Source organism: Amblyomma americanum, chromosome 8, assembly GCF_052857255.1.
Source record: "Amblyomma americanum isolate KBUSLIRL-KWMA chromosome 8, ASM5285725v1, whole genome shotgun sequence".
NCBI lineage: Eukaryota > Metazoa > Arthropoda > Arachnida > Ixodida > Ixodidae > Amblyomma > Amblyomma americanum.
The window spans coordinates 83,668,318-83,812,496 of NC_135504.1; the positions used below are offsets into that span (position 1 = coordinate 83,668,318).

At 47.6% G+C, this 144,179-nt stretch overlaps 2 protein-coding genes across 2 annotated transcripts; one reads left to right on the plus strand and one right to left on the minus strand.

The window, feature by feature from the left end:
• Positions 1 to 4,998: 4,998 nt before the first annotated feature.
• Positions 4,999 to 43,310, minus strand: LOC144102566 (histone-lysine N-methyltransferase PRDM7-like). Its single transcript, XM_077635803.1, has 10 exons — positions 43,181 to 43,310; positions 42,785 to 42,868; positions 31,860 to 31,913; positions 30,013 to 30,129; positions 29,030 to 29,131; positions 28,546 to 28,622; positions 27,863 to 28,051; positions 10,270 to 10,522; positions 6,322 to 6,487; positions 4,999 to 5,491 (listed from the first exon to the last, which is right to left on the minus strand). The coding sequence occupies exons 1-10, from the start codon at positions 43,308 to 43,310 to the stop codon at positions 4,999 to 5,001; spliced, it is 1,665 nt and encodes a 554-aa protein (XP_077491929.1).
• A 330-nt stretch (positions 43,311 to 43,640) lies between these two features.
• On the plus strand, positions 43,641 to 75,426 carry LOC144101964 (uncharacterized). Its single transcript, XM_077635206.1, has 14 exons — positions 43,641 to 43,894; positions 46,554 to 46,631; positions 49,408 to 49,472; positions 52,544 to 52,604; positions 58,134 to 58,224; positions 58,338 to 58,416; positions 60,003 to 60,145; positions 61,205 to 61,789; positions 62,557 to 62,726; positions 63,747 to 73,437; positions 73,505 to 73,616; positions 73,788 to 73,938; positions 74,201 to 74,269; positions 75,078 to 75,426. The coding sequence occupies exons 10-14, from the start codon at positions 73,172 to 73,174 to the stop codon at positions 75,416 to 75,418; spliced, it is 939 nt and encodes a 312-aa protein (XP_077491332.1). The 5' UTR covers positions 43,641 to 43,894; positions 46,554 to 46,631; positions 49,408 to 49,472; positions 52,544 to 52,604; positions 58,134 to 58,224; positions 58,338 to 58,416; positions 60,003 to 60,145; positions 61,205 to 61,789; positions 62,557 to 62,726; positions 63,747 to 73,171; the 3' UTR covers positions 75,419 to 75,426.
• Positions 75,427 to 144,179: the final 68,753 nt, after the last annotated feature.

The window sequence follows — 144,179 nt, forward strand, 5'->3', positions numbered from 1 at the left end:
GAAATGCCTCTGAGACGTCACCTGAAAATGAAAAATGGATTTGAGGAGATTAAAGTGTCAGTAACTGTCTTAGTTCTCAACAGGGCTTAGGAAGTGAAAGAGGTGCCGTAATGGCGGGTGGAGGGGGGAGGCCCCGAATTAATACCACCTGGGGATCGAAATGGGAACCGATGTCACACAGCACACGGGCGCCTTTTTGAGCACCCGTCGCTCTCGTTCAGTAGGTAGGGCACTCGGCTACTGAGACGGAGTACAGGGGCTCGACACGGCCGCTTTTCGATGGCGGCGAAATGAAAAACGTGCCCATGTGCTGTGCGATGTCAGGGGCAAGTTTAAGATCCCCAGGTGGTCTCAGTTAGTCTGGAGCCTTACACTACGGCTTGTTTTTCTTTCTTCTTGCGCACCCACCTCCCTCCCTTCCCTCACAGCGCGGTTGAGGTGTCCGGCAAGAAGTTAGGCAGTTATAGCAACTTTCATTTCCTGATAACCATTCTTTTTTCTTTTTGCGCATCTACGTTGGGATGATGAGTAGTTGAAAGGTGCTGTGGCAGTCTTACACTGGGTGGGTGTCTAGACCACACCGCTAGAGGATTATTAAAGAGGTAAAAGGGATAAATTCAAAATGCAGCCAATTACGTTTGCTCTCGCTGGGCTTCATGGCTTACGCGGTACAGTGTAAGCACAATCAATTTTACGGCGAGAGCCGTTACTGCGATGCCATCCAGAGTAGTCACGTGCAACTGAATGCCGTTGCAGTCGTTGTCATAGGAATCCCTAAGCCAAGAGAGAAAAAGCAGTATAAAATGTATCGAAGGACTACGAACAAGGAGAAGAAAGAAAATGCAATAAAACGCAGAAGTCAAGCCCCTTCAAGAGAGAGAGAGAGGAAAGGAAAGTTAGTTGAAGGACATCACGGCTGTAGCCGGATGATTCAGCAAAGCCGAAGCATAGTTTACCCCCCCCCCCCCTCTTTATTTTGCTGCGACAACAGTAGTAGCAACATTCCGCAAAATCGTGGTGTAGTTTCCGTGAGGTAGCGGTAAGTATGAAGCCTCCACCCAGCGGACATCACATGCAAGGTTCTTCGGGTGTATACCCGCGAAGATATTTTTTTCTTTTCTCGAAAGGTAAATATGCGTGCCCTTGATCGCACCGCGGAGTGTACCGGTTAGGAATGGCATCAATTAGTGCTTATTTGCCAGTGCAACTGGTGAAGCTTTTAAGTAAATGGTTTGCCGGAAGCGGGGATTTTTTTTAGAAATGCCACCTCTGACCAGGAGCGGAAAGGGCAGATGAGAGTCTGCGCAAGTAATAATAATAATAATAGCTTTATTTCCATCAAAACGATGGAGGGGCCGTGGGTAAAAGCTGCTGAACAGCTTGACTAGAGCCCACGGTCCCTTCTACAAGGCAGTACAGGAGCATACATGAAACATACAGGAATACAAACATACAGAAACGCAAAATTGATTCGATTTAATGTATCACAAGGAAATCAATATTAGAATTGTTCAAAAACATGACATACCACGTGGCGCAGTTCACGAACTGTAGTGCGACCTAAATCAATTCCACATTTATTCAGATCATTAAGAAGTTTAGGCAAAATGTACGATAGTGTACCCATAGAATAGTTAGCACGGGGAGTGACCACCTTCCAGTATTCAGACTGACGTATAGTGTAGGATGTAGGCTTTATTTCTAGCTTGGCTAGGTTGCGAAAGAAATTTCGATTTTCTTTTAATTCGTACTTAAAGGCAACAATTAGTCTATAGCTAAACAATTTCCAGACAGGCATTATATCTGCTTTAATGAACAGAGCATGTGTATGAGAATTGTAGGGGACATCAAAAATAAGCCTAATTATCTTTTTTTGTAGGACGTACACCTTTGTTAAGTTTGTTACTGTGGTAGATCCCCATACCAAAAAGCAGTAAGAGAGGTGAGAGTAAAAAAGAGAATTATATATCAGCTTTTTTACGCTGAAAGGTAATATAGACCTACATCTGGATAAAATACCAACGACACTTGACAATTTAGTGCAAACAGAATCTACATGAATATCCCACCGCATATTTTGCGAAAACGTGACCCCAAGAATTTTAATACTACTTACTATTTCTATTTTTCTGGTGCCATAGATAAGATCTACGTTCATATTTACCTGCTTTGATTTCGGTCTAAATAGCACAGCCTTAGTTTTGTTGGTGTTAACTTCTAACTGATTTGCTACAGACCATTCCAGAAGTTTTACAAGGGCGGAGTTTGCTATATAGCTGATTTGCTCACAGTCTGTAGCGGGAAAAAATATGCTGGCATCGTCGGCGTACAATATATATTTGGCTTCAGCGCATGTATTTACCAGATCATTTATGTAGATATTAAAAAGAAAAGGTCCAAGAATGCTGCCTTGAGGCACTCCTCTTGCAATCGGTTTTTGGTCGGAACAGTGCTTACCTATTTGAACATACTGCCGCCGATAGCCAAGGTAAGATTTTATAAGATTCCAGCAATGGCCACGCACTCCATACAATTCAAGTTTTTTGAGTAAAATGGAATGAACAATGCAGTCAAATGCTTTCGTGAAATCAATGTACAGGCCCAGTACAACCATCTTACTTGAAAACTGTGATAAAATAAACTCTTTTTGTTCTATCAAGGCTAGTTCCGTGGACCCATGCTTTCTAAATCCAAATTGAGCTGGGGTTAAAAGGTCATATTTCTGAAAAAAAAATTGAAAGGCGCTCATGAATAATCTTTTCTAAACCCTTTGAAAATATTGGCAACACTGAGATAGGGCGATAATTCTTGATGTCATTTCGATCACCTTTATTGAACAATACCGTAACCTTAGCCACATGCATTCTTTGTGGGAAAACGGCACTTGAAAAACAAAGATTAAATATATGGGTATGAGTCCGTGCGATAAGATCCATAATATGTTTAAGCGGTCGAATTTGCATACCTTCAACGTGACAACTAGAGCTGTTGTCAGCATTTGTCAGCAAGTAGTTGTCAGCATTTGTCCAGACTTTTTCGCCTAGGAACAAGGAGCTCAATTATTGGTGCTGTAGTTCTGCATCACGTGGCATAAACAGGCTGTAGTGCCTGTTACAACATAGCACACGAGGCACACACTGCCATACAAACAACTTTTCGTGATCATTCGCTCAGGAAGAAAGCTTGCGACACTCACCTAGGCAAGATCCTATACGTGAGCAGATGATCTGCTGTAAATCCTAGCGTAAAGTACGCAATCCAGACTTCAGGAAAACTGAAAGCAAGATTCAAACACATTTTCTTTTTCGCGTTTGGTGTTAATCAGCATTGTTTCGTCACTATTAGCCTGGGCTTTGCCGATAAATATAGCTATATGAACAGCTCATGCTGTTGACATACTGGCGGTCAGATCCATGCTATGCTGATCAAAGAGCATGTGCTTTCTTATCTACTCAAATTTTATTGATATTGCTAGTTGTATGAACTTTACAGGGCGGGTTAGAAACACAAACGCAATATACACCTCAGAAAGTGCTCACAACCACAGCCGTAAACAACAGTAAAAATCTAGAATAAAAGCTCCAATGTCAAACTTGTCGCAACTCAGTTGCATTGTCAAATACAGCAGCAAGAGCACATAGCACGAGCACATTGAACATCGAATGCAAACAATGGAGGGCAGTGAAACGAGAACAATACAATAATGGCAGCATGAGACTGACACTTCCTAATCAAGTGTTAAACAAGAAAAGGGTGAGCTTTCAAAACAGTACAAGAATAATTATCGTGACACCCTCTCCTCGTTCTTTTTGGCGCATGCAGAACCACCTCTATTAATGAAACAATGAAAAGCATCGCTTTCCAGGCAGCACAACAGAAACAGGCCAAATGCGAACAGAATATATGGTCAGTTTGTGGACAAACACTACAGCACGAAGCCGCCTTATAGTCGTTGTACGTCAAGGCGCCTTCAGTGCGGCTATGATGTGCATAGGCGTTAAGCGCACTCAATTCGAACGCAGCAAGAGGAAAAATTTAAGCAGTCACGGTTGACTGAGAACTTACGCTAATGAAATATTCGTGCAGGTTTTTCATATTATTGTTCTTTAGAAACTGCAGTGCAGCTCCGATCACTGCACTTCAGGCAAGTGCATTTTGTTGCCTGTTTTAGAGTATCTATATATGAAGATATGAATTCGTCATGGACATCATTTTCTTTAGTTTTTGCTGAAATTCACCCGAGTAACGTGTTCGCTGAAAGAAAACTATTATTTTGCTCTCGCGTGTATATCGACCCTGCCTAGAGATGGCGACGCCGCTAGATTTAGTGGTACACACTTGGCATTCTGCAAAGTATACTTAATTGCTCCCAATTAATTACATAGGATTGGTTAAGCTTGTTGTGGGGCTAGTTGTTGTAACTGGCGAAAACGTATCTGCAGGCTAGTTGGTGCATTACACGAATTTATTTTTAGCGCAGAAAGACAGCACAGGAAGGAACGAACTTGACAGGACAGAGTGCTAATGACTCGGTTTCTACTGAGAGATCGCTCGCTTTTATATTGCAGCTGCTCTTATCAACAAAGTGAAGGAAAAGAATTCGCACGCGGACATATGAGATCAAGTTGGATCCCGTCATCCCTCGAGGAGGATTGGAGTGAATTGTTTTCTTTCACTTTGTTAATACGAGCAGCTGCTGTGTAAAAACAAGTGATCTGTCAACAAAAACCGAGTTGTTAGTTAGCGCTCAGTACTGTCAAGTTCGTTTCTTCGTGTGGTGTCTTTCTGCCCTTAAAAGTAATTCTAGTTTGTGTAATTGTTCACAGATGTTAATGTTCTGTGAAGAAACACAGAAGACAGGGCACACGAGGAGCGGTCGCTAAATATAACTGCCTTCGCTTTTCCTTTCGTTGTTTACACTTGTTTCAAGTCGGCTCGGCGACTGGCAAACTACCTCCCTTCATCGCTTTTACATGCTATCCACCTGCACTGAGCCCCTCACTTGTTATCGCCAGCGGAGCCGTGGACTGCGCGCACGTGGGCTCTCATAGCGGCCATGTTCACAAAGCCTTTCCCGCAGTGCGGGCAGTGCAGCTGGTATTGGCGCCCGTGCACCACCCTCTCATGACTCTGGGCGTTAGTCCGTTGCGTGAACGTCTTGCCGCACTGTGAGCAGGCGTGGGGCCTCTCCCCCGTGTGCGTCACCAGGTGCTTGGTGAGGCTGCCCTTCCGTGTGAACGCCTTCCCGCAGTGGGGACACACGTGGTATGTAGCCCCGCCGTCCACACAGTGCTGCTCCCTGCGGTGACTCGTCAGGGCAGACGCCCGGCTGAAGCGCTGTCCGCACTCGGGGCACTCGTGCGGCCTCTGCCCCGAATGGACCAGGAGGTGGTCGGTGAGATGATGCCGCCGTGTGAAGCCCTTCCCGCACACCTGGCACACGAAGGGACGCTCGCCCGTGTGGGTGCGCTCGTGCGTGGTGACGTCTCCTCTAGGTGGAAGCGAACGAAACGAGGAGCGAAGAGCATGTCAGTTTGATTATTTGATAAACTAAAATGTCCAATGCACTCATATGCTACCGCGAATGGCCGCGGATCCACTTCTAAACTACACTACTTCATCCGGAAGGAGAGAAGAAAGAAAGGGAGTATTTTTTTTTTCAATAATGCAGCACCACCCTGTTGTGACATTTTCCTGCTGTGACACCCAGCTATTTCTCTCACCTCTTTCTGCTCTTCTTGAATATAAATATCGGAACACCATAACTGTTTGTCGCAAGTCGCAGGTGTATCTATATATTGACTGTGAGGATTCGTCCCCTTTGGTGAATGGCTCCTCCCTAATTCTTAGGTACTTTAACTAACAAGGAAGGGCGCCGGCGTGGCATCTAAACGAGCGCCACGGACGGCGTGATTGCTGCGCGTGCGCGCGGGGCATAGCACCAGATCTTCGGCTCGGGAACCCGACGCGCACCGACTGTTCGGCGCGGCGCTCCGCTCTTCGCTAGCGGAGCGAGGCCTCGTGCTGGGAACACCCGCCAGCTCGTCCCTTGCGACCTCGGAGTTTCTCGCTTGCCCTAGCGTGGGCGAACATTCGCTCGTAACTGTGCTGGTGAGTAGGACGACCTCGATTCCTTCGCGTATTTGGTTGCTAGCTGACGTTATTGTTGTAGCAATAAATGTCTCTGTGTCAGCCAGAGTGTTGTTCCTTGGTTCCCACACAGAGCAAGGCCCACGGTTAATCGGGGAAACATATGTATCCCCGAATTAAAACCTCACACAGAAGAACCAAAACGAGGCGAGATGTCAAATCGCGCCTTACCTGTTATCGCTGGAATAGGGGCAGTGGGCGCAGCGGTGCCTTCCCTCTGGCCTCTGCGGGTGCTTGCGCCGCCTGTGCTTCTCCAACTGGTCTCGCGCGGAAAAGCGCTCGCCGCATGTGTCGCAGGAGAAGACCGGTTGCGGTCTGGCCTCGCTGTCTCCGTCTTCTGTGCCCAGAAACAGCAGATAATTTGTGGAGAGCTCGGGAACGAACTAGAGTTTCAGCACTAATCGCCAGCCATGCCAAATTCACGTCTACATACATGCACAGAAGTGTTATTACCATCGCTTTCTTGTTTGATTGCTTTTTTTTTAATCGATATTTATATCCTGAGGGCATAAAAGGCGTCTGTAATGTTGGTTGAAAGAGTGTGATGGCTAAAGAAATGAAATATGTTGTAAGTTGTAATGAAGCCGACGAGTGAACGATGATGCGGTCCCTGCCTCCAAACCATATATGACGAAGGATTGGTCGGCGAGACACTCCCTGCCGCGCCAGGTTCCGGATTCTCGTCGGCTGCAGCGCCGGGCATACCCACAGCAGATCTTGGATACAAGTCAAGTTTATTTCAGCTTCTGTCGCACAAAAACCGCGGGTGATGAAAAAAAAGCGGTTCGCAATGACCGCTTGACAAGCTTCGTCACCCGTAGAAATCGGCAGCATTAGCAGAGACAGTTACACATGAGAGTCATTATACATTGTTAGGCATTGTTAGAGAAAGAAGACAAAAACGGAAATGACAGGTAAAAATATTTCAACACAGTAACAACATACAACCGAGTCGACGAACAGTTCCCTAAGTGCAGAAGAAGGCATTTTTGTTAAATTGCTCTAAAGACGGTTGTTCAAAAATTTCAGAAGAATATATTTTAACATCGCGCAACCGTAGTTTGTTCTGCATCTGGGTATTGCAAACATTCCATGGTCTCTAGTTGCATAGGGTGTCATATATGGTACACGAGGAACAATGCGGTTCAAAAAAGGGTCATTTCGTGCCGTGATTTTTTTATAAAAACAGGCAAACCTGTAATCTAATAGCTTATTAACCGGAATAATTTTATACCTTTGTCTTATGGAGCGAGTCGGGGCGTTAAAGGAAGCATTTGTAATGATCCGTAGCATTTTTTTCTGTAGTGTAAAAAGTTTTTCTATATATGACACAGTAGTATTTCCCCATACCAAGTAACAATAATCTATATATGAGAATAAAAAAGCCTAATAAAGGTCGACCTTCGTTTTCGCGGGCAAAATATGTTTATTACGAGCGATGATACCTATCAATTTAGACAGGGTGATGCATATCTTGCTAATGTGGGTATTCCATGACATTGTAGGAGTGAAATCTATGCCAAGGGAGGTGATGGCCTCGACGTATTCTAGTTCTGTGCCGCTAAAAAGGATTGGCGGAGGATTCGCGACTACCTTGCCCTTGGAGTGAAATATAATTGCCTTTGTTTTCTCTCGGTTTACTAATAATGAATTCAATGAAAACCATTCCCTCAAGTTATCCAGTGCTGTGTTCGCGGTATCTGTCAGTTGTTTCGTATCTGAGGAGGAGCAGAATAAACTGATGCCGTCGATCAGCACAAATAATATATTTTATCTCTTTACTTATGTTGGTTATGTCCTTTATATATATATATATATATATATATATATATATATATATATATATATATATATATATTAAAATGTATAGGACCTAGAAGACTACCCTGGGGCACACCGTTTGAAATTTGTAGAATTTCAGAATGCCAATTATTGATGGAAGCATATTGTGATCGCGAGCACATATATGATTTCAGAAGATTAAGGGCATGACCGCGTATACCATAATGTTCAAGCTTTACAAACAGAGTATTATGATTAATCGTATCAAAAGCCTTACTAAAGTCTAAAAAAATTCCTAATGTAAGCTTCTGGGATTCAGTATTGCTTAATAATACTCCTTTTGATCAAGTAATGCCTGTTCTGCTGATCTATATTTGGTGACCCCGTACTGGCAGTCATTTATAATAGTGTTTTTGTAGGAAATTATGAACACGGAAATGAATTACACTTTCTAGCCCCTTAGAGAACAAGGGCAAAACTGATATTCGCCTATAATTGCTTACATTATTTCTGTCTCCCTTTTTAAAAATTACGGACACGCTGGCAAGTTTCATGGCAGCAGGAAAATTGCCGGTAGAAAGTACAATGCGTACAATATATGCGTTAGACATGGCACAATTTCAGGCAAGACATACTTTATTGGACGGGTTTGGACATTGCAAGAGTCTAGGCTTGCCGTGGGGGGGGGGGTCCTTCAGGGTTTTTAGATTAATGTACACCTCATTTTCATTAGTCGGTTCAAAAAACAAGGATTGTGAAGAAGTTTTGTTACTCAAAAATTTCGAACAGGCACGATTGTGAGAGCGAGTCACAACTGAGGTAAAAAATTCGTTAAAAGCATTGGCCAAGCACGATCTTCTTAGTTCCGTACCTTCAACTTTCAGGGTTGTAATTTTGTTTGGACGAGTAATTGTGTTTAACAGCAGATTAAGATCAGCCTCAAAAGCAGTTTGGACGCTCAACTGACTCAATCGAGATTGCAGATTGGACACCCGAGGCAGGAATATAAGTCTCAAAATTGAGGTCACATTCAAGCTACGGCTTGAGGAGCTTTGCTTCAGTCACCTTGTGCAGTTGCTTGCGCGGAGTACCACCAGCGCACCTCTATACTGGCAAGGACAACTGCATGACTGCTCGACGTTCTTATAAGCTACTACCATATCTGGCACTTGGGTCAAGGCTCGATTTTTCTGAAGCTGAGAAAAAAAGCATAGGCAGTGAGCGTTCACGCCAGTGAGGATGCCAAAGGGACGCGACTATTGGAGGTGGGTACCCCGGAAACCTGCCGGACTCATTAAACATTTGCCCAGCGCTTCCGTGAGACCCTGACGAGGAGAACATTAATCGATATTGTAGGCCTTGTTAGGCGCTCTTCCTGGCAGGCGATACACCAGGTCTCTCGGGAATGCTTGGGACTAATTTAAAAAAAAATAGGCTTTTTGAGGTAACAGTATGGCGTTTGGCAAGTAGTAATGCGGCTTTAAGCGGACACCGGAAAACTGGTGTATTGCTTTTACTAGTAAACTGATGAACTGAATTGTAATAGATAATTTTCTATCTCCGTGGCACACGCTCCACTTGGCCTCCTCTGCCATGCCTCGACAAGCGCTGCAAAAGCAACAAGCAGCGGTGAGCACCGCCGATATTCGCGTACTGTAAAGAACGGACATGACGGAAGCGAACAATCACCGAAACCAAGAAGCATAAACCATCTTTTTAATTTGTGATGTTCATCAACCGAAGAGTAACTGGGTAATTATTTAAAAGATAATTTATTAGAAAGCAGAAGAAAAACACAACGACATGGCATCAATGGAATCCGAACCCACAGCCTCTGAATTATGCGTCCGGTGCTCTACCAACCTTAAAGACGCATTCGTCGCTGAAAAATTTGTACCTAAGATTCTTCCCACTAATCGATTCAAACTCATGACGTCTTTGCCGAAAAGTGCGGGTTACCACTGTTCTAAAGTGAATAGTGATAGTGTGGCCTCTGGGATCCACGCCCGGAATTCGGTGTCGACGCACACATTATGCTTGCGAAATCGGCCATGGAGGCCGACAGCTGTATTTCGTTTTTTTTTTCATTTTCTTATAATATAACAACTCCGTTGCCGGTGACAGTGGTCTCTGTGATTGAACAAGTTTCCTTGTCGATTGACGTCAACTTCTACTTGACGTCCCTATTCTTTAAACACAGGTCATTTGCAGTAATGCATTTCTGATGACCATTACGAATTCAAAGTGTCCCATCAGCCTCTGCATGAAAAATCTAAATCAGATCACCCCATCCAATTGCGACTGCTCGTCCCAGGCGTGAAAAGACGAGACCCTCACCTTTCGCGGACGGCCCCGAACCTCGTCGCTTGCCGAGCAGCCCCAGTTCCCGAGCGAACGCTGTGCCGTACCACACGAGGAGCTCCTCGCCGGCCCCCACGGCCTTGGGTGTCCGGTAGTAGATGTTGCCGTAACGCCGGAAGGCCACCAGGTTCTGCTCCTGCGGACTGGCCGCGCAGTTCACGTAGCGCATCCAGTTGGATTTGCCCAGCGGGCGGCCGTCCACCAGGAACACCTCGCCGTCTTTGCGAACCTGCGTACAAGCCGGGAAGAAAGTCACCTTGGTGCTCTCTCCTCAGCTTTAACTTAGGGGCGCCCTGAAACACACTGGAATCTTTTTGAAGCCTTTGTCTTTTAGTCTGCAGTAGCTGACAGAGTGAAGAATCAAAGGAACTTTAAAAAAATAAAGTTCGAACGGTCATTTTCGTCAATCTTAGCTAATGCTAAAGCCTCCAAGATAGCAGCAATGTCCACAGTGGCGACTCGTGACGCTGATTTAAACCAAAAAGTACTGCATACCACGTCATTATACAGAACTATGGCGCCCTGATTTTGAAGAGCGTTAGCTCTCACTCGTCACTTTTCGAGATTTCGTGAGGTCTCCTACACCCTGAGATCAAAGAGCCATCTGCGGCTACAACTAGAAAACAGCGCATCTCACGTTGAGACTTGTAGCGCCATCTACAATATCATTATAGAAACAACCTCCTGCCGCATGCCAATGATGACGTCACGGTCCAATATGATGCATAGAGGTGTAACTATGTGAGTATGACGTCAGGGGACGAAATGGCGACATAGTTTCGATTTCTCTAATCCAAGATCGCATCCATTAAAATTGGTTGTGCCCTCTCATCCCTTTCCCCTCCTGACCAAAAAATATTCTAAAACGATAGGAAAACTCTGTCGTTACAGGACCGTTATACATGTTTACATTCGTTCAGCTATATATAATCCAACAACAACGGGCACCGATCCGGGGACAGTTGTATGCCGAATTTGGTAGGCAAATTAAACCCTATTGGTTGTGGTATAAAAATAAAACCACAATTAAATAATTGGTAAACATTGTATACTGCAATTACTAATTGAAGCGTTACTATATCGCAAAGCAAGCCGAATGCTAAGCACACCTTCACCCCCCAAAAGAAGCAAATTCCGCTTGGGACGTATCTTGAGGGGGTGCAACTCGACAATGGGTAGACGTGCATCGTAATTTCTTTGATAGATGGCGCCAGGCGGCGCTCGTTCCGCTATGCGGCGTGTGTGCACGCGTAGCCGAGCATGGTGGCAATCTACCCAGTTTCAATGGGTATTTCATTCTGTTTCTCGAGACCAGCGGCGCGTTTTCCTTCGCTTTCTTCATCTAGTAGACCAAACATCTAACGCTCGTTACTTCAACGCCTCCCAGACGATGACGCCCTTTTTTTAGTAAGCTACGACTCACACTTTCGACCTGGCTTCGATGGTGAGACGCTTGGTCGTTTCGTGACAGAAAATCCCAGTAAATTTTGGCAGTTTCTCTCAAGCAAAAGAACTAGAAAACTTGACAAGAATATTGCCAATGACACTGCCACTACAGATAAAAAAGAGGTAGCTGAAGTTTCAATACTTAATTCCAAAGCGTGTTTACTAAATCTAATACACCGTTCACCGATTGTTGTCTGAACAGTCTCAAAATTAACAAGTGTTATTAGCATAAAAGGAATAGTAGAGCCGCTCCTGCGGCTGGACCCCTACCAATCTCTCGGCTACGATAATATTCCAACTACCTTTCTTAAAGTGTACGCTGAAATGCTAGCCAAATTTTACATAATAATATTTAATAACTTTTTGAATCGGCTATGTACCAGGTGAATGAAATACTTTCCCCCATGGTTCCGGTTTTTAAAAGCGGCAGCCGATTGCCACTTGGTAATTACCGCCCTATTTCTCTGATTTCTACCTCCTGCAAAGTGCTGGAACATGTACTCACCTAATGCCACAACAATTTTTTATACCAGACGGAAATAATGACCAAAGCCCAACGTGGCTTCCGTCGAGGACTCCCCACTACAGCACAGCTAGTGGTCACTATAGATGAACTACCCAAAGTGCTTGATAGCGGTGATCAGGTCAACATAATTTTTTTTTAAATTCCGTAGCTCGTGATAGAGTCCCTCATCATAAACTAGCAAACAAAACGAAAATAATAGGCGTTCCGGATCAAATAATTCATTGGGTCACTACATATTGCCGCGAATCATTGCAGTGTTTGTTCATTCTTCAAAGCTGCCCGGCACGCAGCTTTATCGCTGTGTTTACGATACAGACGCGGCCAGATTTATCTCGATTGATCGCATCCGGGCAGAGCTGATTCTACGTTGTTCCAGAATGTTTTAGTAATTTTGCACGCTTTATCTCGAAAGTTCGCTTTCAGCTTTAAATTGACCGTGGCTGATAGCGGCGGTCATTCTGCTCGACGACCGCCGAACAGACTTGTTGGTACACCGTCGTCGCGTGATTTAGTCCATTGGGGGCTCAACTCAGCCAAAATAAAGAGCTTAGTTTAGACGCCATTTTCGCAGCCTTTCTTTTCTCCGGACTGCAGTCACCGCTTCCTGACATCTGGTGGAGGTGCTGGGTAGCCTTCCAAGTCGTGACACCAGTCCTCTGCGCATCGCACCGGAGCCAGCACAGGTCTTCAGCGAGAGAAGCCTGAGTTCGGAGCCCTCCCAACAGCACTCGACAATGAAAAGACGCTGTGACATTCCGTGTGTGCTACGAGGATCCACGTTCGACGGCGCGGCGTAGACGGAGACCCGTGACAGCGGCATCATCAATTACCCAGCCATGCTCTTTGAGTGACGACCAGAAAAACCGGACCCGCCGCCGCCCCGGGGAAACAGGCTTTATCCTCCCCAATTTCCGGTTACATTCCAGGACAAGGGAGCTGTCAGCGGGCCAGAGCGCTCCGTACCACAGCCGACGCTATGCGCTACCGCGAAGACGACATTCTTTCCCTCCCCCCCCCCTTTGTCGTGGGCTATCGCCGGGAAGGCACCCACAGCTTCCCAGAAGGGCCGCGACGGACACCTGTCATGGCGGACAGGCAGTACTCGCCAAGAATGTGGAAAGACAGGCGCTAGTGAATTAGCTCCGAAGAGAGAGCCTGTGTATACTCTCACTTGAGAGAGAGTGGTGGCGTTTTTGTTGTTTATTTAGTTTGTATTGTTAACAGACTCTGGGTTCGAGGCTAAGCCCAACCCAAAGGGGTGGTCCCCATCTCGCATGTTATTTTGGATTGGAGAATTGATGCTTTGGGCGGGCCACTGGAAATGACCGCCCTTAGTCCTTTGTTAATCAAGTGCTTAAAAGCACATGTAAACGGATGCAGTCCAGTCTGAGCTGGGGCTCCATGCTTAGCATGTAATGTGATGCTACTTAGGCACTAACCTGCCCGGTCGATGAGTAAAGTAGTGCAAAGTTTGTTCTTTTGTAAATTCAGTTCTGCTTTTTCCAGTTTAACTCTCTGTATATGTATGTTGTAAAATTATGCTCTGCTGTCATCATCTACAAGCTCGCCTCCTGTTCATCTTCCAAGCCGAACGACACTAGAGGAAGGGTTTGTGAACCATCCTCGAAGAAACGGACGACTATTGAAATTCTACTGCATACACGCTGAGGACGACATCGTTCGCCAAGAGAGCCTTCAGTGCCGAAGCCCGACGGCGTGCAGCTTCTGCCAGCAACCGCTCGAGCCCAACTCCGGAGCCACTCCATCGCCCCCATGAAGTCGTCGGCACGTAAGCTCGGACGCCCCAGCCTCTGATGTATAACCTCAACCATGTGTAATTATTGAATATACCTGTTTGTTTAAACTGAGCCATACGGTGTCTCTTTGCCTCTCCGTCCCGTGTGGACCTGCGCATTATGGGGGTCATCACACTGGTGTCAGAAGTGGGGTCTCAAAAGCAAATGTCCTCTGAATGCTGTGACATTCATGACTTCAAAATTGTAATCAAAAGGGAATCACGGGACTGATTGTGGGACTTTTACCCCCATTTGAGAGGCTTGAGGCACTGGAGGGCTTGAAAAAAAAAATGACTGTATCTGAGGGAGCTCCCACTCCACAGCCGTCGCTCGGAGCAAGCATGCTGGCATTAGGAAGCGTCATTCCGACGTTTACGGGAGATAAGACAGGGGTTCCAATCTGCGATTTCTTTTCCATGCTAGAAGAGATTGGGAAAATGGGGGGATGGTCCGATGCTCAAATGCTGGGAATGGCGAGGTGTAAGATGGCAGGAGCTGCTCATGATTTTGCATGGCGAGACGAAAAAGTAAAATCCACAAAATCATTTGCGGAATTTAAGAAGCTCGCGTTTGAGCATTTTGACACTGAACCACGTCACGTGCGAGTACAGAGGTTCCGTGACGCCGGACAGATGGTAGGGGAGGACGTGCGAACGTTTGCGTCGCGGCTTCAGCGCTTAGCGCGCGATACGTTAAGCAGGGAGGAGGAAGGAGACCAGCTTAAGAAGAAATACGCGGAGGATATACTTAAAGAGGAAATGACCGCTTTGTTCGTGGCTGGTCTGCAAGACCCCGTGCGCCGGTTCGTGCTCTCGCGCAAGCCGAGCAATTTCGACCAAGCCGTGGAGGCCGCATTGGATGAGGAACAAAATGAGGCGTTAACGACAGCCGCAGCGAGAGTACGCGTCATAGAGAGAGCGGTGCTCAACCCTGAGGTTGCTCTCTTGACAGAGCGGTTAGATCGCTTAGAACAGCTGCTATCTCAGCAGGTAGAATGCCAGGTTGAAGCGCGCGCTCAACAGCGCCCATTCGCTGGAAACCGGAGACCGCCACAAAGCTACAGGCGCGGTATGCGAGATTTTGAAGAAATCGTATGCTTCGCTTGCCAGGGTCGCGGACACATCGCCAGGTTCTGCCAAAACGTGCGCCGTGGGGAGCCACAAAGAGAAGCAGGCGAGACACGCCCTAAGCAAGCCTAGAGCGGGGCTCCAGATACCGAGTCAAAAAACTAGTTAGTCCTCCCCAGCCTGAGGAGCGTGGGGAGGGAGCAGTAGATGATGAGGTGGTGGTAGTTTGTGTGGCCGACGAGGCATGCCCTGTTGTGCGTTGCAAGTTAAATGGTTGTTGTATGGAATTGTTGATAGATACGGGGTCAAAGGTGACATTGCTTAAGGAGAGCAGTTTTAACACGCTTCGAAGGAAGGGGGACCGCGAGGTGTTGGAAGCGTCTGGTGGTATGGCAACCAAATTTGTAGGCATAACGGGGGATCCTCTTGGCATAAGTGGACTCTACCGGTTACACTTCTCTCTCGGCGGAATTGCATTGGAGCACCCCTGCTACGTATGCCCGGACACGGTGTCTCTGCCAAACGGAGTGTCAGGTATATTAGGGCAGGATTTTTTGAGAAAAGGGAAGGTAGTAGTCTCATTCTCTGAGGAAGAGGTTAATGCGGGCGGCTCAAAAGTTCCGTTTTTGAACAGGAGAGGGGCTGAGATTCGCATTACCGATATTGACACCCGTCAAACAGTGGGATCATTGGAGAAGGTATATTCGCGGGTTGCCGTCCGGCTGGTCGAGGAGGCGGTCGTCCTTCCTTGGTCGGAGCACATTTTGTACGCGTTTGTGCCTTCAGATGTAGAGAGCGGCGCCGTGGGAGTGCTTGAGCCGGTCGACTCTCTCAGCAATGGCCTGAAGGCAGCCGCGTGCCTCGTGACAGTTAATGACGCCCACAGAGTGCCCCTACGGGTGGTTAACTGTAGCCAGCAGCCACTGAGCCTTCCCAAGAACAAAACATTGGCTTTCTTCACCTCTGCGATAGAGCAACGTGAGCCCACCGATACGGTACTCGCAACTGTAGAGCATGCTAGTCCTTCGGCTGCTCCAAAGGTGTCGTTCGATCTTTCTCACGTAAAATCCAGGGAGAGGGAGGCTCTGGCTGGTTTGCTGAACGACTACTCGGAGGTATTCGCCGCGTCCAACCTGGATTTGGGCTGCTGTGGCGTTATAAAGCACAGGATAGAAACCGGCACTTCATCGCCCGTTTACCAGCGTGCGTACAGGGTTCCTTACTCCCAACGTGAGGAGATGGAGCGGCAGGTGCAGGACCTGATTGATCGCGGCATTGTCGAACACTCAAAGTCACCCTGGGGAGCACCAGCACTATTGGTGGAAAAGCCAGATGGCTCGTATCGATTGGTAGTGGACTACCGCAAACTAAATGCCGTAACTCGCATCGATCCATACCCCATCCCCAATATACAGGAGACGCTTTCTCAGCTGGGCTCTGCCAGGTACTTCACGGTAGTGGACATGGCGGCGGGATTCTGGCAGATAGCAATGGATCCGGCAGATGCCGAGAAAACGGCATTCAACACGCCCTCAGGGCACTATGAATGGAAAAGAATGCCGATGGGTCTGGCCAACAGCCCTGCTGTCTGGCAGAGAACCGCTGATGTTATCCTGGCAGGTCTTCTGGGGAGGCTGTGCTTCGTGTATATGGATGACATTATCATATACAGTGGCAGTTTTGATAACCATTTGCGCGATATTGAGCAGGTTTTGGTGCGACTAAGAGCAGCGGGTCTCAAACTGAAGCCCTCTAAGTGCCAATTCCTCAAAAACGAGGTGAAATACCTCGGGCACGTTGTTTCAGCTGACGGCGTGCGACCGGACCCTGAGAAACTAAGGTGTGTCTCGGATTTTCCATCCCCGACTAGCGTCCGCCAGGTCCGGCAGTTTCTCGGCCTGATCGGTTACTACCGAAGGCACATAGAGGAGTTCGCCAAGCTCGCTAAGCCGCTCACCACCTTAACAGCCAAAAATGTCGCCTTTCGTTGGGACGAAAACGCGGAGAATGCTTTTGGGGCCCTGAAAAGGAAGCTAATGAGTGCACCGCTGTTACGCCACCCGGATTTTAGTTTGCCCTTCGTTATGGCCACAGATGCGTCAAAGTTCGCAGTTGGTGCCGTGCTATCTCAGGTTATCGAGGGCAAAGAACATCCCGTTGCTTTTGCTAGCCGACAGTTGAGCCCCACAGAGCAAAAGTACGGAGCTACGGAAAGGGAGTGCCTCGCCGTTGTCTGGGCAGTAAAGCACTTCAGATGCTACCTTTACGGCCGCAAATTCAAGCTAGTCACAGACTGCCATCCTCTGAAATGGGTGATGAGTGTCAGGGACCCTAGCTCGCGACTCGCTAGATGGAATCTACACCTGCAGGAATACTGCTTTGAAGTTGAGCACAAGTCAGGAAAGACACATCTGAATGCTGATGCACTCAGCCGCACAGCTGCCGTGGCAGCTATAGAAGAGTTTGTCCCCGTAGTCGACCCCGCCGAATTACGCACAGAGCAGTGCAAAGATCCTGACCTGAAGCGAATAATCGAAAGCTTAGAGGGCGCACCGTCTCATCCCGAACAGCTAGGTTATTTCATTGACAAAGACGGCACCCTGTGTCGGCGCACGAGGCCAACCAGGAAAGGGAGACCAGAGAAAACCGCTTGGGAGAGAGTCGTCATACCTCGGTCGTGGACAGAAAGGGTTCTTCGCGCGTTTCACGATGCGCCATGCGCCGGTCATTTTGGCGTAGCGAAGACACGCAGGCGTGTGGAGCGTTTGTACTTTTGGAGTGGCATGCGACAGGATGTTAGAGACTACTGTGCGAAGTGTCATTCCTGTCTCGAAAGAAAAACACCCAAGGGACGAAGACCAGCTCCAATTCAGCCGTTCCCTGAGGTTTCGGCTCCCTTCGAGCGGACAGGTATGGACATAATGGGCCCATTGCCCACGACCACTTCCGGAAACAAGTACATTTTAGTATTTGTCGACCACCTTTCAAAATACGCGGAAGCGGTAGCACTCCCAGATCAGAAGGCAGACACGGTTGCAAGAGCATTTGTCGAACAGATCGTGCTCCGACATGGACCCCCGAGGCAACTCTTGACAGATCGGGGAACGAACTTCGTGTCGCAGCTAATGAGGAGAGTTTGCGAGCTGCTTAAGATCGCTAAGAAGCAGACAACACCGTACCATCCGGCTTGCAACGGCGCGGTGGAGCGACTGAACCAAACCGTGGCCGGGTTCCTGTCGCATTTTGTTTCGCGCGACCAGCGGGACTGGGACTTGTGGCTCCCGTATGCAATGTTTGCCTACAATTCCGCAGCACACGAGAGCACGGGCGAATCGCCATTCTTTCTTCTCTACGGCCGAGACCCGGACCAGCCTAGTGAAGTGCCAGAGGGCCCCCGTCGTGTCCCATACGCTTCACTGGACGACTATAAGGTTGAGCTAGAATCGCGCTTGCAAGTGGCGAGGGACATCGCAAAGGAGTCCTTAAAGAAAGCGGCGAAGCGCAGGAAGGAGGTGCACGATCGCAGTGCTAGAGACGCGCCGTTTGATGTGGGGGACAGCGTGTACATTGAAAACTGCCAAAGGCAGATTGGGCTAGCTCGTAAGTTCCAGACGAAGTGGAGAGGACCGTGCGAGGTTGTCGAGAAGCTTTCTCCGGTAAACTTCAGAGTCCGAGACGTGAACCGGCGTTTGATAAGGATACACGCAAATCGCCTCAAGTCGGCACCGGTTCAGTATTCACGAAATGAGGAAAGGGAAAGCGCGGATTTTGATGGGGACAGAAGTGAAGCGGAGCGCGCAGATAGTTCGCAAGAAACGCCCTCTCCTGCATTTGTTCGGCAGGCGCCCGAGGTGACGGCCGGAATGCCACCGGATTTACTTCATGCATTGCTAGAAGAAGAAGCGCGCGAGGTTGCCGCGCAGATAACGCCAGGAGAGGCTCCTGCCACGAGCCCTCGCGAGTCCCAAAGCAGACAAAGGGGCACAGACTTACTTAGTATGACTCATGAAGGCCGATATCCGCTGCGAAATCGGAAAGCTAAGTCGGACTAATGGCGTAAACAGAGCGGAGTTGTGAACTGGTTAGAATTGTGTAATGCCGCAGCTCATAACATTGCTATGTGCTTATGTGTTAAGTTATCGGAGTTGGTAGTTAAACCTTTCTGTCATTAAGTAACACCTTCACAGGAGAGCATGCGGAGCGCATGCAGAACCTGCCCTACTTCCTTTCGTTGTCTATATTTTTGTCTGTGCCGTGATCGTGCTAGAAGTGGGAGCTCCTTTGTAACTGTGGTAAATTTATTTCGTCCAGTTTGGACTAGAAAGGAGAGGCTTGGGTGCTGAGTTTCATGTGTATCTGTAAAAGAAGATCAGTGCTGCCCCTGGAGACGCCAGTATTGACAGCGGAGGCATATGGTGTTGTGCAGTGGTGTTGAGTGCAGCGAAAAGTGTTTTGTCGGACGCACTGTGCGAGGCGATTCAGAAAGACAAGGGGAGCTGCGTGGACTAAAATGTTCGGAGAACATTCTTCTGGAGGGTGAGCGAGTGTGACATTACGTGTGTGCTACGAGGATCCACGTTCGACGGCGCGGCGTAGACGGAGACCCGTGACAGCGGCATCATCAATTACCCAGCCATGCTCTTTGAGTGACGACCAGAAAAACCGGACCCGCCGCCGCCCCGGGGAAACAGGCTTTATCCTCCCCAATTTCCGGTTACATTCCAGGACAAGGGAGCTGTCAGCGGGCCAGAGCGCTCCGTACCACAGCCGACGCTATGCGCTACCGCGAAGACGACATTCTTTCCCTCCCCCCCCCCCCCCCCCTTTGTCGTAGGCTATCGCCGGGAAGGCACCCACAGCTTCCCAGAAGGGCCGCGACGGACACCTGTCATGGCGGACAGGCAGTACTCGCCAAGAATGTGGAAAGACAGGCGCTAGTGAATTAGCTCCGAAGAGAGAGCCTGTGTATACTCTCACTTGAGAGAGAGTGGTGGCGTTTTTGTTGTTTATTTAGTTTGTATTGTTAACAGACTCTGGGTTCGAGGCTAAGCCCAACCCAAAGGGGTGGTCGCCATCTCGCATGTTATTTTGGATTGGAGAATTGATGCTTTGGGCGGGCCACTGGAAATGACCGCCCTTAGTCCTTTGTTAATCAAGTGCTTAAAAGCACATGTAAACGGATGCAGTCCAGTCTGAGCTGGGGCTCCATGCTTAGCATGTAATGTGATGCTATTTAGGCACTAACCTGCCCGGTCGATGAGTAAAGTAGTGCAAAGTTTGTTCTTTTGTAAATTCAGTTCTGCTTTTTCCAGTTTAACTCTCTGTATATGTATGTTGTAAAATTATGCTCTGCTGTCATCATCTACAAGCTCGCCTCCTGTTCATCTTCCAAGCCGAACGACACTAGAGGAAGGGTTTGTGAACCATCCTCGAAGAAACGGACGACTATTGAAATTCTACTGCATACACGCTGAGGACGACATCGTTCGCCAAGAGAGCCTTCAGTGCCGAAGCCCGACGGCGTCCAGCTTCTGCCAGCAACCGCTCGAGCCCAACTCCGGAGCCACTCCATCGCCCCCATGAAGTCGTCGGCACGTAAGCTCGGACGCCCCAGCCTCTGATGTATAACCTCAACCATGTGTAATTATTGAATATACCTGTTTGTTTAAACTCAGCCATACGGTGTCTCTTTGCCTCTCCGTCCCGTGTGGACCTGCGCATTATGGGGGTCATCACAACGCTGCTAAGAGCTCTAAATGCACCTATTGCCTGTAACGTCCCCAAACTTGTTCTTATCGGTACGACTCGATTTCAGCGTTTTCAGTTTATAAGCGCAACGTGCAACGATCTCTTACTCTCTACTGTTGTCTACCAACATCTCATGTAACCCTGGAAGGCTCGTGCGTGTAAAACCCGGCAGTGTGAGGTAGCGATGACACTCATTCGGTGCAGGATTCTCCGTTCAAATCTTTACTTATGTAGATGCGGGTTCAGTCCCACAATTCATTTTGCGGCTTGTGGTGAAGTCGAGACATTGGAGCATTTCCTATTCTCTTGCCGGAGTTTGCACATCAGAGGAGAGCCCACCTAGAAATTACCATTAAAAAAGGGGTCTCACTTTGTCGGTTCTCCTCCTCCGCTCTTTCTGCGCGAGCGCCAGGGTTTTGCACTGTATCAAGTTTGCGAATACCTCCCCAATTATATATCAGCTACCGGCAGATTTCCTTGCGACCTGTTTCGAAAATTTCCGCATTCAAAAGAGCGTTTGGGAATTTTCATATATTTATAAATTTAATTCTCAGATATTTTCTCCCGATATTTTGTTTCTTCCTTTCCTTTTAAACTACTCTGAAATTTCACCCAAGTCACAGTCATCAGCTTGACACCACTTTAGCCTATTCTATGGGGTGTCCCCACTGAACCCTGGCCAATCCCCCGTCGTGGGTATGTGCCATGTCACCAAGGCAACAACAACACCAAAAGAACAACTCTTTGCCAGCCTCGTCCGCCAGCCGCCAAAAACAGTCCAGGAATTCATGCAAGAAGCCTGCACGATCGAGAAGACCCTCGACATCTGGGCTCGGCAGTACAACCGCCCTTCTCTCTGTGCAACCCGTCCGGACACAACCACCACCAGCGAAAACTTGCGGGGAGTCATGCCCGAAATCGTCCGCGAGGAGCTAAGCCGGTTACTGCCATCCTCCCCACAGCCCCAAGCAGCGGCTTTCATGGATGTGGTACGGGAAGAAGTGCAACAGGCACTTGGCACCCCGGCAGCTACAGAACCCGAAGCCATCACCTACACCGCTGCAATACGCACTCCTCAGACCCAGCGACACCCTGTAAGTACTCTCTGAGACGAGACACTTGTTCCAGAACGCCGCCTCCCTGCCCCCGCCCGCCAAGCCTACGCACGACGCTGAAACCCCAGGAAATGCGACGCCTGTTCCGACAACCTACCGTTGTGCTTCCATTGCGGGGAAGCCGGCCATATTCGTCGTGACTGCCCGTACCGACGTATCTGTCATCGTGGGTTTGCCGTGGACGCACCACGACCACGCTTCGGCCAACGTCCGCAAGATATCGACTTCCTGTGTCGCGAAGAGTAATAATAATAATAATAATTGGTTTTGGGGGAAAGGAAATGGCACAGTATCTGTCTCATATATCGTTGGACACCTGAACCGCGCCGTAAGGGAAGGGTAAAGGAGGGAGTGAAAGAAGAAAGGAAGAAAGAGGTGCCGTAGTGGAGGGCTCCGGAATAATTTCGACCACCTGGGGATCTTTAACGTGCACTGACATCGCACAGCACACGGGCGCCTTAGCGTTTTTCCTCCATAAAAACGCAGCCGCCGCGGTCGGGTTCGAACCCGGGAACTCCGGATCAGTAGTCGAGCGCCCTAACCACTGAGCCACCGCGGCGGGGCAGAAGAGTACTCGCCGAACCGCTTTTCGCGCTCACCATCGCCGTCAGCCTCGCGCTTTGCGTCGCCACGCCGCAGCTACACAGTGGCGGTACGAGGAACGTCTCCCAGCCCACGTAGGGGAAACTAAAGACAGCAACCTCTGGAGGTGAGGTTGCTCACGAGCGAAATACCGAAGATCTTCCGACGACCACGCCGCACGAAGACGCCACCCTGGATACGCCGACGCCGCATACAATGACTTCGACCACGACGCGAACCGCCTTCAAAACGACGCCGCTGCCGAAAAACGCTTCGACGACACTGTCTACCCGCGATTCCCATACCCGACGAAGCCGTGACCCGACGCCCAAGACGACGTGCAACGCAAGTGCCAGGACGTCCGACTCAGAAGTAGTTATCGGTGGCCGGAAAGTTACCACTCTAGTCGACACAGGAGCCGATTACTAGGTAAAGAATGGAGCATTCGCTGCGCAGCTGTCACATATATTGAATTTGAAATAGAACTATGAACGAAAGAGGTTTCAAGAAGACGACGACGGTGGCGATAAGGATGACGTGTATTAACCGAAGAATAAAGAAGATGAAGAATAAGTATTCGATGAGGTGGGAAGAGATGATTGGTGGAGATAAAAAAAGATGACAAGGATGACGTGGACCAACGCCAAGGTTATAAAAGCGCGAGGGAGAGCGAGGCACGGGAAGAACAGAGAAGCCGAGGCTCCGGCGGGTCAGGAACGCTTCGGCGGGAAGAGAGCAACGCCGGCTATTGCTCCGGTAGCTCGAGTTTTATGGCTTCGCACCGTGGACTTCCTGCCGTTCCTGAGCCCGTTCCGAGGAGTCAACGGATAACTCTACCACCTGCTACGGCCAGTGGTACCTCCAGCGTTGTTGCCACCCATCCCGGTGGTGTCCCCAACGCCAACATAACCAGCACCACGTCCACGGGCAATTGAACCGGGAGCTCTTACGACGCCGCCAACGCTGCCAGCAACGCTAACCTGAGCACTTCGCACGCAACCTCGACGCCGACTACTGGACCCATGCAACGCAGCATCAGCACCGAACCGTGAGCCCGAACGCTAGTAGTAGAACGTAGTAGTAAACTCTGGTAGTAGTGTTCCCGGGTCGTGTGTATTGGTAGCCTCTGTGTTTTGTGTTAATTTTGTTAGTTTTGTGTGCTAGTGCTCGTGTCACGTAGGGTGTATTAAATGTGCCTCTGTGTGGGCACATCTGTCGCCTAATCCATTCTTTCGGTCAGAGCGTTCTCCGGGGATCCGTGACAAAGTTAAGTGGCCACTCTGTGCCAGGATTCCTTTCTGTTTTGTCTCGGATCTTTCCTATCTCTCGACGGCAGAAAGCATGGATTTGGCAAAAAACGTTAGAACTGGCCCTTAAGCTAGCGTTGAGCTAGGAAGAGGCGATGCGTCTCTATGACGAGGAGGGAAAGAGGCAGAAATAGGAGGCAGATAGGCAGAGAGAGCAAAGGGTGCAAGCACGCGAAGACGGCCACGAAGCAGAACAGCGGGAGAACAAAAGAGCTCGAGAAGCAGATAAAAGAGCTCGCGAGGCCGAAGAGCGAGAGGCTAGAAGGCCTTGCGAGGCAGAACAGGAGAAAAGAAGGATAGAACGGGAGAAGGAGTTTCTTTTGTGTTAACAGCCACATGTCGCTGGTGATAAGGAGATCACGGACGATGATCGGCGTTCCTTAACGGTACAGAATCTTCTAGACTGGCCAGAGTTTGTCGAAGGAAGCTGATGGCTGCTTTTGATGACAAAAGAGATATTTTAGATGCACATCTGCACCGATTCGAGCCGATAGCTTTGGGGCAAGGCTGGGAGCGTAGTGAATGGGGCACGGCCATGAGCATGTTTTTAGTCGGGGAGGTGCGGAATGTGTTTGGAGAATGCCTGCTGCTGATTCCATGGCCTACGAGAAAGTCAAGAAGGCACTCTTCCAAAGATTCAGGCTTATGGCAGAGGGCTTTCGTTTAAGATTTCGCATCACGAAACCTGAGGATTCTGAAACCGGTAAGCAATTTTCCTGCAGGTTGACCAACTATTTCGATAGATGGCTTGATACGTTAAACACAGAAAAGAGTTTTTAAAGGGTCTGTGACAAGCTGGTGACAGAGCAAAAGACACAGCTTGGGTTTCAAGGTTGTATGAGGAGAGAACACACTGTGGATGAGTGCCGATATAGAACGCAGGACCGAGCTGCATGCGTTGTCGACTCTAGGGTAGAACTTGTCACGCCACCCGAAGTTCCACAGCTGAAAGGAGAGCAAACGCCGCTGGAAAATGAGGCAGTGAGTGGAACACCCAAGTCGAAAGCAGCAATGCCGGTGGTGGTTGGGCAAATAGGGGACCGTCCTATATTAGCGCTTAGAGACAGCGAAGCCAACACAGTTTTTGTTCGGAGAAGCCTAGTAAAGGACGAGGATCTTACAGGGGAAGCGTCGGCGGTCACTCTGGTAGACAGCACAGTAAGGTACCTTCCTGAAGCTAGGATTCTAGTGTCCACGCCATATTATACTGGGCAGGTAGTGGCAAAATGCGTAGACCAACCCATCGACGATCTCATCTTGGGGAACATTACGGGTGCAAGAGGTGTCGAAGACCCCGATTCCGAGTGGAGGATGCTCGATGTTGAAGAACACCCAAAGTAGGAAAGGCCCACGACAACTCAGACGGGTGATCGGGCAGTCAGTTTCTCGTCGGCAATGGAGACAACAGCTAAAGTGACAGCCCGAGCAACGCAGCGTCCACTCTCTACTCCCGTTACGATATGTTTGAGCGTAACACCGGGCGAAATTGCAATTAGGCAAAAAGAAGACCCGAGCTTGAAAGTCTGCTTCGAAAGAGTGGGGGAAAAGTTGAAAAGAAAGAAGAGTCGTACGTCATTCGAATACCAATTGATAAACGGTCTTCTGCACAGAGAATGCATATTTAGTTTAGGAAGGCGGGTCCAACAGCTCGTGTTACCGAAAGATATGAGAGAGACAGTGTTACGTTTAGGGCATGACGTCATTATGGCTCTGGACTCCAGGGTGTTCAAGAGATGGTGTCTAGGATCACCGAAGAGTTCTTCTGGCCGGGTGTCCAGAGTTATGTTAAACGCTTTTTTTACTCATGTGACGTGTGCCAGCGCACAGTTCCAAAGGGAAGAGTTGGTCCCGTACCTCTAGGCAAGATGCCAGCCATCGACGTACCGTTTCAGAGTGGCCATTGACATTGTGGGGCCAATCTCTTCAGTGTCCGCCAGATGCAATACATACGTGCTTACTCTGGTTAACGTGGGCACTCATTATCCTGACGCTATTCCATGGAAGGCTGTTGACAGTATCCAAGTGGCGGAGGGCCTTGGGGAGATGTTCTCGCGTTATGTGTTCCCGAAGAAAATCTTGAGTGACCTGACCGGTGCTCGAACTTCACTTCGGAGCAATTGAAGGAGGTTAGCCGCTATTTGTCAGTAAGGCAGTTACTGACAACGCCTTACCATCTTATGAGTAATGGGCTTGTAGAGTGGTTCAAGGCAACCTCTAAAATATGATCAGGAAAATGTGCCAGGAGAGACCTACTGATTGGGAAAGATAGCTAGCTACCAGCGCTTTTTTTTCGCTTACCGCGAAGTACCGCAAATGAGTATTGGTTTCTCGCCCTTCGAGATGTATGGGAGAACCGTTAGAGGTCCACTTACAATACTTAAGGAGCTGTGGGCTAATAAAGAGATTGCGTCAGATCTCAAGACAACATACACACACGTTCTTGGGCTGCTTGACAAGTTGGAGGAAACATGCACGGCCGGCCGCGGCGGGCATTCTGCTCGGCAACCACCGAGCACGCTTGTTGCTACGCCGCCGCCGAGTGATGGAATTCATGTGGGCGCAAGTCAGCCCGAATAAAGAGCTTTATTTAGACACCATTTTCGCAGCCTTTCTGCTCTCCGGACTGCAGTCGTCACTTCGTGACAATATTGATCAAAACACTCGACATCGATGGAGCCACCTCTGGATTCTTAGAGGTTTACTCAGGTGTGCCTGAGGGATAGGTTATGGGTCCAGTGCTGTTCAATATCTATATAAACAGAAGCTCTCGAACCCTGTGTGTCCGTAAAGCTGTTTGCGGATGACTAATTATATTTAATTCTATGCAATCTGTGTCCGACCAGCCTACCTTAAATACAAATGTACAATTATTAGCGAAATGGTGTAAGGAATAGGAAATGGTTATTAACTTTGACAAAGCATATTACATACAGCATAAATAACAATGCAATCAGAGAGGTAAAAGAATGTAAGTATCTAGGTGTCACAATAAAGACGGCTCAAATGGACGAAACACAATGATAATATATGTTCCTCCGCCCGCTAAAGGTTAGGATTTCTCAAGTTTCGGATGGGCGGTTGTCCTAGCGCCCTAAGACTGAAAGCATATAAATCCATTGTAATGCCAAGTCTCGAGTATGCCTCATTGTATGGGACCCCTACACTACAGATGGCACTCAAAAACTAGAAAAAATTTAAATAGGTCTTGCGCCTCACATTATTTTCAACCGTTACAGGCGCCTAAACTCTCCTTCCGTCATGTTGAAACTTGTGGACTTAAGACCACTTGAACATAAAACAAAAGCCGCCTCAACTTCCTTCATTCATTATATTTTTCTTGACATGGTGTTCAACGCGAAAATTACATCGCTAATGATTCTGTACGAGCCTCGCGTCATAAGCATACCATTTGCATGAAACATATTTTTGCACGCACAAATACATACAAGTTTTCTTTTTTTGCCCAAGAACAGTGTCTGAATGGAATGCTCTACCGGAGAGCTCTCCGCTGCTTTCTAATCAATCCTGATATCTTCACTACCGGCTTTGTAGCTGTACTGTAACCACATTTTCAAATGTACCTTTACACTGCAGTTTTTGTGGTATATCTCTATTGTTCGGTACTATCGTATTTGCTTTGCTTTTTACCCTGTACGTATTTCCCTCCCCTGCTTGAAAATACTGCATGTCCGCCGTATTCAATAAATAAATTATCAATATATAAATAAATGAAAGAGAATGCAGAGGGAGCTGCGAATTGAGCATTTCGATGGTATATCAGGTGATGGGTGTCTATCCTGGAATGTAGGTCGAATTAGACTACACATCAAAAAGTTCCTTTGCATCATACTTTATGGCAGTGCGCCACTGAGTGGAAATATTTCTTGTTGGTAACTATTTAACTACTGTCGTAAATGACCGGGAAAACAGGTTCTCTACCCACTGCCTCAATGGTTCCAAAGGGGCCCTGTGCCCGACGCACCTGCCAGGTGTAGCCGTTGCCCTCTCCGTTGTCATCCACTTTGACGCCCTCGTAAGGACCAAAGTAGACCCTCTTGGGCAGTGGTTTGAGAGTGAACACTCCGTACTGGGCCCCTTTGATGGTAGAGCGACGGATGGACAGGCCCTCGGGGAGCGTCTTGTTGGCGCGCAGCTGGTCACCGGCATCCACCTGCGAACGGCGTGGCCGTTTGAGGCTGCCTGCAATGCCATTGGCTACCCTTTTCCACAGCATTGTAAACACACAAACCGCACTTCCAATATTCTCCGGAGCTGAAGTTTCAGACTATAAAACTCTCGTTTATGTTTGCATGAATCAAGCAGTCTATGCAGTGTGATGAAATAATGAAAAGAAGGCCTGATATGTGGGCGGGGTCAAATGGAAAGGCTCAGTGAACGGTCTTGATCAAGGCGGGAACCGAAACCATGCAGTCGGGAATATAATGAAATATTCTGTAAAAGGAGGGAGAGGGAATTACCACAGTTGAGAACTGCAATAAAACGAAGGCACGCTCTGGCACTACGCAGCACTATCTCCGCTCGGCAAGTTCGCTGTCGTATTTTTCACCGGGTCACCATGTGCCGGCCGAAAACAGGCAGTTGCGAACGCGGTCTGAAGGCAGCTTTTCAGAATCATCATCCAAAGTTCGCGTGCTTGGCACTCACCTCCGCGTCCTTGATATGGGTCAGTGGTCCGTGTTCGGGGCAGTCGCCGGGATGGTCGATGCCGCAGTCATCGCAGACTGGAAGCAGATTACCAAGACCATGGTTTCCGAAAAAAATGCGAGAGGATACCCCATTTTATACGCAATGCTCGCTGACAGGAGTGGAATCGAACTGCGCCTGAAATATGCCTGTCTCGGTGTTCAAGGCTCATCCAGGCCACGATAAAAGTGAATTCATCACAGCACTCCTTTTGTGCGTCACACGTTAACTGTATAAGAAGTTGCCCGACTGGCCGCTCCAGAAAGTGAAGGATGTAAATAGCCAAGAATATTTGTGCTCAGAGCTCTCGACACTGTAGACAAGCCGCTCTGCATTTCATAAGTTCATCCATTAGCAGCTATACTAAAAGACCCATTTACAATGAAGTGTGCATTTCCCATCCTCGTGTTGGAAGCCAGTACACCGGCTTTCGCAGACAACTCACACAGGTATTCCTCGTCCGAGTTTTCCTCGCATTCCAAGTAGTTGACCTCATTTCGCTGGCGTCTCGGGTAGCGGGACCCGCTGGAAGACGTCTCGGGTGAGGCTGCATTTCATCCAAGGATAGTTGCAAGCATAGCTTGTCGCATATAATCGCGCGCATCGAGCTGCTATAACGGAATGCTACTATTCTGCGCTGAAAAACAAACATGCTGCAGACCAATTAAGTGTCATTTACTACATTCTATTAAAGACAGCAAAAACCAAACAGCAGTTCCCAGCACAGTAAAACATCGAACCACATATAATCATTAGTAATTAAGAGATGTTTCAAAACTTAAGCCCATAACGTCGCTCAAAGCTCTACTGATTCCTGGCCGGAGTATCGAGATCTCGCTTATATTCGCTTTATTGACCTATATGTCTCCAGACTGACTCTTTTTCAGCGAGAATCGGTGAGAGCTTGGCTGAAAACTGTGTGATTGCATCCGCAGTTAATTTTCGCCGAATAAATTAGCTCGTAAAACTCACAATTAAAGAAAATACAATTTGCAGCTGGATTATTGAACTGCAACTAATGCCTTTCCAACTGAAAACCTTCAAATTCCTGCATGAATTATGCTTGTTTCCAGCTGGATTATAGAGCCAGGCATCGCGTCCACCTGAAACAGTTCTTGCTCCCAGCTGGAAAATTTCCATGCAGGAGACTCTCTTCAGCAGCCTCAAAGTGTCATTCCTGCTGGGAATTCAGCTGGGAAAGTACATTTCCAGCATTAGTACCCATGACGAAAGCCTGCCTGGTCTCTATTTTCACCTGAAATAGTCTTACTGTGTCGCCCTCTTTTTCGTAACAGTCAAAGAGCTCCGACCGGGTCAATTCTGCTCGCCTTTGGTCTATAAATAGCGATGCAATGTGTGTTCTCCGGTTGGTTTAGAGCTGCCGCCCTAGCACTTCATGGAGATGGGTCCACGAACCCGCACACTCACAGGAGGGCTGGCCGGACGACCCCTGGCCGCTGTCTTCACCGTCTTCCGCGTAGCTGACTTCCTTGACGGCGGCACGCTTTGGGTAGCGCCTGCCGTCAGTTCCAACTGCACCGGTGACTGCGTCAAATAAGGTGGAGTATGTTCGGTGTTACGAAAGGCGGAGATGGATACCGCTTCTTTTGTGTGCCCAAAACATTGTCATTCCAGGAACATATTTCATTCGTTTACACGTTTAGGGAAGCTGCATATATCAGATTGCGGCATCAATCATTCCCCACAGAACATGAAGAGGCTTTTAATCGCCACATTGTGCAAACCAAAGGCGCTTAACCCCAACCAGGGAACGATAAAGAAAGCTAAAAGATGATAGCGCGATTCAGAGGGAGGCAGAGGTAGGAGTAACCTTGTGAAATCCACTAACCTTCAGAGCGAGCTAATGAAAAGGCAGTTATTAAATTTTAATTTTTTTAACTCGCTAATCTGTAGGATTTCCTCGTGAACTGACATCTGCCGTGGCTGAGACTATTTTCCTTGAAAGATTTTCTATTTCGAACATATTGTTTTTCGGAAGTTTAGAAAGTAGTCGCCGAAACACTGGTGATTATAGCAAATAAACAGATGCAATGTTCAGATGATTTTTCCCTCCATCCCACATTGCAGGGGCGAAGAAATTGATCATTTACCTGTTTCAACACGGTAATCCTCTTCCGAAGGTCCGCTGTTTTCTCTTTCGGCACGATGTTGCTTGACGGGAGGAGCCCACAGCAGGCGGCTCCAAGCAGCGGGCTTCTTTATCTGTATTGAGCTCTTTGTCAGCCGTGCATGATAATAATAAGGTTCACAAACAAATCGCTATACCCATTCCATGGTCCAATATATGAAGCGGAAGACAGCGATGACGCTTAAAAAGGAAACGAATACTTGGTCGAAATTGTAGGAATAATATACCATCTAGATTAGACCACGAGTGTATATAGTAGAGCTCAGATATCGCCAGAAAGTGTGGTTGATGGCCATTCAGAGTGGTATCTGGGCTTAGTTGCACATTCATTTACAAGTTTACGTTAACAACCAGTAAAGTTGAGTTTCCTTGCAGGCTAAGCAATCTTCGAGGAACCCACTACAGTATCACCTTTCCGTAGTGTAGTGCAATATTTATACAGTGCAGCGCAGCACCCGTACTGTACTGTTACAGTTACAGTACATCATACACACAGTATATCACCGTACTGCACCTTGCTACAGCATATTCATACATTCACTACACATTCCTTCGCCCGCACGGGTCCTAAGGTCTCAGACGTTCTTATTGCATCTTAAAGGGTCTGTCTACTGTCAGAGACAAAAACAAAATAATGGTACAATCTGATCAGTCCTACTCTGTGGTTGTAGAAATGAATATAAAACTGGCGAATTGTTCAGCGTTCAATAATTTAAATTTTGGAAGGGAAGTTAACTCCAAACTGGACAGGGCACGTGCAGTGCTCGGGCTCTCAATATGCTGTTAGGCGGTCTATACTGCGTAGCCTGTGTAGTCTTCATGAAGAAGACTTGAGTGCAATTCAAAGTTGCCATTATTATCGAAAAAAACATATTCTTGTTATTACAAGAAGAAAAAGGCGGCAGTGAATTGTTTTGTAATATAATTAGCGACAATGTACTGCGAGGTTTAGCGCATATTTTATCGTCGCTTAAAATGCTTAAGATTATATACTGCACGCCATTACAGTATTCAAAGCCAAACTCATTTGCAGCTTCCAAAGACAAAGAAAGAACCGAGGGTGAGGGATAAGGCGACACCGGCTTGACCGCCAGCGTTGGCCCACTACAGATTGCAGGGAGCGGACCCGTACGTACTGGCGTGTCCTTGCTTTGCTTGCTGTGGTTTCGGGTCGGCGTTCCTGAAACGAATCAGTCGAGTGGATATATAAGGTATCACAAAAACAAGGATATATATACGCTTCTTGTTTTTCCGGAATAAATGTTGTGTACGTTATTGTGTACGTTCTGCGTGGTCAATATTTATTGTTGAACAGGTATTTATTGAAGGGGGCAGACACCGTTTCGCGCGCCATGCACTCACCCGTTCTTCTGGTTCAGGATATTCTGGCTACCTGGCCTTTCCGGTCGGGTATCTTCGTCCACGGATCGTCAACTGTTTTCGAAATTCACGGTTCAAGCCCTTACCTTGACGATCCGCCGACTATTTGAAACATGGATTCACGAACGAACACGGTGAATCAGCCCTCCCTCCAAGATTAGACAAAATCTGCCCTCATGTCTGGCAACCCGGGACATCACCTCGTGTATTTAAACGGCCACCGCAGCCACCGTCATTGGGGCAAGACACCGTTCCGCGCGCCATGCACTCATCTGTTCTGCTTCAGGCTTGTTATTTAAATAATTCATGCACTAAGATCTGAAACCCTTCCTTGCTGATGGTGTCGTGCCCACTTGACATCAAAGAACCTGTTCCTTTTTTTTATTAAGCAGTACTTGACAGCAGTAATGCATGTTGCTGTGTCACATTTGTTGTTGATTTTGTCGGGTGATGTAGAAATCAATTATGGTCCAGATATGTCTGTGACAGGATCACAGACTGAATTATCGATGTCAGCCCTCCTAACCGGCCAATAGTCACATGTTTTGCAAGATTTAAGGAGCGGGAAGAAGTATTGGCAGCCTGTAGCAAATCGAAATGCACCGTGTATTCAATTCGCGAGGATATTTCACACTCTGTTCGTACTGCTCGCTAGAAACTACCCGAATTCGGTCGGCAACAAGACTCAGTATTTAAGTTACGGCATGACAAGCTGACTATTGGTGGGTGTCACAAAATTCGGCGCATGTTCGAAACAAACAGGCGCTGCGCCTAAGCAATCGCGCCCGCCTTCGGTAAAGTAAAACAAAAAAAACACCGAAGAAGGACCCCGGAGCGCGCGGTGCTTTTCACTCAGCTCGCCGGCGGGGCGACAAAGTAAACATAGACACGCGCAGCGTCGATTCTTCTCGAATGTTGGAGAAGTTTTTGCTTGTTGTCGACGGAAGGGGGGTAACTTTGTGCGCACCAATTGATACCCTCCCCCCCACTTCGCTCCGGCGCCGATGACTCAGCGTGCCGCGAATGACCTAGATTGTTCTAGAAGGTGGTTTCCGCGCTCGACCAATGGGGTCGCGCGCCCGGCGCAAGAAGGAGAAGGAGTTGGTGCTGTTGAAGCTGCGTGTATGTGCGCGCCTGCCCTGGCGCGAAGAACAAACCGACGCGGACCGCGCCTATCAATGAGGGGCTGCAACCGCTGTCTGTGAGCGCAAGCCGCCGTTTAAGCTTTCGAGAAGCGCGCCCGCTCGACTCCCGGGAGAACACCACTCGACCAGCCAAGGACGGACCAGTGAGGCAACGTGCGCCAGTCTGCGGATCGGCTTCGTCGTGCTCCTCAGGTCGTCGGACTGTCGCAGTGCCCGGTGAAGAAATAGTGCTTTGTTTATTTGTCTCTCTCTGTGTTAGTGCACTTTGGGTGCAAAGATTTTGCTGAATTGTATCTCTCTCTGTATTGTGACTTTGCATGAGTAGCATTGTATTTGTGAATCTCTTTGTATGTGCTCGTACGAGTGATTGTAAATGCCTCTGTATCGTCTCTTAGCTGTGTAAACTTTTTTGTTTTGTGAACCTTTGGCTCCGACCCATTCTCTGGCTTGCGACCGGCGAAAGCTGGGCACCAAACGACCAACCCCCTTGTCACTTGGTAGCTGGTTTCCGGCTGAGTTGAGGGCATCTCCTCTGTGACCGAGGCCGCTACCCCCACACTCTCTAAGGGCGTCTGGGAGCGCACGAAAAAGTGCGCGAAGTGGTGACGGTGGCTGTAGTTATTTTTATAACGCCGAAGCTGATGCAGCAAAGAAATAAAAAAAATAATTTCGACAAAGCGTGTGCCTTTGCAGAATGCTTGAAAAATTGCATGAAATGCACCATCGAATTCAGCTTCAGGCCCTGACGGTATTCCGAACTTCGTTCTCAAATCATGCGCAACAATTATATCCGAATATCTAGCCATAATCTTTAACCTGTCTCTTACTATTTGTGATTTACCAGCAGACTGGAAGATGGGTAGCGTTGTGCCTGTTCACAAGGGTGGACTTCGGAACCAAGTGGTAAACTATAGGCCGATATCTTCAACTAGTGTTTGCTGCAAGACTTTGGAACACGTTATCTACTGAAATTTAATCAAACACCTTAATAAAAATAACTTTCTTGTTGACTACCAGCATGGGTTTCGTTCTGGCCTTTCTTGTGTTACGCTGTTAATCGAATTTTCGCATGACATTTAGCTTCCTGTGATCTGGGCATACAGACGGATTGCTTATTACTTGATTTCCAAAAGGCGTTCGATGCCGTCTCCCACATTCTTCTTTAGCAGAAGTTATCCTTTCTCGGCTTGCCGCACAACATACTTTTCTGGATACAAAATTATTTGACAATACGCGGTCAAAAGGTCTTGAATAACGGCTCCCAATCGACAAACGTTTCCGTGCTTTCAGGTGTGCCCCAGGGCTCAGTGCTCGACCCACTACTGTTTGTGATCTACGTAAATGACATTGGCTATGGTATAACCTCCGAAATAAGAATCTACGCTGATGATTACCTCTTCTACCGAGAAATAAAACATGATTCCGACAGGATCGACCTTTAAAATGACCTGAACAGTATTTCATCCTGATGTCGCTCCTGGCTTATGGATCTAAATGTCTAAATGCAAGCATATGTTCGTTTTACCCGAAAGCATAGACCGATCAATACACAATACTTTTTAAACGATTAAATGATCTCTCAAGTAAGCGAGGCAAAATACCTAGGAGTAACATTTAGCTCCGACTTGGCATGGAACCACCATGTAGACATTTTAACTCTGAAGGCTGCCCGCTCTATATATTTTATCAAACTAAACTTTAAATATGCTCCACAAGATGTGAAAAAGCTGCTCTACGTAACAAATGTCCGCCCAATCGTGGAATATGCTTGGGTCATAAGGGACCCATACACGCATGTTCTTAACAACAGATTGGAAAAAAAATTCACAACCGAGCCGCCCGGTTTGTGTCCCACAAATATTCGCAGCGAAGCAGTATCACTGACATCAGAAGTAGCTTAGGATGGCCTCTTCTATCCTCATGTCGGCAATTTTTTCGACTCGTGTTTTTACGAGACTGATTTCAATGTCGCACCGTACTGAACAAAGATGCCACTCTTTTACCACCTACTTACATTTACCAGCGTCGAGATCACCCGGATATGATTAAAGAAACATCAGCGCGTACCTCAGTTTTTGCACATTTATTTTTTCCACGCACAATCACTTCATGAAATAATCTTCCCCGCGACATAGCTGTGGCTACATCCGATTGAGAATTTTCTGTTGCGCTAAAGGCTTGCCTGGTTTAACACTTATTACCGTAGTCTGTATGTCGACATGGTGGGGAGAACATTCGTTCTCTTTACCGTGTTTTAAACTTACCTAATTCTTTGTGTGCGCGGCGACATTGCATGTATTTCCAGTCAATTCCCAGTGTTCATTGACGCTGATATTTTGTCGCATGCTCTTGCTATGTCCTATCGGAGTGCTTGCATTATCCTCTATTATTGTTTTACCTGTTTGTATATTTGTTTCCTCGGAGCTAATGTAGTGAAGGATACTGTGGTACACCCCATATAATGTCCCTGCGGGTGAATGTAGGTACATGTATAGATAATTAAATAAATAAATAAATAAATAAATAAAAGTACCCTTTTTATGTTATGCCCGCTCAGGTGTTCAGGGGAATTGAATAAAAAATGCATATATATATATATTCCTCTCGCCAGAGATACAAGTACTCACAGTATAAGGTTGATTGTAAATTTTTACCCACCACGTTGCACGATAAAAGAACGCTCCATTATGGAGAAGTTCTTAAAAATTTTACCACAGAGGTGAAGAACAGTTGTAAACTTTTTCTGAGATATGTTGCAGTGTAACTGCAAGTTGCCTGTCCTTAAGAGGTCATTAATGCGGTTTCGTTTAGTGCTGAAGTTTTGTGGTAATATTTGAGTACTCTAACCTGAAAGATTAATGGGCGCACCGTAACGGTGGTGATACAATAAGCACCGGCGGGAATCTGAGGAACGTTTCCACGGGTGTTCAAGGGGCTCTGAAAGGGCCTCTCAAAAAGGCGCGGTATTCCTGTGATGTTAAAAGATGCCGCTTGACGAATGTTCTCGAGCAAGAATTTTTTTAAATGTCTTTTCTATAAGCTGAGATATCTGTGGACAAAATTTAAATGTCAGCCTCTTCGTGCATTTCCTTCTCCTCTCGTCACTTTTTGCACGCTCGAAGGTCGGCGCTCCTCGCGAAGGTATTCCCCAGGGGGTGGAGCTTCCTGACCCATCGGGGCGACGCTGCTGACTGGCCGCGGCCATGGTAGTTGCGTGACGCCTGAAAGAATCTAACCAACTGCTGTCTCTGAACAGAATTACGCAGGCGCGTGTGACGGAGAAGGGCGCGAGCACAAAAAGGACGCCGGAAAGGACTCGCCAGCTTTCGCGCGGATTTGTGGGTTCTCTGCTGTATGTAGAAGTGCATTATTTGGCAGAGGTGTTCATGACGAAGGAATGTAGTGATTGAGCGCGATCATGTACTCTCTTAAATGCGTTTCAGGGCTCCTTTGATTATAAATTCCGTCACTAATTTAGGCATGGCGTAGTTAAAACAGGTACTACGTGCCGGGCGTGTAGTCATACCGAGAATCTCCGAATTGGTTTACTAGTGCAGCAACTTCTACTGACGGAAAAAGAACCGTATCGCGTGCATTTCCACGCAACTTTTGGGAAACAGTGCGCGCATTTTTCTCTGCAAAAATTTCCTTGGAAGAGTAGTCCATCCACACAAAGGAGCTCATTCATTCAAGAGGCCAATGAACGAAGGCATGGTTTACCCTGCCCAGTGGCCGTGTATTTGTAATTGCGTATGTGTGGTGGGTCCGCGCGTGCGCGTGTGTGTGTGCGCGCACGCCGGTGTGTGCCATTTGTTAATGCCAAATTAGGTTGTCCTCATGCGAAAACCATCGGGTTTCTCCGTAGAGTAATTCCCTGATTGGTCGAGGGGGCCATTACGTCATCAGCACCACCAAGTGTGAAAATCTGGGCAATTTTCTAGTACTTTCCACTGAATTATCATAGCGACACATCCTTCCACATCAATCCGCTCTAAAATCCCCACCAATCCACCTATCAGAATTAATATAACCCGTTAATCCGCATTAATCCACTTTAATTCATTTTATGGGGAGGGCTTACTTTCAAAATTTGGGGATCCTTCGGAATAATTCGGGGTGGGCCAACTTTCCAGTGCAATCGCATTTTATTTGAATGTGGTTAAGAAGGCCCGAAGTTTTTTAAAACTACCATTATTATTGTAGGTGAGGTGAGGCTACCATACGCGACATGTATAGGTGCAGGCCGTGGGTTCGATACCTATCGCAGCGATGCGCGCTTCTTTTGTTCTATATTTTACCCGCTGGGGGCCCTCAGTGGATGGCACCCGGCTGCTAAGCCCCTATTAAGGACGCGGGATCGAATCCCGACCAAAGCGCACCTTCATTTTCATGGAGGTAAAGTGCAAGACACATGTTCTGTGCCATATATCACCGCACGTTAAATAACCTATAGCTAGTTAAGTGGTCTAAATCAATACAGATCCCTCCACTACGGCGCCTCCAATACACAGGTAGCTTTGCAACATGATGCAGACTTGTTGCACAATTAAACGCGTGCCGTATACAGCTTCCCTCACATAAGCTGGTGAGTTGTTCGAGCTCAAATCGCGCCCAGAAATGGCAATAGAATTGTTTTATGCTGCATGTGGTTGGGGTTATTGCCTGAATCGATCAATAAAAAACTCGGATATTCGCATCGCCCGCGGCAACGAAGAAACGAAACTAGCCGTTTCTCGGCGATTGCACCGGTAGCGCCATCTCATTTTTCGGTCGTGGATATTTGGCAAAGAAGTCGGGTGGGAGACGCTTTTTAGCGAAAGGGTTTATATTTAGCGAAGTTTTCGCCAAACTATGTTTTTTTCTTTGTGATCATTACTGGGTCTCTTCGATTTACAGCGTCCGGGCAGCCCATGGCTGCCAGCAAGTTTGGCCCTGACAGGAAAGCGCATCATGATCACATGGGCAGGCGGCCACCGGAACCAGCCAGCGGCAATCACGGCGGCAAGCCAAACACGGATCACGGAGGGCAGATGCTCTGCATGGATTCGCGTTCTGCTGCGTGTCGTTGCTAGGCGCGCGTACGACAGAAATTAATAGGCTGCTTGAGATCTAAAACAGCGACCCGAAGTTATTGAGGGCTGCCGCAGACTGCAGAACCAACAGCTGATCGTGCTCGCACCCGTACACATTGGCGACGACAACGCTAGCGTGTGCCTTCGGTGCACAGTGTGCTTGCTGTGTGAGCTTCGAGAAATCCTCAAAAGCATGCGATGAGCAATCGCAGTCTAACGTCTTCAGTTGACACCACGTCGGAGGCAAATACTGCCCGTGCGTTGTTCATCAGACGACACGCAGTACTCTCGGATTATCGGTGTTTGTTTACCACGCAGTAAGTATGACTGGTATATATGACCGCAGACGATCGACCACGCGTGGTGATTGACACTGCGCTGCCGTCGTTGCGATTTCTACGTTCGTGAACTCCTGAGGGCTGTAATCAGAAAATAATCGGTATAGGTTCCGTTCAGCTGCAGTCTGTCGGCCGCCGGCTTTTGCTGCCGGCAAGGAATGCACGCATAATTGAGCGACAAAAGCGATCAGCTGATTGAACCTTCATCTAGAACAGGCGGGTGTACTCTGCAAATTTAGCTTCGTGTCGTATCTGCAGTGCTACAGCTTTACCGCAGAGGACTGGCACTTTAATTAAAGGCGCTACATTAATAGTCCGGCCGGCCTTGCGTGTCGGCGCCTCACGTACCGCCGTGTGCATGCATGCATGATTATCCGCGCTGGGAATTCTTTTTATCTCTTTAATGAGCCATCCGTGAGGAGATGCATGTGTAGGGTACTTCTCAGATATTTTAAGTGTTTGTGGCAGAAGGTCCCAGCATCAAGCTGTACGACAGTCGGCGATGGCAGAATCGAGCACTCTCCTCAATCGGATATGCCTGTATGACTCGAGCAATGTGCTCGTGAGGGCTTTCAATAGAGGACATGTTCCAATCAGTCAAGCGTTTCTCAAACTATATCCGCCTTTCCACTGCACAGATCATAATGAAGACCACGCTCTTATCGCGCTCAACTAACACCTCGCCAAACACGTTCAGCACATGCATATATGACCCGCCGCGGTGGCTCAGTGGCTAGGGCGCTCGGCTACTGATCCGGAGTTCCCGGGCTCGAACCCGACCGCGGCGGCTGCGTTTTTATGGAGGCAAAACGCTAAGGCGCCCGTGTGCTGTGCGATGTCAGTGCACGTTAAAGGTCCCCAGGTGCTCGAAATTATTCCGGAGTCCTCTACTACGGGACCTCATTCTTCCTTTCTTCCTTCACTCCCTCCTTTATCCCTTCCCTTGCGGCGCGGTTCAGGTGTCCAACGATATATGAGACATATACTGCGCCATTTCCTTCCCCCCCCCCGCCCAAAAAAAAACGAATTATTATTATTATTATTATGCATATATGCGCGCGTCTGAGCGCGTACTTGGAGCTGCAATCTGCGGCCGCCCTCATGAAAGGCCGCGAACACCATCGCAATATCAGGCAGGCGCACGAAATTCACAGCCGAAATATTTTGTGAATTAGAACTATGCGATCTTACTATGAAGCGAGCATTCGTGCTTGCGAGGTGGTGAGACGATCGAATTGCGATCACACACACGTAAGCGAAACAAATAGATAAACAGCGAGAACTATCGCAAAAGGTGCCATTGCAGGCGGCACAGACTATATGCACCGTGGTCTAGTCGAAACAAGCGCCTGCATCGCGCAAAACATCTTATGAACAACCGCGGTCCTTCAAGTCGACATAAAAACGGCCGCGCGCGCTTCCCGCTACTGTAACCACCTCTCCGTCGTCTGCTAGATGCCCGAGCGCTGCCAGCCACGGAGGAAGATCAGAGGTCCGTTCGATCCGCCTGCACTCCCTGCTGCAGTTCTGTAAAGTTCCGTGGCGGTGCTGCGAGCGTGCAGCGCCAGTTCCAGCAGTTCGAGTGCTGTCTACTTCCAAAACGAATGGTCGAGTGCAGGCCTGGTCGTCTGCTAGCCTTGGCGTCGCCAGCAAATTACAGCTAGCAGCGTGGCGCACCAAATCAACGGCCGCCAACATCCCGAACCGCGTGAAGAATTTTCAAACAGCACATCGCAGCGAAGTGTTACCATGAATCAGCCTCGATGGAACCTCGCGGCAGCTAAGCGCTTGTCTTTGTGTATCATCCTGTGGTCCTTGTCTTTTCGCGCTGTTCTTCTTGAACATGGCATACCAACTCGCCCAAGCATCAGTCCTAACGAGCTAAGCGAAACGCACGTGTGTTCTTTTACTGAACACGACTGAGGTGCGCGCGTGCCGACTTGCATGCTAAGTGGTTGTTGCAACAACGTGCATCATGCGCTGCATGCACGTGTTTACTTTTTAGTTAACATAACCGGCTTCGAGAACTAATATAAGTTTATTAGTAGAAAGAAAAGACGCCAGTTACGGGTCCGTCGAGAGCACGATAGTCGAGAGATGCGAGGTGCCCGCGAGGGCCGCCGTCCCCACCTCCGTCGCCGCCTTCTCGGGTGGCCACTCACTTTCCATGAGAATCGGCAAACCCGTGTGAGGCACTGTGGAATAATCTGAGTATATCCGTCGTTTATCGCAAAGCGCAAGCCATCGTCCAGCAAGCCGTCGTCTGCTTCCATGGCGGCTGCAGCTCCACTTTCCTAATCTAGACCTGCACTTTTTTTGAAACGAATGGCGTCGTGCAGCGGCGCCATTTTGCACCGCTGGAACGAATGGCGAAGTGTAGCACCGCGAGGACCAGTTCAAGTAGTGTAGGCGTATCGAACGGACCGGAGGTCACACTTGTATGCGCCGACGGGGCCGTTTCATCATCTTCCATGGGCCGTATGCAGTGGCGGCGCCATGCGGAGCGTCGTAGAAGCCGCGGCGAAAAAAAAAATGCAGCGCCCGGGCAGACGGCTCCGGCGCTCTCTCCAGCGGCGCGCGCTCAAAGCAGACGACAAGCAGACGGCACGGCTGTTTGGTTCAGCGGGCACGCCGTGACGTTGTATTTCTGCGCCCTTAAGTCAAACAGCAACAGTTCTTGTCGGTGTCTGTCCTCAAATGTTTGAAGCGTAGCACCAGTTGCTCTTGGCCTACCAGCGGTAAAGAAGCGCGCGAGAGTGCCCTCAATAGAAATCAGGCGCGCGCGGCTGAACGGAGGCGACACGCTCGACCGGTTGCCTTGGCAACCGAAACCAAGACCTACGGAACTAGAGTCCTGCACATTTGGCGGCGTCCTATGGGACTGCGTGCGCCAACTTTCGTTAACTTTTTGGCCGTTTAGGGCGCTCAATTGACCTGTTCGTTTGTCATGATATTCATCATCGCCTGCTTTCGACAAGTGATTTCTCTCCTCTCACTGCCTCCCTGTGCATTTGTCCCGTCTCATTATTTTTAAAGCTAGCAATGAACAATGCAAATATGACATTTCTTTAAATTCTAGCGTTGAATATTTTGTTTGCTCGCATTCCAGGCGTGAGACTTTCTGGCACCTTTGCTATGCAATAGATGAATGATGAATACTCACAACGTAGACAAATGACAAAACTATTACATCCTTGAAGTAAAACAACTGACGCCTTCTTGCCTAAAACGTTAATTGTAGCGCCAGGCCGCCCGTAGCTGACGTTTCCTAGCGGCAAAAGCCTTAAACTGGAACGTGCGCGCTGGAGCAGTGCCAAATGTGCAGGTCTCTAGTTCAGTAGGTCTCGACCGAAACGGCGGTAATTTCTTTCCAGGCTGCCAGGCGCCGCCAGCATGATAGTGGCTCCGCGGGCTTGTGACCTTTTCTGGTCGCCGCAAACAGCAGAGTTTCCACAGCTAAAGGTTTTAGTCTCCGTGCTGCCAGCTAAAGCAGTTGAAAAAGCGTCTTCAAACCTCCCGCAAAAGCACCCTACCCCTATTCTTTGCCGGATCTACACAGCCGGCAAACGAGATGGCGCCACCAGTGCAGTCCCTGAGATAACTGCCAGTTTTCATGGTTGTCGCCGCAGACGATGCGAATATCCGACTTTTTTTTTTTTATCGATTCAGGTAAGTACCCCAAAACAAATGTAGCATACAACAATTCTGCCGACCTGCTGCCCTTTCTGTGCGGAATTTGAGCTCGAACAACTCACCTAGTTTAGCTGAGAAAAGCATATTCTACGGCGCGCGTTTGACTGCGTAACACGCTCTATTTATTATCTTATGCATATGGAAAGAAGCAGCTCACACTAACAACTTATGCGACCGTCCAATCTGAAAAGCTGCATCCTCAATACCAACAAAATATTGGTTGAACATATTTTGCAACATCTATTTTAAAGGTCGAACAAAACTCATTCTAAGCGTATACAGTGTGGCGGACCTCTCCGATATATCGCTCTCAGATACGACGTGCATCTTTCCTTCAGCATATGAAGCAAGAAAGTGGCAGTAAAAATAATAAAAAAGAATTATCGTAGCACTTAACACTGCGACAGCTCTTTATATACTTACGGGAATTGGACTTTTTTGGAGGTTTAGCCGGTATAGCTGGGGCCGGTTTTGGTTTCATAAATTCGGGAAGCGGTGGTTTCAGGTCTGCAAAAATACAGGTAAGGGTCATGTCTGCTTCCGGCAATTCTTTTTTGTTTCTATCTCCTCTTATATATGCTAGCAGTCAGTGAAGCCTGTTTGTGTGCACGACTGTGAGCCGTTAATTCTGGCCCCAAAATTCATTCAAATTTTCAAATCGAGGGGCATCATGCAATTTTCTAATATGCACAGCTGTTGTGTTTGAAAATTGCGTCATTCTGGTAGCCATGAGGTGTATTATTCACGGAAAATTGCTGAAGCATGACCTATTTTGAAACAAACAGCTCCGAAGGAAGGCAGTAAAAAGAGTTCACTCACCCAGCTTCACCATCAGCTCGTAGTTCTCTTTTATGTTCGCGTACCGCGTCTTCATGTATTCCGTGAGGCTCTTCCATACTTCGTCAGTGAAATACTCGCGAATTTCTGTAAAGTCGTCCTCGCTCGCCATCTCAATCGACGGACAAAAGCCTCGGCAAATATCTCTCTCAACTGCGCCGTAACTGCCGCTCGCAAAGGCTGTCGTCTGCTTGAGCGCTTAGCGGTTTATGCAACGATAAGGCAGTTTAGGCATGCAGAATTAGTTTTGGTTAACTATGACGCATCTAGTAATTATTTTTTGAAGGTTTTGTGATGAATCGTATTAACACAGGTTATGCATTACAAACAACCACTCAGCCAGTGAAAAGTTTGGCGGGATCTAAATACTCATCTGGCCACTATGAAGTAAAACGTTTATTTTAGTTTTTTTTTTTAAACGAAGGTTGGTTGGAGGCTCGTTCAGGCGCGTTGTGCGGAAGTATATCGAGTCTCGTGAAACGCGCGGATATAGTGGTAAGGCTCACAGGCGTCGATCTAATTTTCACGGCATGAAACATAGCTCGAGCGCCGTTCATAATTTTCTGCGATGAACCGCTTCGTAGCCGCTTGTTTGAAAAGCGCGCACTACGTTTGAGTGGCGAGGCGGGCCTTCAAAATCATGCAGCGCACATAACTTTGCGGTGATCGATACAAGCCTGACGCACACTGTTCGACGTAGGTATAAGATTTTCTTCTTCAATTCTGTGCCTGAGCGCCTGAACTTTGCGCAGCAGCTATAATCTGTTGATTGAGCTGGTGGGGTGAGCGATTCTGTATAATATGTGAAAATTTTTGTTCGGACTCTACTGTTCATGAACTATTCAGCTTATACGCTTAGGGCAGCTGCGAATGGTAGAGCAAATGTAGTTTCATGCGTGCAAGTTCTGTATTTCTGGGTGCATTGCTCTTCAGGAAGGTGTCTTCAATTTCCAGCTCTCAGGCGGAAGCATTTCCAAGTTGTAAATTGTGCAGAGACGTATTTTCGTGTTTTGACTGGACAAGTATGAACTGCAGTCTTTTCTTTTTTGCTTGTTTGTACTTTCCAAGATCAAAAATCACGTTTAGTTCAAACTGCGAGATGCACTTCTTTGATCATTGCCTGTGACATCCACATCTACAACGCTAGAGTCCATACAGCAGGAACACGCACGTCACAGAACAGCTAGAGCGCTGGTGCGTGCGTGTGTGTTCATTCTGTCTCCTCTTTAGTTCTGTAGATATGGAAGTTAGAAACCAACTCGCTCAGCATATTGTATTCTGGCCTGTGACATCTAGTGAAAGGGATGTTTACAATTTCTCTGCTGTGGATATATTCTTTAAATAAGGTTTTACGATTTTCTCTGCAGCGTAGACATATTTCACTCCCCGACTGCAGACCGTTGAGATGTGTTGACACACGCCGTAGACAGCGATGTAGACAGGGATTTAGGCAGCTGCGAATCTCGATATCAACTAATACATTATTCTCTGCCCACTGGCTCACCAGTTTCTTTTCCTGGACTGGCTTCCTGTCAGTCTCTTTTCCCATCTCCTACGCCTTCTCTCTCATGGTGGAGAGGACGGGAGAGGAATCCATCATTCGGCACATTTGCAGCACCAGAGTGCCGGCCCATCTTCTTAGCGCATTAAAGACGTATGTGTTTATGAACTTTGTCTTGGAAGAAGCATTCACCTCTGATGTGTACATTACTGAGGATTTGAATTAAGCTGGTGGATGTGTAAAAGTAAAGCAGGCCAGAAGACTATAGACTCGCAACAGTGACGCCGTGTAGAAACACAAACACATTGCAAGTTAAGCAGAATCCAGTTGTTATTCAGCTCCAACGGTTACGTAAGTACTGATGCCATCGTGCTTGCTTGCAAAGTACAGGTTCTAAGCAATGAAGAGAGTGTAAGGACAACTGTGACTGAAGAGGCACCACATAAAGATTAGGATGGTCATCGCAGTCTCATGCCGAATTCTACCTTGGCAATAGGTGCGACTAGGGGCTGAGCGTTCTGGAGGTTGGTCACAGTTGGGCATTATTTTGAATTATGTTCTCGCTACCTATGCTACACAGGAAATTGGCAGAAAAAAAACTACCACATTAATTACTGTGCGATCGTCAATGTGGTTGGTTGCATAGAGGCAAAATTCTGAATGAAATTCTTTTCACCTTCTGAAAAAGGACCAAGGCCTAAAGAAACACACACTGTGCAGATGACTGCTCTGTCATTGCTGATCCTAATTTGGCTCTTATTCTTTGTGCCCATTGTTTAGTCCTCATTCTTATCTATGTGTTTTTTTTTTATTGTTACTAGTATGCTTAATCTTATTCTTTGCTCCAGGCCTGTGTCCTGAAGGTAGGGTGAATGCAATTCAAGTATTAAACAGCCAGTTCACTGTCTGCGATGAGGGTAATGATGAATTGTGTGTATCCTTGTAGCATCACTTGTAATGTTACTGAATTATCATCACTGGCCCAGCTATGCCTACTTCAAAACAAGGGCCTCTCCCATATCCCTCCACTTAACCCTGTTCTGAAGTGCCTGCGGCCTCTTTATCCCTGTAGACTCCCCTATATAATCTGCTGCTTACCTTACTGTCGGTGCCCTCATGTATGTCTCCTTCGCCCGTAATCCACTCTGTTACCTAAAGAACTGTCGGTTCAAGTCACCGCATAGCAGATTGCAATTAGATGATGATTGTGGATTTTTATGGCGCAAGGGCATCTATGGCCAAAGAGCGCCATGGCACAAGGCGTTTTCAGATTGCAATTAGGGCTCACTCCTCTGTGGATATTGAACAAATGTGGTCGCTCATATTTTGCTATCCGATGCTGTGAGTCAGGTGGTACAGTGGAGTAAGTATGCCTCGCAAACATGGGTGCAAATATATATTAATAGTGAAATAAGCATTGGACCCATGAGCGAATGCCATGTTATTTTTTCAAGCTTTTGCCTTAGACCTAAGCCATCAATCACACTCCTAATAATAGGTTTGCCTTTGTATCATTGATTCAAGGCTAGTCTGAAAAATCATTCTGAATAGGGAATAAGTGGGCATCATTTGTGTGTAAGGTGTTTGTTTGTTTGTTTTATCCCCTGTACTCCGTGTATTTTCAGTATTAGAATTGCACTACTTTTTCTGCTAATATATAGCACCATTCAGCTCCAGCTGAAATCTCTCTACTTCCTGCTCTACTGTGTGTGCACTGTTGTTGTGCTTCCCGACATCAGCATGAATGTAGTCTTAGCAAGCAGAAAAGCAGACGGTCATTTAGGACAGCTGTCTCTACAAACCGTTGCTAGCCCCCTTCCTCCCCGTTTTTTGCACTGCTGTCCCACTTTTCAGTCATGCAGAACCAACTAGCCCAACGCCCTATGTTTGTAAGCAAGCCAAGAGACCCACCGCTGCTTCTCTAGTGCGCAGGTAAGCTGCGACACAACGATCCTGAGCATAACTGGGTTGGATTTACCCACACATGCTCTAAACGCTGCTTGGTGTGTACTATGTGCACTTCTCTCTCTCTCGCCCTTCACCTCCGTCATTCCTTTCTTCTCCTGGAGCAGTTAGTGCGTCCACCCAGTGTGATGCAGTTTACCTGCCTTTACTCTCTATAACTTCCTTCTCCTCGCCATGAAGATGAGTACATCGTATGAGAGTATCATTTACAAAAAATGTCTGCACTGAGCTGACGGGCCTCCATCACTCCCTTATCCCTAATTCCTGTTTATCTCTATACTACTGATGTGATTCCTGCCATCTTGTGATCAAGTCGGAAGCACTATAGCATTCTGTTGGCAGGTGAATTGGGCTAACTTGTGAGCTCTGCAGTTTATATTAGTGCCTAAAAGAAGGTCGCCTCTTTGGCTTTCAGCTTTAGGTTCTGCCTGTTGTTTGCAATTTTTTGTGTACTATACCTCTTAACTAGTTTCTTCAGCTTCTGTTGTTCTGTGCCTCACAACGCTATGTCACGTGTGGCATGCTTGCTGCCTTCGAGACAATCAAACGGTGTCTCAAATGGTTTCTGAACTACTTCCCTGGCCATGGTCAAACCAAGTGGCAAACATACCCACCTGTGTCCAAGTATGTAGAATATTGTCAACATACTTGCCATACTTGATGCTGCTATATAGTGATTTGCCAGATCAAGTTTGGAGGTGGCCCTTACCTGCTAAAGACCACGCACAATGCTGTCCAGCACTGATAGTGGGTGCTCCTCTCACCGCAGTGCTTTGTTGAGGTTCTGTGAACCTAAGAAGGTTCTCCCTTGCATCATGTATTAGCCATGATTCATCTTCCGGCTCTCCATGCACTTTCTACAGTTTTTCCTTTATATTGTTATGTGGCGGCCAGCCGAAGAAAGAGACACGATGATCGATGGGAATGAGATGGTTTAATGGCTGCTGGCCGAGCGCGAGCGCTTCTGCCCGCGCCACTGCACAGTTCGTCGTCTTCGCCACAATATCTTTCAGATGCAGCCTGCTAATTTCATTCAAGAATGATAATAATTATTTATTTTATTCAGCCTCCAAGACAGTCACAAATCCAGTGCCAGTAAAAGTTTTCTGGTTTGTGAGAAATCTTGAAGCAGCTAGGTTTGTAAACTGCATAGTGGGACTTGTCACACCCCATAGAGCTTTTGGTGTTTTAACGAGACGGCATTAAGGGCACTGTGTCGCAGAAAAACTGGCCTTAGCATTTCTGGCCATGAGTGAAAAATTATGAAAGATCTGTGGAGAAGCAACCTAGGTGACAGGTGGGCCACCTTGGTTACTTGACCTTGTTACGTCATCACAATCTGCCCACCGGTTTGTGAGCAAACTGCCCACTGTGGCAGGTGGCAATAAAATTAATGACTGGCTGAGAGAGGTTGTTCGGGAAGAGCAATCTGGGTCTCGCAGCCTCCACCTATGGCAGCACCTGCTATCACAGGGCAGTGGTGCATTGAGTAACTGCTGCGCCACTGTACAAAAAGTGGTGAGAGGATTCCCAGGGATCTGTCAATGTAAAGCAGAGAGACCAATTCTGCATGCATGTGCTTTAACCCATTAATGCCATCACGTTCTGCCGCAGCAGTAGCTCGTTGGTTAAGGTGCTTGGCTGCTGACTCGAGAAACACGGGCTTGATCTTGGCCTCAGCGGTCAAATTTCGGTGGAGGTGAAATTCTAAAGGCATGTGTACAGTGCGATGTCAGTGCATGTTAAAGAACACCAGATGGGCGAAATTTCAAGAGCCGTTCACTACGGTGTTCCTCATAGCCTGAATCGCTTTGGGACATTAAACCCCCACAAACCAGCTATCGCATTCTACTTTTAAATGGGTAGCTTAAACGTGCCCCTAGTTTTTTTTCTTTGCCTTTGCGCATTAAAAATCTCAGAATGCTTTCTGCTATGCCGTCATTTGGAGGCATTTGCCGATCAAAATGAGGTCATTCAAAAGCCTCTGGATGCATTTGGGATGGAGTTAGACGAAGTTTCTGGCGTTCTTGTATCGGGGCAACATAGCTAAGTGAACAGTCTTTTCGATGAGATAAACTTACTGCTTGGTGCAGCACATTCTTTTTCAGATGATTTTTGCTAACTGATGTAAACAGCAAAATACATCACAGTGACTAATATCTCCTTGCAAGCTTTCAGGTTTTTAAACAGGAACTCAAGCTACATCTCAAGTGCCATGCTGAGAGTCCGAGTCGTAATCGCCATCTTGCAGATCAAGTCGCACTTAATGCTTTCAGTATCACATAAAAGTTTATGGTATTTGCAGTCTGCATCCCTCTCTCTGCCAAAAAGCAGCACGTCAATTTATGTCACCCTGAAGCTTAAGTCTTCCTGTATTGTCACAGCCGTGTTCAAAAGGAGCAGTGAAAAAAATAATTTTTTCCTGCAATAAGTTTTCAAAATTCGCAGCTACACTGTAATGTGGCATGAAAACTACTGCAAAAAAAATTGCAGTAAGTATGTGATGCCATCTGCTGATGCATAATTGCAGAAAAATTTTAAAGTGGAGATGGCGAATCGGCATCCTGAGAAGCAAATGGATCAAGAGAACATCAGTTATCTTGCCTTCACATTACATGCATTGCCCGTGGCCGGTTTCTTCTTAATTTCAACTGGAATACTATCAACAAGCCTTTGATCACTCACGCACTCTGCTCTTTTCTGGTCTTTTATTGTTGCACTTACCATTTTCCTTTTTTTGTAGCACACATATTTGCCCTCAACTGAAGTTCGGCCCTTTACTGGAACTTCCACAATTCTGCCCCTTAGGTGAGTACCGGTAAGATACAGCTGGTACATACTATTCTCCTGAGAGACATTGATAAGCTACTATTAATCAACTGACAGTGTCTACCAAATGCACTCCACTCAATTCTTATTCTCCTATTTATTTCACTCGTATGGTGTGGAACTGGAGTCACTGTTTGCTTTAGATAAGAGTATTCCCTTGAACATCAATGAACATCAATTCTGATAAAAACATCCTGATGTCTTTCTGTGACAAACATTACCCTTCACTTCTTAGTTACTCTTTCAGTGGTCATGCTATAGATAAGGTTTCGGAGTAAAAGTTGTCTTGCTGTCATTTTTGCGCGTAACATGTCTTGTTCTAATCACATTCGCTACATATGTAGTAAAGCTCTAACAAAACTAGATTATCTACAGTGAAAGCTAAGCATCTTTCCAAAAGACACAAAGTTACTAATGTGTAAACCTCTAATCCTCCATTTTTGATGATGCTTCTCTAGTTTGAAACCCACATAAGCAGCCAGAGATTAACAAGTTAGAAATGCAATGCAAAGAAATTCTGTGAGTTTTATTTGTCATTGTTATGATCGTGACATTTCATCTTTTTGTACACTTCTTTCATAGAACTTGTTCGCACTCTTTTCCCGTTGCCAAGTTCAATCATTGCAATTCTTACATTTCATTATCAGTCAAAATTCTTACATTGCATTATCAGTCCTTAGGCCACACTCTCATATAATCATTCTATATGCTTTCTGCCAGAATCATCAGTGAGAAGACATCTAAGCTTGATACCATAGTACACATGTACTATATGATATGATGTCGTGTCAGGGTTGCACCCCATTTTGGAAAAGGTAATCAGAAAAAAATATCGTTATATGTGTTATTTCGTGTATGGGCTGCACCTTAAAAATTCACATCAGAATTAAAAAAAAATAGTGCGGCCCTTAAATGAGTTTATATGATGCGTTCTAATTCAGTTCCTCCCTTGCTCCATCAAAGTCTGGAATTCATTACCAAGGTCCATTTCCATGTGTTTGTCCCGAATTTTTGCTCCAGCCTTCCAATACGCATAATCACTGCAAATCCGTGCCTGGTGGCTGATTGCAAGTTTTCTCGTTTGTTTGCCCTTTCCTCTCTCCCTGCATTGTATTTTTTGTGTATAAAAGATTTCAGTTGTGCATATCTCTGTTCGCAGTGCGTTGCAGTATGTAGAAATAAATAAATGAACAAATAATAGCTTGGAGCACACCTAATTGTCATTAGCTATGACAAAGGGAGAGCATAATGCCAGTCGACTAATGGAAGCTTCCAACGTTGCGGTTTTGTTCGGATGACTTCCAGTAGAGATGTTGAACAGAGCCATATGGATTGTCAATAACGTCCCGTTTAAAATTGCTAAAAACAGATGGCAAACTAAACGACAAATCTAAACAGCTCATCTTTCCTGAGGCTGGAGAGCAGCAAGTGGTTTTACCAGAGTTCAACGGACAAATATTATTGCTCCGAATAAAATCGTCTGTAATTTGTCCTTGAGTGTCCATTTTTCCACTCCCCCAGAAGGAGGAATGTGCATTAAAGCTGCCAACTACCAGATAAGGCTCTGGTATATCTGCTATAAAAGATCTTCTAATTGTTGTATTGTTACTATGAAATGAGGGTCAATATATATATATATATATATATATATATATATATATATATACAACACACTGTTATTGTTTTGTGTGTAAGCAGGGTAGCTGCCACAGCTTCAAATTTCGTCTTTAGTATAAGCTCACGAGCTGAGTGTCATTTTTTACTATGATGGCAATACCACCTGAGAGCCAGCTTGCGTTCTCTCGATTGCAGCGAAATACTTTGTTTCTTGAGTACCTTTGTGCTTTTGGGACCCAAGTTGGTTTCTGAATACATAAGGCCGCAGGTGAGAATGTGGCTAGGATGTCTTTTATATCGCTCAAGTTATTAAATAATACCCTACAATTCTAGTGTATTAGGAATGCAATTATGATTTTTTGGGGATGTATTTTGAAAACTTAGGTCCCTATTTTTTGGGGGCCAGTTATTAGGATTTCTCCTTTTTTTCTGTCAAGAGAGCTCCGCCACCGCTGCAGCAGAGGTGAGCTCAGTGTTATGTCCATCGCCTCCCTAGAGGCTCTGGTCCACCGTGGAGAACCCACAGGTTTACTGTTTGTAGGCCTCTCCTACAGGGAGAAGCCTTGCGGGCGGCTGTGAGTAAAATAAGAATGTTCCCTGGGTTTGTGCAAATTGTTTCTGTGCTTCCTGGAATGTTATGCTTTCTTTAGTTTTAATAGATATAATTTCCTTTGCTTTCTTCCAGGAAGGGCAAGACATAGAATATGCGATGGGGGGGTCCCCTTCACAGTTAGTGCACTTTGGCGCTGTGTTGCAGACATCGGATTCGTGTTCATTAGATGCACATTTGGCACAGATTTGGCAGCCACGACAACTCTGCAATCCATGGCCATAGCTTTGGCCTCTATTGAAACACCAGCGAGGATTGGGGATGTATGGTCGGACTGCTATTTTCATATAACCTACTTCTATGGTATCAGGGAGTTGGCTGGAGGCAAAAGTCAGAACTAGTTAAGTGCTTTGTTGGGATTTCCATCTTTCCTGATTCTAATGCATTGTACATCTGTGGCATTTTGGTCTGAGGCCATCCAGCACTTCTGCTTCAGTCAGAGTGAGAAAGTCTTGTTCTGAGATCACACTCTGGACAGTGTTGAGGGATCTATGTGCACTAATGGAAACGGGTATTTCTACAAAGGTTACTATGTTCTAGAGTTCGAAATGCTGTGCTTTGTCTCTGATGTAGAGAATCGTAGATCGCCATTGGCCAGCTTTGTCATAGCCGATGCCCAATGATTCTGTGAGAAATTTCGAAACTGCAAAAGGAGAGATGATTCTTGCTTGCTTTTCTGGTACCTCACTCTGTATGACGTGGTATCTGGGGAAGATTTCTTTTTTTTTTTTTGCACATACTGCGCAGTGACGTCGGTTCGCCCTTATTTGTGAAAACGATCATTTCAAGAAGGAAAGGTCTATAAAAGAAAATTGTTTTTCAGCTGCGATGGCTGCCGCCCACAACAGAGCTAGCCCAACATGCGATGGGACAGGAAGTTGCAAGTAAGTCCTCCCCAAGCCAGCTGTACAGCGCAACTATGAATGAATATGACGTAACTGAGGTTGGTTCGCCACACAAAGTTATAACAAAGGAAAAACCGAGAACGAGGAGGTGACAGGACGGCAATGAGAAAGAAGATAGGTGAAAGATGGAGGGGAGGATAGGAAGACGCGACTGCCGATTTCCCCCGGTCGGGTCAGGCCGGAGATGCCGTTTGCAGGAAGCTGGGGCCAAAGTGGTGTGTTGCCTCCACTGAAGGGCTTCAAAGGTCCAAACCCTCAGCATTGGCTCAGCCACCAGGATTCCCTTTTACCTGGACACAGCAATGCCACACACAGCTAAGCACGGGTGCTGGGGTCCGTGGTGATGCACTGCTCACCATCATCCCCCTGCGGGCATGTCGCTGCAGATGCTCGAACTGATGGCGTCGCCACTCATCAGCATCTGCATGAAGCAGAAGCCCCCCCTGTAGGGAGGAGTAGGTGGCCTAAAATGCTCGTTTTACGATTTAGTGATGCCAAAGGAAAGACATTTCAAAAATGGACACTAGTAAAAGCTTTAAAGAAAGTCGGGTAACCTTTGTAATCATCCTTGCCTGCACAAGGAATAGGAAATTGACTGAGGTGTGCTTAAAAAAGTCTGTTTGTTATAATAAATTACTATATATTATCAGATCTACAATTCGTTTAATACATCTACTCTCTTTAAAAACTTAAAAACATGAAAAATCAACTCGTGCATCTTCACCTAAGACCATTGCTGGATGGAATGGTATACGTATTTTCATTGTAAAAAACTGAAAAATGCTTTTTCCTCAGTGTTTCGAGTTTTCTGAATGAAAATATAACATGGTTTACCGTTAGTTCATCTTCATATGATTCACATTGAGGCTTGTCTTGTTTTGTCAGCATGAAATTATGTGTGAGGTACATGTCTGTGTCCTATACAAAGCCGGGCGATATCAATTCCTTGAAACGCTCCTGGTGGGTGCAGGATTTCCATTCGCTTAAAACTGGTTTAAAAAAGTGTAGTTTGTTATTTCGTTCATTTTTCCAAGTGAGCTGCCATTTCTTCTTTAATTTACTGCCTACTAAGTTCATGCAAAGAGAATATTTACTTTTTTTATTTGCTTGTCATGTGCTCGAGCAGCGCAGAAGTCTGCTCTTTCGTTGCCTTTAATTCCGACATGACTTGATACCCAGTAGTTTTATGCTTTGTGCTCGAGCTGTGGCTTTTGTTATGTCGCATATGATGTCACAAAGCATTGGAGTGATTGCATTCTAGAGTGGAGAGCTGTAAGTACACTGAGGGAGTATGTGTAAATAATGCTGTTTCTGAGGTTCCTATTGACTATTTTTGTAACGGCTACACACACACAGCGCAACATTCTGCTGTGAATATAGATGCACACTGTGGAAATCTTTTTATATCTTTCTCAATTCCTCGTACTAGTGCGCTTTTTACGAAGGCATCCGTTTTTGAACCATCACTAAAAAAGTCCATGAAACCATTGTATTTTTCGTCGGGTGAAAGAATTTCTTGAGCTATATGTTGTTGTGGAGTTTGCCTTTTGTGGAACTGTGTAAGAGTGAAATCGCAGGGAAATTGTACCATGGAGGCAGTGGATCTCATCTTGGGGCAATAATGGGTAATGCGTCCAGTACGCCGAGATTCTGGCAAATCTCTTCAAAACACAAAAGTAATGGCCTGGTAGTTTGCGGTTTGCTGTTGAGTGTTCTTGATGGGCACTCTGTAACTATTTGGTGACAGGTATGTTTTGGTGGAAAATGAATATTTAAAATGTATGAGCATGTGAGCACGCTTCTTCTGTCTCTAAGTGATGGTTCGTTAGTTTCAACATAAAGACTTTATGGACAACATCCTGTATGCACGAGTGGACAGACGCAAACCCAAATTATGCACTGGATCTAGTCGTTCAAGGTATACTGGTCAGGCCGACCCATACGCTATATATACATAATCCAGGATAGAGCATACTACATAGCGGTATATTTATAAGATCTGATCTGTCGGCCCTCCAGTGTTTTCGTGACAGTACTCTGAGTATGTTCCAAGGATTGAAAGGCTTTCTTTTTCAGTGTGTTTATTTGAGGCAAAAAAGTGAATTTTCTGTCAAATGTCACACCTAAAAAATTGTGGTCATGTTTTACGGGTAACTTGATTTCGATAAGGTGTAGGGTCAGATCTGCCTGTAAGCCTCGTTTGAGTGAAAAAAGAGTGGCCACTGTTCTCTGTGGAGAAAACCAGAAACCATTTCTATCTGCCAACATTGCCAGTAGTTTATTTTTTGTTGATTGTATCAGTATTTTACATGTTGATATGATGGAGAAAGTGCAAGCTATCTGGAGATCATCTGCTTAGACTGAGTACACAATTGACCTTGGAGAGAGTTCAAAGAGAGTTGTGCTTAAAATACACCCCTAAGGTACTCCATTCTCCTGAATGAAATTCCTCAAAAGGGTTGAACCTAGACGTACATATGGAAGGAGCGGTTAGACAAGAAGTCTTTAGGCAGTTCAACAATCTGCCATGGATGCCAAGCTCCATGCAGGTTGTGTCATATGCCTTCTCCAGAAAAAAAATACAGCAAGACAGTGTTGTTTGCGTACAAAAGCATCTCTGACAGTTTTTCCAAAATGGACTAGGTGATCTGTAGTGGAGCATCCCTTTTTAAAACCACACTGATGGCTGTCAAGAAGGTCACGAGATTCAAGGATAAAAGAACTCAGTCTTATATACGGGACACTTTCAAAGGATTTGGCGAGGCAACTGGTAAGGGTCTAGAAGTTGGCGGCTTCCCGTGTATCAGACTATACGATAATAGCTTTTTTCCAGGCTTTGGGAATTTTCCCCGATACCCAAACTTTATTAAAGTTTCTTAAAAGTGCGTCTACGTCGGGTTGAGAGAGATGGCCTAGCACTCGATAATGTATTTCATCTGGGCCGGGAGCAGTCTGTTTACCAGCGGAAAGTACAGTATTTATTTCTTGAAGTGTAATTATGTTAATGTAAGGTTCATTTGTGGTGCCGCTTGTCGGCAGCCTTTGCTACTCTGCTGTGGTTTTGTTTTATAAAAGAGTCTGTGTAGTGTGATGAACTGTAAACTGCAGAAAAATATTCACCCAAACGGTCTGCCTGTTCTTCTGTGTTTGTCTGTATACCGGGAGCTGTCAGAAGGGGAACTGTGAACGGAGGGTAGCTGTCATTTAACTTTCCAACCTTTTTCCACATCTGCTTCTATGCGGTTGAGCTGTTTATCGATGACACGCAATTTTTCCTTGCTGATTTTTCGACACTAAGACGAATATATCGAGCTTTCGCCGTCGCCATTTTAAAATTTGTGAAATTCTCTTCTGCTGGATATCTATAAAAATGTCCACGGCTTTTATTTGTTTCTTCTTGCTGCTTTGCATTCTTTTGTGTACCAATATTATGATTTTGTTTTACTACTCCAGAGGTCTGAGGAATAGCTTGGTGCGCAGCGGTAATACTACTGTTTGTGAAAAGTTCGTTAAGTTCGCCTGCACTGAGGTTGTCCGAAGCTATTTTATCTAGGCTGGCCTTTTCTCGGAACAGTGCCCTGTCGGCTAAGTTCAGCTTCTAACGTCGTGATTTAGTTGGGATAACTTCAGGTGAAGATGTTAAGCTGATTAGTATGAGCAGATGATCACTTTCATATGGGTTGCCTAAGACATCCCATTAAAAACCTGTAAATATAGAAGGTGAATTAAAAGATAAATCTATAGAGCTCATCTTTCCTGAACTAGGTGACCAACATGCTCGTTTAACAGACAAATATTATTACTGACCATAAAATCTTCAATAACTTGATCTCTAGTGTCAGTTTTTCACTACCCTTAAAGCTGGAGTGTGCATTAAAATCTAATATCAAACATGGTTCTGGTAGCTGTTCTAAAAGATCTAACTGATGAACTGTTACGTTAAGATATAGCTCCAGGTATAGACAGCTCACTGTAATTGTTTTAAATGTGTGCAGGATGGCCGCCACAGCTTCTAACCTAGTTTCGAGTTCTCGAGCTGGGACTCCATTTTTTACTATATTTGCAACGCCTCCCAAAAGCCAGCTCGTCTGCTCTCAATCGCGGCGGCAGACCTCATAGCCCTTGAAAATGTCTTCGTTTTTCGAGTCACGGACAATGTTCAGGGATTGGTGTGAAGTGATAGACACAATATTGTCCCCAATGGACATTTGGTTAGAAAGTTTGGAGTATTGGACGATGTCTTTTAGCTTGAGTAACAGCAAGGTCACCATTGGGCATCTTTACAGTTTTTAGCCTGGACCGATGGCATGAGTCAGAGATTTTGAGACTAGAAACGGGGACAAAGTTCTTGCAGGTTTTTCTGTTTCCTCACTATGAAGGACATGATATTTTTGGAATAATTCTTTCCTTTTCCTGAAGCATTGGGCAGTGACGTCATCGGTCTGCACCCTTTTCAGAGCGTGGTCATTACGTGTAGGAGGTGGAGCCATAGAATATGATTTTATGTTCAGCCATGCTGTCAGCCACCCACCATGGAGCCAAACAAGGACAGGACAGGAACTTGCAAGTCCTGCCCACACCAGCTGTACAGCCCACACAAGGTTAACCCTTGCCGCCAGGAAAATGGAAAAACCGAGAAGTGAAAAGGAGACAGAAGAGTTGTGAGAAAGAAAATAGAAAAATGAAGGACGAAGGGGACGACAGGAAAAGACAACTGCCGATTTCCCCCGGTAGGGTCAGTCCGGAGGTGCTGTCTACAGGAAGCTGAGTCTGTTGCCTCTGCCGAGAGGCCTTATGGGTCCGAATGCTCGACATCGGCTCGACCACCAGGATTCCCTTTTCCCCGGACACAGCGATGCCGCGCACGGCTAGGCGCGGGTGCTCGGGTCCGTGGTGACGCACTGTTCACCATCATCCCCTCGCGGGGATGTCCCTGCGGATGCTCAGGAACTCGTGGTGTCACCCCTCACCAAAGTCTGCATGAAGCAGTCTACATGAAGCAGGGCGGCCATATACAAACTGGTTTGCCTCATTTTGCCACCAGAAAGTTGTTTCTAATGTGTGTGTGTGGCCTATACGAAGACGGCAGATAATGATTTCCTTGATATGTTTCTGGTGCACACGACTTCCATTCACCTAGAACTGGTTTTATTATGTGTGGTTTATTTATTTCATTGTTCCAAGCAGACTGCCATTTTTTCCTTGCTTTACAGTGTACTAAGTTCATGCAATCTTAGGGCATATTTACATTTTTAATTTGCTTGCCACAAGCATGAGCAGTGCAGACATCTGCTGTTTCATTGCCTTTTATAGCCACATGACTTAGTACCCAGCAGAGGTTTACGTTGTGTCTTTGAGTTAAGGTAGTTATTATGTTTTGTATGACATTGCCAAGCAGCAGGGTGATTGCATTTATAGAGTTAAAGGCTGTGACCCCACTTAGCGAGTCTGTGTATAAAAACGCAGTTTGTGAGGTTCCCATTTACTATTTATTCTATGGCTACACAGATGGAGTAACATTTGGCTGTGAAGATGGATGCACACTGTGGAAGCCTTACGATTACATATTGCAATTCCCTCGTACTACTGCGCTTCAAACGTAAGCATCTGTTTTTGAACCATCTGTATTGGAATCTGTGAAAGTACTGCACTTTTCTTTGAGTCTAAGAAATTCTTGTATTATATGCTGTTGTGGAGTTTGTTTTTTTACAGAACTGCTAGAGAGTGAAATCACAGATTGCAAGGAGAGTGTACCATGGAGGCAGCTGATCTTGTCTTCCAACAAGGCCAGGTAATGTGTCTAGTACACTGATGTTTTGGCACATCTCTTCAAAACGAAAGAGCATTGGCCTGGTACTTTGCAGTTTGTTGTTAAACAGTGTTCTAGATGGGCATTTTGTGACTATTTGGTGACAGATGTGTTAGGTAGTGAACAGATTTTTAGACTGTATGAACACGTGAACATCATTCTTCTGTCTGTAAGTGATGGTTCGTTAGTTTCTACATAAAGGCTGTTTATGGGTGACGTCCTGTAGGCACCAGTGGAAAGACGCAAACCTAAGTTACATACCGGATCCAGGCGTTTATGCTCCGATGGTCTCGCTGACCCATGAACTATGCATCCCTAATCTATGGTGTGGCGTACTGCAGAGTGATAAAAATACGTCCTATCTAAGCCCCAGTGTTTTCATGAGAGTGCTTTTAGTATATTCAGGGATCGAGAAGCTTTCTTTTTGAGGGTGTTTATGTAGCAGGAATGTGACTCTTTGTTAAAGGTTATTCCAAAAATTCGTGCTCATCATTTACTGGTTGTATGACTTCATTGAGATAAACAGTGGGACGAGTGTGCAGTCCTCTTGTTAGCGAGAAGGGAATGGTTACTGACTTTTGCGTAGAGAACGTGAAACAATTTTTATCTGCCCATGTTGTTAGTTTATTAACTGTCAACTGTATTTGCCTCTCACATGATATAACGCTACAGGATGTGCAAGCAATATGAAGATCATCGGCATAGACTATATACATGATGGACTTCGGAATTATTTTCGCTAGGGAATTCATTTTTCTATGAAGAGCGCAGTGGTTAAAATGCATCCCTGAGGCACACCGTTCTCTTGAATTAAGTTCTTAGAAACAGTGGCACCCAGGCGCATTAGAAATGAATGGTTGAAGAAAAAGTCACTCAGGCATTTTCAGCAGCCTACCGCGGATGCCGAGGTCTCCAAGGTCCGGCAGAATTCCAGACCTCCATGTGGCATCATAGGCTTCCTCTAAATCGAAAAAGACTGCAAGGTAGCTTTGCCGTTGTATAAATGCTTCTCGGACTGTGTTCCCAAGGCGGACGAGGTGGTTGGTTGTACAGCATGCCTTTTTAAACCCACATTGATGGATGTCAAGAATATTACAAGATTCACATACAAACATTAATCTAATGTTCACGACACTTGCAAAGGATTCGGCAATAATGCTTGTCAGTGCTATAGGCCTGTGACTGCCAGGGGAGGTAGGTACCTTTCCCGGCATCAGCAGTGGCGCAAAAATGGCTTTTTCCAAGTCCGGTATCTCTCCTGGCACACATATTTTGTTAACAAATTTCAGAAGCGAGTCTACAGCTGGCTCGGACAGATGGGCGAGCATTTCATAATGAATATCATCTGGTTCTGGACTGTTTACCGGAAGAAAGTATGCTGTTTATTTCTTGTAGTGTAAATGGGCTACTATATGCTTCGTGAGCACTACCCGTTTTCAGCAGACTCTGTGTTTTGGCTGTGTTCTTATATTTTAAAAATGATTCTGTATAGTGACAGGAACTAAATACACTGGAAAAAGGCTCGCGTAATATATCTGCTTGATCTTTTATATTTTTCTGTTCACCAGGGGCCGTCAGAAGATGAACCGTGATTAGGGAGTAGCAACCATGTAGTTTGTGCACTGGCTCCCACATTTTTTTCGACGAGACTTGGCTGTTTACCGAGGAAATGAAACTCTGCCACGATGTTTTTTCAGAAAAGTATTGTGATGTACGTACCGAGCTTTAGCTTTTGCTTGTTTAAAGTTTATAAGGTTCTCCTGCATGGGGTATCTGCGAAATATGCCCCAAGCTTTGTTTTTTTTTTTTCTTCTTTGAATCTCGTGTCCTCCACACTTTATGGTTCTGTCGTGCTACTCCTGAAGAATAAGGGATAGCCAAGTGTGCGGCAGCAAGAATACAATTTGTGAACTTTTTTAGATCATATGCATTAATATTTTCTAAAACAATTTTTCTAAAGTGGCTTCTGTTCTGAAATGTTGCCAGTCTGCTAAATGGAGCTTCCAATGCCGTGGTTTTTGTCGGGGTGACTGTTGATGGGTATTGCAGGCAGATTTCAGCAAGTAGATGATTGCTTCCATGGGGTTGTCTAAAACATCCCGTTTAAAATCGCTAAAATCGCTAAACACCAATGAAGAGCTAAAATACAAATACAAAACGCTCATTTTTCCTGGACTAGGAGAACAATAAGTAGGCTTACCAGAGTTCAATAAAAATATTGCTGGATAGTATAAAATCCCGAATGACCTGGCCTCTGCTGTCGGTTTCCTCACAGCCTCCAAAAAAGAGTGTGCATTAAAATCTCCTACTACCAAGTATGGCTCCGGTAGCTATTCTAAAAGGTTCTCTAATTCATGTTGCATTATATCGAGGTGTGGTTGAAGATACATGCAACAAAATGCAATGATTTTGTAAGCAACAACAGTGGCTGCTACAGCTTCGAATCTAGTTTTCAGTTTGAGCTCGCGAGCTGCTACTCCAGGTTACACAATGATGGCTACACCTCCCAAGAGTCAGCTCGCTTTCGGTCACGGCAGAAGACAGTACATTTCTATAGCACTTTTGTGTGCTGAGGACCTATGCTGGTTTCCTGCACACATAAAGCAACAGGAGAAACCATGTTTACAATGTATTTTATGCCATTATAGTTATTTACGTGTCCTCTGCAGTTCCAGTGCATTATGAAAGATATCTTAATGTTGTATGTCTATGAAGAGAAAACTAGATTAACCTGGATTTGGCCCTGTGACTCGGATTTTTTTTTTTATAGATCCAAGGAGAGCCGCTCTCCATCTGATGAGGACTAGGCATCCATCGCCTCTGCAGAGGTGCTGGACACCCATGCATGAGGCACGTTGACTTTCGAGTTAGACCTCAACCTTTGCGAAGGTCTTGAGGCCTGCTGACCTGGGGGTCTGCGAGGCCTCCTTTAGGCTTGGCAGAGTCGTATTACCTACTCCACCCGGGAGCGTGGATGGCCCCTCCACAGGCTCACTGTGTGTGGCCTGGACAGGTGCTGAAGCCTGGTGTAGTGAGCCGCGCCCAAGCACCACATCAGGGAAGTTTGTTTTTGCAGTGAAGGAGAATCTATTTGTTTGAGGTTATCCCAGTCTTGCTTCTTTGAAAGAAATGTACTCAGTAGTTTTCGGTGTGATTATCTTTTTTTCTTTCTTCCAGGACGGACATACCCCGGAGCATGTGGCACGGTCTCCTACACAGTTTGCGCAGTGTGGGGCACCTTCACATTCATTAGAAGAGTGATCCTTCGAAGCGCACTTAGCACAAGTTTTGTGACCACGGTGAATCTGTGACCCCTGGCCAAACCTCTGGCAACTGAAGCATCTGTGAGGGTTGGGTATGTATGGTCTTACATTTATTTTCAGCTAGCCCACTTCAATGGTTCAATGGGTACCCACCGGTGATACAATAGGTACAAGCTTTCCCCTGGCCTGGTGCTCGGTTTATCTGAGGTGAAATGCTTGAAAAATGGGTCTTTGACCCCACTTTGACTAGAAGAAAACACCTTGTGCCATGGTGCTTTTTGGCCACAGATGCCCTTGTGCCGTAAAAATCTATAATTATCATCACTTTAATGGATTCAGGCAGTGCACTGGTGTTGAATGTTAGGGTCTTGTGTTTGGTGTGAATTTCCTTGTAATCCTTCTGTATCTTAATCCGCTGCACATCTGTTACATCTAGGTCAGTGAGCCCTTCAAGCATTTCTTTCTCAGAGAAATGAATAAAATTGATCTTAGAGATGACGCTTCGCACAGTATTCAAAGACCGGTGTGGAGTGACAGAGACAGGAATGTCCTCAATGGATAGAATGGTTGAAAGTTTTGTGTGTTGTATGCTGTCATGCAGTTCCAGAAGTAAATCGCCGGTGGCCATTTTTTATACCTTGTAGCCAATGACCAAGGCATACATCACGCATTTTAAGACCAGAAAGGGGGATATAATCCTTACTTGTTTTCGCTGCTTCGCTATGAACTACATGAAATTTGGGAAATGTTATTTTTTCGCTTTTGGAAAAAGTCTGCTACGCAGGTCCACCCTCTTTTGAGAGAGCGATCATGTTTGGAAAAAGGGAGAGCCATAAGAAATTAAGTTTTTTGGTCACAGTGCCAGCCACCTACCATGGAGCCCAACAAGGAGACTGGACAGGAACTGGCACGCAAGGCCTACACACGCCAGCTGTACACCCAAACTACAACAAAATATGATGCAACTCAGGGTGGTTGGCCACTCAAGATTAACCCTTGCCGCCAGAAAAAAAAAGGAAAAACCAAGAAGTGAGTAGGAGAGAGTTGCGAGAAAGAAGGTAGGAAAGTGAAAGATGGAGGAGAGGATAAGAAAAGGCGACTGCCGATATCCCTCGGTCGGGTCAGGCCGGAGGTGCCATCTACAGGAAGCTGGGGCCAAAGTGGTGTTTGCCTCCGCCGAGGGGCCTTAAAGGTCCAAGCGCTCGGCATCAGCTCAACCAAAAGGATCCCCTTTTCCCGGACACGGCGATGCCACGCACCGCTAAGCGCGGGTGCTGGGGTCCGTAATGACGCACTGTTCACCATCATCCCCTTCCGGGGATGTCCGTGCGGATGCTCGGGAACCCGTGGTGTCAGAACTCAGGAATGTCTGCACCCTGCAGACGCACACCTGCGGAGAATACTGTTTACTGTAATTATTATAGCACTGAATAATAATGGGTAAATGGAAAAGTGAGCTTGGCAGCATGTCCTTTGACACAACCATGTAGATGGAGTCTGTGACCTGTAACAATGTCATTTCATTCTGGGTTTCTAGCAATATGCACACCTTTGCTAAATGAAAAAAAAAAAAAACTGCCTTCCCCCTACCCTCAAGTGCTTATCTGGCGAATCCTGGTGCTTTGATATTACACTTTCCAGCTATAATCTTACCTAGTATAAAACTTTGTACATGCTTGCATAAAATGAACAGTTGTGTTACAATATAGTTTTGTTTAGGCCTGCATAGACTGTTTGGGTGGAAAATTATTTTCACTTTTTTTTAAAGAAATAATCAATCTGCATCTGAAAGCCAAGCTGTAGCAAGTGCAGAAAGAGCTGGAAAATGAATCATAGCTGAAAATAAGGGTGAAGCCGATAGCTAACATCCTGCTTTGATTCGCCTAGTCTAGAGTTTAGAAAAGCGCCCCTCACTAGTGCTGGACGGCATCGTGCCTGAATTTTAGCATGCAAGGACATTCTGCAAACTTATCTTATGAATGGATCCAGTCGGCAGTGGCACGTTGTGCAGGAAACTAACTGCTTCCCATGCTGCTTTGTGCTTCATAGGGTTGATGCAACTGCACCAGCGAACTGCGCAAGAAGACACGTGCGGGAGAGCGTCGTATTGCCAACGCCCACGAGAGCGGCCAGCCACAGGTGCCGTTGTGACATCACGTGCTGCCTAGGCTACATAAGCATCCTCTCATCGGATCTGCCATCCAGTCGGCAGTGGCAAGTTGTGCAGGAAATTAACTGCTTCCCATGCGCACTTCGTGCTTCATAGGTGAGTGCACCTGCATCGAGATGTTTACCTATATGCGACCAAACTTTCCATTACTTGCCACTGCTGACTGAGTGTCTTGCGATTTTTGCTGACGATGTCTGCTGCCGCTGCTGATGTCATGAAAGCCATTGAAGATTTCAAATGCAAATGCGCGTCGAAATACGCTCAATGAACCAGGGCATAGCATTTTGTTCTGACGCTGCTGATGACTTCAAAAATGCTCTATCAGAAGTGAAAACTCTGACTGCTGAGGTCAAGAGGACAAAGGAGGAATGTAAACAAGGAAAAAAAGGAAAACAAGGACCTAACTGAGATGCTAACTAAAGCTGAAGGGAGAATTGCTGAACTGAAGCAATACAGCCGGTTGAACAATGTGGATATAAAGGGCTTGCCACTCATCGCTAAAGACAGAGCTGCCAAGATAGCCTTGCAAATCGCACAAACCACCAGCGTTCCTCTTGACTTGGCAGACATTGACATCACGCACAGCGTTAAAACCAAAAACAGCAATGACATTAATCTAGTTGTCAGATTCACAGCCCGTACGAAGAGAAACCGTTTTCTTGAGGCAGTGAAAAAAAGACAACCCTATCAACTACTGATATTGGTTTCACTGGTCCTGCTCAAGGGATTTACGTCAATGAACATTTGACACCTGACTGTGTTGTCCTCTCCTTGTGCGTTTCTCTTTTTTGGCTGGTGTATTTCTTCTTTAACTGACAACAGATGCCTTCTTGGGGCTGCAATTACAAGGAAAAAGGAAACGTCCTGGAAGTACATGTTGAGACTTCTGATATCATTCAGATAAGTAGTCAAGCCGATTTGCTAAAAATGACGTAATGCGACATCATTACTCATCACATAGGAGCTGTTCTTGCCTCTGGAAAATGAATTGAGCACTACACCTCTTTACACACCCTCACAGTTTAATAAATATGTTGGCCTAGATGAAAATAAGCAGTTCATGTCAATTCATTTCAACATGCAATCTGCTGTTAACAAAGCTGATCAACTGATTCATTTTCTGGCAGGCTTAACGATATCGTTTGATGTCATCTGTTTAGCCGCAACATGTCATCGTCACGATGCTGATGTTCTGAGAATACAGGGGTATAACTCTTTTTCTATGTTAACCGCACTACAAAACGTGGGGGAGGTGTTGCGCTACTGGTGAAAAAGAAATATGCCTGTGAACTCTTATCTGATCACTGCTTCTGCAATGGTGATATCGAAATGTTCACTGTGAAGTCGGCCTGCCAAACTTTTTCTGTTCTTTACCGGCCCCCCTAGGGCAACATAGCAACGTTTTTCCACTACTTTGAGCGCGAATTATTCTTTTTTAACACAGAAACCTTTTTTTCCTGTATGGTGGGAGATTTTAACATAGATATAAGCACAGTCAGTTCAGCACAGAAAAAAACTTTCAACACATCTAGAGGTGACTGGTTTTCAGAACGCTATCAGTAGTCCAACACACATCACTGCTACCTGTTCTTTCACGCTAGACCTTATTGTAACAAATAATCATAATGCACTCTTTTTTGGTCCGTATTGCAGTAGATATCAGTGATCATTTGCCTGTTTTATTGCGTCAAGACAAACAAATCCATACGAAGGCAATTGCATAAGCTCGGCGGCAACTTATTTCCCAAGAAAGGCTTGAGCAATTTAGGAGCCGCATTGCTTTAGGTAACTCAGATCCCGTATACAGAGAAAAAACAGCTCAGGCAACTTATCACGAATTCCTTGAAATTTTTCTTTTATTTTACAATGACTGCTTCCCTGTGGTTGACATAACACCTTGCAAGAATGCTCGTAAACCCTGGGTGAGCCGTCGCCTTACACGACTTGTGAAATAGAAACACAAGATGTTTGCACAATTCATTAAAACTAGGGACTAGGATGTACTAGCCAGGTATAAATCATTGCGCAGTCATTTAAATAAAGAAATTCAGATAGCTATGGGTGCTTATTATAACAACTTATTTGATAACCAGCTTCCTAGCAACCCCAAAGAAAAATAAATGGAGGCGCTTAAACTTACTCCTAAGTAGAAACATACACAGCAGGAAGATAAGTTTAATAATCGATGGTAAAGAAACCTCAGGTTCACACCTCGAAAACACATTTAATAAATTCTTCTCCGGAGCAGGTTCTAGCCAATTTAATGCTGGAATCTCCAATTTTTTAGATGGCAAGTCAAAAACATTCCTCTTCCTTGGACCAACGGACAAAGCAGAAGTTTTTGCAATATGCAGAAAATTAAAAGACCTGTAGTCTTGATGCACACAACACACAGAGCCGACCAGTTAAATATATTCTTGACATAATTACGCCATGCCTAACCTATATATATAACACCGCACTTATGACAGCTCAATTCCCTACTGACATGCAGCTAGCCAGGGTAGCCATGATATATAAAAAAGGTGATGCAAACAAGTTGGGAAACTATAGACCAGTGTCTACTTCTGTATTTTTCTGAGGGTTTAGAACAGCTAATTCGCATCTGTTTTCAACATTTTCTGCATAAGCATTTCGTAATAACTGACTGTCAATATGGTTTTTACAGAAAACAGGTCTACGGAGCACACACTACTGGTTCAAAAAGAATACATATTAAAAAATTTTGAGTCACAGCTTTCAACTCTCTGTATCGTTGTTGACTTCAGCAAAGCCTTTAATTGCCTAAATCACGATGTTCTTTATGCAAAACTGGAGCACTACGGCTTATGCGGGCATGCTCTAAGCCTAATTAAATCTCATCTGAGTTCACGGTCTGAATGTGTGGTGATTAATCATTCCTTTTCACAGATTCCAAGAATTTAGAATGGCACCCCTCAGGGTAGCATTTTGGTGCCACTACTGTTCAATATATATATAAATGATATCCCTAACATCAGTAACCATGCAAAATATATTATATATGCCGACTACACCAGCCTATTATTTTCTTCCAATGATGTACACCGCTTTGTAGATACCGCAAACCATACGCTCTTATCACTTGCCACATGGCCATCAGTTGACTGACTAAAGATAAAGAGAAAACTAAAGCAGTACTCTTCCTTCCTAAAAGAAACCAAGTATTTCTCCACGCCTCGCTATACCTCAATGGCAGTGTAATCGAGTATGTGGACACCTTTAAATCATTGGGTGTGACGTTCAGGAGTACGATGACATGGGATGCACATGTTAATAACCTTACATCAACACTATGCCAAGCATCTGCGTGTACTATGCCGCTCTGTGTTATAGCCTCACTGTCCTTTGCTAATAATTATTGCTGCCAATTACAAGATATGTTTTGGTCAACCTTGCTCTTCATAAGTGCACTTGTATTCACTTTTTAGCAGTGGTTGTTTTTGCCTCGTGCCAACTGCTGACTTGTAAGGGTGGTGAGGCCCGTCAAGCGGTGTATCATTTACTGCTTTTTTCTCACCATCCCCAGTTTGCATGTACAAACTGAAATAAAGGTTGATTGATTGATAGAGTAGCATCATGTCCTGAGTCAACAGCCAAGAATGTTGACTTCATTGCACACACCACTTGGACACATATGACTATGTTTGCAGCTTGGTTTGATCATGGCCAGGGAAATAGTTCAGAAACCACTTTAGACACCATTTGATAGTCTCGAAGGCAAAACAACCGAAGCTGAAGAAGCTATTCAAGATGAGCAGAGGAAAAGGAATATGAAACAACAGGCAGAACCCAAAGCTGAAAGCCAAAGAAGCAATCTTCTTTTAAGCACTAATATAATCCGCAAAGCTCACAACTTAGCTTCTTTTAGCTGCCAACAGAATGCCATAGTGCTTCAGACTTGATCATAAGATAGCAGGAGTCACATTCGTAATATAGGGATAAAAAGTAAATAGAGTAAGGGAGTAGTGAAGTCCCCTTAAACTGCATCACACTGCATCATGCCTGAACTACACCAGTGGGAGGAAGAGATGATGGAAGTGAAGAGCAGAGAGAGAGAGAGTCAAAGAAAAGTGCACGTAGTACGTTCCATGCATAGTTCAGAGCGTGCGTGGGTGGATATGAATCCACATTCGAACTTGCTGAATCTCCACGGCTGACCAATGAGATGGCGCCAGCGGTGCAAGCACTGAGAAAGCAGCCTGTTTAGTTTCATCATCACCGCAGAAGATGGTGAGAATATCTGACGTTTCCTTATTAAGTCAGGCAAGTACCCCAAACAAACATGGTATAAAATAATTCTGCTTACCAAACGCCATGTCTGTGCGATATTTGAGCTCGAACAATTCACTGATTAAGCTGTGAGGTGCATTCTATGGGGCGCATTTAATTGCGAAACATGCTGTAGATCAGAATCAGGAGTTAGACTGTCAGCACAAAGAATATGAGGCAATATAGGATCAGCAACGTGTTATCAGTCACATGTGCCTTGTGTGTTTCGCTACTCTTTGATTTGCTTCTGAAAGGTTTAAATTTAATTCAGAATTATGCCTCAATTCAACCAACCACATTGACGACCACACAGTAATTAATATGGTAATTTTTCTTCTGCCCATTTCCTGCGTCATGAAGGTAGCACGAACATAATTCAAAGTCATGCCTCCCAGTGACACTCAGCCCCTAATCACACCTGTTGCCAAGATAGACTTGGGCATGAGATTTTGATAACCGTCCTAATCAATGAGTGGTGCCTTTTCAATCACAGCTGTACTTAGACCATCTTTGTTGTTTAAAATCCGCACTTTGCAAGCAAGTATGATGGCATCAGTGCTTATGTAACCGCAGAAGCTGAATAAGAACTGGATTCTCTTTAAAGGAGTATAAAGACCTAACTTTTGGGTGCCTGTTTCCTTGCTTGTAATGATGCGTAAGGCATCATTATACATGAATTACCACCTGGTATTCTCATACGGCTGCTATATAATTCATAACCAAAATTTTTTCTCGCGCTGTTTTGGTTTAAACAGCCGAATGACGACTGTGACACCAAAGGGTGGTGTTATGTCACGTGAGGCATGAAAAAACTGCAATACAATCGCTGCTTCCACATTTGCTGTCAGTCCGGCTTTTGAGGAAGGCTGGCTTCAGCACTGCAGTAAACTAAAACTATGAAGCAGCAATTATATGGATGTTTTTCCATGCCTCAAGTGACACAAAAGCACTCTTTGACGTCCCAGCCATCGTTCAGCTGTTGAAACCGAAACATGACCGAAAAAAATTCGATTATAAATTATATAGCAATCCTAGGCAAATATCACATGGCGATTCATGTCTAGTGCTGTCTTCTGCTAGAGAAAAAATATGCCACCAAAATTAGATGTCTATACTCCTTTAACTTGTGATGTCTGTCCCAAAACTTGCAGTGAGTTTCTTATGCCGACATCATACTTGACTAATTTTTTATCACAGCGTGTGATTAGAGTATGGGGCCACATTTAGAGTTTGCTTTTTCTACACCATATTGCTTTTAAATGTCTAATCTTCTGGCCTGCTTTATATCGTATGCATCCACCAGCTTTTTGAAAATCTGCAGCAATGCAGAACTCAGAGGTGAATGCTTTTTTTACAAGTTAAAGTTCATAAACACATACATCGGTAGTGCACCAAGAAGGTGGGCTGGCACTCTGGTGCTGCAAATGTGCTGAATGATGGATTCCTTTCCCGTCCTCTCCACCGTGATAGAGAAGGCATAGGAGACGGAAAAAAAGATTGACATGAAACTGGTCCAGGAGAAGGAACTTTCTGGAAAGGCAGTAAGCAGAGAATTAGGAATTAGTTCGTAGTGAGGCTCAAAGCGGCCTACATTGCTGTATACATCTTGTGCAAACACGTCTCAATGGCTTGCATTCACAGAGTGAAAATATGTGCTGAGAAATTCATAAAACTGTATTTAAGAAATATATCCGCATCAGAGAAACTGCAAAATATTCCCTTTCACTAGGCGCCACAGGCTGATTAGCATAGAGAAGTACATCTCCATGTTTAGACCAAACATGATATTTTGCCCTAGAAACTGTAATAAAAAACAGTCAACACTTAACCTGCCAAAACACGGAAATATATCTCTACATAATCCACAAATTAAGGTAATTCATACTTAACCAAACAGAACTGCTTCCTCCTGAGACCTGGTGACGAAAATTTGTTCAATGCAGTAGAAACAACACAATTGCTGGCAGACAGCCATTACAGGAAGCTGTTTCTCAGCCATTTTTAGAACCTGCGCTGCTACCTAGTGAGCATGGCCAAAACGTTATCACTTATCACCTCTTTACAAGTTCGCATAAAACTCCGGAAGATGATGTGACAACAGCAAGGCTGACGACTGGGTCAGGTGGCACAGATTCAGTTTGTACTGACCGATTTAGACCTGCACTTTGCGGACGACCGCGTGTGTTGGGGCTACAGCGCGAGATCGGGGAAGCCTCTTCTTAGCTATGAGTCGGACCACTCGGGGCTCATGAAGGACAGGTTGGTAATCGCGTGTATCACATCCACTTGATGTAAGTAATGCCATCACCGTGCTGAGGACGCATTCTCGGAGCAGGCTTTCAAGCTAATGGCAACTGGGTTCCCAATTGCCCGTCTCGCTCGCCTGTCAGAGCATGTTTTCACTCGCTTGAGGGTAAGAAACCTTCACTCGCATGATGCTGACGTAGTGGCGTCGCGCAAAAAGTTGGCCGCTATACCTTACCTCCGCAGCATTTTGCACAGTCTCAAGGAAGTCGTGGCAAAGAATGATGTTGCTGTTGTCATCACAGCTAAGAGCAAGCTAGGAGGCCATTGCACCATCATTAAAAGGTGGCTTGATAAAACTATGGGTAATCGGCCTTAGCGCACAGTGTCAAATAGAACAAGGTTCACCAATTGCAAAAATAATGCAGTTTATGGTTTATGGGGTTTAATGTCCCAAAGCGAGTCAGGCTATCAGGGATGCCATAGTGGAGGGCTCCGGAAATTTCGATTACCTGGGGTTCTTTAGCGTGCACTGATATCGCACAGTGCACGGGCCTCTAGAATTTCCCCTCCATCGAAATTTGACCGCCGCAGCCGGGATCAAGCCCGCGTCTTTCGGGTCAGCAGCCGAACGCCATAACCACTGATGCACCGCGGCGGCACAGAAGTAATGTGGTTTATTGCGTTTCGCTGCCTCGCGGCCAAAATTGCTACGGGCAGACAGGCGTCTGAATGTGCGCTTGACTGAACACTTGTCTATAGGCGGGAAGACGAACTCTAATCTGACATTGCACTTTCAATCTCGTGAATGCAAATCGGAGGACGACCTGCCTGTTTGCACACCTGATTTCCACGACACATCAGTGGTTTATGGAAGTGATAAAGAAACCTGTCGGGAGATAGCTGCGGCTTACTACATCGGTAAAGCTAAGCACACGTGTACGGCTAAGCTGGCAGCGAACCTTCACCATAAGGAATTTGTTTTAGATGGTTCACAAGTGCACCAGTGACTTTTGATTGTTTTTTGCCCTTTCACTGCTTTGGGGTTTTGTGCGTGCACATGTCTTTGCAAGTCTCCTTTTGCCGCTTTCAAAAAATTTCAGTTCAGCCGCCGTCTTGTGCTCATCTCTTCTCCTGTGTTATGTCTCCCGGCTGTCTTTAAGATGAATCTGTGAACATTTTATAGCAGCAGTCAAAATAGGGAAGTGGGTTCATGTGCATATCAACAAGTGGTAAAGGCCGTTCAAGCATTTATCCTGGCTATTAACTGTGCAAGCAACAGACATAATCCCATATTTGAACAACAAAAACTCACACGGCCTCTGTGCTCTACAAATTTCATCACTTTTTCATACTGGGCATTTTTTAGCGCATAATAAAAAGCTCAAAGCCAAGCAAAAGATATTTCAGTGATGTTCTGGGAGAGATCTTAACCACTGATAAAAAAAACGGTTACACAATGTAATTTCCGATCTCGTGCGGACGTCAGAATCTGCCCCTCAAACGAGTCACTTCGGATCATTGTTGCGAATTCAGGCAACGTTCTTGCAAGAAACTCGAAGCACGACAACTCATTTTTGTTTATTTACTTTAAAGCATGCGACTTACAAGATTAGAGAGAGAGAAAGACGAACGTAAATGCAGGGAGGTTACAAGATTAAAAACGAAATGATTCGCGATACCTTTCTGAACAGCAATATGCACGAGAAATAAACCAACTTGCACAGCTGAAACTAAGCTGGGGCTAGATTACGCAAATGTGACAAATTCTGTCGCAAGTTATTGACAGTGACGTCAAATGACGTCACGATGAGACGTCACCACGTGACGCAACGAGGAATCAGCCAATTACAGCAGGGCGATGCCCCAAAAGCAGTCAAGGCACCGTCTGCTTGATTTTTGTAAAAAAAATAAGAAATAGGCGACGATGAAAATAAATATTTTATTTTGTCAAAACATTGTGTTTAAAGTTCGAAAATATTAAGCAAAACAAAAAGCGTTAGAAGTTGTGCTATTAAATTGACTGGTGGGTAATTTTCGGTGCCACGGGGGTGTGCTGACGGCAGTAAAAAGGCCGCTTTGCACTAAAGCAGCTGTTTCACGCCGTGTTATTGTTTTCTACGCGGCGTCTGAAATCAAGCTACTGTGCGGTTGTCCTAAGTGTGCAGAAAAATTTCAACGAATGCAGTGAAGGCTGCGTGACTACCGAGCGAACTTGCAAGAAGCGCATGGAACGAAATCGACGAAGACAACTGCTTGAAATGAGTCTTGGGTTGGTCGGCGCTTACAATCGATGACAGAAGTGTGAAAGGGTAGAGTGTTGCAGTGTGTAATATGTGGTTGTCTGTGTCTTTTCCCTCAGGAAATAGAAGATGACCACGAAGTGCGATTTGCTGGGAAAAAATAGTTTTATGTGCGCATATTTGTGTTTTGTTGATATGTATACAAAATTGCGGCACAGAGATGACTAAGTAAGGAAAACGACCGCGGGAACGAACAAGGAAGAGCAACACGGATTGTGGGACAATACTAACTGCACTTCTCGTCCTTGCTTGTTTCCGGACCGATCTCTAAAATCCCGCATTAAAGCGGCAACCGCGGCAATAACTAGTTAGAATGCAGCGCATGCACAAAATCTCTCTAGCAAAGCGACTGACCTGACCCCAAGCTTTGTATACCCGACTCTAGCGTTGTTTACAGAAAGAACTGCCCACTATTCCGTGAGTAAGTATTTGATATCGCCGAGAATAGGCGGGAAATCTAGTCTGCGATGGCGCTGAAGGGACCCCGCATGTCCACTGTCCAAGAGGAGATGCTGCTCGATTTTCTCGAGCAGCATTCCTTCTTGGCACGGGCCTCGACGGAGCTATCGCGGTCGTTGACGGCGGCCCGGAGGCGCACGCTCTGGGATGAGATTACCGAAGCGCTGAACCGCGCGGGCCCGGCTGTCAAGACAGCGGAGCATTGGCGGCAGTCTTGGCGTCAAATCTGCTGCCGCAAAAGGGCGGAACTGGCCCATCTGCGGGCCGGCCAAGGGTGAGCCTCTCAACACTGTTAGTCCATGGAATGCCGCATTAACCTGCATCTCCGCATTCCATCGCAGTGGCACTGGAGGTGGTCAGCTGCCGGGTTCCGGAGGCCGTGTGATGCACCTTCTGGGGTTGGCCAGCGCCGAGGGTGTGGGGGAGGACTTTTTCCTCATTGTCAGGCCACAGGTGCATTAGCAGTGATAATCGTAGTTAGGTTATAAAGAATTTCACCGTTTCCTACTTACTTATAATGAGGGATTCTTGACTTTCACAGGCTCATGTGCTGTAAACAATGAGCCTACTAGGTGAACTTCGGGACATTCATGTATAAGCGTGCGATGGTTTACCTTCTTACAGCCCCAGCCTCCTGCAGGAGCAGCCGCAGCACCACCTCCAGTGCCACCACCATCACCCCCAGCAGCAGCACCATCACCACCACTGCCACCACCACCACCAGCCTCACTAGCGGCAGCTGCACCATCATCGGTGCAGTTGGCAGCAATGTCAGGTACGTAAACCATTTCACCAATCGCCTGTACGGCTTGTGAGTTCTGCATAATGTTGAGGTCATGTGTCGGTTTGCTGTAGTGGGAACGCAGAAAATGGAGGTTGCAAGCGCAAGATTTGTTTTTATTGGTTTTGATCTGTTCTTAGGGATGTGCTTGTCCTCGTTTCACCTCGGATAAAGTATCCATGCATTTCACTGTGATGCACAGCACGCTTTGCAGAAACTGTCCACTGAGAAGTTGTGTTGCAACGCTTTTATACAGACGACAGCAGCGGCGTCGACAGTGTGCTGCTGGGAGAGCTCCTCGGTGAGGAACTGAGCAGCGTAGTCGGTGAGTCGACCTGCTAATATGTACCCTCCACAGTACCCGCATTGGAAGCTGCTTGAAAATTGCATGATTTGCAGGTCAAGATGTGCAACCACAATCAATCAATTGGCAGTGGCCACAAAACTGTTGTGCTCATCACACATTTGCAGCTCATGCAAGTTTTGTCCCCGTGCAGTGGCGATTGTGATGCCACCTCTTTGTTGCTGCATGCACGCATCGTATATGTTTCTACAATGTTGCGTTTGTTACAGCACTAACAGCGTCCGCTTTTGCATGGGGCTCTTTACCTGTCTTCGCGTCCATACTGCTGTCAAAGATTGTACACATCAGTTTGCTTACTGCACAGCACACTGCCTTAAATGATGATTGCAGGTTCCCCTCTGACAGCCCCCCAGCAGCCACAGCCAGGCACAAGCCGACAAGGTGGGCGCCCGCCAAAGAGGCGCAGGCGCGCTGAAGACGCAGCTGTGGAGCAGCTGCTGGCGGAAACTCGGCGCACTGCTGACCTGTTGGAGGCTTGCAACCGGCAGGACGCTGAGTTCCACCAGCAGCTGCTCGGCACTGTGAATCGCCTCATTGAAAGCAACAGTCAAGTATATACAGTCAAAACATACCTAAATATGCGCATAACTATAGCATAATGTATGAACATTTTGTGTTGAACATGTCAGATTGACGTGTACACGACCATGTCTTGTGGGAATTGGTCCTACATATCACAATGTGTATTGTGTATCATGGAAGTGAAACCAGCAGCCCTTTCAAATTATTTGCGGTAGAAGTTTGCAGTTGAAGGTCCTTCTCTTTGCAGAGCCAGGCAGCAGCACTTGCACCAGCGGCAGCCCAAACCGTCGCCATGACTGGTGCAGCAGCTGCAGACCGCAGCAACGCAGCAGATGGCGGCTGTTGTCGCGGAGTCACGGGGACAGGACTCGGCCGAACACCAGATGCTGGCGGACTGTGTCGGGATGCTCACCCTGCTGCTCCGCGACAATACTCAGCCGCCGGGACAGTCATCCTAAATGTGTTTTTTCGGCGATTTTTTTACTTTCTACTGCTGAAAAGCACAAAAGTTTTGTTTGTAGTTTATTTTTTCCACCTTCTGCCAGGCGCAGGCACTGCACACATATGTTGTTTTTTACTTTCTCCTAGTAGCTTCTGCCAGTTGCAGAAGCTGCTTTGTAATCCTATTGTTCTAGTTTCATTCTGCCGGGTGCAGAAGTTTCGTTGTGTATTTGTGTGCTTTCCTCTTTCCCGTGCCTTATCAAAAGTGTATAAGGTGTTGTATATGCAACGCTGTTGTCCTCATGTTTTCTCTATTCGTGATAGGCGAACATTTGATGTGTACCCCTAGAACTGTGATGTTTACACTGCGATTTACAGGTATAACAATTTCTTGTTTGTTTTGTAGGTTCTAACATCTCGCAGGAACTCGTTGCCTATCAGGGATGCGGATTAAGGCTGATGTGCACTGACATCACTCAGCACACTGGTGCAGTCTGCATTTCCCCTACATGTAAATGCGCCTGTTATGGCCGGGATGTGGCAATGCAAAAAATATGGAACTGAACTAGTCACACATACATGCTGCATCATCTGTGATATGTAAATGCTTCGTGCACTGCACATGTTTTGCTACTGCTAAATTTATGAAGACGACTGTCCCATACAACAGTTGCACGTTGCTGCAGTTGTGCACCATGTTTTAGCACTGCGATGTCGCGTGTGGCTTTTCTGCTTATGCAGGAAGTTCCAGGGCTATGATACTTACCACCGTGTAAACTTTCAGGCAGTAATCAACTGTTCTTTCTTTCCCGTCTCTGTGTGGCTCAAGTTGTGTGTAACGTGGTAAGGATGAGTGCGGTAATTCAGCGACCATTTTATTGCATGCAGTACGGGCGCCACTGCATGTTCCAAATGGGCGCCATGCAGCGCCGTACTGGTTTTAAGTGCACGAAGCATACAAGTGATAGAAAAAAAAAGTGTTCACGTGCCCTTTCATTTTCAAATGACACCACGGGCATTTATTATCTTGTTCACTCAAAACACTTCAATTTATGCAGTGACTCACACATGCACACATACATTGGTGGCGATCGCAAGCAACTGTTCCAAGCTTCATTGTGATGGCAGTGGAGATGCAGGTGGGTTTGCCTTGTTGCACTGACGCACACACACGTGCCGCTTACATGCAACACTTCCAGGGCCCGCAAGGTGACTGTAGCGACGAGGCAGGTGGGTTGGCACTAGCAACGACGAAGGAGGGTACACGATGACACTTTTCACTTGTCGGACAAGCTATTTTGACACTTCATTCGACTCGGGAAGGAGACTGTGCAGTAAGTGTGTGACATACTGCTGAAGAATTGGGAGGTATACTGGCAAGTGCACTATCCGTGAAACGGAAGCTGGTGTGAGCACTTGTTTCCTTGGCACGGGAGGCTTCCAGGCACACGAAGGCAAAAAGTGGAAGGTGGCGTTGGCTACTGCGGTGGGTGAGACCGACGCCGAAACCGCCGACGTACCATGTGGAGGTAGTCCAGCCTCTGGCGACGTGTTCGTTGGAACAGGTTGATACCTCTGTTCCTCGTGGCTGCACCCCGCAGGTACATCAGGCGAGTTCCTGTGCCTCGCAAGTAGCTGTCTGGCAGAGGCGGCCCGTTGTCATCCAGATCAGCTGCATCTTCCTCATCTGCTGGAATGGGGTCATCCAAACAGAGGTTGTGCAGCGCGGCACACACTGCAACGATAAAAGCCGCTCGCTCCAGTTCGTAGTGGAGCGTCCGGTACCTTTGCAGGCACCGGAAGCGGCTCTTGACCACGCCAATGGCGCGCTCTGTGATGTCCGAGCCCCGCGCGTTGCGGGCGAGCGCCAGAGAACGAACAGCCAACACAGAGTCCGGTGAACGACTGACTTTATTCATGTTCGCGCGCTCCGCGAACTGTGCAGTTAAGCACAGCAATGGGGCGGTGCCGCCATCTGTTGGACTCTTGGCCAAATACGACACCCCTCCCCACCCACACAAAGAAGGTAACGTGAACAGGCCTCAAGGCGAATAGCGTACATTGGGCCGTCTTGCTCTTGAGCTTCTTCGCAACGGTGGTGTTTGCGGCTCACACTTGGGAAGCTCTGGATCAACCGGCACACCCAGTGCTGAATTATCCCTTGGTGGAGCCTCGTGCTGTACAGATCCGTCCTCGCTGCCGGCATTCAGGTGTGATTGCATGGCAGAGGTCTGTTGGTCATCTGCACTCACATCACGTGTACCGACTTGATGTTTTGCTGCAGCCGGCGGAGACACTTCGGTTGCGGAGAAATCGTGTCGCAGATGTTCTTGATGTCGCCTCCAGGACCGACCATCAGGCAATGTGACATCGGCGATGTGGTCGCCCGATGTAGCAGTCACCATTGCAGGAAACCAGGGTGGACCATCTCGAAAGTTTCGTGCATATACAGAATCCCCTGGCTGCACAAGCGGCGTCCGATGGGCATGCTGCTCGTGCGCAACTTTCTGCTTTAGCTGCCTTGTAAGAACTGTGGACCTCATGTCAGGCCGCAGTAGGGTCAAAGCTGCCTTCAGCTTGCGCCCCATCATCAACTCAGCCGGGGAGCACCCAGTAGTCTCGTGCGGCGTTGACCTGTAGTTCAGCAGGACGCGGGCTAGCTGACAGTCGAAGCTTCCACCCACTGCTTTCTTCAGCTTTGCCTTGATAGTTTGCACTGCACGCTCCGCAGCACCATTTGATGCCGGGTGATACGGTGGCGTCAGCACATGCTTTATGCCATTGCGCTGAAGGAATTCCCTGAACGAGGCACTCACGAATGCTGGCCCATTATCCGACACAATCACGTCTGGCAAACCATGGGCAGCAAACATAGTCCGTAGGCATGGAATCGTGGCATCTGCTGATGGTGTGGTCACAGGAACAACTTCTATCCATTTTGAAAAAGCATCCGTCACGATCAGCAAGTAGCGATTCTTGAGAGGTCCAGCAAAGTCGATGTGAATTCGGGACCACGGCTTCTCGGGATACGGCCATGGCGTCATAGCTACTGGCCGCGCAGTTCTCTGGTTCTCCTGACACACACGGCATCCACGCACCATATTCGTAATGTCTTCATCCAGGGTCGACCACCACACATGGCTTCGAGCAACTGCCTTCATTTTTGAAATTCCAGGGTGGCCTTCATGGAGTAGACGCAGCACTTGAGGTTGCAGTGTACTAGGAATAACCACTCGCGAACCCAGCAGGATGCAATTTTCTTGGACGCTCATTTGCGTTGTGCGATTGGCATATGGCTTTAGCACAGGATCCCGCAGCTCTGTTCCAGCCCACAGTGCCTCGCGAACCTTTGCTAACACAGGGTCTTTGGAAGTGGCTTCCGCCACAACAGACGCCACCAAAACCCTGGGGTAAACAGCCTCAAGCATGAATACTTCAGCTGGCCGCTCAACAGTGTGTTCCGAAGTAGGCAGTGGCAGCCGACTCAAGCAGTCAGCGCTGGCGATGCTGGCTCCGGGTCTGTACTTAAGCTTGTAGTTATAAGCGGCCAGCATCAGTGACCAGCGCAGCACTCGAGGAGAGCACGTCTCTGGCACGGGTTTGTCAGCGGAGAGCAGGCCTAGCAAAGGCTTGTGGTCGGTGACCGCCTCAAACTCTCTGCCCCAGACATATTGCCGAAACTTGGTCACTCCAAACACCAGGGCAAGTGCCTCTTTATCCAAGTGACTATAGTTGCGCTCAGCTGATGTGAGACTTCTTGATGCAAAAGCGATCGGACGCTCAGCGCCCGTGTCCTCACGGTGAGCCAGCACAGCCCCCACTCCATACGGTGATGCATCGCAAATCAGCACCAATGTTTTCCTAGGGTTGTAGTGTGCCAAAACCGCAGCAGACACCAGCAACTCCTTGCTTTCCCTAAACGCGCGTTCCTGGTCAGCACCCCACATCCACGGTGTCTTGGCTCCAAGTAATTGATTCAGTGGATGAAGAACAGCAGACAGATTTGGCAGGAATCGCCGGTAGAAATTTACCAGTCCCAAATAACTTTGCAGTGACTTCACATCGCTAGGCTTGGGGGCCTTCAGCACAGCCTCAGTCTTTTCAGGGTTAGGATGGAAACCAGCCGACGTGACAACGTGGCCCAGGTATTCCACTTTTGAACCCATGAAGGTGCACTTGTCAAGCTTCAGCTTCAGACCGGCTTCCTTCAAGCGATGCAGTACTCGGCACAAGTTCTGAAGGTGATCCTTATCATTGCGCCCAGTCACCAGGATGTCATCGAAGTACATGACCACGTGTGGTAGACCGCGCATCAAGTTGTCCATCTCCCTCTGGAAAATCGACGGTGCTGAGGTTACGCCGAAAGGCAGGCGTGTGTATTGGTACAGCCCCCTTGGCGTGTTGACGGTCAGCAGTTTCGAGGACGCCTCGTCCAGCTCCACTTGCAAGTAGGCATCCTTGAGGTCGAGCTTGGAGAACTTCTCACCCCCACTCAGTCTGGCGAATAGATCCTCAACACGCGGTATCGGATAGTTCTCCGGCACAGTCACAGGATTCACCGTTACCTTGAAATCACCACAGATTCGAATCTGTCCGTTGCGCTTGAGAATAGGCACAATGGGTGCAGCCCATTCTGATGATCTTACCGGTTGCAGCACTCCAGCGCGTTCCATACGGAGCAGCTCCTCGTTAACACGATCGATCATCGCGAACGGTACAGATCGAGGCTTGAAAAACCTTGGCTTGGCATTGTCTTGAATGGTGATCCTGGCAGCCACGCCCTTGAGAGTTCCAAGTTTGCCATCAAAAACAGTGGAGTACGCAGCCAGTACATCCTCAAGCGACGACACAGCATTGAGCTCTCTCGCATTGCAGAATTCCAAACCAAGACCCTTCATCCAACTGCGCCCCATGAGGGACGGGCAATCACCAGAAACAACGTACAACACCTCCTCGCACTTCCGGTTCCCCAGCTGAACAGTCACAGGCAAACTTCCTAGTACAGGAGACAGTTCACCTGAGTAGCTCTTCAACACAACAGTTGAAGGCTTCAGACGTGCCGACGGAAACTTTCGGTGAAATGTGTCCCCAGATACGACGGATACACTTGCTCCCGTGTCAACTTCCATTAGCAGCGAAGTTCGGTTCACCGCGACTTCCACGCGGTATGGCTGAGTAACTCCTGCAGTGCCTTGCAGACTCCACAATTCGTATACCTGAAGCGCATCCGGTCGCTCATTGGCTTCATCACACCTGGCATCGTTCACGACATGCACAGATTTGTTCACAGACGGCGGCGCCGCTTTCCTGGTATTTGCTACATCTTTCGCTCTCCTGGTGTTTGTCGCATTTTTTCTCCCCTTGCACACACGAGAGAGATGGCCCTTAATCCCACAGTTGTGGCAGACACTGTTTAGATGTCGGCACTGCGTCGCCAGATGCCCGCCACCACAGCGAAAGCACAAAATGGCCGTTTCTTCTCGCCTCGGCTGCGTAGAGTCACGTGACACAGCGTTGGTCGGCGCGACAAAGGGCGCGGGCGCCGTTGAAAGCACTTGCGAATCCTTGTTTGCCGCTTCCATCGCGATAACTGTTTTCTTCGCCATGTCAAGCGTCAAGTCCGGCAGCTCCAACAGTCGTCTCTGCATCGATTCATCGTTAATTCCCGCCACTATACGGTCGCGCAGCATTCTCTCACGAAAGGTGCCAAACCCGCATTCATCGGCCAGCTTGTTCAGGGCTGCGAAGTAGTCAGCAGCCGCTTCACCCGCCTGTCGTGTTCTGGAGTTGAACTTGAATGAGGCAACAACTTCCGACGGCTGTGGCGAGAAATGCCTCCCGAGGACATCAAAAATGGTAGTCAAACTTGCCTCGCACGGCTTCACGGGCGCCAGCAGATTCCGCAGCAAGGTGTATGTGGCCGGGCCACAACACGTGAGCAAGACAGCTCGTTTCTTGTCATCCGGCACATCGTTGGCAATAAAGTACTGAACAGCTCTCTCTCGGTACTCGTCCCAGTTCGTCTGCGTGTCGAACGGCCCTAGCTTGCCGACGCCTGGCATTTCCGAAGTACAGGAACGCTTCAAACAGTTCAACACGTGTTCCTCGTCGCCATTGTGATGTCCGAGCCCCGCGCGTTGCGGGCGAGCGCCAGAGAACGAACAGCCAACACAGAGTCCGGTGAACGACTGACTTTATTCATGTTCGCGCGCTCCGCGAACTGTGCAGTTAAGCACAGCAATGGGGCGGTGCCGCCATCTGTTGGACTCTTGGCCAAATACGACACGCTCAACCACTGATCGCATAGAGGCGTGTGCCGCGTTGTACAGCCCCTCTGGAGACGCAGCACTTGGATAGCCCGGCACCAGTGTTAATTGCCAGGGCTCCAGCGGGTAGCCACTGTCCCCTGCATAGTCAACAAACTTGCCCTTTGTCGTTGATGTCAACATCTTTGCAGCACGCTCTATTATACAACGCAAGATCCACATCACGTAGCTCATTGGGTCATTTTTTAACGCATGGTATGTGTTGTAGTACCTTGTTGGGCCAGTTGCTGCTTGGTATCAATTGTAAAAACCAACGGAACAGTCCGTGTACACAACACAGCGACATCACAAGGACGACGCTCCACACTCCAGCGTCATCCTTGTGATTTCCTCGTCTTGTGTACACGTCCTGTTGCGCTGGTTTCTCTAACTGGAATTTGGTGAGTTCTGAGTTTTGGTTTTGCATTTGGTGTTAAACTTTCAGTACATGACTTCATTATTGCCTTACATTGTCACGTGGTTGTTTTCTATAAAAACCCACCCTGCCATTAATAAAACGTTGTTCATGAAACTCTTCAGTCTCGACTCGCTTCTTGGGCATCCGTCCAGGCTGACACTACAGTATTTATGCACAGGCATACAATGTATAGTTCACATGCTTAAGTAACCGCTGCTGCAAGACAAGCATTGTAACTTATCACGATGTGTTAAGTTTCTCACACAGCACAGCTGATTCTGCCTCGATTTCAATTGGGGCTGATAATACAGTCCGTTTGAACAATGCTTTATATGCCTTGTGTTCGGCTGTGATAACAAGTAACATACGGAGAACTCGCAGAAGGCGTGTATATCGTGCTGCGACGCATGACCAACTAGAGCGCCTCATTCTTTTAGCTAGAGTGCATGCGGGTCACTCCATGGCGCTATATGTAAAACCGAGGTGGCACGATGCTTGATAGGGCTTAATGCTTACCGAGCAGAAATTCTCCTTCGGCCAGCAGGCCGGCTTCCTCCATCTCGCGTCGGACCGCTGAATACCGCCATACAAAAGCGTCATGGCAACATCCCGGCCTGCGGGGGTCCACGGCCAGAATGCGCATGTTGGCGTCGCAGATCTGCAGAAAACAGACAGCAAAAATTCCCTCGTGAACTTCCACTCTCGAGGGCCGAACTCATAACCGAACACGTGTGAGCAAGCAAAGGCAGAAGTCTACTCACGATCTGTGTGTCTAGGGCGTAGTATCCCTTCCGGCTCCAAAAGGCTGCCCTGTGGGCAGCATTGCCCCGTGGTGCCTTGATGGCGACGAGTGTGCCATCCACACACCCGACGACGCCGGGGATACTGCCGTTGCGAAGGTGGCCCACCTTTTCCGCCGCCTTCTCAGGGCTTACGGGGAACTTAACCCACCCCTTCTGCGCGCCAACTTTGCTAATTGACTGCGCCGCACGCATTTGCTCACCGTCCGTTGTGCGATGCCGACGTGCGCCTCGCTACCAACGGCAGCCTGAAAGCCGCCCGTGGCAAAAAACCGCAATGCACACAGCACCTGCCGCCGCACCGACAGCGCTCTCTCACGCAAACCTCCCAGTTCATCGGCGAGTTTGTCGCACAAACACTCTACAGTCTGCTTCTCCAGTCAAAAAATGCGTCGAAACAGCTCGCCCGGCAAGTCAAACACGTCTTCGTGCGCCCTCCTTCGCCGTTGATCGCGCTCATGCATCCGCCTGAGTCGTATCGCTGCGTACACCGCCGCCATTTTCTGTCACAAACTCAACGGCCAAATTGACAGCCTCAAAACTGTGACAAAAAACTCTCAATAACCGCCTGCATAATTAGGTGTGCAACGTCATCACTTCTGTCATATCCGTGACGTCATCAGCAGCCGCCCATGACGCAAAAAAGCAATATGGCCGTTGGCGACAACAGACCAATAGGAGCGAGGCTTATTGACACCTTTGTGACAAGTTTTTACAATTTTCCTAATTGACAGTTACGTAATCTAACCCCTGTTCTACACTTCGGAGTTGCCCTCAGCGCTACAGCCCATAAGCTGAATAGTTCATCAATCGCGAAGTGAGAACAGAAAGTTTCAAGTTACCACAGTCATGTGCCCCGATTGTGAAAGCCCGCCTAAGCACTGGAACATAAGTGCGCGCAATAAAAATGAGCGTGCTCTTAGAACAAGCGGCTATGGGGCGGTTCATCGCAGGAACTGTTTCATTCGGTCATGGCTTGGGCGCAGTGAATTACATATGGCACTCGCGCTATGGTTTATGCTGTGAAAGTATGATCGAGTCCTGTCAAGCCTTAGCACCATATTCGCGCGATTCCACAGACACATGACTAGCACACAACACCAAATGAGCCTGCGACGCGCCCGCCTCTGCTACCTCCACGCTCCGCAAAACACACACACACACACACACACACACACACACACACACACACACACACACACACACACACACACACACACACACACACACACACACACACACACATATATATATATATATATATATATATATATATATATATATATATATATATATATATATATATATATATATGGCCAGATGAGTATTCGAACCTCGCCTGTCGGTACATTACCTGTGTGATCATTTGTAATCACTTGCTTGTAATTACTGGACGAGTGTAAAGTAATATTCATTGCAAAACCATTATAAAAGTATCGCTAGTTGCGTGATAGTAAACATACGCCGATTTTTCGTGCCTAAACTGTATCCTCTTTGCATAAACCACTGATCTCCACTAGGTGGCTGGATGCCGCATTCCCGCTTTCTGAAGCTAGCGCAAGTGAAGCCACCGAAAGTTGGATGGCATGTCCCGGAAGTTCGGTGTCTGCTGTGCATTCCAACGCAAAAAGTCGCGTTTTTCACCCTTCCGTCCTCAGTTTTTCGCGTTGTTTTCGTGTAACGTGTACAGTAATATTGTAGCGAATAGAAAGTTGAAATGCGATTGCCGCGTGCCGAAGACGACGCTGCTGCTGGCGGACCTGTGTTCTGGTTCGTGTGTTCTTGTGCTCCGGCTATCACCAGCTGTGTTTGCCGCCGGCCTCTACGTCAAGCAAGCCGTGACATTTGGTGGAGGTGCTGGGTGCGCATCTCATGCCACACACCCCGCCTCGCAATTCGAGCCCGGTACTAAGTCCCGGCCGTCGGGTTTTCCTGGAGCCCTCGGGAGAAACAGACTCGCGCTAGCCGATGGCAGCAAGGCCAAGCGCCGGAATTCGGACTCTTGCCCGCAGGATCGAGGACATCTAGGACGACTAAAGCCACCATGCCGTCCCAGTTACAACTAACCGACTCCGCGATTGGGCCGAGGATCGTCTACGTGCCTGTCACCCCAAGATCTGTCATTTCGTTCCGTGGCGATGGACTTGATGATGTTGGAGACTGGGTCCAGCACTATGAACGGGTAGCTCGACATAATGGGTGGACACCCGACCAATATCTGCAGAACCTGTATTTCTCCTTAGATGCCACAGCGAAATACTGGTTCGAGAACCACGAGGCGTCGCTAACATCATGGGAGATGTGCAAGAGCGAACTGGTAAGCACATTTGCAAACCAGCATCGGCGACAGCATGCTGAAGATCTGCTCCACGCTCGTATCCAGGCTCCCACCGAGAGCGTGAGAAGTTTCGTCGAAGACGTACTGCGTCTGAGTGCCCGCGCTGACCCTCGGGCTACTGAAGAGAAGGTGCGGGCCTTGATGAGGGGTATCCGGAATGATATCTTTGGAGGCCTCGTCCGCAATCCTCCTACCACAGTAGCCAATTCGTCGCTGAAGCTACCAACATCGAGCACGCATGTTGGCGACAAGAACCAGTCACGTTCGGCGACTAAGCGCCCTTTCTGTTGTCTCAAGTCTTGCTTCGTCCGGCCTGAGCAGTGGTGGCCTGGCCGATGTTCGCGAAATTATCCGCGGCGTCGTCCGAGAGGAGCTGAAAAGGCTGTTCCCAGCTCCTAACCAGCCTGCATCTGTCTCCATCGCGACGGCTGTACGGGACGAACTGCGACACGCGCTGGCGTCCAAAGACGTACCCATTGTATCTGCAGCCGACCAACCATCTCTGAGCTACGCCGCCGCCGTCCGTCGTCCACCTCCCGTACATCGTCAGTACCAGGCCGCTGCCGATTCCGGCTCTCGACGCCACGAGTTCGTGCCCCCGTCTGATGCACGCCTGGACCTGGAACCACTGGGCCGCAGAAAAACCGACATCTGGAGGACTGCAGACCGGAGGCCGCTGTGTTTCCACTGCGGTGGACCTGACCACTTATACCGCTACTGCCCGTACCGCGAACTCGGCCTTCGAGGGCTGATCCGCGATTTTAGTGACCAACTTCAGGAACGAGCCGCAGCACTTGACCAAAGGGGTTGTTATAGCCCAACTGCACGAACTTAGCGACGTTCGCGAAGCTGCTGCGCTGCCTGAGGAGGAGGCCCCGCCCGGGTCATGTTGCCCCTGGACATCGATCCCAAGCTTGAGCCTTCCCACAGACGCGAACTGCTCTCGCTTTTGCATCGATACCACAACTGTTTCGCGACGACTTCCCGAATTCGCCAGACGCTCGTCGCCAAGCATAGAATTATTGTCGATACCGCGACGCCCCCGATTCGCCAACCGCCATACCGCGTTTCCTTGAAGGAGAGGGAAACCATACTAGAGCAAGTGCGCGAAATGATTAACGACGACGTCATCCAGCCATCCAACAGTCCGTGGGCCGCCCCTGTAGTACTGGTGAAGAAAAAAGACGGGACCCTTCGATTTTGCGTCGACTAAAGGCGACTGAATAAGGTGACCAAGAAGGACGTGTATCCACTACCTCGCATCGACGACACTCTCGACCGTCTCCGTCATGCCCGCTCTTTTTCGTCCATCGACTTGAAGAGTGGATACTGGGAGATTGAAGTGGAAGAGCGCGACCGCGTGAAGACCGCATTTATAACACCGGATGGGCTCTACGAGTTTAAGGTCATGCCGTTTGGCCTGTGTACAGCGCACATTTAAACGAGTCATGGACACTGTGCTCGCTGGACTGAAGTAGCAGACGTGTCTCGTGTATCTGGATGACGTTGTCATCTTCTCCAACACTTTCGCTGACCATCTTGTGCGCCTTGAAGCGGTTCTTCAAGCTCTTCTAACCGCCGCACTCACGCTCAAGCCTTCGAAGTGCCGCTTCGCATACAGTGAGCTAAAGTTCCTAGGCCATGTCGTCAGCCAAATGGGTGTGAAGCCAGACCCAGAGAAAACGGCTGCCGTAGTGTCGTTCCTTCCACCATCCGACAAGAAGACTGTCCGCAGCTTTCTCGGCCTCTGCGCGTACTTCGGACGTTTCGTTCGCAACTTCGCCCAGATCGCAGCGCCACTTTACCGCCTTACGAAGGATAGCGTCGCCTTTGAGTAGACCGAGGAGCAGCAATCAGCATTCCGCCAATTAAAGCACGCCCTTGCAGTGCCTCCTATACTAGGCAATTTCGATCAAGATGCCGACACTGAACTCCACACGAACGCCAGCAACAAAAAACTAGGAGCAGTGCTTGTGCAAATCCAGGACGGCGCCGAGCGGGTTATTGCCTATGCCAGCCGGGCTCTTTCGGAGGCGGAGGGCAATTACTCGACAACTGAAAAAGAGTGTCTAGCTGTCATCTGGGCGATCACAAAATTCCGGCCCTACCTGTACGGTTGCCCTTTTCGCGTCGTTACCGACAACCATTCCCTGTGCTGGCTCGCCAATCTCAAGGGCCCCGCAGGCCGCCTTGCTCGGTGGAGCCTGCGGCTACAGGAATACGATGTCACCACTATCATCTACAAATCCGGCCGCAAACATCATGATGCTGACTGTTTGTCTCGAGCCCCCGTGAATCCGGCGCCAGGGGGCGATAATGACGACGAGGACGGCTTCCTTGGAGCATTGGACACGGCAGGTATGGCTGCTCGGCAGCGCAATGATGCTCAGATTCATCAGCTGATTGCACACCTGGAAGGCCACGAAGACGTGGTGCCCCTCGTTTTCCTGCGTATTCGACCGACGTTCCGGATTCTGCACGGCGTATTGTACAAGCAGAACTTCGACAGCAGCCCGAGGTCATAGCTCCTTGTTGTGCCAGAAGACTTGCGCGACGAGGTGGCTGAAGCTTGTCACGATGATCCGACTGCTGGTCACCTTGGCTACAGCCGAACACTTGCACGTATTCGAGAGAAGTATTATTGGCCGCAACTTCCCAAGTACGTCCGTCACTACGTCAAAACTTGTCGAGAGTGTCAAAGACGGAAAAGACCTTCTACACGACCGGCTGGTTTTCTCCAGCCGCTAGAACTACCGCATGCTCCGTTCCACACAATCGGAATGGATTTTCTCGGCCCATTTCCAACGTCGAAGTCGGCTAACAAGTACATTATCATAGCCACCGACTACCTAACCCGATACGCCGAGTCCCGAGCACTTCCTTCGGCGACGGCTGCTGAGACCGCCCAGTTTTTTATTGAGTGCATTGTGCTCCGTCATGGTGCCCCTGCCGTTTTGATCACTGACCGGGGTGCCGCGTTTCTGGCACAGCTCACACAGGAGATCCTCCCGTCTCAGCTGCACCAGCCACCGCCGAACTACGGCGTGCCACCCACAAACCAATGGGCTGACGGGGAGGCTGAACAAGACGATGGCTGACATGATCGCCATGTATGTGGACGTCGCCCATCGCAGTTTAGACGAGGTACTACCCTACGTTACCTTCGCGTATAATACCGCAGTCCAGGAGACAACAGGTATGTCCCATTTCCAGCTGGTGTATGGCAGACAGGTCACCACAATGCTGCGAGCGCGCGGAGGAAGCTAGGCAACTCGCTCGACTCCGCCTCCAGCACAAACAGCATACAGACGCTCGTCGGTACAATCTCCGTCGACGTGATGTCCATTTTTACCCTGGTGAGAAGGTATGGGTGTGGACGCCGGTACGGCGTCGAGGTCTCTCCGAGAAACTCATGAAGCGCTACTTTGGCCCGTATACGGTTCTTCGCCGCATCGGTGAGCTGAACTACGAGGTGCTGCCCGAAGTACTGCGACCGTCGTCTCGCCGTTCCTCCCGCTCTGAAATTGTGCACGTTGTCCGGCTTAAGTCGTATTACACGCGATAATCGCCTGCATTTTCCACTGCCTTCTACATCGGCCAGCAAAATTTCTGGGCCCCTGTGTGGTCTTCCGCCGCGTGATTTTTGCTCTCGGGTTAGCATCGGGACGATGCTTCTTTATAGGGGGAGGTAGTGTAGCGAAGAGAAAGTTGAAGTGCGATTGCCGCGTGCCGAAGACGACGCTGCTGCTGGCGGACCTGTGTTCTGGTTCGTGTGTTCTTGTGCTGCGGCTATCACCAGCTGTGCTCGCCGCCGGCCTGTACGTCAAGCAAGCCGTGATAAATGTGAGCATTGTTCTGGGAACACTGTAATGGCAGAGGAACCGAAATGAACAGGCATGCATGTCTCACCATGCCGCGGCAGAGGGGTACGTGCATTAAGCACTATTTTCTGACCTGGTTCTTGTCTTCCGAGCGTAATTAGAAGTAGTGGAATGACGATGAGCCTAGGTCATCTTGAAAACAAATTTTCGTGTAGCAAAGAAAAGGCAATGGCGCGGAAATCCTGACACTCGAAGAGTCACTCGTTATACAGCTGCCGCTGTTTCAATTTCGGGTTTGTGGCGGACGATGTCTCCTAATTCTCATGGATGAAAGGTGATGTTTACCGCTTTAGCGTGCCATTTACCTTCCATACGTGCTTTTGATCTAACTCTATAGCACAGCCACATTTCATCTGCACAACCCGAGAGAAACGACTGACGAGAAAGACGAATGCAGCAGCGCATGTGACAAGCGCTGTTAGAAGTCAGCGGTACCAAGCATCACGAATAAAAGCCCATTCAGGCATAATTTGTGACAGTACGAAACAGTACTTGACACGCTCCGTCGAAAAAGCAGTGGACGCGCTAATGTGAACCAGCAGAACACCGACGGCACCTCACCAGATTGTGGCCTCGCCCTATAGCTCGCTCCGGTTCGGTCTAAACAAAATTCGGTAAAATGTGGCCGCTGAAAAGTCGGCTGGCTAATGATGGTTTCCACCTATTCTTTCTTAAATTTATCCACTATTGATGGTATAACTTGGGCTTAGAGCGCGACAACGTGCATCACAACAAAGAGTAGAGTTGGCGACGCTAGCGCAACAGGACGACACAGTTGAGCAGACGAGGCTCCGTACGTACTGTGTGCAGTGACGTTCTGTCGTCTAATAGTGTCGTCCCATAGCGATGCAATGAACCCTTATTTTTGAAACATCTTTCCCGAGGATTTAGCTGCTCTCCTCATGCAGTTGACGGCGCAACAGGTAGGCATTGTCACGAAGAAAGACGAGAACGTCGAAAAGACAAAATGCTAAGCGGAAAGCATCTCGCGTCCTTTTTGTACATGTGTCTTGAATGTCTGCCATTCTTTAGTGAATATTATGTATTTGGACCTTTCACTAGCCGAGCTGGCTATGGGTCCAATCAAGTTTTGATGTATTGGTTTTATAAAATAAAATGATGATGATGATGATGATTATAAAAAACTAAAACTGAAAAACCGTGCTGAGGTCCGATTTCGTGCACTGCCAAAGCCCGACTTCCGGGACATGCCGCTCAACTTCCGGTGGCTTCACTTTCGAGCGACCGATGCGGCATTCAGCCCCCCAGTGGAGATCAGTGGCATAAACCGATAAGCGCTCAAGCGGACGGCAGCCTTTCCGAGTGACGGTTAACGCGCAGAAGTTGAGAGAGATCTTTGCCGAGAATTTCGTGCGTTGATTGAGATAGCGAGCGAAGACGACTTTGCAGAAATGCGTCATTGTTTCACGGACGAAGAATGGAATGGCCTTACGCAATATATGAAGACGCGGTACGCGAACAATTAAAAGAAGTACGAGCTGATGGTGAATCTTGGTGAGTGAACACTTTTTCTCACTGCCTTTCTTCAGAGCTGTTTGTTTGAAAATGCGTGTTGTTTTAGAAGTTTTCTGCGATTTATATATTTTATGCCTACCAGAATGACGCTATTAAAAAAAAACGCAGCAACTGTGGATATTAGAAAAATTGCGGGGCCAGAATCAATTCGGCTCAGTCGCACACCAAGACAGACGTCAATGATTGCTAGCATAAAAGGAGATACAAACATAAAAAGAATTGCGGATAAAACATATTACTCTTACCTGCATATTTACAGAACTGAATCCAGGAGTTCCTGAATTTATGAAACCGAAACTGGGTCCTGCTAAACCTCCAACAAAGTCCAGTTCCCGTAAGTATGCACTGTCACACAGTGTCGATACAAGTATCAAGTGCTGAGATAATTCTTATAATTTTACGGCTTCTTTCCTTTTTAAGTTGTTTACGGCAGTGTGCACGTCTCTGTCTCAGCGATAGTTTCACCTCAGAGTGATATCGGAGAAAGAGTTATCTACAACTTAGCATAGAAATTGGAAAGCATGTTGAAGCAATATTTTGTTGAGCTGAGAAAACAGGCAGCTTTCCAGATTTGGCAGCCGAGCTACTCGTTGATGTGAGTGCGAGCTGTTTCTTTCCGTATGTTGCTACATATGTTGGCTGAGAGAGGCGCCGTAGTTGAGGGCTTGGGATAAATTTCGACTAACTACCTAGCTACAGGTTCTTTAATGTGCGGTGACATGTATCACAGAATATGGGAGATTTGCATTTTGCTTCCATCAAAATAGGGCCGCTTCGGTCGGGATTCGATCCCGCGTCCTTAATCGGGCTCAGCAGCCGAGTGCCATATAGCCACTGAGGCCCCGCAGCGGGTAAAATATAGAAGACAACCATGTGCCGTCGCGATGGGATCTGAACATGGAGTTTCTTGCTGTTAACTAGAGGGAAAGCTGGCGGCGCTGCACTTCAGCCATCATGGACGCTGAAAGCATCATGGGACAGTGAGCTGCTACTGAGCCTTGCCAGCTACTGCTTTGCGCCATATCCGTCGCCCGCCTGCGGCAGTAAACGCTGCGTGGTCGACGTGTCAGGCAATATAGCGTTTGCACAATACTTAGATTGGACCAACAGGGCTAGTTTTATTAATGCCGTAGAGAATAGCTGCGTCCCAAGAGTTGGTAGCCTCTTAGAAAACAGTCATTACGCCAAATGAAGCAAACAGCACACGGACGGCCAGTGTCACCGAGGGCTGAGCATTTGTCACGAACGTTCAGAATAACGGCAAGCCCCGACACAGATGTCGACCCAGGCGTAAACACCTTAAATGTTATTACGAATCGGGTTTACGTATGAGCTATTTACAAATTCCGGAGAACATTAAAAAGAAATCGAGAAACTAATACCTCATTTGCCTTTTCGTGTGGTCAGCCATGCGGTAAACCTCCAGAAAGTTGTATGGCCTTTTGCAGAACATGCGCCGTTGAAAAAAATAGCTCCGGTCTCACTGTTTTTCTCAACTCGAGATTTCTGAGACAGCAGTATGTTTGAAATCGACTCTACATAGGGAGATTCTGCTAAACTTATTTTTCTGAGAGGAAGGTAAAGTATAGTGCAATCTAGGACCAAGTTTGTGTACTTTGCACCGTTGGCTGTGTCTGTGTCGAAAGCACAATTTGGTCGAACCTGTAATAAGGTTTGAAAATTGGTTTCTAGGGAAAGGAAATGGCGCAGTCTCTCTCAGATATCGGCGGACACCTGAACCGCGCCATAAGGGAAGGGATAAAAGAGGGAGTGAAAAGAGAAAGGAAGAAAGAGGAGCCGTAATGGAGGGCTTCGGAATGATTTCGACCAACTGGAACGTGCACTGACATCCGCACAGCACACGGGCGCTTTTGCGTTTCGCCACCATCGAAACGCGGCCGCCGTGGTCACGTTCGAACCCGGGTACCCCTTATCAGTAGCCGTGCGGCCTGAGCCACCCCTGCGAGTGATTTTAAACCCCATAAACCATTTTTAGGCTACTGTGCTCGAATATAACTGCAGCATAAAAGAAAACCGCATTTATGACCTCTTAAGGATATGCCATTAGCGGTTCAGCATATGTCACAAAAAGTTTAAAACTGCTCTTCACCTCTGAGGTAAAATTTCAAATGAGAGGCGTCTTGCGGATGTATTCATACTGTTGAAGGAAATTGAAAATTGTTTTTTGGGAAAATGAAATGGCGCAGTATCTGTCTCACATATGGGCCGACGCCTGAACCGCACCGTAAGGGAAGGGATAAAGGAGAGATTGAAAGAGGTGTCGTAGTGGAGGGCTCCGAAATAATTTCGACCACCTGGGGATCTTTAACGTGCACTGACAATGCACAGCACACAGGCTCCATTTTGCGTTTCGCCTTCATCGCCGCGGTCGGGTTCGAACCCGGTAACTCCGAATCAGTAGCGGAGCGCCCTAGCCACTGAGCCACCGCGGCGGGTCATATCCATACTGTTGGAAAACTGTTTCGTAATGTGGTCTAAATTATTCCGGAGCCCTCCACTACGGCACCTCTTTCTTCCTTTCTTCTTTCACTCCCTCGTTTATCCCTTCCCTTGCGGCGCGGTTCAGGTGTCCAACGATATGTGAGACAGATACTGCGCAAATTCCTTTCCCCAGATACTGTAGATGGTTGGGCAAGTTGGTGCAACATTGATGCAACACGGCGCTGATCAGCGTCGTGTCTGTGCACTGTTCTCGTCCTTTGCCCCTTGCGCTGCTGTAAAACAATGTTCCTTTCCCCAACAGCCATTTCAATGCAGCGTTCTTTTCTCGCTTGTAAGTCTGGCGAGAGCAACTTATTATTAAGTACCGATCGAAGCTCACAGACTTTGCTTCGAGCTTGTTTCACGATCGCGTTGTTGGTCTTAGGTATTTTCGCCTGCATAATTTTAGAGCTTGTTACCCTCTCTATGATTTCAATTGCATACTTACTGAAACATGATCGGGATATCAGACCTTGAACACGCGCCTAAAATTCCCTCCGCAGTCCCCATTCTTCCTGAAAAACGAGAAAGTATGCATTTCTGTTTTTAATGAGAATTACCTACTTCACTGATTCGTTTCATGAACGCATACTCGAAACTATGCTAAGAAAATCAAGGACATGCAGGTACGTGTTTAGTTTTGCGCAGGTGGTTCCTTATTCGCCGCTCTGTTTGTAACCTATATCGGGCCAAGGCTGGCAGTTAGGCTGGCAACGCCTTATCCTTCACCCTTCTGTCTTTGTCTTTGGCAGCTGAAGTGAGTTTAGCCTTGAATACTCCTCTGGCGAAATGTACTTTAAGTAAATTAAGGGACGTTAATATATTGTCACGACCTGAGGAGTCGTGCAGGTAGGCGTCCGGGAGAACCCAAGACAGAGAGCTTTTAATTTGAGAGCCAGGGTCCAGATCACACAGTCAGAGCGCCTCGAGAGCAAACCACCGCTTCGACTATTCATAAGCGTGGAGGCCGCGCGGCGCGTTAGGCTCGTGGCAATACGTTAAACCACACAGGACATGGTCCTAACTGCATGAAAAGCGATTCAGTGCGCCTGAAGTTTCTTCTTAATACTAAGTTCAAATAACACCCTGTCTTCTTGAAATTTAGTGTAGTCACTGCATGCAATAGTAGGCCAGAAAGGTAACAACTTAAGTCTGAGCACAGCACGTCGCCCCTATGCAGTTTAGCCTCGATTTTCCTGTCAATTTAAATTATTAATTACTGTTCAATTTGCCAATTTTTTGCTCGTTTTACCGTCATATAGAGCAAGATTGAGCATATTGCGCCAATAGTCTTTTTTTTAATTCGCCTTCGACATTTGATAGACTATTTAAGACGCAGTAAGAACGTTTGAAACATTGAGACCCGTGTAGGAGAAGCGGAGTTTGTTGAATACACGCATATACTGTAATAATATGCAGTACTGTACGGGTGCTGTGCAGCATTGTGTAAACATGGCACACAACAGTAATGTTTGGTATCAGTACAGTGCTGTAATGATACGATTCTGTTTGTCACTCAAAGGGCAACCTCATCATGCGCCTTTGGGTTCCTAACAGCTAACGCAGCCTACGAGAAAACTGCTGCTGCGTTTTTACGAGGAATTGCAAATAAAAGTAAAACTGCGCATAGATACTGCCCTGAACGGCGGTCAACATTGGTACTAGGGGCTCGCTAAATTTCTGTACACCTTCCTTTTGCTGCTTGGTTTTACCCTTCCGGCAGCTCGTATTCGAGGATAAAATACAGGGAGGAAAACTCACATCAATGACGCCAAACAGGGCATCGATGGAAACGGGAAGAGAACGACTGCGTGAACTCAGCGTTCTGGCACTGTGTGCAGCTCCGCCGGCAGCCGCACATTACGCATGCGCTGTTGGAGTGTTCACTGGGATCCGTCTCATTCTTTGAACCGGTGGGTTTCACAGTGTGCATCGATCTGAACGAGAACATTACGCTCGGACGCGGTCAACGATACCCCCGTATACAGGCACGTGTTTCCCCTAAGACTTTGTACAATTTTTAAAAATGGTCTTTTTGAGTTAGATCAGAGCTTTTTTCAGCATACCATTGTCAGCGGTGATGTACATCAGAATAAAGCTAAGCAGGGCCGGATTAAGAAAAATGGGGGCCCTGGGCTAATGCGCATGCAGGCCCCCTTTCCCTATGCTGACCCCCCCCCCCCCCCCCCGTCGCCTGCTACGCTATTGGAAATATGCCCATGTTTGATTTTAATTCCACCAAATTAAAAAGAACGAAGTGCGATCAACGTGAGTAATATTATTGTTATTATTATAATGAAAACAACAAAACATGCTTGAAACGCGTGCTGTTGTAAACACCAACACATATGTTCACTTTGTGATTAATCTGCATTCCGTTTTCAGCAAAAGCCATAGGCTTTAATGAAAAGTTTAGTGCATTCAAGATGAACAAGAACGTAGAAAAGACACAGCTCAGATGTCGATCCTTCTGAAGCTAGGCTTTGTTTGCATCACTGAGTTTTATCCCGTGAGGAGACGCATGGTTGTATCCAAAACAATCTTGATTAAAATTCAAGCATCAGACTACAGTAATCGTTATGCACGTTACTCTATAAATATTTAGTAGATATATAGAATACATAAGGCAATACAAACACCATAAAATGCTCTAGAATACAGATGAAAATTACCAACTGTAACCATTATCCGAAAATATTTTCGTTAAAGGTAAGACAAGCAAGGACGACACCAAATAAACGTGGCACTATCAAAAACAACAAGAATACAGTTCTTCATAAGCACGCTAAATATCACAAGAAGAACAAACAAGAGACGAACAACGAAGATTTGCATATCGTGGATTACACTGCTCAGCGTTTCCTTGGCAACGTGGAGGCTGGGAGGCGACACAATGAACTTATTGGAACTATTCATGTATAGCGCAAAGAGTCCTCTTTTAAAATGGCATCTTTCGCGCCTTCGCTTTGGCGAAATCAGATATAGTCTGTTCGAAGGATTGACCGCGGAGGAGGTCACTTTCAATGCACATGATAGCAAGCGAGTTCACCTTGTCGTCAAGGGGGCTCGAACGAAGGTGATTTTTGAAGCGAAAAGCTTCAGTAGGCTCGTCAACGCCTGGCTTCGCGAGAGGCCCGTTTCACATGCTGGAAATGTCACCGTCCGGCACTGCGAATCCGTTCGGTCTGCGGCTGGAGAGGGCCTCCGCTCTTGCCGCAGACGGCTTGCGAACGATTTCCGTCCGGTTGGAATTCATTCGCAGCGTCGGTGTGTTCGCTCTGCGAGTGACCAATAGGGAGCACTCACCGCTTGGCTCTTTGTCATGTTTTGCTTTGGCCAGGCTTAGCTTTGACCATCGTGTACTTTTCGAATAATTCGGAACTGTTTGCTTTGATAAAAAGATACGAAATGTTACCTTGTATCTAAAAGTGCGCATGACTACAAGAACATAAACACATTCCATGTTACATTGCTGCCGCATTTATTCACAGGTTGGATAAGCAGACATCTAGCAACCCTGTTGTCACAACCGAACGAATTCGCAGGTTCTGCGTTGCATGTGAGAGGACTGAGCGGCAATCGCATTGCGGCGTCAGCGGCGGGACCGAATTCGCAGTGTCGGTGCGGCAAAATTCGCAGCATATGAAACGGGCCTGAGCCACACTACAGATTTGCCACAGCTGCGCATGCGCGAAACCGAGTGACGTCACGCGGAGCGCAGGTGGTCGCTGCGGCCGCAGCCGTCGTAGCCACCGCGCGCTGACTCCGTCGCCTGACCGTGAAACTGAGTGACGTCACGCGGAGCGCAGGTGGCCGCTGCTGCCGCAGCCGTCCTCGCCGCCGCGCGCTGCCTCCGTCGTCTGACCTTTCGCCATGGAAGGAGGAGAAGACCCAGAAGTAGTAGCATGGGAGTTGGCTCAAACGCAGCGAAGATATGAAAAGTGCAAGGCTAGACAAGCGGCTGAAACACCAGAATCACGAGAGGCACGCCTTGCTAAACGCTTTTCGCTTCGAGATATCGAGGCTAAGCCTCAGCCCAACTTTTTTATCAGCGACTACTTGGAAAGCGATCGTTCGGTCTCACAGATTGCCACGGGTATGCTTCAGTACATTCGCAAAGCAATAGAAAGGTTCGGAAACACATCAATAAGCTTTCTTTCGTGCAGCAACTTCATTATTCCCAGAGGACTCGCGTCCTGGCACACAGAGTTGCACAGAAAGTTCGCAAACTGAACGATTTCAGCGGAAAATGCTGGCTCCAAATCATTTTTGTATAGGTTTTCACCAACTTCTCAGCCTGCTATGCCAGAGAGGCCTCGCTCCCAACTTCTGCCAGCAATTTTAAGAATTCGAACCTTTCGCAAAGTTCAGTGTAGGCAGCCTTTCGCACTCGCAGAGCAGAGCCTAGGCTGTCAAATACAACACTGTAGGTCTCTACGATAATCTTTTTTTCTACCTTGTAGCGCACTATCGCTTTTTCCGCCCGGGTGCTTACTCAAAACGATGCGTTTGCCCTCATCCTGATAACATTGATTGGTACTTAGCGTGCGTGCTCTCTCTTCGAAGGTATCAAAGAGAAGTCGCAAAGAATTAACAAAGCCTTCTAGAGAGCTCAGAAGGTCTACAGCAGCTGAAATGTCTAGGCCATGTTTCTGATGTGCTACGCTCATTTTGTCAAATCGCTCCAGGATTTCACTCCAGAAAATCGCCTTGAAAGTAGTCTCTAGTTTTGGCACTTTCTTGGATAGTGCGCTTCGTTTCTAGTGTAACCGTTTTCTTCCTCGTCCTTTGATATAGCTTCAAGGCAACACAAGATTGCATTGACATTTTTCAGAATGGACTTACACGATTCAGCGTGTCTTGACCGCCTGGTCTCAGAGAGACTTTTCAATACAAGCTGCTGGCCAGTTCCGCCCATGATGTCCAAAAGACACCTCCATCGCTTAGGGGAGGCAGCAAGGAACACATACAGTCTCTGAATTACAGTGAAAAATTTGACTGCCTCAAGGACACTGCCAACGCTACACGCGCCAAAGAAAATTCAATGAATGACCAGCACACGGGACGTAGACTGCCAATTCGTTCAGGTGTTTGATTTGAGCTTGCAGTGCTTTGTATTTTCCTGACATATTACTCGCATTATCATAAGTTTGGCCCCTACAATCATCAACTGATATGCCATTGGTCGTCGAGAGAGACATCACGGTATCGAAAAGATACAAGCCTGTATGCGATTCGATTGGAACAAATCCAAGAAAGCGTTCGTACACTTTTCCATTTGTATAGCATCGTAAAACAACTGACAGCTGATCAGCATGAGTAAGGTCTGGAGTCGAATCAACAATTAAAGAGAAGTATTTTGCATGTTTCACTTCCTCAACGAGACGTTCCTTGACAGCCTTTGCCATATGCTCGATAAATTCATCACAAATGGTTTTTGACGGATACGACGGATGACCTTTTCCTTTGTTCCCGTAGCGTTTGATGTGCTCCTCTAGAAAGGGAACAAACTTGACAATGGCCTCAAGCACTCCCATATAATTGTCATTTCTCGGCGGACCAAAAATCTCCTCACTGCCCCTAAACGCTGGGTTGCGCTCAGCTAGAACCTTAACTACAACGGCTACGCGCTTCAACACCTCTGTCCAGTAAGCGGTCTCAGTGACAGGATGCTTAACCAGGTCCTTGTCAATTGTGCTGCTCGAGTTAGAGCAGGCGAGCCATGCTGCTAAGCAGTTCCGCTGCTCGACGCTATTTTCATGTGCGCAAACTTTTTCTTCTGCTCTTTTCCAATCAGAAAAGCTGTGAGTGGGGAAAGCACTGGGGTGGCTTGAAATCGAAAATAGTTTGCACATGATACAGTAAACGAAACCTTTGAATTCCGAGTACATTGACCAGTGTCGCTCGTACGCCTCCCCGTTTACAGCCTTTCACACGAAAAGATGAGGTGACATTCTGAGTTTCTGAGTTTTGTATTGCCTTTCGGGAGACGGAAAATTTTCTGCCCGATTTTGAAAATACAATGGCCTTTTCTCAAGGCCTACACTCCGACAGCTGTCAGTAATAACATCCGGCCACTTAGCAGGGTCGCTTCGGAGGATCTCGCAACGTACCTCTTGCTGCGGGGGTGTCTGTACTTCTCTGTTGCTGCAACGAAAAGCCGTCTCATTCGCCCTATCGAGGCACACTTTGCGGGAGGGAACATGATTATTTAAAGCCAAACTAACAGGAAACAAGAGAGTCGGTTCTTGGAGTGTTGTTTCCTGGCGCTCGCCAGTAGAAGCAGGCTCATCGGGGAGGCTTGGCACCTGTTGATCAGCAGTAGTAGAAATCGGGCTTGGCGGACCGGCCACCTGGAGCTCTGTGTCAGGGGCCCGGCCAAGTAGCATAGACGTTGCTGACTCAGGAACAGTAGAGGGCTCGGTTAGCGCCGGTTGCTCAGAAATATGGACGACCGAGGTTGGCACAGTTTTCACAGGATCCAGACAACCAAGATGAGTCAAACCTTGCTTCTTGTCAGGAAACTGTGGTGATGAGTTGGCAAGTCCTCCACAGAAGCGCAGTCGGTACTATTGGGAGTTCAGACTCTGCGAATAGCGATCACACTGCTCTGCGGAAGCTGCATTCAGTAAGTATATTGTCATCTTTGGTATCATTTTCGCATGAATTGATGCTAATTGCTCACCGCACCGGGCACTTCATCAGCCCGACGCGACTGCATGTGTCCAACGGTTGCCGTCCCGATGACTGGCACACGCTGCCTAGATGGTCCGTGGCTGGGCCGAGAGTGGTACGTCCCCCGGGATCTCCTTAGCGGGCGGGCTTATGCAAGCTTAACCGGCTCCTCGAGGCTGAATCGCAGCCTGCGATCAACTTCCTTTCATAGACGCGCGCCGGCGTCTGTCTGTTACTAGCGCCAAAGTATAGGCGTTCACATACGCATAGAGTTCCTTGTACAAATTCCCCTCCTTGTCCGTACAAACTCACTCCTCCCGTTCCGGTCTCGTCTTCCTATTGGCTAGGAGCAATCGACTGTTCTGGGAGGCTCTCGATTTTTCTTTTGCCCCGTCGACACCGAGCGTGAGAACGAAGAAGAGAGGGTGACTCCTAGCGCGGGCGAAGTTACGCGTTCTCCGTCGTCTCTGATGGTGACTTCCAATCGCAGAGTTGGAGCACTTCGGGAGCAACGATTTCTGCTCTTTTAGGAGCAACTGTATTCCAAACGCAGATCTGAGGCACGGATCGCGTCTTCCAATCGTAGACAGGGAGCGGTTGCCGAGCCGAGGTTGCTCCGTGGAGCAGTCGGGACTGCTCCACCGAAATCGGCGGATCCGACCGGAAGTTTGCGTGACGTTCTTTTTCAGCGGCGATAGCGGCGCCCTACATGCTCTGGCCTGAGCAAGTGTACTCCAATCGCAATTTCAGGTCGCGCGCTCTGCGCCGGATTCAGGCGCTCTGTCACAGAGCGTGCAGACCGCTCCGGGCCTGCAATTGGAATTCACCATGAGTCATCTTTTTCTGCTTCTTTCTGGAAAGCTCGGCGGTCAGTCTGACCTACTTTTTCTGTCGAGCGCGCGCTAGGGTGCGCAGCCACTGGGCAGGAATGGGCCCTGGAGACAGGCCTTTGTGTCCAGCTCTCCAACTTCCCCCTTCACTCTTCCACAACCCTAGTCCGGACAGTGAACATTCCATGTCCCACGGCACGCGGACAAAAGCACGTGTGACTTCCCCCTTCACTCTTCCACAAACCTAGCCCGAACAGTGAACATTCCATGCCCTATATAAGGCACACGGACAAAAGCACGTGTGATGTCTTCCTTTCTTTCCTGCCTAGACTCTGCCGTCAGACTCATCATCATCTGCTATCGGACTCATCTACCCCGGCCATATTACCATCACGGTAAAGAAAAGTCGAATGGGAGGCACTGTTGGGTAATGCAGCACATCCTTTCTATGAGGAGGAGAGCGGCGGAACTATTTCGGAGGTGGAAGGTGGCGTTGTGGTGACGAGGGGGGCAAGGGCGATTTTGGTCCTCATCCCACATTACATGTTTTAGGTGTTTCCCCCTTGCCCCTCCTCTCCAGACAGCACTGGAAAGACGGACTGACAAGACACCACGAAAACTCTTCCAAGCAAACGCACCTCGCTTCGTAAGAAAGAGGGCCCCGCCGGGGTGGCGGGGGATTCCTGTTTTTGCAGCTCGACAAGCTCTCCCCAAATGATCAGGCTAAACGCATGCTGTTACATTAGGTGGGGGGGGGGGGGGGGGGGCGTCTGCTCGTTCTGGTTTTCTCGCTTCATACATGTCGCTCGAAGTTCCGTTGCCCATGGTTCCATACACTAAGCAGGGTACAATAAATGGGCCCCCTTCTACTGTCCGAGGTGAGGTCCTGGGCTGCAGCCGCCTTAGCCCCCCGCCTTATTCTAGCGCTGCAGCTAAGGCGTGCTAACTAGTAGGCTGGTTAAGTAATATTGAATAGTATAATTTCTAACTATTACTTTTATTGGCCTTGATCATCGAGAGGCGTGTAGCCCGCCGTAATGAATAGCTATATCAGCTTTTTAGAATTTACGAAATGCTGTTGCCCTCGGCGCTGTCGCCGAACAAATTTGCCCGATATGACGCCAGAATACATGTCCTTTCGAAAACTTGCAGACAAAAAATTTGGCCAATATCACGCCAATATACATGCGCTTTTGAGAAGCGTGCAGGCAAAGCAACCTCTCCAGTGCACGTAACTCGTCGAAATAGCCAAAATTTGTTGGGCCACAGCGCCAAGGGTAATCTTGTTTTCGAAATTCTAAAATCTGTTATGGCTATTACTTACTGTGGGCTACACGCCTCTTTTTTATTGACGAGCCTAACACCAATAGTTAAAAGCTAACAATTCAATATTAGTTAACCAGCCTGCTAGTTATCAAGCCTTAGCTGTATTCTGATATTTTTCACCGCTGACCATGCTGTGCCGAAAAAAGCGCTGTTATAACTCGACAAACCTATTTCTAAAAATTGTGCAAAGTCTTATGACACCAGCTGCACACTCTAACGCTTTCTGAGCTTAACCTATACCCTCGTGGACGAGTCTACCGGATATAGGCTATTCCTACTACTTCGAAGAAAGGAAGAATATGTGCCGTAGTGGAGGGCTCCGGCATAATTTCGACCACCTGGGGATCTTTAACGTGCACTGACATCGCACAGCACACGGGCGCCTGGAGGAAAAACGCTAAGGCGCCCGTGTGCTGTGCGATGTCAGTGCACGTTAAAGATCCCCAGGTGGTCGAAATTATGCCGGAGCCCTCCACTACGGCACCTATTCTTCTTTTCTTCTTTCACTCCCTCCTTTATCCCTTCCCTTACGGCGCGGTTCAGGTGTCCAAAGATATATGAGACAGATACTGCGCCATTTCCTTTCCCCAAAAAACCAATTATTATATTATATATACTACTTCGACAAAGTGTTTGTGTGGTTTTTAAGCGTAATCCTTGTCTGCCGCTTCGCATATTGCACCGCGGAAAAAGTATTTCTTGCTGTTGTTTATTGCGATTTGTTTGTGCACGTCAGTATCAGGCTAATTGGACAAAGAGCTCGAACTCAAGCCAGGTACTGAAGCCCGCTGCTTGGCGCCGTCAGCTGTGGGCTGCTCCCGTCAAAGGACAGCGCGTCGAAAGAGACAAGAGAGGACTTTCAGAGGATGATTACCATTTATGGACGCGTAAGTAATCAATTCCCCCCCCCCCCCCCCCTGCAAGGTAGGATTGCCAGAGAAATTATTTGTCCTCAATTCCATCTGTTTATTTTCTGCAAAGGCGGGTGTTTCAGCGACCACTTCCAAAACTTCCTAAAAACAGCACGTTCGAAATTGCAAGTCTTTCCAGGAAAATAAAGTCAGCCGCGGCGGATGTAAGTTCACTAGGAAATCCTACAGATTTAGCTAGCTCATGACCTACCATTTCATGACTATCTTTTCATTAGCTCGCCATGAAGGTTAGTGTACCCGCAAGGTTATTTTGCCTACCTCTGCCTCCCTTTGAATTGCACTATCCTATTTTGGTTCTCCTTATCATTGTCTGGTTCGAGCTAAACGCCTTTGGTCTGCATAGTGCGGTCATTACACACCTACGTATTGTGGTGAATCAATGATTACACAAGCTTACATGTACAGCTTTTCTCAACGCTTAACTGAAGAAGTCATAAGGAACGCTTTTGGAGTAACTTTGCTTCACACGAACAAAAAAATAAAATAAATGAAGCCTGATCCATTACCGGCCTTTGCGACGAACACGTATGCACGCATGTCGTGTAGGACCTAACGTATCCCATCTTATTGGACTCAGTTACCGGTGCAGTCTGAGCTGACGACAGACGCTACCCAAAGCGTGCCGCCGTCGAGTAAGTCAGCTGCGCGGAGGACGCCGAAGAGGGCGGCCAGGGTTCGTCCGGCCAGCCCTCCTGTGAGTGTGCGGGTTCCTGGGGGAAGCCCGCTTGTTTAGTTATTCTCTGTGCACATCGCATATCCCTAATAGGGATATTCAGAGAGGGGTATTCAGCGAGACCAGAAAGCGCGTGACGGACCCATCGCCATGCATAGCTGGGGCGGCAGTGCGTTAAAAGGTAGGCCTAAACCAACCGGGAGCATGCACGACGAATTACTGCGGGCTGTTGTGGAGCCAAAGGGGAGAACACAATTAAAAGAAAACATTAAGTGTTGGGGTGCGTGACCATGCAGGCCTGCGCTCTTTGACGGTTACCTAAAATAGAGCCTATATGGACACAGTAAGGCTACCCGAAATGAAAATGGAGACTAAACAAATTTTCGTCAGGGATATTCAGGCTGGGAAAGAACTTTTTTAGCCGAATTTCCAACTGGAGTGATGTTTTCTATGTGGAAAAGACTCGAGCTGGAGCTACTCTAGCTGAATTTTCCAGCTGGAGATAATTGGAAGTGTAAATTTTTCAGCTGAAAGCAAGAAAGGTTCCAACTGTACACGATTTCCGATTAAATAATCTAGCTGGGAAAATATGTAATTCTAGCTGGAATTATAAGATTCCCAGCTGGAATGGCATGATTTGATGTTCAATTATTCCACCTCGGAGTTCCACAATGGGCCAACTTCTTCGGCGAAAGCTACTTACAGAAGCAGTCACACAGTTTTCAGCCAAACTTCCGCAGGCCCAGAATGTTGCTGACGTTAGGAGACGTATGCTAATAAACCGAAAATAATAAATATGTCTTGCAACTCCGTCAAAAGAATGACTAGAGCATTGGGCAATGGCATAGGCGTAAGTTCTCAGACCTTACTTAATAACTAGCGATTATTAACGGTTTGGTGTTTTACGATGATGGGGATTGCTGTTTGGTTTTTGTTTTCTTTCATAGAATGTCACAGAAGACGCATGATTAGGCTGCAGCTAGTTTGTTTCTTTAGCACGGAATCGTAAGATTCCGTCAAAACCGCTCTGTTCGTCAAAAGAAGGCAAGTTGCTTACAACACTATCGTGTGATCAAATTCAGCCTCGCCCGAGGCATTATTCCAGCGGGTCACGCTACACGTGACGCCAGCGAAAAGAGATCAAGTGCTTGGAATGCGAGGAAAACTCAGGCGAGGAATGCCTGTGTGAGTCTCCTGAGAAAACCTGTTCCTGAATTCCAGCACGATGATGAGAAATGCGCACTTCGTTGTAAATGGGTCTCTAAGCAGAGCTAGTAAGGGATGAACATATGAAATGCAGAGCGGCTTGTCTAGAGCGTCGGGAGCTCTTAGCACAAACCTTCTTGGCTACTTACATGCTTCACTTTCTCGAGCGGCCAGTTGGGCGACTTCTTATACTGTTAATGTGTGACGCACAAAAAGAGTGCTGTGATGAATTCATTTTTATCGTGGCCTGAATGAGCATTGAACACCGAGACACGCATGTTTCACGCGCAGTTTGATTCCGCTCCAATCAGCGAGCATTGCGTATAAAATGTCCGCATCCTCGCACTTTTTTTTTCCGAAACCATGGTCTCGGCAATCTGCTTCCAGTCTGCGATGACTGCGGCATCGACAATCCCGGCGACTGCCCCGAACACGGACCACTGACCCATGTCAAGGACGCAGAGGTGAGTGCCAAGCACGCGAACTTTGGATGACGATTCTGAAAATCTGCCTTCAGACCGCGTTCGCGTCTGCCTGTTTTCGGCCGTCACATGGTGACCCGGTGAAAAATACGACAGCGAACTTGCCCAGCGGAGACAGTGATGCGTAGTGCCAGTGCGTGCCTTCGTCTTATTACAGTTCTCAACTATGGCAATTCTCTCTCTTCTTTCACCGCCTCTTTCATTCTATTCCTGACTGCATGGTTCCGGTTCCTACTTTGATCGGGACTGTTCACTGCGCCTTTACATTTGACCCCACCCGCATATCAGGCCTTCTTTTCAATATTTCATCACACTGCATAGACTCCTTGATTCATGCAAACACAAATGAGAGTTTTCGAGTCTGAAACTTCAGCTCCAGAGAGTATGGGAAGTGCGGTTTGTGTGTTTCCAGTGCTGTGGAAAAGGGTAGCCAATGGCATTGCAGGCAGCCTTAAACGGCCACGCCGTTCGCAGATGGATTCCGGTGACCAGCTGCGCGCCAACAAGACGCTCCCCGAGGGCCTGTCCACCCGTCGCTCTACCATCAAAGGGGCCCAGTACGGCGTGTTCACTCTCACACCACTGTCCAAGAGGGTCTACTTTGGTCCATACGAGGGCGTCAAGGTGGAGGACAACGGAGAGAGCAACGGTTACACCTGGCGGGTGCGTCGGACACGGGACCCCTTAAGAACCATTGAGGCAGTGGTCAGAGAACTTTTCTTTGCACTTTGCAACAGCTGTTAGATGATTACCAAAAAATATATTTTCGCTCAATGGCCTACTGCCATCAGATATGCAAAGGAACTTTTCGGTGAGTATAGCCTAAATCTTTCTACCTTCCAGGATAAACCTACATATCGCCTGATGTACGATCTAAATGCTCGATGCGAAGCTCTCGGCATGATCTTTCATTTACGGAAGGCAGTAGGTCCAAAGCATTTGTCTTAGCGAAATATCTGCCTTACTAAAGGCAGACAGTTCCGTTTGACGGCGTGGTATGCAGCACACTCTGGTTGAATTCAACTTCACAAGTCATCAATGTGGACATTGTTGCTGTCTTGTACGCGTTAGCGTTAGGCTAAGATTGACCAAAAGCGCCGTTAAAACATTCTTTCGGAAAGTTCCTTCGATTCTTCACTCTTTAAGCATTCTTCATAGCTTTTGTTGGTGCGCAATGACTCTTAATGCGTACTTCAGGACTGGTCAATTTCTTGGCACTCGAGGAATGGAATGTGGTGCTCGGGAGCCTTGAGAAACGAACCCCATTCGCTTTGTAGCTATGCACTGACAATCCTCACACCAACTTCAGCTGCAAAACAGGTAATACCATCGACTGTAGGACACAAGCGACTCGAGCCACATTTCGCGATCTTTGTTTCATCCTGATTTTGTTTTGGCTCTCTGTCATTGGCGTCGTCCACCAGGACCTAGGTCAGTGGAAAGCCATGGCCAATGACAAAGGGCGAAAAAAAATTCCGAAATGAAATGTAGTAAATGTACGGCCCCTATAGCCTCCAGTGACTTGTCCAACCTAGTTAGCGTTTTCGTGGTCACCCGATCCCCTCAAGGGAAGGTATCCTTACTCAGGTCCACGAGTGCGGCACGCACCTCCCAGGTTGTGATCTCCTTGTCCATTTCCTCATTCTGTGTGCCCGTGTAACCATACATGTCTAGACCGACACCCTCCGATTGTGTGCATCTCCGTCTAAGTTCTGCAATGACCGCCCTTTCGCTCCCATTAAAAGTTGTGTATGCTCTTAAACAGATTTGCTTTGTGCTCTGTTTAGCCCTTTCCTTGATCAATCAAGCATCTCAATATGGACCAGGCTATCTTGAGGTTAAGTCTGCCGTTGAAAGAGCCGAAGAGGTTGTGCCAGTTAGAGTTGGCCAAATTCGAGGCATACTGCTCCGCGTGCTCCGTAAGGCTATGCTATTCTTTTCTTCGGTTTCCTCATTAGCTTAAGCCTCCTCCACCTCTTTATGAGACCTCTCCTCGCTTTCAATAGATGCAATCAATGCGGGTCAATAGCCGGAAAGTCCTCCGATGTTTTAATTCTTTTGGTGTGAGTTTCCATGTCCTCCAAAAGCGTTTTCGCCCATGCCTCATAAACTTCAATGCTGTGGTCCTCCTATTCGCTCCTGCACTTCTTTACTTTATCCCAATCTGCAATTCTCACTGCCCTCTCTTCTGCTGCTCTTGTTGCACTCTACCGTAGTCTGCAGGATAAACTCGCTTCCCAAGTTCTCCTTCGAATTGTCCCTGGCTGCGTGTCTAGAGATTTTTACCTGGGGTTACATCTTAACTAGTGTGCTTACCGACACTACTGCCCACTCTATTAAGATCGCTTAGGTCCGTTAGGATCCTTAACGCTTCATTCGTTATTGCATCTGCGAATTTTTTCCCTTCGCAATCTCATACGAGTAGCCCCGTAGGTAGTTTTCGGCGTTGAAGCTCCCTACAGTAAACCTCCATTAGTTGCAATTTTGGCTTTTTTAATATTTTCCCGAACCTACCCCTTGTATCCTTCGGTCTGCTATAGATATTTACTATCAAAGTACACTTGCTTTCTCTACGAAGAGGTAGCATTTCCATGCTAGTATAATCTACCCCCTCCGCTTCTGGGTCAACAATTGGTGCTGTGCATTCTTTGCGTGCTTGGGTCAAGATGAAAGGTCTGGTATTCAATAAGCATTGCATCCGCATTGGTCTCGAGCAGCGTTATTTTCGCAGGTTTGAGATCAGCGCCATTTATATATTGCTGTAATGTGGCTGATTTTTCCTAGCTCTCATGCAGTTCCATTCCCAAATTATTAATTTGTTCTTTTCATTATGACTCATCTTGTTCGGGACACTCATCATCATCATTGTCTAAAACTCTATTGGCAGTCTAACTTTTGACCGAGGTCCTTTTGACCAGCGTTGTTCTTTTCTTATTTTTCCTGTCCATCTTAAGGGCCGCTATTTCATTTTGAACTATATCGACTGCCTATTGGAGCTGATGCTGGCTGAGCTGTAACTGCTGGATGTGGAGTTACATTTGCTCCAGGATACAACGCATCTGCGAAATTTCCTCTGAAAATTCTGTTTTCATTTGTATGATAATATTTTTTATGTTTAGGCTTTTTTTAGGATCCTCAGTTTGTTTGGGTTCAGGTGCAGGCCCCCACTATTGATTTTCATGGTTCTTTTGAAATTTTCCATTTCCTCCTTAAGTTTACGATTTGCTTTCCTAAGCTCTTCTAGTTCTTTTTTCAGTTCTCTACATTCATTATTATTGCCCAACAACTCAGGACCCGAGCTAACTCATGCAGCCCAGCCCAGCTTTTCCGCTCTTTTCTCCGTGGTCCACTCCTTGTATCGCTCCGCCTCTTCGCCCAGCTGACCGACCACGAGTGGCTGCTTGATCTTTGGCCGCCGCTTGCACCCACCTCGAACCTCTTCTTGGGCCTTGACTCCCTGCCCTTTGCAACACCCAGGCCACATATCTTCTTCGCCTCCCCCTACTTCATAATGTACGGAGCCTTGAATTTCCGCTCACAAAGGGTCGAGTTTGTCTTTCGTTCACTGTTATACACACTGAGCAGCGCCCTATACATTCATGTCCCCCCAGAGGATCCCGTGTCCCGGGCAGTTCACATCACCTTACCTCTTGGTTGGGATAAACGTAGGCCCTGTGGCCCACCACCTCCCTAAACCCGCAGCAGGCAGGTGTCGTTTTCTTGCAAAGGTGGCAGGGCACTCCTCCATTCTAGTAGACGTAACAGGGAACTACACTACCAGATAAGGTGACCGCCACTGTGGTCGTTTTTGCAAATTTGCTAGCAGTCAGGATTTCCTTCCCATTGGCTCTAATATTTCTTCGGATGTCTTCTTATTTTTACACCCCATTAATGACCCTCAGTACTCCTTTGCACATGTCTTCTGGGGGTGTGACCTACGCGAAGGTCTGATACCTGCACCCGTCCAACATTATCGCTTGCACTGCGAGGTTTAGGCGAGCCACTTCAATATTCTTTGACCCAACCATGATGATATTTTGCTCCAAACTGTGCCTGACTTTGATCTCGGTTTTTATGTCCGTCCGGCCTGAGGCTGATGCAATGGCCGTTGCAACTTTCCATACGCTCGCTCTGTATTTTTCCAACTCGAAACCGCTTCTTGGTCTGATAATTGCAACATCTCCATTTTTTATCGTCGCGGGTCTCGGAAAGCCTTGACCTTGATTTTGCTCACCTTGGCATTTTCCACGTCATCAAGGGTTTTAGGCATCTTTTCGGCACTCGGTACCGACATTTCTCTTACTTAACCCATTGGCTAAAGGTGTTATTAAGTTTCATGTCCTTGGCGCTTTGTTTTTCATTTCGTTATTTTTATTTTTATTATTTACAAACACTGCAGGCCCTTCTCGGGCCCATGCAGGAGTGGATACAGGGCAGAAAAATGACAATGGCGAATCGATCAAGGAAGACAGGCATATGCACAAATAAACACACAATACAATTTCATCATTACAGAGGCATCACGGTGGGAATGATGTTGGATGAAGGAGATTAACCTGTTCGAAAAAATATTCGACTGTGTTTCAGTTCACAACGGTAGATGGTAGTTTATTCTAGTAATGGATTCAAGTGTTATTTTTCATTCCCGCAAGTGCATTGCTTCCTGTTTTGTATTGACACGTTTATACTTTTGTAAACATTGCCCCACAGTGTAGCTTTAAACGTATCGCATTATTTTATACCGTCCCAGAGCTGCGTCTGGCAGTCTTATCTTCCTTTAGCTGTGGGCTCCAGGATATTTTGATAATCAAAAATAAAATTCCAATTCCAATTGAAATTTAAAGCCGAATTTTTGTGCTTGACTAAACTCAATCCTGTGACTCTCGGCCTATGCTGGCATTTTACCAGCTTCAGAAGCCGCATTCATGTCCAGCATTCTTGGATAAAATTTTTGAATATTGAAATAATGTAAGGTATTGTTATGGAAATATTGAAGGTTACGCCCTAAGCTTCCAATGGGTAGCAAAATCTTTCTTTCAGATTGTTTCCATCACTCGCATCGAGCAGTTAAGAATGCCACAGAAAACCAATGGGAAGACTTTTGAGGACAACAAAAAGTTAATAGCGAAAGATTCAAGCCTGTCGACGTGAGATCTGCAGATTTATTGCCGGGAACCTTTGCAGTGTTGTCGTTCGTTCTTTAAAGCTGCCGCTACGCCGCTTTATCGTTTCGTGGATGCAAGACTCGACCAGATTTATCTCTATCGATGGCATCCAAGCGGAACAGATTCTACCTCGTTCCAGAATGTTGTAGTAGCAATGCACGCTTTATCTCGAAACTTCGCTATCAACTTTAAATTGAGCACGGCCGGGAGCGGCGGGCATTCTGCGTGACGACCGCCGCACACGCTTGTTGCTACGCCTCCGCCAAGTGACTCAGTTTATTGCGGGCTCAAGTCAGTCCAAATAAAAAATTTTGTTTAGGCGCCATTTTCTCTGTTGTTCTTCGCCCCGGATTGCAATCACCACTATGTGACATCTGGTGGAGGCGCCGGGTAACCTTCCATGTTCCGGACGCCCCCTTCAAGTGGCGACGCCAGCCCCCTGCGTTTCGCATCAGAGGACGAGCCCCCAGTTCACTGAACCAGCCCATGTCTCAAGGGAGAGCAGCCTGAGTTCGTGACCCTGCCGGACCGCACCCGACAATGAAAAGACGCTGCTACGAGCAGCACTACCTCGCCAAAGATGTCAACCCCGATCATACTGCAACAGCCGCCGGTGCCGCCAACTTTAAATGGATCCCTAGGCGAAGACCCCGAAGAATGGTTGAACCAATTTGAGCGCGTCGCGTCATTCAACAAGTGGGATAATGCGGCAAAAATTGAACACGTGTTCTTCTGACTGGATGGCTCCGCACGCACGTGGTACGAAAACTACGAGTCGTCCCTTACGACATGAAACCTATTCAAGGGAAAACTATTGAAGGTATTCACCAGTGTCGTGAGGAAAGAAAGAGCCGAACGACTCGTCGAGTCCAGGATCCAGCTTCCGAATGAGCCCGTCCGCGGTTACGTTGAGGAGATGAAGCGCCTATTTCGCCGCGCCGACCCCGGGACGACCGAGGAAAAGGAAGTCCAGTTTTCAATGCGCGGCGTAAGAGAACTCTTTGCCAGCCCCGTTCACCAGCTGCCAAAAGATGTACAGGAATTCATGCAAGAAGCTTACACGATCGAGAGACCCTCAATGTCCGGGCTCGGCGGTACAACCGCCTTTCTTATGTCCGTGCAATTCGTCTGGACACGACGACCACCACCAGCGACAGCTTGCGGGAAGTTATCCGCGTAATCGTCCGAGAGGAGCTACGCCGATTACTGCCATCCTCCCCACAGCCCCAAGCAGCGACTCTCATTTAAATGGTGTGGGAAGAAGTGCAACAGGCACTTGGCACCACCCCCCCCCCTCCCCCCCCCCCCCCCCCCCCCCCCCCCGGTCACAGAACCCCAGACCCAGACCTACGCCACTGCAGTACGCAATTTTCAGCCCCGACGACACCACATACGTCCTCTTCGAGCTGAACCACTTGTTTCAGAATGCCAGCTCTTTGCCCCTGTCAGTCCAGCCTACAAGGGATGCTCAAGCCCCAGGAAATGCGACGCCTGGAGGACTTGCGACAGCCGACCTTTGCGCTTCCATTGCAGTGAGGCGGCCATATTCGTCGTGACTGCCCGTACCGACGTATTCGTCGTCGTGGATTTGCTGTTGACGCACTACGACCACGCTTCGGTCAGCGTCCGCAAAAGATCGACGAGTACCTGCGTCAAGAGGAGTACGCGCCGAACCGTGTTTCGCGATCACCATCGCCGTGAACTTCGCTCTTTTCGTCGCCACGCCGCAGCTACGCAGCCGTGGTACACGAGGAAGGTCTCCCAGCCCTCGTAGGGGAAACTAAAGACAGCAAACTCTAGAGGTGAGGTTGCTCACGAGCTAAACGCCGAATATCCTCCAACGACCCTGCTGTATAAACTCGCCGCATACAATGACAACCTCGACCACTATACGAACCACCTTTAAAACGACGCCGCCACCAAGAAGAGCTTCGAAGACACGCACTACCCATGATTCCCATACCCGACGAAGCCCTGAACCGACGCCCAGGACGACGTGCAACGCAAGAACCAGGACATCCAACATAGAAGTGGTTATCGACGGCCGGAAAGACCCACTCGAGTCGACACAGGAGTCGATTGCTCGGTTACGAATCAAACATTCGCTACGAGTCTGATGAAAGTCACGACAGTTTGGGACGGCCCACAAATTCACACCGTAGAGGGCCACCACATTACGCCATCAGGACGACGCACAGCGCGAGTGACTGTCAAAGGAAATACCTATCCTGCGACCTTTGTTGTGCTACGGCAATGTGCCCGCGGAGAGACCTTGGGCATGTATTTCGTTAATGAGCATCAGGCTATCATCGACCTGCGATGCAAATTGATCACGCTTTCGAAGGACGACGCCATCCCTTAGATAAGAACTCTGGAAAATCAAGTTGACCTGAGTGTCCTGGAGGGAGAAGGGAGCGTCCCACCCCGCTCAAGCGTTATCCTGACTGTAGGCCGTACGAAAGCCAGTAACACTGAAGTCATCATGGAGGAGTACATCCAGTTACTTCTAGACCGAGGAGTCAGCATCGCAAGAGGCATCGCACATTTCCGCAATGGCCAAGCTGAAGTACTGCTGACTAACTTCCGCGGAGAACACCGGCACATTAACAGAGGAACGACGATTGCTTTCTTCGAGAAAATATCCAACGTAGGAAACTCCTTCGCCATCTCCGACCCATCCGTAGAAGATTCGGATGACCCAGAACGCTCGCCCACTTTCGACATCAACCCACCCAGCCCTGCCCCAGAACAGACAAGACTAGATCCCCAAACTGCTTCGAAGCTAGAGCGTGTGTTTTTCGTCATCGCTGAAGGTCCGACAAACGTCAATTGCCAAGCATCGCATTATAAGCGACCAGCCAAGCTGAAGTACTGCTGACTAACTTCCGCGGAGAACACCGGCACATTAACAGAGGAACGACGATTGCTTTCTTCGAGAAAATATCCAACGTAGGAAACTCCTTCGCCATCTCCGACCCATCCGTAGAAGATTCGGATGACCCAGAACGCTCGCCCACTTTCGACATCAACCCACCCAGCCCTGCCCCAGAACAGACAAGACTAGATCCCCAAACTGCTTCGAAGCTAGAGCGTGTGTTTTTCGTCATCGCTGAAGGTCCGACAAACGTCAATTGCCAAGCATCGCATTATAAGCGACCAGCACGCCCTACGCCTCCGCCAAAGCTCCTAACTTGTGTCGCCGCGAGAACGACGAGCCATCCGGGACCAAGTCGAAGAAATGCTTCACGACGACGTCATCCAGCCTTCAAAGAACCCTTGGGCGGCACCGGTTGTTCTAGTGAGGAAGAAAGACGGCGCACATAGATTCTGCGTTAATTACCGCCGCTTAAACAATATAACAAAGAAGGACGTCTACCCCCTCCTCCGCATCGACGACACACTTGACCGGCTCTGCAACGCCAAATATTTAATATTTCTCATCGATGGACCTCAAGAGCGGCTACCGGCAAATTGAGGTCGATGGTAGAGATCGCGAGAATACCGCATTGATCATTCCTTATGGTCTCTTCGAGTTCAAGGTGATGCCGTGTGTCTCTGTTCCCCACCATATCCTTTAAGCCAGTAATGGATAGAGTGCTGGCAGGCCTGAAGTGGCAAATTTGTCTGGTATATATAGATGACGTCGTTGCATTCGCCTCAAACTTTGAAGAACACCTGAAAAGGCTTTAAACATCACAACACGTCATCAAGTCTTCCGGCCTAACCTTGAAAGCAGAGAAGTGCCACTTTGCCTATGCAGAGCTGCTGTTTCTAAGCCACATCGTTAGCAAGCAGAGAGTACGCCGAGACGCGCAGAAAACAGCCGCTATTGAACAGTTTCCACCGCCGGTCGATAAGAAAGCTGTGCGCAGATTCCTCGGACTGTGCGCGTAGCGACAATGTGCGAAGAACTTTTCGCGCATCGCCGAGCCTCTTACCCAACTGAAAAAGGCAGACGTGCCATTTAAAGTGGGAAGCGCCGCAAGCAGAAGCCTTCAAGGAACTTCAGCGTTGCTTACAGTCCCCACCGATCCTCGCGCATTTTGATGAAAACACCCAGTCCTGACAGTCCCAGTGCGCCAGTCCTTGTGTTTCTCCCGTGTACGTGGTTCCTTTAATGTTTTGCGCACATCGTTCATCTGTATTATCACCATGCACCAACTAGGCCCTAGCGGAAGTGTTTTTGATGAAAACGCCGATACTAAGTTCATACCGACGCAAGCAGCGTGGGCATAGGCGCCGTACTCGTTTAGAAAAGTGACGGACTGGAGAAAGTCATCGCATACGCTAGCCGTTCCTTTTCCAAGGCTGAGGCTAACTATTTGACAAATGAGGAGTGGTTTGCCATCATCTAGGCTACGTCGAAATTCCGCCCCTGCCTGTACGGACAACCGTTCAAGGTGGTGAGCGATCACCACGCACTCTGCTGGCTTGCCAGTTTGAAAGACCTCTCCGGCTGCCTCACTCGACGGAGTCTGTGCCTACAGGAGTTTGACGTCCCCGTTGTGTACAAGTCCGGAGGCAAGCATTCTTACGCTGACTGCCTGTCACGAGCCCCTGTAGATGAACCACCGCCGGCCGACGATGAGGACGCCTTCCTGGGACCCATCAGCTCCAGCTGCTTTGCACAGCAGCAACGCTCTGGCCCCGACCTAAAACGCCTCATCGAGTACTCGGAAGGCAACGTTTCTCCCCCCCCCCCCCCCCCCGTCTCGTTCAAGCGAGGACTGCCTTCCTTCTGTGTACAGAATGATGTCCTCGTGAAGAACTTCGTAGCGAACAAAAGAGTCTACCTCCTTGTTGTACCTGCAAGTTCCGCGAAGAAGTTTTGGTTTTTGTTGTATATATAAAAGCCTCTGAATAAAAATTCTTGTATTTGCGAGTAGGCGCTGTGTCCCTCCTGTGTGGTTGTGTTAGCGCATGGATTTTTCGGAATAAGTTCTACACGCTTCACACGACGAGCGGACAGCTGGACATCGCGGGTCTTCTCGAACGCTCCGCCGCATTCAAGACAAGTATTACTGGCCCCGACGGTGTGCCGATGTCGCACACTATGTGAAAACCTGCCGAGATTGTCAGCGACGAAAGACCTCTCCCACCCGACCAGCAGGATATCTGAACCCCATTGAACCTCCCTCAAAGCCCTTTCACCAGATCGGCATGGACTTGCTTGGGCCCTTCCTGAACTCAACATTCGGAAATAAGTAGATCATCATAGCGACCGACTACCTGACACGCTGCGCCGAGGCAAAAGCCCTACCGAACGGAACAGCAGCAGAAGTCACCAAATGTTTCGTAGAGTGAATTCTTCTGCGACACGGCGCCCCCGATGTGCTGCAAACGAAGGACAACTGCACACCATCCGTAGACCAACGACTGACCGAGCGCCTGAGCAAAACCATCGCAGATATGCTCGCCAAGTACGTCGATGCCAAACATAAGACCTGGGACGTCATCTTGCCTTACGTCGTCTTCACCTACAACACCGCAGTGCAGGAGACCCGCCAGGTGACGCCTGTTAGGCTCGTCCATGGCAGGGAGGCCACGCCCATGTTAGACGCTGTACTACCCAGCCGTTACCGAAGAAGAGAATGTCGGCGTCACCGCCTACCTTCAACGACCCTGCAAGGGGGCGTCTGCAGCCTGAAGACGTTGGTCAGTGGCGGCGACACCACGGGTTTTTGAGCATCCTCAAGAACATCCCCGCAAAAGGATGAGGGTGAACAGTGCATCACCACGGACCCGAGCACCTGCGCCTAGCCGTGCCTGGCATCGCCATGTCCGGGGAAAGGGGACTCCTGATGATTGAGCCGATGGCGAGTGTTTGGACCTTTAAGGCCCCTCTGCGGCGGCAACACACCAATTGGGCCCAGGTTCTTGTAGACGGAACTTCCGGCCTGACCCGACCGAGGGAAATCGGCCGTCGCCTTTTCCTGTCCTCCCCCACATCGTTCACTTCCCTATCTCTTCCTCACAACTCTCCTGTCTTCTCCTTCCTTATCAGTTATTCTCACCTTCCATAGGCGGCTAGGGTTAACCTTGTGTGGCCAACTACCCTGAGTTGCGTCATATTTGGTTATAGATGAGCTGTACAGCTGGCGTGGGCAGGGCTTGCTTGCAAGTTCTTGCCTCGTCCTTTCGTTGGGCTCGCTCTTGAGTGGCGGCACCACGGCCGAAAAAGAAATACAGTCTATGGCTCACCCTTCCCCACAAGATGATTGCCATCTGAAGAGAGTGCGGACCGATGTAACGGCTCATTTCATGAAAAAAATAAAACCAGAAACATTCCCCAAGTACCATGTGATTTCCAGTGAAGAACCAGAAAGGCCAGTCAGAAAAATATCCCCCTTCTTAGTTTCCAAATCTCTTACTTAAAACCTTGGGCGTTGGCTACAAGGTAACAAAACTAGCCAGCGGTGACATACTCCTCCAGATCCGGGACCAAGCGCAGTATTCGAAACTCGCAAATGTAAAGAACTTTGGAGAGATTGCTGTTTCTGCCAGTGCGCATCGATCGATAAACAGAGTCAAATGAGTCATTTCAGAATACATTTTCTTGAATCTCACAGAAGAAATGTTGGAAGGTCTCAAAGAGCAAAACGTCACTGAAGTCCGCCGAATAAACATCCGTAAAGATAATAAGAAAATACCTACGAAACACAAAGTCCTGACTTTTGCCTCCAGCCAGCTCCCAGAATTTATTGAAGTAGGTTATCTAAAAGTAAATGTACGACCCTTTATCGCCGCTTCAACTGTCAAAAATTCGGCCATGGCTCTCAGATTTGTCGCGGCCACAAAATCTGTGCCGAATGCGCATCACGTGATCACGAAACAGAGACTTGCAACGCTGGACTACAGTGCGCGAACTGTGAAGGGGATCACCCCGCATACTCGAGGTCGTGTCCGACGTGGAAAAAAGAAAACGAGATAATAACCATAAAAACAAAAGAAAATATAACTTTCAAGGAAGCGCGTCAACGATTCAAACAGACACAAGGCACATTCCTCTTCTCAGCAAGAACTAATTTCGTCGATGTGATGCGACGGGGCGCTCCACCACACCGGCCTTCAGCACCTGCCCAGGCCAAACACAGTGAGCCTGAGGCACCGCAGAGGCAGCGTAGGCTGCTCTACCAGCTCTAAAACAGGGAGCGCTTGCCCAAGGGTCGGCATCCCTCAGGACTTACCCCGGCCGGGGTAGGCCTGAAACTAACACACCCACAGCCTGAAGTAAATCTCTTCGATTTCCACCCGAAAGACACAAACATGACTTTTTAATACAGTGGAACTGTAGAGGCCTAATGAGTAATTACAGTGACACAACAGATATCATAGCGTCAATGTTGCTTGTAGCTTTATGCCTTCAAGAAACAAATCTCGGTCCACAACTTGTAAATATCCTGAGACATTATAAAACATTCCGACGCGATCGCGAGCACGCAAATGGACTCTCGGGAGGCGTCGGAATTGTCGTCCAAAGCGGCATCCCTGCTCTAGAAATCAAATTGAAAACAAACCTTGAGGCGGTTGCAGTCAGCATCATCAGCTACAAAACATTAACAATCTGTTCCGTATATCTTCCTCCACATTTACCACTAACTGTCCATGATCCAGAAGAACTGATCGAGGAACTTCCAGAGCCATATCTGGCAGTTGGAGATTTTAATGCCCACTCCGGTTTTTGGGGAAGTGCACACACTGATGCAAGAGGTCGTACTTTAGAAGATTTTATTTTAAGTGATAATGTTTGCCCCCTAAACACCGGCAACGATACGTACTGCTCTCCTAGCACGGGTAAAATGAGTTCTATAGATTTGTCTTTTAGTTCACCCTCCAATTTTAGCGATTTTAAATGGGATGCCATCCCTAACTCATACAGCAGCGACCACCTACCTTTATTAATCAGCCTAGCATTCCCAGCGCAAGCCATCCCAACGAAGCCACGGCGTTGGAACTTACATTTAGCCCACTGGGCACTTTTTAGGAAAACGGCCAGCCTACATAAAATAGTTTCATATAATCTCAGCATAAACAATCTAAATGAATCTATCACAAACTGTATTTTAACCGCTGCACGCCTAGCAATTCCACAGTCGTCTGGTGTAAAAGAAACTCACAAAACTTCGTACAAACAAGAATACCGAGATGCAAAACGGAGGCAAAACAAAGCCTGGGGAATTTTCCGTAGATATCCAACAAACGAGAATTTGATCAACTTCAAAAAGTCCAGAGAAAAGCCCGATATATTCGCCGTAATGCCGAAAAATCTTCATGGCAAGGTTACGTGTCGTCAATAAACAGCTTATCCAAATCAAAACAAATGTGGCAGATGGTTAAAAAAATAAATGGCATCTACTACCCATTCACAGCTCTTTTTCTGTCAGCCCCTGGTATGCAAACAAATTTAGAAGAACAGGCAGACATTTTGGGCTGTAAGGCTAAAGGAGAGCACTGTCACCTCGTCTTCGTCTTTTCAAATCATCAGACGCATCTTCTTCTTTAGCCTTACAATCAAAATGTAACGGGGGGTTTGTTACGAGGTACTGGGGCGACGGGAACGGCAACGGCAGCAGTCTGGGATCAGATCGGCAAAAGACACACAAGCGTAGCGCTGGCAAAAACTCTCGAGAGCACTGTCACCTCGTCTTCGTCTTTTCAAATCATCAGACGCATCTTCTTCTTTGACAGTGCTCTCGAGAGTACTGTCACCTCGTCTTCGTCTTTTCAAATCATCAGACGCATCTTCTTCTTTAGCCTTACAGGGCTAATATTTTTCTGCAGTCTCCAGTTCATCGCACTACACAGATTCACTTCTAAAACACAAGAACACGCCTGAAAAACACACTGCCGACAAGTGGTGGTATAAAAGAATCCTACAATAATTTACTTACAGTTCAAGAAATTAATAAAGTACTGTCCGCCGGTAAGCAAACTGCACCCGGCTGTGACGAAATACATTATCAAATGGTAGCCCATCTCTCTGAACTGGCTGTAGATGCACTTTTAAGATTTTTTAACAGAGTTTGGGTATCGGGGAAAATTCCCGAAGCCTGGAAGAAGGCCGTCATTGTTCCATTTTTCAAACCCGGAAAACCCCGCAGCTATAGGCCCATAACTCTGACAAGCTGTCTAGCGAAATCCTTTGAAAGTGCATGAATATCAGAGTAACGTTCGTGTTAGAAGACCGGGAGCTTCCAGATGTCCAACAATGTGGTTTTAGGAATGCGTGCTCCACTGCAGACCACCTAGTTCGTCTTGAAAATACTGTCAGAGAAGCTTTCATGCACAAGCAACACTGTCTTGCTGTGTTTTTCTATTTAGAAAAACCATGTGATACAACCTGGTGGTTAGGTATTCTTCAGGACTTAGCTGAGCTCGGCATTCGTGGCAGAATGCTTAACTCCCTTAAAGACTTTTTGACTAACCACTCGGTTCAGGTACGCCTTGGCTCAAACCTTTCGAGAAATTTTATTCAGGAAAATAAAGTACCTCAGGGGTGTATCTTGAGCACAACTCTCTTTATTGTAAAAATGAATTCTCTTAGCAAAATAACTCCAAGGTCTGTTATGTATTCACTTTACGTAGATGACCTCCACATCCCTTGCACATCCTCCAACATATGGACATGCGAAAGACAGACGCAATTAACAATAAACAAACTGGCATCATGGGCAGACAGAAATGGCTTCCGGTTTTCTGCCCAGAAAACAGTCGCCATTATTTTCTCACTCAAACGAGGATTACAGGCAGACCCGACCCTACATCTGAACGAAACTGAGTTGCCCGTAAAAAATGAACACAAATTTTATGCATAACATTTGAGAAAAGCTCACTTTCCTGCCTCATATTAAAGCGTCAAAAAAGAAAACTTCCCGATCACTGAACATGCTCAAAATCCTTTCACATAAACACTGGGGTTCTGACAGGGCAAAACTAAAAATTTACTGCCCTGTTGTACGATCCTGCTTAGACTATGGAAATATAGTATATGGTTCAGGAAGGCCATCGTACTTGAAACGACTCGACCCAGTGCACAATTTAGGTTTACGTCTTTCAACTGGTGCTTACAGGACGCCACCTATAAGCAGTCTTTATGTTGAAACCAACAAACCGTCACTGACAGAAGAACCATGCATGCTCACGTGCTCATACATATTAAAAATCCGTTCGATGACCAAGTACTTATGTTACCCCATAGTCACAAAGTGCCCATTCAGAATTCTGTTTAACAACAAACCACTAGCTATTAGGCCAGTCTTCCTGCGTTTTGAAGAGATGTGCCAAGACTTCAGAGTATTAGATACATTACCTGGCATTGCTCAATGACGAGATACACTGCATCCATGGTACTATTTTCCTACAGTCTGTGACTTCACTCTAACACAGTTCAGTAAAAAACAAACTCCACAACAACACATAATACAAGAATTCCTTGCCCTTGAAGAAAAAGACAGTAGTTTTAGAGCATTTTATACTGATGGATCAAAAACATATAGTTACGTAAGAAGCGCAGTGGTGCGAGGGAATTCGGAGAAAATAGTACGACTACCGCAGTGTTCATCCATCTTCACCGCGGAGTGCTACGCAGTATGTGTGGCCATAGAAAAAGTACTAAGCGAGAACCTGAAGAATTTCATTATTTACACAGACTCCTACCCAGTTCTCCATTCTAAAAATGCAAACACTCCTCTGCTTGGTTACATCATTCACAACATAGTAACTGACGTAGTTCAAAAACAAAATATACAACTGTGCTGGGTCCCGAGTCATGTGGGAATAAAAGGCAATGAGAGAGCAGATTTGTGCGCTGCTCAAGCTCATGGCAAGGAAGTAAAAAGAGTAAATATACCCTTTAAGGACTGCATTAAGTTAGTACAACAGAACTTAAAAAAAAATTGCAGACAGCTGGGAACAATGAAGTAAACATCAAACTGCACCTGGTAAACCCAGTCCTAGGTGAATGGAAGTCATGTTTGCGCCAAGAGCGTTTCAATGAAGTTATATTATGTCGACACCGTATAGGCCACACGCACATCACACACAATTGTCTATTGACAAAAGAAGACAAACCGGTCCGTGAAAAGTGTGGAGGTGACCTAACAATTAGTCGCATTTTATACTCATGCACAAAACTCAATAAAGATTTTACTCAGTTTTTATAATGAACACATCCCTTTAAATCGGGTATTGCTTTTGAGTGAAGATGCAATTGTTGACAAAACTTGTGTTTTTAGCTTTTTAAGGGAAGCAGGTTTTCTCAGCAAACTCTAAAATTTTACCTACTTATTCACTTCATTTTTTGATACACCTCAGCCACATTCTCATTCATGAAGGGAAGGCTGAAGTTTTGCTTTAGTGGTTGGGAGGCTCAACATCCTTGCCCAGCCAAGGAGGAGGAGGAGGAGGAAAGGCAGGGAAGTTAACCAGACGAATAGCCGGTTTGCTACCCTGCACGGGGGAAAAGGGGTGTGGGGAGAAAAAGAGGAAAGACAGTTGCAGGAAATTAAAGTCACTATGTAAAGTCACAGCGTTCAGTAAAGTCACAATCTATCGTGCGCGCCACAAGTCTTCAAAAAGCGGAGCAGTGCCTTGGAGGCCTTCACCGCCGACGACCGCCGCGGCCAGTGGCCGAGAATCTTCGTTTCCATCAGTGGGCGCAGGTCTAGATGCTCCAGTGCTCGGCAGAGAGACTGTCTCTCAGCGCTGTAGGCAGGGCATTCACAAAGAATGTGGGCTATAGTCTCATCACGCACGCAAATGGCACATGCAGGGCTGTCAGCCATACCTATTAAGAAGGAGTAGTGCTGGGAGAAAGCTACACCAAGCCACAGGAGACACAACAAAGTTGCTTCACGTCGTGGTAGGCCGGATGGAAGCCGAAGCTTCAGATCTGGGTCTAAGGTTTTTAAACGCGAGTCCGAGAATTGGCCTGAATTCCACGCAGCAAGCGTGATGTCCCGCGACAGTGGCCTTAGCCTACTCGCTGCGTCGGCTCTCGAGATGGGGATGGACACACAATCACCCTCATGGTGAGCAGTTCGCGCGGCCTCGTCCGCGTAGTGGTTGCCTGCGATGCCGATGTGTCCTGGCAGCCATTGGTAAACAATATCGTGCCCTTTGTTGATGGCTTTGTGGTGGAACTCTCGGATCGCGGCGACAAGTTGTTCATGGGACCCATTGTTAGGTCCCGGTTTGTCTTCTTTTGTCAATAGAAAATTGTGTGTGATGTGTGTGTGTGTGGCCTATACGGAGACGACATAATATAACTTCAATGAAACGCTCTGCACCAGTCGATGAAGTCCGGTGTGATGTTTTCACTTCCTTAACTATGGTCCTTACGGGAATGACTACGGAGCCCGAGGAAATGGAAGGGGTCCCTGAGCCACCGGTGTATACGTGCAGTCGGTGTCCGTGTTTCTCATGCAAATATTATAGAGTTGTCGGTTTAAGTGCTGCCGTCGATTAATCAGCCTTCTTTTCGATGCCCGGTATGGAAAGAAGCACACGAGGTTGGTGCAGACTCCATAATGGAGAAGACGGTCTAGAGGCTGGTGTAAATTGGGTTGGTAGGAAGTCGCGATGGGCATCAATAATTTTCGCAAACGATGTACTCGGCCGGTTATTAGGAAGACTGGCAAGGTGGTGCGCGGGAATCCGAGAGAGGTGACAAATATGCGCTCTCAAGGCTTGTATTGTGACATAGGCAGTCACTGGATTCTCCTGAGCGATGAGTACTGTTGCGGCTGTAGATGCGCACTTTGGCAGTCCTAGGCACGTCCGCAGAGCTTAAGCCTGAACCCTTTTCAGACACCGTATGTTCGTTTTCCTCAAGTTTCCTAGTGCAGGGATACTGTACCGAAAGAATCCCGTGAATAATGCGGTGTACAGCTGGAGCATCGACTGCACTGATGCTCCCCACGACTTCCCTTCGAGAAAGGAAAGAACGTGAACGATCGATGTCAGTCGCCTTTTCATGTACGAGACATGTGGGCTCCATGTTCGATTACGATCGATGATTACTCCGAGGAAGCGATGGCTTCTTTCATAGGGTATTGTTGACCCATTTATGCGTACGGCGCAATGGGACATGCTCTTGCGTGTAAAAGCAAATATAGAACATTTTCCAGTAGAAATCTCCAGGCCGCAAGAATGCTTGCCGCCTTTTGAAGCCTTGCTCGAACTTGTGGTCGCGTAACTCCTGATGCCCAGATACAAATATCGTCTGCGTAGACTGAGACTTTCGCCGACTGTAGTAGTACATCGACAAGGCCGACAAGCGCACGATTGAAAAGCGTTGGGCTGAGTACACCCCCCTGTGGGACCCCACGGGAAGTGTAATGTGGAGGTGTGGGTCCGTCCTCAGTCTGCGTAAATAGTGATCGGTTGGATACATAACTGCGAATCCAGCAGAACATGCGACCACTAAGTTCTGCAGCTTCCAGAGAGTCCAAAATAGCTTGATGAGTGACGTTATCATACGCCCCTTAAACATCCAGAAACAACGCCGCGCTCAAGCGCTTCAGATGCTTCTGATGTTGAACTGATGAAATCAGGTCAATCAGGCTATGAATAGAAGAACGTCCCCGCCGAAACCCGCACATTACATCTGGGTATATTTGATAGCGCTCCAGATACCACTCAATTCGCGTAAGTAGCATCATTTCCATGAGTTTGCCCAAGCAACTAGGCAATGCGACTGGACAGTACGATGCTAGGTCAAGTGACGATTTTCCGGGTTTAAGAACTGGAACCAGACGACTTGATTTCCACGCGTCCGGAACTGTACCCGCACACCATGATGAGTTGAAGTGGTCTGAAAGAACGAGTGCAGAGTATGTTACTCCATAGGGCCCCGGCGATGAAGATCGTCTGCAACCAGCCATGGCGGCGTCTGGTTCTTCCATGAAGAATAGAAGGTCCATTCGCGAATTCCTAGATCTAGGCACTCCGCAGCAATTCAGAGTTGTGTATTGGTTCCTGGGACATGCTATTCTTGCGAAAAATCTTCATCAATCTCCGCTTCGCTACGTCCTTGGTGAAGTGCGAGAGACTGGAATGGTTGGAGCTGCGAGGAGACGTTCGCAAACCACGCACCACACTCCAGATGCGCGAGAGAGGGTTTCGAGGATCCAGTGATTCACATAATTCTTTCCAACGGTCAGCCTGCAATATTTGAATTCTGCGCTGAATTTCTTCTGTGTGCGCCTTGCATACCTTAAGTCATGCAGCAACTTTGTGCGCCTGTATCTTCTCTCTGCTCTTCGTCGAAGAGATCGAAGGTGCTGCAGCTCCACATCGAAGTCTGTGAACTTTGGCACTGGAGTGAAGAAGCATCTCGCGTGTTTAATAACCTCCTTGATGCGCTCTTCAATGCATGTTGTAATGTTTTCTCTGCAGGCTTCTTCCATAAAGGTTTTAAAAATAGACCAGTATATTCGTTGCAAACGTTTGGCAGATCTGCATCCAGCGAGACCAGGAACAATATTATATGCGGGGTGTGGTCACTTCCATGCGTTTCTACGTCAGTAAACCACCGGACGCGTCTCGCAAGGCACCGAGACACAAACGCCATGTCCAGACAACTGCTGTAAAACAGCCCGCGAATGTACGTTGGAGAACCGTCGTTAAGGCATTGTAGGTCGCGCTGAAATGCGAAACAGACAAGACTTTTACCCTTCGAATTCATCCGGATGCCTCCCCACATGGCGTGATGCGCATTAAAGTCACCAGTGAGGATCCAAGGCCCAGGTGTTGCAGCCTACAAGTCCCTCAGTCTCTCGGCGTCAAACCTTGTTGGCGATAAGTACGCGCCCACAAGCGTAAACGTCAGGGTGCGCCTTTTCACCGTTATACAGGCGTACTGGTTAGGGTTGCGAGGGGGAACTGTATGGGGCACATAAGTAAGCTCCGTTCAAATGTAGACGATGACCTTGCTATTTTCTTTGTGCTTGGAGGGTGCAAACGCTGCATAGCTAGAAATTCGGATGGGATTTGTAAGCTGGGCTCACAAATGACAAAGATTGGAAATCTGTGTTTATAGACGTATTCGCGAATGTCCGAAATGCGGGAATTGAGTCCACGGGCATTCCACTGGAAAACTGACGCTTCACTGACTTGGCTTTCAAATGGTAACGCTGGGAGAGCCATTGTGTCTGCTACTGTAAAGCTGATAGGACTGTATTTACCGCGTCCTGTACCTGCAATGCATTCCGTGCTGCTGGCGAGTGAAAGCTAGACAGCATCACACGCATGGCGTTCATAAGGGACCTCAAGATGCGGAACACCTGCACTTCCTCACCTAGGGCTAGATATCTGCCTTGGGCTCGCTCAGCTGTAGGCGCGGGAAAGTGGGGGCGTGGTGCCTGCTCAGACACGAAGGTCGAGCGTGGCTTCGGCAATGGTGGCCATGTCACCTCTGAAGTACTCGTTCCGGCTTCGACAGTCACAGAGCTTACATTACTCGGTGAAGGGGGAGGACAAGTAGCAGGAGCGATGGGGGCATCCCTGCCGCTGTCGGCTTTTTGTCTAGCAGATCGTCGACGACGCAAACGACGCCGACGCACCGTAGCTGCGGCCTCTCTGTGCGTTGAATGGTCTCGCACCATTTGCTTCAACACCGCCCGTTCTTTCTTCAGGCGAGGACAGACTTGCTAAGAAGCGTCATGAGGGCCACGGCAGTTGGCGCACTTCTAGACAGTAGCGCGGCAACTGTCACCGCTATGTGCTTCAGAGCAGCGCGGCCACGCTAAGGTGTTATTACAAACACCGCTTACATGCCAAATTTTTATGCACTTCCGACACTGAAGCGGCTTCGGGACGAATGCGCGAACTTCATGCCGAAAGTGGCCAACTTCATGTGCGGTGGAATACAATCGCCCTTAAAAGTGAGCTTGACGCACCTTGACTTGCCGAGGCGCTGAACCTTAGTCATTTCGATGCTGTTCGTCGCTGGTTTAATGAGTATCGGCAAGTCGGAGTCAGAGATGTTCGCATCGATGTCGTAAATGATGCCAGCGGTTGTGCCATTGTTTTCAAGAGCAAGAGAGCGGACGGGGATGTCTCCGATCTTCTTGATGGTGGCTAGACTTTCCAAGGCGCTCCGCTTCGTTACATCGATGGTAAGGAGGTTCTTTTGGCTGTTGATCCTCACGTCCTTGATCACCCCCGGGACGCGAGCCTCTATGAACACCGACGTAGCCTGTCTGTTCAGCAGGTTGATGTCGGGTGGCGTTTCAGGCGCAAACAGGACTGTATGCGCCGATGCACCACGCGTCATGATGACGGTGGATGTACTTGATGAGGACGAGTCCTCACTCTTACGAAGCCTTCTCATGGCTTTCTTGCTCATCACTGGGACGAACCCGTCGTCCGCCGAGGAGTCCTCGCTTGTGGCTGAGTGCAGCACGGTGGCCCGGCTGCTTGCCTCGCTCGACTGGTGGAAGCGCTTTCTCTGGGTGACTGCCGCTGACCCACCGGGTTCCAGAGGAGGCCTGACGTCCTCAACTTCCATCACCGCCACGAAGAGGGAGCGGCGCCTCCCTGATTGTGAGAAAAAACGATAAAACTTCAGAGGCAAAGAGATAGCGGTCTGGTGTGGAACAACTTCCTCTTCCACCCAGCCAAGGATGCCTACTGAGACTACACGACCCTCTTTAATGCTCTTATATTAACCAGGTGCAAAATTTATTTCTTCCTTTATCAGTAGGTAATGTGAAACAATATTTTACGCCGCCTACACTATCGATACTTTCGTTTACCTTGAGTTTGGCGCATGATAGCCTGAGTTGCCTATTTGCCATAAAATACAACACAACAGAACACGCCTACCTTCAACGCGCAGAAGAAGCCCGACGACTTGCCCCAGTCAAGTTGTCGGCACCAACTTTTAGCTCTGGAGACATTCCAATATTCTAGTAAATAAAGAATATAATTGAATTGAACTGACTACGGATCAAAGGCCAGCAGAGGACAGACGCCAGACGCTACAACCTACGAAGACGCAACGCGGAATACAAGACAGGAGACCAAGTCTGGATTTGGACACCCATTCGCCGCTGCGGATTGACCGAAAAGCTTTTGCGCCGCTATTTCGGCCCGTACAAGGTTCTTCGCCGGCTCGGTGAACTGAACTACGAAGTCATCCCTGACGAAATGACTGCATCCTAGCGACGCCGTGTATGACCAGAAGCTTTGCATGTCGTCCGTCTAAATCCCTAATCCCTATTGTGAGCGCTAACAATTACAGATGCTATGTTTCAACATTCGGTGTTTATTTTGCACAATCCGTTTTGTTTCTAGCCGCCTTATAGTTTAAAGCATCAGGTCGATGCTTATTTGAGAGGGGAGAAATGCCGCGAACCTTTGTAATGTTTTTGTTCATTCTTCAAAGCTGGCCACGCCGCTTTATCACATCGTGGATGCAAGACGTGACCAGATTAATCTCGATTGATCGCATCCAGCCAGAGCTGATTTTACGTTGTTCCAGAATGTTCTAGTAACTTTGCACGCTTTATCTAGAAAGTTCGCTATGAGCTTTAAATTGAGCAAGGCCGACAGCGGCGGGCATTCTGTTCGACGATCGCCGAGCACGCTTGTTGTTACGCCACCGCCAAGTGATTAAGTCCATTGTGGCCGCAAGTCAACCCAAATGAATAGTTTTGTTTAGACGCCACTTTCGCTGTCTTGCTCCTCTCCGGATTGCAGTCACCACCACGTGGCTGTATTTATTGTTCTGGTGAAATCTTACAATATATAAAAAACTGCGTTCATACACTTCCTGCCGTTCAAAAATCTTTTTGTCCAGAATTGTTGGGAATACTTCAGACATGGCAGTTGCGCGAAACACACACACAGAAGAGAGGGTGACTGCCATGTCTGAAGTATTGAACTAACTAGCCCGACAACACGTTCTGCTTATTGTTGGGAAGGTATGCCAGGAATATGGCATATATAGGTGCTTGCGGTACTGCGTTTATTCATGGCATTTAGCTTATAAATAGCTCCACAATCACCGCGTCGAGGCCAACGGCGTTGTATCCTAACCTCTGGGATCCGAACATAGAAAACAATTATTTTTTTTATTTATTTATACATACTGCAGCGCAATTATATGCGCTATGGCAGGAGTGGGAAAACACAAAAATGCAAGGAAACAAAATGCCGCAAAATGTACAAAGTGAGCACTACAGAAAGTTAAAATCACAAATGAAATATCAAACAAAAAGGAACTGTTAACGACAGGGTAAGAATACACAGCTATTATGCGTCTTCAACGGCAGTTACAAAGTTTTGAAATGGACAAGAACGAATGGACCCGGGTAGAGAATTCCTGGCTTCTATTGAACGGGGAAAAAAACTGAATTTGAACAAATTAGCATGCGCAAAATACGGTATCAAATTAAGCTCGTGATGACTTCTTGTAGATGATAATTGTGCAAAGTTAATGTAGTGGTTAGCTGACAGCCTTACTGAGGAATTGACGACACAATGTAAGAATTTTAATGATTCAGTGTGGCGACGGACAGACAGCGCGGTTAAATTCAATGAGAGAAGTGTAGAAGAGGGTGAGAAATCGCGATCATAACGATGACATATAAAACGCACAGCTTTCTTCTGGACTGCTTCTAACATGTTAATTTCGAATTGCTTGTACGGGTTCCACACTACAGCTGCGTAATCAAGAACAGGGCGGATTAGAGATTTATACAACAGTAGCTTTGTGTCTTTTGGTGAATTGGGTAGCGTGCGTCGTAGATAACCTAGTTTTTTAGTGCTTTATTACATACGTAATCAATGTGTTTAGACCAAGACATGTTACGCGTGAATATGACACCAAGATATTTGTACTGCGAGACCCTATCCACCACACGGCCATTGAAAGAGTAACTAAAATGGGAAACGGAAGATTTGTTACAAAAAGACATGAGGACGGTTTTGTCGAAATTAATTCTCATTTGCCAGGTACTACACCAACTACAAAACATAGCAAATGACTCTTGGAGGTGACGATGATCATTAGGACCATTAATTACTTCGTATAAAACGCAGTCATCAGCGTAAAGACGAATGTTAGAAGAAATGTTATGTGGCAAGTCATTTATATATATTAAAAAGAGTAGTGGTCCAAGGACGGAGCCTTGAGGCACACCTGACGTTACATCAACAGCAGTAGAATGAGAAGAATTATAGGATACGAACTGGGAACGAGATGAGAGAAAGCTAGAAATCCAATCAACCAAGTGAGGATTGTTTAGTATAGCATTTAGTTTAGCAAGAAGCTTGGAATGTAGAACAGTATCGAATGCTTTCGAGAAGTCTATAAAAATGGCATCAACTTGGTTACCGACATCGAGGTTATGTAATATATCATGAGCAAATTCTGTTAATTGTGTTACCGTACTAAAACCGCGCCTAAACCCATGCTGAAAGTTAGATAGCAAATTATTGGATTCAAGAAAAAGCATGATGTGTTTATGAATGATGTGTTCCAACATTTTGCATGACTGTGATGTCAATGAAATCCGTCTGTAGTTCGACAAGCACTGTCTATCACCAGATTTGAAAAGAGGGAGGACTTTGGCTAATTTCCAAGAAGAAGGAACTGTAGCGGATAATAAGGACTTGTTGAATATGATGGTCAGACATTTCGAAGACCACATGGAGTAACGAACCAGGAACACATTATGTATTCCATCTGGGCCGGTACATTTCTTAACGTCGAGGTTTAATACAAGATTTAGGATGCCATCAGTGTTTATGACAGCATCACTGATTGCTGGAGAAGAAATTATATTAGTGAGTGGCGGAATGACGTTGTTATCCGGAACGAACACCGAGTTAAAATATTTGTTGAAAGCCTCAGATATTACAGCAGGCTAACTGATGACGTCATTATCTAATCTGAACGAAGTGGATGAAGTGTCACGAGGTAAGATGGATGACCAAAATTTTCGGGGGTTAGTTCTTAACAGATCGCGCAGGTGGACACGAAAAAAGAAATCCTTGGCCATGCGCAACTTAAGATTAAGTTCATTTTTTGCCTTGTGAAATCTGTCTAAGGTTATGGGATCGTTGCTTCTTCTCGAACGCCTTAGCCTACGAAGGCGACGAGATAAATGCAAAATGTCTCGAGTCATCCAAGGAACATTAGTATTTCTTTTCTTAGTTTTAATAGGAACAAAGCGTTGGACATAATCCTTGACAAGACATTCAAAGTAATTAGTAAGAAAATTTACGTCGTGGCTTGCTGAGAAAGCAGAGAATGTATCGAAACGATCAGCTAAAACCTCAATAATGGAATGGTCGTCAGCACGAGTGAAGTCAGGAAAAGTAGTAAACAAATAGGGTGATTTGGAGACTGGACAAGAGGGTGAAACTAACACGCCTTTATGGTCTGAGAGCCCATCAATTACTTCACAAGAGAAGTCATTTTGGGCCAAAGTAGAGTTTAGAAAAACTAAGTCGAGGATGGAATTCAGCCTAGTAGCACTAGAAACAACCTGAGTTAGTCCAAACAATGGCAACAAGCCGCCGGTTGCTTGCAAAATAAGCCGATGATGGCGTCATATGCGTTCGGTATTGTGTACCTTTCAAGCTTATTGCAAACCTAGAATGAACTTTATTTGCGCGATTAAAATCGCCGCACTCTTTCACCTGTGTGCAGTTCGGCGGCGCTGATAGGGCACAACGGAGCCGCGGAGCATCGACTGTGTTCGCGTGCTGCTGACGCACCCATGCTCCCCTCTAGTCCCGGGTGTAACAGAGGTCTCTTAGCGGAAAAAGCGGATCGGACGTGCATTACGATCGCTCCGAGTTCTCGCCGATCCAACCTTCGAACAAGTCGCCGCATAAACGGTCCTTCCGGGGCGCCGCGCGCCTGCAAGAGAGCTCACGTTCCCGGCTGCTGTCGTGCCTCCATCGACCGTCCGACCGACCTGATCTAGCTACGATGCCGCGAGCGTCACGCACCACTTCTCCTCCGAAGCTGGAGGACTCTCATTGGTTACCACACGTGGATAGACCATGCTTCAGAAACGCCTGGAAGCAAGCAACCTGTCCAAGGCCAACGGGCATAAAATTATCCTGAGGCCACGAGAAGGACTAAATCTCCAAAACTACCGCCCCACCTTGGTAGCAGTAAAACATTTTTATTGACTTGAAATGAAGTCCTCCCGTTTGGTGCCCCTAGTCCAAAGCCCCATATGGCGGCCACCGCCGCCGCTTGCTCTACCACCCATTGGTGGCAGTGGCCGTAGGGTCGCTCAGCCGATCCTCCCAGGAGGTACTGGAGGCATGGGGGATGGGTGGAAGATTAGGAATGGCCTGGCATTGCCAGACCACATGGCAGAGAGAGAGATTTTCTCCGCAGTGAGGACACCACGGGGGGTCAAGGGAGGGGTGAATGCAGAAGTACAACAGGAGAGTAGGGCGGGTGCCTGTCTGTAGCTGTCGCCACGCGACTGCCTCCTTACGGGTAAGTTTGGGGTGAGGTGGAGAGTAATGCAGGCGAGCGATGCAAAGTTCGGCCAACTGGACTGAGAAGACAAAAGGCTCAATCTGAGGTTGGCCGCTGGCATCCCCGCCAGCCGGGTACGAATACTGTCGGGCAAGCGCGTGAGCGCGGTCGTTACCAGGGACGTCCTCATGTCCAGGGGCCCAGACGAGCGGGAAGGAATGAGATGTGGAGCTGCGGAAAGGTTCTAGCATAAGAAATAAGGAGTGTTATATAAGAAGAAAATGCCTGCACGCTGCATGCCTGCGAGTCCGTGAGAACGTGGACCATTTGTGGCGGAGTAGAAAGGGGGTGGCAGTACAAGGTTCAGTTCAGTTCAGTTTTATTCCTTAAAGGCCCCCATTTCAGGGGGTGTTACATAAGGGGTGGGATTACATTTGTAGTGAGGAAAACAAACAGCGATGGTAATTTAACATTGAAGGTGATCTGTTACGCTTTCTTGAAAAGCAGATGTTGAAGCGATGGCGACGATGTCATGGGGTAGGCCGTTCCAGTCCGTGGCTGCTCGAAGAAATAACGAAGCTGAAAACGTAGTAGTGCGTGATAGTGGGCGGGCAACTTGAAGGGGATGACTGGTGCGGTGAGATATGCGTGATGCGGCGGCGCTTTACGGTGCTTGATTGAGAGAAGTATAAAAGAATTTGTGATAAAGGGTGAGGCTAGCAATGCGACGACGAAAAGAGAGGGGTGGCAGTCCGGATGTAGCTTTCAAGGATGAGACATTGACGTCATATGAGTATGAGGAATGAATGAATCGGGCAGCACGATTCTGCACAGCTTCCAATGCGGTGATTAGATATGCTTGTTGTGGGCTCCAGATGGGGGATGCATATTCTAATTTGGGTCTTATAAGTGATTTATACGCGAGCAATTTAACATTTGGTGGGGCAAGACGAAGGTGAAGTTTTAGAAAACCGAGTGTTTTGTTTGATGCTGAAATGATGTTACCAATATGAACCTGCCATGATAGCTTAGAAGAGAGGGTGACTCCTAGATATTTATATGATTGTACTTGCTCAATCTGTGTGTTAGAAATTGAATAATGAAAGAGATATGGATTGTGACGACGAGTGAAGGACATGAGTTTACATTTAGTAGGATTGAGGGACATTGCCCAGTTATCACACCAATTTAGTACGTTGTTAAGCTCTGTCTGAAGAGTGTATTGATCTCGAGCTGATCTCGCTCGAGCGATGGCGCCAGTTTCGAGGCCGTTAGGAGTGAAAGCTCGAAACTCAGTGACTACGTGCACGGGCTCGAGGGCCGCATCGACCACTGCGTAAGCGCTTTTGCCCCTAAGGCTTGGACTGCGGTCCGTTTACATGACATGCAAGCGATTTGCCTCGGCGCAGTATGTGCGACGAAGGAAGCCGACGTGGTGTTCGCGGCTGGCTTAATGCCGGGTAGGATTCATGTTGCGTGGCATTGGAGCGACAAGCACCTGCAACCGCGCCTGGGGTGAAAGAGATGTAGGGCGCTTGAGGAGAGGCGATGAATTTTGGTAGCCAAGTTTGGCGAGAATGGACTGGCTCTTAGTAGTGGTATGGAGGCGTGAAAGCTGCGCCACCCGACGCCTCTCAGTGAGCTCCTGGAGGGTGTTGCTGAAGGAGTCTGTGGGTGTGGTTGCGGAGGGGGAGGCCTAGAGCCAGTTCTTGCATCCTACGCAGGATGGTGGACATTCGGGCCGTTTCGGTTCGCGTGAGGTTGATGAAAGGGATATGGTAGAGAAGGCGAGTGTGTATCAGGGCTTGCACTAGCTGAGGGTGTCGGCTTCGCGAAGCTCACGACGCCAATTCGTAACGCGGGCAAGCATATGCAACACCTGATTGCACTGGTAGGTGAGGGCATGCAAGGTGATAGTCGGTTTACCTATGTGTTGGAAAGTGCACCCAAGGATGCGAATAGAAGACCGAACAGGGATGGGCTGACCGTGCAGGGTGACTGAGACGGAAGGGAGTGGTGGGCCGCGCCCGCGCCTATCTACCACGAGAAGCTCTGATTTAGTGGGGAGCAGGTGAGGCCCTCCCCCCCCCCCCCCGCATGACAGTTCTCTATGCTGGAGGCGGCCTGTTAATAGTAATAATTGGTTTTAGGGGAAAGGAAATGGCGCAGTATCTGTCTCATATATCGTTGGACACCTGAACCGCGCCGTAAGGGAAGGGATAAAGGAGGGAGTTAAAGAAGAAAGGAAGAAGAGGTGCCGTAGTGGAGGGCTCCGGAATAATTTCGACCACCTGGGGATCTTTAACGTGCACTGACATAGCACAGCACACGGGCGCCTCAGCGTTTTTCCTCCATAAAAACGCAGCCGCCGCGGTCGGGTTCGAACCCGGGAACTCCGGATCAGTAGTCGAGCGCCCTAACCACTGAGCCACCGCGGCGGGGCAGGAGGCGGCCTGTTGGAACTGAGTTTCAGTGTAGCCGACCGAGCCGCGAGCGATCCACACCATCGGCGGCGTAATTCGCGTGACGGATGTCTTCGATCCAGTCAAGGAGGGATGGAGGTCCGCGAATGGTGCGTTTGAAGAGGAGCGGAGATGGGACCGACCTTTGAGCTGTACCGCGATTGGAAACCGCGTTGCGGTCAGAGCGGAGATGGCCAACGGTTAACGAGGCAGTGCGGTCGCGCAGGAAACTGCGAACGTAGTTCTACATCTTTTCATCGCAGCCCGCAGCGGCTAACTGCTCAAGGACCCGGTCGTGCGCAAAGTTATCAGACGCACCCATCAGGTCGATTGCGAGAACGGCGCGATTCTGGGCTGAGCTGGGAAAGTCAAGAATCTCATGGCGAAGTTGTAGAAGAGTGTCCTGCATCGAGATACCCTCCCGGTATCCATACAGGGTGTCAGGCAAGAGGTGAGTGCAGTGCAGGAATTCGAGGAGGCTTGTTTGGATGGTTGTCTCCGTGACTTTGCCGATACAAAGCTGAAACGGTTTTCAAATTGCATGAAACGCTGTGGTTGGGAAGAAGGAACTTTGAAAATTATGTGTATAAATTTTTTCTCGATTCTGTTCGAAAAATGAGGCGCAATCACTTGTTAAAAACCCGCCTCCGAACACGCCCTCTTCGCTTCCGGAAGCGCCGAAAGGGGGGACGGAACTGGCGGAAGTGACGCCATTCACGGGTAGTCTGCGGTCGTCCTGCTTTGCTTGCTGCTTTTCGGCCCGCCCTTTGGTGAACCACGGATCCATAATTTTCAAAACGCTGTTCTCAAGCCAGCCAAACCAACGCGCTACGCAGCAACACAATCGGTGCTGGCCGGAGATCCCCGTGGATTACGTCACGACGATCCCGGCCATTCGCGGCGTTCGCTCGGCGCCCTGAGACGCTGGTGCCCGTTTTCTTCCAAAAAACAGCTTTCTGCGTTTATTTCCGCCCCTTTCGAATGCGATATTCTTTTTCAGCGCAGTAAAAACTATAAAATGCCGCATGGAACTCAATTTTTTCGACAAGTGCTTCAGCTTCCCTTTAAATGGATCGGATGGTGGTTGTCTAGAAAAAGGGCTTTGCCAGGCCTCGGAATGAGAATCACTTTGGCCTCCTTCCACGTAGGTGAGATGACCCCGCCTCCCAAACCTCGTTCAGGAAGGAAGTGAGCTGCTCAAGGCCGGGATTGGTAAGATTGCGGAGGAGGGAGTAACGGACGGAATCGGGACCCCTGAGTGGTGCTGCACCGACTGTCGGCGAGCATAGCCCTAACCTCGGGAAGAGTAATAGGGCAGTTCAGAGACCCGAGGTGGTTGGGGTTGCTTGAGTAGTCACTCAGCGTAGTTAGGGGTTTCCTGCGGCAGGAGGTAGCGGTTTGCAAGTAGCGCAAGGCAATGGTCATCGGTGAGCAAACTGGCGTGGAGGAGACTTCGAACCTCACGGCCACGGTCTGCTTTGGCTTGGCCTGATTGTATGAGGCGGCGCAGAAGAAACCACGTGCGGACAGTGCCTAGCGTGCCGTTAAGCTTGACGCAGAGGGAATGCCAGTTGTTGATCGTGAGTTGGTTTTCATACTGAGTAGCGTCAGTGATTATCCAGAATGGTTGCTTGCCGGGCTAGTTGGTTCATAGCAGCATACATGGCAGTGAAATAACAATAAGGAATGGACGACGACATTTCTGCATTTCTAGTACATCGGGCTCTATTTTGTATTGTTTTTTCATCCATGCACTCTCGCGTCCTTGGGTGCCGAGGCAACATGCCAGGATCTTACACTCTCCGTCTGCGCAAGGGGCAAGTTTCTACCGCCTTCCTTTCGCATGGACTTCGGGACCATAAGCATTGCCGTCGGGCACGCAACAAAGGTCCTGAAGATTCTATGGTCTGTACAGAGAGTACTCGTTTGCTTTAGATCACTTTAGCCAGTCAAGAAAAAGGTCAGCGCTTTTTGCACTCTGTCTCTGTCGTCATCCTCTCCTAAATGTTATTCGCACTACAATATAGTCTACTATAAAGTCGTCGGCAAGGAGGGCGAAACGCTTTTCAAGCCGTTTGTTGCGTCATTGTCGGCGCCAGCATTTGGTTTGCCCCCGCATTGTCTCCCACAAGTGGAGGAGGTGGGGGTTCATATCTGGAGGTTCTGGTATGGTTTTAAGAGTCTGGGTGTGAGAAGAGAGCCTGGCGAAAGGTCTTGCACCCAATCGTGCAGGGAGTCGGCTGGTGATGGGGTATGGTGCTCTCGAAACGCCGGCCAATTGGTGAGCTTAATCTAGTGTTCCTCTCCAGAAAAATTGCGAGTTTGGGAGGCAGTAGAGACAATGCAGCCGTCACTGCCCAGCGAGGGGATCAGTTAGAAAGTTTGGGTTAGGTGTTGGGTCTGAATGAGAGTATGAAAATGTCGGCCCTTGCGGTCTGCTGCTGGGTACCCCACGCAGGATGAGGAGCATTGAAGTCGCCACATTAGAGGTGCCACCGGCCCTTGCAACGCGCAGCCCCTTAGAGGGCGCCGAATCGCATGTTACACTCTTTTGGCGGCTGTATAAGTTAAGGATACGGAGAAGTTGAGTTTGAGCCCCTGCGCGGCAACCGGGAGCGGGAAGGACCTCAGTAAGTACGTGGGGAAGAATCTGGTCGTCGAGAGTAAGCTCGATCCCAACTTGTTATTTGCGGATTAAGGTGGCCACGGATGGTTCTTCTAAGGGTCGGCGTGACCAGTACACGTACGTCACGTGGCCTGGCAGGGTGGTAGCGCCCCGGGTTCCTGCGAGAGGATCGCATCGGGGCGTACAGCACAGGCAGAAAGATACTGAAGTAGGCTATTTCTCTTGTGGCGAAAGCTCCGGCAGTTCCACTGCCAAACCACCAAGTCCTGTCCACAAGAGGTTGGAGGAGAGACTGGGACAGGTCACTTAGTGCCCGCCATATTCAGGGAGAGGGCTTTCTGCGAGGGATGAAGCGATGCTGATGCTTTACGAAGGGGAAAGATTCCGTCACTCCTGCGGAAGGAGATTGGAAGGGAGGTGAGAAGCTCGGAGAGGTGAGTGAGCGCCTGTTGAATACACACCATACAATGGGGGAGCTGAGGGGAGGGTCGGCGCGTTCCTAGTGTTTGATATCAGCACCGAGCTCAAAGATTGTCTGCTCGCGACGCTCAACCAGAAGTATTGCTGAAGAGAAGTAGTGCCAGCAGAAGGAGGCACGTGGGCAGGCGAGACATTTATGAGAGATGCAGAAGGCGCGTCTGCTGGAGCAGACGTCACATTCATATGGGATGCAGGAGGAGTGGAATGAGGGACAGATAAGGAGTGAAGGGAGCTGAATGGCTTTGCTGTAGGAACATAAAGGGGTAAGAGGGGTGGTGGCTGGCCAATTTACGCGCTGCGATGACGATTAGAGGCCCCGATTGCTGGAAGGTGGGCGGAGGCATCGGTGGTGTGCTCTTGGCCCGGGTGCGTGTCCGGGAGCGGCGTCGAGATTGGGGCTGGCCGGTCCGATCAGAGGCTGGTGGTGGCACAGGTAAGGTGGATGCTGGGGGGCTGCGTGAGCCGTCCGACGTCGCTCGTGAGAGCGTGCCGCCACCTTGTTGGCGGCTTCCAGCACCGGTCAAGTAGGATCCGTGGCGCTTTGCGAACCACCGTACCTAACACAGACAGGCGCACACAGATTATCTGCATAGGTTTGCGGAAAAGCTGCTCCGCATGTGCAGCAGTGGGTGATTTTCAGGGTACGGCAGACGTCGGCCCGGTGGTCCAGGAGCAGGCAGATATTAGTGCACTGTCGCGCCTTCGGGGCGTGGACAGGCACCGGTACACAGCTCGATGGTCGAGGACGTAGGATGGGACGACGGACCCCCCGAAAGTCACGAGGGGCGGCTTCCGTTAGGCCCATCATACGAGCAGCAAGGATGCTACAGTCGGTGACTTACAAATGGGCGAGGAGTGCGGGAGGTGGGGTGTTCACCTCGATGCCATGCGCAACTCTCTTGTAGGAATTGGGTAGGGCGGCTTCATATACTACAATTTTGTGGGTTGTCCTTAATGTTCCTTTTTCGGTGGGTGGTTTATAGGCTACCTATAGACTAATGTATAACCGCCCTAATTTTCTTTTCAATATTGACATTCTATAGGTCACCTATAGACTAAAGTCCATAACTGCCTTATTTCGTGTTGCCTGCAGACAGCCTATCGACATACATCTATAGGCTAAAGTCTATGACCGCCTAAATTTCAATTTCTTTATAAATGGTCTATTAACTATCTCTATACTGGAGTCTATAACAGCCTTAATTTTCATTTGTCCATAGACGGTCTATAGACTATCTATACACTGAAGTCTATATGCAGCGTAATTTCCTTTCGTCTATAAACACTCTATTGACTATTTATAGACTGAGGTCTATAACCGCCTAAATTTCCTATCTTCTACAGACAGCCTATAGACCACCTGTGGACTATAGATAGTCTACTGTCTATAGACCAGTCTTTAGCAATCCCAATTTTATCTCACAAAATATACACTTCCTTCCGACTAAACCCAGAGCAATGTCTTTTTTTTTTGCACTGCATGCTGAGGGGAACTGCACTGGGCCGCCGTGGTGGCTCAGTAGTTATGGCGCTCGGCTGCTGACCTGAAAGACGCGGGTTCGACGCCGGCCACGGCAGTCGAAATTCGATGGAGGTGAAATTCTAGAGGCCCATGTACCGTGCGATGTCAGTGCGCGTGAAAGAGCCCCAGGCGTTCGAAAACGGTACCCTCGTAGCCTGGGTTGCTTTGGGACGTTTTTACCCCCCCCCCCCCCTCCCCCAAGCCACAAACCAAACTGCATCGGGTAAAAGCAACTCTGGCTGGTCCTCCACCTTCTTCGCTGTTTCGGGAATTTCGAAAATATTGTTGGAGGACAATGCAAAGCCATTCAGTATATTGTTTTTACAAGTCTTGAAAATGTCCTTTTCGTTAAAACGTGACGTATATTGTGAACACAATTCAGTAATTTTTAATGCTAAAAGGTAGTGCGAGGAAAGGCACCCATTCTTAAAGTAAAGGCGCCCGCAAACTGTACTACATCAAACGAACACGCTCTATCTCAGAGGAATCTCTCGAGACAATACCATTCCATCTTTCTATCGTTACTGTCCAACGCGCTTAATTCATTACATGTTTGATTAAAACGTCCTGTAAATAAAGGGGAAAGTCGGGTGTCAGAGTTGAAAGATCTCCTCATCTCTTAGAAACACAGTTAGAAGGCTCTCAAAGCGCGTGGTCCTCTGCGCGATTAACATCCGCCATTTATACCTTTGCAGTTTGCATTCACGTGAAAAAAGTGCGGCAACGCAAGTCAGAAACCCGGTATTTTTTTCATCTTCCCCTTGCACCTGCTGCTTCGAAGGCGATTACACGTTGTTGTCATCCATACTACTTTTCCAAACCAAAACACAAGCAAAAAAAGACGGTAGCTGTGCAAATTTTGAATTATTATTATTATTATTATTATTATTATTATTATTATTATTATTATTATTATTATTATTATTATTATTATTATTATTATTATTATTATTATTATTATTATTATGCGCCCCGAATGGACAAAGCACTAAGGTATCGGTTTTTTTTGTCGCGAAAACAAGGTTTCTAAAGCGCGAGTGGAGAATGTAAGATTTAAAATAATTGAATTTTGTGGTCTTGTATGCCGGATCAAGCCACGCGCGGCAAGTGTGCAAGCGGTAAAGATACGACCATGGAATAGGTTTCTCTTTTACCGCGAGGCGGAGGAAAAACATTCGGGCTGCAAACAACTGTGTGCGCGGATGTGTCGATGTCGTCGGCGGTTTCTCTCGTTTATCAGTTTTCATTGAAATCCAACCTAATCGTCCACTTACGGCAAGTCTACACGATTGTTTTCATACCTTTGGTCTCCTGAACCACTCTGAGCAGAGCTGCGTGTGCAGAACAGATTATGTTCTTATGTTATGAACAGAACGGAAGCCACCGGGTTCTCGATTGCTGCTTATGTCTGTGCCGCTTTGTCTTTCCTAACGCGCGGAAAGGCAGTCGGTGCGAAACCCGTGACAGTAAGCCGCTCCTCGCTAATGCGTGAATGGCGGCCGAAATGAAACTATGCGTTAGCGCCGCGTGACCTCGCTTTACGTGGCATCTGCGGAAACGCACAATCAAGGTTGAGATCGATTATATTTATTTTTAATCTTTGTGTTATCGCCTTTCCTGACCATGGAGTGCTGTTCATTGAGAGGTGTGCACTGCTTGTTAGGTGTAGACGCTCTCTCGGTGCGCGTCGTGGACAGCGACGTACCACCAAAGATGTTTTGTAACGCTATAGGCAGGAGCACGGGACGTTTGTGAAAGTCATAGTCAAGCTGCACTGGACGAATGATGACGGTTCAATAAAATTTATTGCCTGCACAAATGTCCAGCGTGTACAAACACCGCGAAGAACCTATGAGCTGTATCCCGTCTCCCCTTTCGTTGCACTCCTATGGATTCGCCCATCCCTGTTATCAGAGCCGTTGGCCGCCCCCGCTGGCCTGCGGGCAATTCATTTTGAAAGCTGAGTAAAGGTCACCTCGAGAAGAGATGGCTTACATTTCGTTCCGAGAGGCTCGTTCATGAACCCCGCTTACGCGGCCACAAATTTCTCCAGTACCAATTGTGCGAGAGGCAGAGTATGCATTTCTGATCTCAGCCTGCTACATCACAAAAATGTCAATGTAACTTGGCGCTTATTTGCGCTACGAATGCAATTCAGCTCGCGTTGTGTTAATATGGCTGCGCCTTTCGATGAACACGTTAATTGTTTCAATGAAATAGTTCCTACTTTGAGCGTATTCGTTGATTTTACTAGCAGCGTTAGGTTAGGGTACTAGGATGAAAGAACCGCCTCTTTACTGCTCTGTTCGGGCTGCACTTGAAGAAATAACTAGGTGAGTTTCAGGCGTATTTCGCCACTACAATAATGCGTATGTTATCTCCAGCTCACGTCTACTTTTGAAACGGCGCAGCTGCGGCCACTATTTGCTGTTCGAGTTTTCCTGGATAATGAGCGCGGCAAGGAAGCGCTGCAACCCTCTTGTTTATAAGAGCGCGCTCTGATGTTTGAGTATGCAGTTTCGTCTTCGGGCTTCAAGTCATGGGCGCAAAACCGTGGTGAACCGGTTCGCAGTCTGGCTGGTAGGTATTGCATGGCTTGTGCCCGTTTGAGTATCAGCGTACGCACCAGGCTTCATGTAGGGTATCTTGAAGCGCTTTCTCAGTGGCGGGAATAAGAATAAATGCTGCAATATTCTCCTGTTGAGATCGCTCTGTAAAGAGCACTGAATGTACATTTTATGGTGTAGCATTCTCAACAGCTCGTGGCGTGTCAATGCTGATATGTTGCACAATTATTCCAAGTTTTCTTTCCAATTGATCGCCTTACAGAGGTCGCAATTGGCAGTAAGTATTCAGTGTAGAGGTAGAGTGCTTCAGGGATTATGGGTCTTAGTTACAATGTTTTATAAAAACCACTTAGAATCTGTCATGCGTATTTACTGAAATGATGAAGCCGGCGCGATGGCTCAGTGGTTATCGTGTTCTTCTGGTGACCTGGAAGATGCAGGTTCGATCCCGGCCTAGGCTGTTGCATTTTGATAGAAGCAAAATGCTTGAGGCCTGTGTACTATGCGATGTCAGTGCACGGTAAAAAACCGCTGGTGACCGAAGTTATTCCACAACCTTTCACTACAGCGCCTCTCGTAGCCTGAGTGGCCTTGGGTTTTTAAACCCGATAACCTCAAACCAAAAGATCAAGATTAGCTTTCTAGAATGCGATAGCCAGGATATGCCTTGCGTTGCACATGCGTAGGAATAGAGTGGGAAATTTTTTTTAGTTCCTCTTACGTTTTTTATTTGCACTGTACAGGTCAACAGACTTATTGCAGACAACAGGTCGCAAGAATGCTTTGAGGAATCTAGTCGGACCGTTTATTTTAATGTGGTGCATTTTTATGTTGCATGTATTGCATATTCCCAGCCTGGATAGCTTGGAAATAAACTAAATTTGCAAGCATATTGATCGTCATGTCATTTTAAAGACCGTGTCGTGACCTTTTTAAACAGTTGTAGACTCTTTGTCTATAGACAGTGTAGAGAGATTGGTCTACTAAAGGTTTACTAGACAGGCCTACAGACTCTGTAGACAAAGGTCTAAAGCATTGCCAGCCTACATACCTATGAAATGTCTAGGTCTATGCCTACTAGACCAGTAGACGTTTGTCTATAGACTATCTACAGACAGAAATCTACAGGAAGTGAGTGGCCATAAGTCTATAGATTGTCTATAAACTGCCTATGGACCTGTGTCTATTATCAGTTGAAATTTGTCTATGAGTTGTTTATAGACAAATCTATTGTAAATGTATGGTCATAAATCTATAGACTTTCTATATACAGTCTAAATAAATTATAGACTAAAGTCTATGGAGTGTCTAAATAAATTTTTGTAAGGGCGCAGTGCTTTGCTTGAGTGTGTTGCTTTCATGTAATTCTTACATGACGATTGTGAATCTTATTATTGTTAGGTTCTGGTTGGTACTATTTGCCTTCATGGCTATAGCTGTTGCGATTTCCTCCGCTTCTCCTGAGTGAGTTTCCCAGGTCGTGGCACTTCCTCTGGTGTTTAACTCATTATTTATGATTGCTATCGCCATCGCATTTTTTGTCATATTCGGCTGCGTCTGTGTATAGGACGTGTTCTATGCTCCCATTCTTTTTTTGTCTGTATTTAGTAGTCCTGGCTTTCCTTCTCTCTGCGTAGTGTTCTCGGTGCATATTTTAAGGTATTGGTGCTATCTTCATCTATTTTTGAATTTCTCGTGGTATGTCTTCCTTGCTGTATGTGGTGGCCAGTTCTGGTTGTATGCCCATCGATTTCAGCCTGCTCCTTCCTCTGTATTTGTGGTAGGTGTCATGTTCGGCTGTATCTAGCGTACTCTTATATAGCCGTCGGGCAACAGTGACCGCCTACTGCGCCACCTACTAAGCCCTATAAAAACAACTGCAAGGCCTGGCCTCCCTCTCTCTTTGGCATAATATCGAACAAGCCAATGGGCACTGAACCCCCCTTGGATGTCCCATGGACGTTCTGGACGTCTACAGGACGTCTAAGCGATTTTGTGTGCCCATTGGGAAGCATGTCGACGTACTGGTCTAATAAACGTCCAGTTCGCTTTTGTTCGCTATTCAAGTGCCCGGCTGCCACTCTTCTTCGACTGCAAAGCTCAAGTACAAAACAATAGGCTTTCTCGCTGACTGATTACGTGTGCTCTTGTGATTTCCTCAAGGCTGTCATGAATGCCTAAGGCCTCTGATTTCGTGTTTGCCCCGCTGGGACGTAGCTAAAGCACCTGTTTGTAAGCTTTGTTGTTTAGAGCAATCATTTTCTCCTTATGATGTCCTGCTGGTGACCGAGTGACTGTACGTGTTAAGCGTATCATGTCTCTCTCTCTCTCTTTCATTCCATGCCACCTGTTTGTTATTCTCATCACTATTAGTATTTAGGTGGTTGTTTGTGTTAGATTCTGTAGTGTTGCCGAGCTTCTTCCGACTTCTCGTATTTGGAAGCTAATTGGTTTTTGGTTTTCGAGGAAAGGAAATGGCGCACTAACTGTCTCAAATTTAGATGGACACCGGTGCATGCGGTTATCGACACGGGTGCCTCGGTATCAGTGATTAATGAAAAACTCTGTCGCCGTTTGCGCCAAGTCACGGCATCACTTCCGGGTCTCTTGCTCCGCACCAATAGTGGACAGCGCATTGCCCCTCTGGCCTCATGCACAGCGCGGGTCATCATTGACGATATATTATATGCAGTCGAATTCTTGGTGCTGTCCTCATGCTCACATGATG

Bases quoted from the DNA above. Each gene is read 5' to 3' on its own strand.
- LOC144102566 (XM_077635803.1), bottom strand. From the start codon at position 43,310: ATGGCGAGCGAGGACGACTTTACAGAAATTCGCGAGTATTTCACTGAC. The intron at 31,914-42,784 runs GTAAGTATATAA...GATTCGTTTCAG, and splicing joins TCCAAAAAAGTCCAATTCCC to GAACGCCGACCCGAAACCAC. The intron at 30,130-31,859 runs GTCCGCTCCCTG...TATTTGACGCAG, and splicing joins GGACACGCCAGTACGTACGG to TCACCGGTGCAGTTGGAACT.
- LOC144101964 (XM_077635206.1), top strand. From the start codon at position 73,172: ATGGCGCTGAAGGGACCCCGCATGTCCACTGTCCAAGAGGAGATGCTG. The intron at 73,617-73,787 runs GTGCATTAGCAG...ACCTTCTTACAG, and splicing joins TCCTCATTGTCAGGCCACAG to CCCCAGCCTCCTGCAGGAGC. The intron at 73,939-74,200 runs GTACGTAAACCA...GCTTTTATACAG, and splicing joins GCAGTTGGCAGCAATGTCAG to ACGACAGCAGCGGCGTCGAC.